The 108,483-nt window shown below is 36.3% G+C and overlaps 4 protein-coding genes and 1 long non-coding RNA gene across 5 annotated transcripts; 1 reads left to right on the top strand and 4 right to left on the bottom strand.

Moving 5' to 3' along the window:
* Positions 1-975: 975 nt before the first annotated feature.
* On the bottom strand, positions 976-1,785 carry LOC106505821 (olfactory receptor 5K1-like). Its single transcript, XM_021081460.1, has one exon. It carries the CDS (start codon positions 1,783-1,785, stop codon positions 976-978), a length of 810 nt encoding a protein of 269 aa, XP_020937119.1.
* Positions 1,786-17,492: 15,707 nt separating this feature from the next.
* Positions 17,493-101,284, top strand: LOC110258296. Its single transcript, XR_002341045.1, has 3 exons — positions 17,493-18,630; positions 74,883-74,970; positions 100,905-101,284. It is a non-coding gene; the product is annotated as an uncharacterized LOC110258296 (long non-coding RNA).
* LOC100157032 (olfactory receptor 5K1-like) lies at positions 30,899-31,894 on the bottom strand. Its single transcript, XM_001924682.5, has one exon. It carries the CDS (start codon positions 31,844-31,846, stop codon positions 30,899-30,901), a length of 948 nt encoding a protein of 315 aa, XP_001924717.5. The 5' UTR covers positions 31,847-31,894.
* Positions 78,989-81,105, bottom strand: LOC100627384 (olfactory receptor 5K3-like). The gene has a single exon (XM_021081462.1). It carries the CDS (start codon positions 80,231-80,233, stop codon positions 79,307-79,309), a length of 927 nt encoding a protein of 308 aa, XP_020937121.1. The 5' UTR covers positions 80,234-81,105; the 3' UTR covers positions 78,989-79,306.
* Positions 101,285-103,811: 2,527 nt separating the features above from the next.
* On the bottom strand, positions 103,812-104,681 carry LOC100627570 (olfactory receptor 5K3-like). The gene has a single exon (XM_013982503.2). It carries the CDS (start codon positions 104,679-104,681, stop codon positions 103,812-103,814), a length of 870 nt encoding a protein of 289 aa, XP_013837957.2.
* Positions 104,682-108,483: the final 3,802 nt, after the last annotated feature.

Below are 108,483 nucleotides of genomic sequence, written 5' to 3' on the forward strand. Positions count from 1 at the left end.
GCTCTTAATGTTTAATAGAGTTATCCTTTCTATTTGTAACAACTAATTTGTTATTTTTCTTCCTATTTTTCTCAGCCTGATCATTTTTCCATTCTATTTTTGCAGCTTTATTGTCAAACACAAAATCCCTGACTTTCTCAAGTGACAACTCATTAGGTTTATTCCATTATATCCAACTTTCTGAAATTGAGTCTGTGTTTGTACATTCTATCTATTGCCCCAATAGAATGTACATTCACACTTAGCATTATACCCTAATCAGATGCCACGGATATTAGCCTTCTGAATAGTTTCTTTTTTCCTTCCTTCCTTCCTTCCTTCCTTCCTTCCTTCCTTCCTTCCCTCCCTCCCTCTCTCCCTCCCTCTCTCTTTCTTTCTTTCATTTCTTCCTTCTTTCTCTTTCTTTCCTCCCCCACCCTTTTTAAAAATTAAAGTATAGTTATCAACAAAATAGAAACAGACTCACCGACATAGAGAACAGACTTGTAGATGTCAGTCTGACAATTTAAAAACTTTTTTTTCAGTTTTATTGAGATACAATTTTTGCTTTTCTATTGAGGGCTGATAATCCCTGATGAAGACACAATCCATGATCTGGGCAAAACACTGTGTTGTTTCTTGAATTAATTCAAAATTTGATTTTTATTTTTGTCATTTCGAATTATGATTTGATACAGTTTACATCTTCCTGTATATTTTCTCCCTTACAAATTGCTGCCTAAATTAATTGCATTATGATACATTTTAATATTTTACATACAGTTTGTACATTTTCTCTGTTTAATTTCACTTGGAAATTTTTTATGAATTTAAATCATTAAGCTGAAGTAAATATAATTTGTTTCAAAGTTTTTGTGATTTTTTTTCCTTCAGAATTTTTCTTAAGACAGTTATTACTTCCTTATTCCTTAGGCTGTAAATAAAAGGATTTAGTAAAGGAACTACTTCTGTAAACAAAATAGCAGCTGTTATATCTTAATCCCCTTCTTCAAGCAAATTTGGTCTAATATACATGAAAATAAGAGATCCATAGAATAATGAGACTGACAGAATGTGGGATGCACAGGTGGAAAAGGCTTTGATCCTTCCCTCTTTGGATTTCATTCTGAAAATAGTAAAGAGAATATAGAGATAAGATATTAAGACACTACCTATTGTAGAGACTTGAATTGAGCCTGCAAAGATAAGTAGTACCAGTTCATTGACATAAGGGTCAACACAAGAGAGCCTGTACAAAGGAAGAATATCACAGTAAAAGTGGTTGATGTGATTAGAGCCACAGAAAGTTAACCTAAACAGAAGCCCGACATGAATCATGGAATGCAGGTTTCCAGCTATGTGGGCTGCTGTGGTCATCTGAACACAGAGTTTCTTTGACATCATGGTGTGGTACTGCAGTGGATTGCAGATGGCCACATAGCGATCATAGGCCATTGCTGCCAGAAGAAAGCAGTCTGCTGTTTCAACAGTGCAAAAAAAATAAAATTGTGCCATGCATTCATAGAGGGAAACCATTCTGTTTTCAGAAAATAAGTTCCCTAACATGTTAGGAGTAATGGCAGAGGCACAGCAAGAATCCACAAGAGCGAGGTTGCCCAGAAAGATGTACATTGGAGTGTGCAGACGATGCTCTTTTGCAATTATTATCATCAGGCCAAGGTTCCCCACCATGGTGATCAGATAGATGGCAAAGAATACCACAAACAGAAGGGTCTTCAGCTCTGGGTGATCAGTAAATCCCATGAGGATAAACTCATTGTTTATGGTCTGATTTCCTTTAGCCATTCCTGACTTCTCTGTTGAGACAAGAATCGTAGAGAAGTGAGGTACTACTTTATAATACATCCAATTCAACTCTGAGCTCTCCCTGGCCCAAAAGGACAAGGAGCATCCTCAATAATGCTTTCACAATCACATGGATTTTGGTGCATGCCCATTTCCAGGGGAACATCAATCTCCAAGAGCTCTTACCTTTTAAGCTAGTTATTTAACATTTTCCCAGCATATTGTCAAGAAAAACATTTGATAAGATGCATAAAGATGGCTTTTGAGGTCTTGAAAGGAATATTCAGTGCAGAAGGACTTAATCTGTGCACCGATAGGTGTCAGCAGTTTGTGTAAGTATTCCCAAATAATTTCAATGACTGTGTCTGTACAGATTAACAGTGTTGTTTGAAAGACTATTTTTGTGCACCCATGCACATAGAAGCATTATTCAAGATAGCTAGAAGTGGAAGCAACTCAACTTTCCTCTGATGGATGAATGAATGATCAAAATGTGGTATAGACATTTTGATGGAATATTAATCATCTTTAAAAGGGGAATAAAATTCTTACACATGTTAAAATATGGATGAAACAATGATGTGCTAAGTGAAATAAAATAGACACAGAAGGACAAATATTGTTATTCCACTTAACATATTAAAGTAGTCAAACTCATACATATAGAAAGTAAAATGTGGTTGTCCAGGAAGGAAGGAATGGAGAGTATTATTTAATGGGTACAGAATTTCGGTTTGGGAAGATGAAAAGTTCCTGGAGTTGGGTAGTGTTGGTTATACAACAATATAAATTTACCTAATGCCAGTGTACTGTATATACTTAAATATAGTTAGAACGATAAATTTTATGTTACGTATTTTTCTACTGTAAAAAATTTCAAGACTATTATCATGGTATTTATATCCTTTATGCATGCAATATAAAAGTGCCTATATCTGCATGTGCATAAAGAAATCTAAAGAAATTTAAATGCTATCAAAAGAAACTGAAGCATTCCTGAGAGTTAAAATTTGATAAATTCAATTTATAACTCTGTCAAAAACATCATGAGTAACATCAAATATCACAGTTAATATGACATAATTTCTATAGTTTTATTCTATAAAGAACTTCTACAATCAGTAAGAATATCCCGGAAAAATAAAGAACAGGAACAGAAAAATCTCAAAAATAATACAATTTTTTAAACAAATTAAAATGTTTGACTTCATTGATAATCAGAGAAACATAGTTTGAAGTGGTGAGGAAGGCATATTTATTTTGCTTACCAAAATAACAAGGTTTAAAAGCGTCGTCTGAAATACAGTAAAATGGGAACCTAATTGCCTTTGTGGCCAAAGTATTAGCTGGTTGAGTCATTGGAAAATAACTTGGTAATAGATTAAGGAAACTCTTAAATGTTCAGACCTCTGACTGGTTAGAGTTAATGTTCAGTACATATAAAATACTACTACATATAAAATATTTAACCAACAAGGACCTACTGTATAGCACAGAGAATAATAGTCAACATTTTATAGTAACCTATAAGGGAAAAGATTCTGAAAAACAATATATATATATATTATATAGGCAATTAGGTTCCCATTTTACTGTATTTCAGACGACGCTTTTATATGTAATTATCACATTTATTAAGCTTTAAGTATATTTTTTCTATCTTCATGGACTTTTAAAAATTGAAGTATAGTTGATTTATAATGTGTTAATTTCTACAGTACTGCAAAGTGATTTAATTATATATATATATGTATATACATATATATATATCCTTTTTTATATTTTTTCCTCTATGGCTTATCAAAGGATATTGAATAGCTTTCAGTATATATTTAAACCTTAATCATCTATCCCTTAGATTTTTCCTTATAGCCTGAGAATTCTAATCTATTGGGAATTGCTTTATTTCAATCTGCCTTCATTTATTTTAGTTAATTAAAGAATACTTTATTCATTAATTTGTTACTTATTAAATGCCTGCTCTGTGTTATATATTTTCTTAGAAGATTAGTTAATTCTTCTGGACATTTCCACATTGATAATTTTCTGGATATTCGTTAACCATAACTGCAGTCTATATTACTGGAATAGAGAAAAAACATTTTGGGGAGATGATCTCATTCTTTTTGGCCTCATGAAGCTGTTTACTCACTTTTAAACTCAGTCTATTTGTGGTGGATACCTTTAAAAACAATATTAGAAATGAATATTTGAAATCTATATAATCTGAATTATTTTTTCACTAAATGCCTTACTCTTGGTGACCTGACATATAAAAAATAAACATTTTAGGGAGTTCCCGTTGTGGCTCAGCAGGTTACAAACCTGATTCTGGTTGCATCCCTGGCCTTGCTCAGTGGGTTAGGGATCTGGCATTATGAACTGTGGTGTAGGTCTCAGATGAGGCTCAGATCTGGCATTGCCATGGATGTGGTATAGGCTGGCAGCTACAGCTCCGATTCAACCCCTAGCCTGGGAACTTCCATATGTTGCAGGTGTGACCCTAAAACAAACAAAGAGAACATTTTATATCTACATAATTTGAATATGTTTTTTCATTAAGTGCCTTACACTTGACAACGTGAAGTCACATAACAGTTTTCCTTCAGTTTTCCCAGTTGATGATAATTAATCAGACAGAAATGAGTTTTATATTGATATTTTATTTCTCTAAAAATCAAAAAATAAACTGAAAATCTCCCTAAAATTACATCAGCAGTTTAAAAGCATGATTTAAAAGTATATTCCTTCCTCATGTAATTTCTTTAATAGGGAATATCTGACACAAACATTTTAAATACCATTTCATTGCATAGGCTAAAATTCCATTTCATCTGTGAAGCTGTAAGTTATATGGCAAACCACATTATTAGAAGAAGTTCCAAAAACTTCTGTTATTACTGTAAAAGTATGCTTTTACTTATTTATTTTTGGCTAAATTTAGGTTTTTTTTCCCTTAAATTCAGAAGTAATGCAAATAAATTATAGTCATTTGTTCAGATCTTATACAATGGACCTTGGGGTAGAGGAAGGATTTTAAGGAATGTAAAAAATTTAAAAATAAGAATTGTAAGGAATAAACCTTAAAGAACTTAAGTAAATATTTCTATAGGTTAATATTTCTACCAAAAAAATTAAATGCTTTATCACCTGGATTTCCCAGTAAGAGTTTTTATAAAGGTTAGTTGATTACCTGATGATGGTTTTTAAAGTAGATGCAGTAATAAAATTCTATCTTCTTGATTTTTATGGGGAGTATTTCTACCATCAAGTTAATGATAATATTCATGTCATTGGTAGAGAATGGTTCAAATGTTTTAAATAATTCTAAAGGGATTTACTTGGCATTGACAACAGAGCATCACCTGAGAGACCTAATCTCCTATACAATACAAGCATACTCAATTGGAATAATTAAATATATCCTTTGAGAGCTAAAGAGTAAGGCAAATGCCCATTTCTAAGCAAATTTTAAGGGCTATATTTGATTTTAATTCTTATGCGTTTATACCACTTATCCTCATTACCAGTCTGAATATAAAATTCTAAGTGGGAAGAAAAAAATTCCCTCTGGATTGGTCAGCAAAGACTTCATAGAGGAAGGATTTATTCATAGGACTTTTTTTTTTTTTTTAATTTAGGGCCACACTCACAGCATATGGAAGCTCTCAGGGTAGGGGTAGAATTGGAGCTGCAGCTGCTGGCCTGTGCCACAACCAAAGCAACGCAGGATCTCAGCCACATCTGCAACCTATACCACAGCTCATGGCAACACCAGATCCTTAACCCATTGAGTGGGGCCAGGGATTGAATCCGAGTTCTTATGGATACTAGTCGGGTTCATTACCTCTGAGACACAATGGGGAACTCCTTCATAGGACTTGTTGACTCAGAGGAGAGGTTGTGTGAGCAAAAGCCTTAAAGTATCACTTTCCCCCCTTTTTTTAAAGACAATATACAATTTCTAGGATATTTACTTAAAATTACATTCATAATGTCTTTAATCTTATACCTTAGTTACTAGAATAACCTTTAAATTTTTCTTGTGGAGTTCTCTTGTGAGTGGGTTAAGGATCTGCATTGTCACTGCAGTGGATTGGGTCACTGCTATGGCACAAGTTTGAACCCTGGCCCCAGGAGCTTTCACATGCTGTGGGTGCAGCCAAAAACAAACAAACAAACAAACAAACAAAAAACAAAAAAAGAAAAAAAAAGCCTAAAATTTTCTTGCTAATCCAGATGTAACTTCTATAAAGATTTCTTTCCTCAAAGTATTCTGTTATTTAGGGCTTTCCTATAAATTTTTATATAATGGATCCCTGTTGCCTACCACAACTCACATTTTGGTTAATTACATACCTAGATCTTTCTAATCTACATAATTTGAGTTCACTTCCTTCCCATGTACCATCCTTATGCCAAAGCCTTCTTTTATGGCTTTCTGAATGAATCACTTTCATTCTTCATTTGGTTCCTTTTGCCTTATCTATATTACTTTCACCATTTTTTTCCATCTATCCAAATCCTACCCCTTAAAGCCAATCCAAGGTCTATTGGGGACAAGCTTATCTATCTTCTTCCCACCTTCAAAATTCTTATTAGCCATTTAACTCCTGAAGTCTCAATATTTGTCTGGCGTGGTCCTCTGGCATTTCATGGGTGTAAGTCTTATTCTCCTCAATTTGATTATGACTTCATTTTTATCATGATTATGCATATTTATGAGATGGACCTTTAAGACACAGCAAAAAATAAAACAAAACAAAACCAAGCCCTGCCCTCAAACTTGAATTCTAGGGCAATGTGATTATTTCAGGTGAGGGGCATATTACTATGATGATGTAGACCAAGTCTGTGCTGATGTACAGCATGGGGAAACTTTCTCCTTCAGTAAGAGCTTAAGAATCGTGGGGACAAGTTTCCACCAAAGGAACTGTGGGGGAATGATGAATGTTGCCCCTAGCTCTCCTCTTACCCGTGAAACGATGTGAGCTCAGTGAAAGATTTATGGAGCCAGTGAAAAGGATCATATAGCTCATTTCTCATTATTTTAATTTTCTTGCAAATTTATGAAAAAATATATCCTTACTTAAATATTTGAAAAGTTCTTATGTTCAGAATCACAAAATAGCTGCCGTTTGCTTCACTATTTATTCATATGTTTATTCAAGAAATACTTTATAGTGTGTACTATTGTTAGAAGAGGTCATCAAGAGGACATGAGTGCTGGTCGACCTGAAGCTTGAACATGGGCAATTGGGCTACCATCCCCTCACTTGTCCTTGTAAAGTACTTCTGGCCCAGTGTTCCCACTGTGGGAGCTGTTCCAAGGACACAGACTTGAGAGAGCAAGGTGCTGTTGAGACCATCTGAATGGTCAGTGTGCCTGAATATAGTTAATGCCTCTACATAAAATTTTGTTATTCTGATGGGTGGATACAGAGACCTTCTTTTCTTGCAGCTGCCCAAGACAAGCCTTGTATGTAAGTTCTCTTGCTTGTTAAAACTACCAGTTTAGAGTGGTCTGTCTCTTTCTTTGGTCTCTCCTTGTCCTCTGTGTAGTTTTCAAACCAACAACTCTGTATCATTACAATTATGGATTCTGTTCTCATGGAGCTTAATATTCTTTTTTAATTTAATTTTTAATTTTTTTGACTTCTTCCCATTAAAAATTCTTTTATTAAAGTTAGTTGATTTACAATGTGGTATTAATTTCTGCTGTACAACAAAATGTTTCAGTTATACATGTACACATATTCAATCTTTTTCAGATCCTTTCCCCATAGAGGTTATCACAGAATATTGAGTAGAGTCCCCTGTGCTTTATGGCAGGCCCCCATTAAGCATCCATTCCTTATACAAAAGTGTGCATATGCTAATCCCAAACTCCCAATCCATCCTTCTCATAAAGATTGCATTCTAATAGAGGAGACTGGGGAAGCAAATATAAATAAATACATAAACAAGGAAAAGAGCAAAAACTAGAAAGCGCTGTGCTGAAAATAAGATGGGAGTGGTGTGATAAAGAGTGACTGGGAGTTACTTTAGGTCAGAAGATTGGCAAAGGTCTACAGGAAAGGTGGCCTAGTCAAGTGTAGACATGAGTAGCAAGAAGACAGCCATGGCAGTTTGGGGAAGAGCGTTTTAGGTACAGAGGTGATAGTGAAAATTCCTTAAGGCAGAAATAAGTTCTGCATGTTTGAGGAACTGGTAAAAGGGAGGGGACAGTAGTTGATAATGTGACTGGGTAATTGATCTTGCAGGGTTTATAACACAGAATATGGGGTTTTTGTTTTATTTTCAGCTTGATGAGAATCCATGGGAGGACATATTGATTTCCTACTGCTGCTCTAACAAATATAGCCCCAAACTCAGGAGCTTAAAACAACACAAATTTTTATTCTTTCACAATTCTGAGGTTATAAATCCAAAACGATTATCACTGGGCTAAAATTAAGATTCAACATCCTTTCTGGAAATTGTAAGGGAGAATCTGTTTCCTTGCCTTTTTCGTGGGTTCATGTCCACCTTTATCTTCAAAACCTAAAATTACCAATTAAATTTTTCTCACATTTTACTACTCTGAGTCTGATTATTCTACTTCTGTTTTCAAAAATTACACTGGGCCCACCTGGATGATTCAAGAGCATTTAATTCCTTTTTGTTGTGTATCAGAACATACAATTTCTGAGAATTAGCATGTGGGCATCTTTGGGGGGGGTGCATTGTTAGCCTATCAAACTAGAATTAATTTAAAGCAGAGAAATGACATTACCTTATTCATATTTTTTATTTTTTATTATTTTATTTTATTTTTAGGAAATGGATCATGAAAGGTCAGGGTGAAAATGTGGAGAGCAGCTAGGAGGACACTGCAGCTGTTCAGAACTAGGCTGATAGCAGTGGACCCGCAGAAATATAGATGGATTTGGTTTATGTTTTAGAAGATGTCAACAGGATTTGGGGTCATTTCTATTTGAGAACTTGTAAATAGAGTAAGTGGGGAAAATTGCTGGATTTGTTTTTCCCTGAGCATCTGAGAAGGACCTGGTAGCCTTTATTAGCTGAAGGAGATTGGAGGAGAAATACATTCTTTGGGTGGGGTAGCCAGACATATGAGTTTTATTTTATGCATGTTATGTTTTGAGAGCCTTATCAGTCATCTAAGTGGAGATGTCACACAGGTAGTTACATATAAAGGACAAGGCTGGAGATTAGGATTCATCAGCATCTATATTTTAAGCCTTGGAACTGAGTGAAATCATGCAGGAGAGTGAGAAAGCAGAGAAGAGAAGGGTAACTGAGAGAGAGAGCCCTCCGGGACTGTCTGGTTTAGATTAGACTGGATTATATAGCACACAGAATGCCTGGTGTGAATAGAATACAGTGGGGTAGGAAGTACCCTAAAAAAGATGAGATAAGAATGCCTCATCAAGGAGCTTGAATTCTATTCAGTAGGCCTGAATAAATTTGTCAAGGGACTGACTCTATCGAATCTGAGTTTTAGGAAAACAATTCTGTGTGTGACTCATTACTTCGTTTTCTGTGCGTCATTTTACAGGCCGACACGGCATAAATGAAAAATTTACACCCGAGTGTTTGAGGGCCTCTCACATACCATGTTAAGATTACATCTGTAAAACTAAAGATGACTTTAAGATTGTGATAAAGACAAAATAAGATAAGATAAAAATAAGAAATCTATACATAGACCTTCCATATGACCCTGCAATCCCACTCCTGGGCATCTATCCGGACAAAGCTCTACTTAAAAGAGACACATGCACCCGCATGTTCATTGCAGCACTATTCACAATAGCCAGGACATGGAAACAATCCAAATGTCCATGACAGAGGATTGGATTCGGAAGATGTGGTATATATACACGATGGAATACTACTCAGCCATAAAAAAGGATGGCATCATGCCATTTGCAGCAACATGGATGGAACTAGAGAATCTCATACTGAGTGAAATGAGCCAGAAAGACAAAGACAAATACCATATGATATCACTTATAACTGGAATCTAATAGCCAGCACAAATGAACATCTCCTCAGAAAAGAAAAGCATGGACTTGGAGAAGAGACTTGTGGTTGCCTGATGGGAGGGGGAGGGAGTGGGAGGGATCGGGAGCTTGGGCTTATCAGTCACAACCTAGAATAGATTTACAAGGAGATCCCGCTGAATAGCATTGAGAACTATGTCTAGATACTCATGTTGCAACAGAAGAAATGGTGGGGGAAAAACTGTAATTGTAATGTATACATGTAAGGATAACCTGACCCCCTTGCTGTACAGCGGGAAAATAAAAAAATAAAATTAAAAAAAAAAAAAAGACAAAATAAGACAACAAAAAGACCCCAAATTTAATGTGATGAATATTGGTTTGCTTTTATGGTCACATTTGACCCATGTTCAAGAGTTGACAATGCCAAGCACAGTGCTAAAAAACAATAGGTATTCAAAGCAATACAAGGCTTAATCGCTGTTTGTAGTAACTTCTCAATGTATCGGGGAGGCAGTTATGTAGACAAATAATTAGAATGCAAAGTGATAGAATCTATAGAATAATCATACGTTTGGAACATGGGAGAACAGATGGGAATGATTTAATTTGCATGGGAGTCTTACAAAAGCTTTCTGGAAGAAAACTGTCCTTTCCATGATAAAATAACATTCTAGTTTGGCAGTAGAGAGCACATCTCCATGTTGGAGAGCCGAACACATTCTCCAAAACTTTTCCCAGATTCTCACATTCCCCCTGGGGAAGTAGTCACTACTGCTACCCAAACCATGGTGACCATAAAATGACATTGCTCTGCCATTTCCTCTGTCCTGAGTGATTTCCTCTAGCAAAGAGAAGATTAAGAGGGATCATTCATGCATGCCCTGACTTAGAGATAACCATTGGGAAACAAAATGTAGTAAATGCAGTGATTGATATTCAGCTAGAAGAAAGCAAGTTTCCCTACAGAGAAAGCAAGTTGACAGGCGATGTTGACTGTGTAACACAGTCCTGTGGGCTTTGTCAGGGATGGATTGTTGCCCACTGGCTAGCTATGATTCCTCTTCATTTTCTCCCATTCAAGGTAGTATATATAATAGAATGAAGAAGATATTGTTGAGATAATATGGAATCCATTCTAGTTTATATATATATATATATATATATATATTCATTGCCATTAATCTATTTCTAACCATAAGGTACCATAGTTAATATTATTATATTATTATAAACAAGTTAAGTGTAATGCATCTACAACTAATTGTGAAAGATGAGGGCATCTTGAAAGTCTGGATTATGTGAGTGAGCCAGTCATCTTGCACATATGGGTTCCTATGCAAGACCTCCTTACTGCTCTGCAATCTATCTCTGAAAGGCAGATGTTATCTTTCCCAAATCACCAGAAAGTTATGGCATGGTTAAGTCCCAGGAGATCTATTTCTAATAATGTGAGACATAGGAGAGTGGGCAGGAGCTCCCCTTCTGTTATTGTGTCTGAGGGCTTAGCTCTTTCCCTTGAGAGTGACACTAGGAATGCGCAAGTCTTCAGGAGAGCTTCCAACCTAACCACAAAATACAGCCATGCCCTTAACAGAGAAGTCATATTAAAATATCCCACAATTAGGCCCAACATCTCTATAAGACACATACACACACTGAAAAACAATTAGGTGTGTTTTGTTATAGATTACCTGGGAGAGAACATTTGATCAAGTGGTGGTGAGGAGTGGAATGGACAAATGTGAGAATTCTTTAGGATATAGAATGAGCAGGATTTTCATGATAGATTGAATGTAGGGTTAAAAGATGGAGGACCTAAAATACTGGTTTATGTAACACAGTGATTATGACTCACTGACACTGGAAGAGGATCAGGTTTGGGGAAAGAGAAGAGCAGGATATAAATTTGATTTTACATAAGATTAGTAAGAGATGACTTTGAGACATCTAGTAGAAGCTGTCTCATTGGCAACTGAATACAAGGGTTTGAGGTACAGAGGAGAAGTCTGAACATATAGTTATGTGAAGATGTATGTTTATGAGTCAGTTGTCTAAAGGTAGTTTCTGAATCCCAGAGAAGATGTAAGTAAGAAAGCCTAGAGCAATGCTGTCCAATAGAAATATAGCATGAGTCACAGATGTAATTTTCTAGTAACTACATTAGAGATAGTAAAAAGAACATATGAACTTAATTTAAATAACATTTTATTTACTTAAATAAATATAAAATATTATCATTTCAATATGTACTCAATATAGGAGTCCCCACTGTGGCACAGTGGGTTAAGAATCCAACTGCAGCAGCTCCATCTTCTGCAGAGGCATGGATTCAATCCCTGGCTTGATGCAGTGGGTTAAAGAACCGTGTTAGCCGTGGCATAGTTAGCAGCTGTGGCTGGAATTCAATCCCTGGCCTTGGAATTTCCATATGCCATGGGTACATCCATTAAAAAGTTAATCAAAAATAAAATTAATGGGAGGTCCCATCATGGCTCCGTGGTTAACAAATCCGACTAGGAACCATGAGGTTGTGTGTTCGATCCCTGGCCTTGCTCAGTGGGTTAAGGATCTGGCATTGCTGTGAGCTGTGGTGTAGGTTGCGGATGCGGCTCAGATCCCAGGTTGCTGTGGCTCTGGTGTAGGCTGGCAGCTACAGCTCAGATTAGACCCCTAGCCTGGGAACCTCCATATGCCACAGGAGCAGCCCAAGAAATGGCAAAAAAAGACAAAAATAAAATAAAATAAAATAAAATAAAATAAAATTACTAATAGGGTATTTTATATCCCTTTTCCATATCAAATCTTCAAAATCGGATGTGTTTCTTTATACTTACAGCACCTTGCAATTCAGATTATACACAGTTCAAACATTCAGTAGCAACCTGCTTAGTGCATACCTATTGAACAGCTCAGGTCTAGGGGTAAGAAGAGAAGGAAAGAAAAAAGAGAGAGAAAGAGGGATAGGAAGATTGATGAGATAATGTAGTAAAAAGCCAACGAGATTGAATTTCTTTAAAAAGTTAGTGGTTAAACGATTTGACTAATTTCAGACTTTGTCATTATAAACAGTGCTTTTTTTTTTTTTCCTACAACTGTGTACTTCTGCCCTATTTTGGAAAGCCTCAATTGACCTCACCATCAGCTCTTTAGTTCTTCTCTCATTCTCTCAATTTTTAATACCAAACTTGAAAAGCATTCTACACCTGCTCTTTTCATTAATTCTCTTTAATTATCTGTAACCTAGATTTTTTCATTCCCATTACTTTGTTAAAAACTATACTCCCCAGTGATCTTTCCATCAAGCCCAATTATCTTTCTTGAACCTTTGTTCTCCTTGACCTCTCTAGAACATTGTCAAAGATTAAACATTCTCTCATTCTTAAAACCGGTGCTTTCCATTTCATCATAAACATTTTTTTGAAGTTCCATCTCTGAGCATTTCTTCTTGCTTAGAACTTAATGACTCACAACTGGATGCACCTGGCTCCCAAATTTTCATTTTCAGCCCTAGTCACCCCACCCAACTGATGTCTGTGTGATACTTCCATGATATCTAATTATCCTCTCAAATGCAAAATACTTGAAAGGAGAATTACATTATACCAGGAAGGAATTTTTCCTCCTAATCCCCTAGGCTGTTACAACATATGACAGAGATTAAGATAACCATACAACAGGAAAGAACAATATTCCAGGTTGTAGATACCATTTGTTCACTCAAATATCCTTTTATGCATTTATGAGCATTGTCATCTGACCATGCACTGTGCTAGTCTTTTGGGATAGGCAGTGAATGAGCTAAACATGGTCCTGCCTTCATAGAGCTTATACTCTTGTGGTGGAGAGAGACCCATTACAACTGTATGAAGTGCTATGAAGAAAAGTACAGAAAACTGTGGGTGCATATATATAATAGGGGTCTTACATTAGTCTGCAGATTGGGGCAAGAAAAAATTTCCATAGAAAATGGCATATAAACTGAAGCTTTGAGAGTATATGAATTAATTAGATAATTGATGAAGGAGTGAGACAAATGACATTTATGTATTTGAAAGCTTTGCATTGGGAAGTAGCCTCATGGATTCCAAGAAATGAAAAGTCAGTGCGCTTGTTGCCCAGTAAATCAGAGGGATAGTGGTGGTAGGTCATGCTAGAAGGGGAGTCAGTGGTCCGATATCATGGGTTTTGTGGTCCAGGGTCAAGATTCTCAAGTGTATCCTAAGAGCAACTGGGATACATTCAACATCCCAAGGTTCAAATTTTCAGGAAAATCTGAGAGACTGCTGTTATCCTCACTGCCCAGATACAACTTGTCATCAAGATGCCATCAAGTCCCATGGATCCTTGCCTTTTACCATCTTTCACATCAGTTCCTTCTACTACACTTGCTCAGGACTGTATCCATGATTCTTAGCTCACATGTTTCATGCTCTGCATAAGTGGGACACATATTTTAGATCAATAAAACCAATTTTTTCTTAATTTTTATTTTTTTAGTGGGTATAGCATGCAGCAGCTTGATGTGGGATCTCAATTCTCAGACCAGAGATTGAACCCAGGCCACAGTGGTGAAAGCACTGAATCCTAACCACTAGACTACCAGGGAACTTCCAGTAAGATCTACTTTGATACAATTATTTTTCCATAGTTTGATTAATACATAAAATTTGCTTGTTCTAAAACTGACCTTATATAATGAGAAGGTAATCTTCATCAAATGGAGTATTTTTTAAATTGAATTATAGTTGATTTACAGTGTTGTGTTACTTTCTTGTGGACAGCAAAGTAATTCAGTTCTACAAATGTACACACACAAACTCACATCCTTTTTCAGAATCTTTTATAGGTTTTTACAAAATATTGAGTATTGTTCCCTCTATACAGTAGGTCCCTGTTGGTTATCTATTTTTTATATACAGTAGCATGTATATGTTAATCCCATCCTTCTAATTTATCCCTCCTCACCTTCCCCTTCTATAGTCATAATTTTGTTTTCTGTGTCTGTGTGTCTGAAAAAAAAAAGATACAGAAGCACTTATTAACAAACAGAAAATTAATTGAGTGGGCCCTGAGAAGCATACAGCAAGGTGATGCTTGCAGAAAATAGGTGGTCAGAAGTATACTGTCACCCGAGCTGGTCCCATAGAAAAATGTGGAAATTTTGTCTCATGAATATGCAAGAGAGCTTGGTCAAATCAGTGAACAGTTCTTTTAAAATAGAAACATTGTATGAAGGGCAATCCAGAAAAGCTTTTGTTAATGGTGGACACTTGCAGATATTACGAAACTTTTTTATACTAATGTAGTAATTTTATCATAATTACTTCTGTCTTGTTTAATGCTTTTGTGTCTTAGTTTTTAGAGTATTCTGCTAAAATTATTTGTATCAGTATATGACTTGGTAAATTATATCTTTAATTAGCTGGGGCAATTTGCATGAATTAATGATATCTAGTAAAATGTTTAGTAAACCCAAATGTCCTCCCTAGAGACTTTATTAAAAGTTTGACCCTTAGAGGCTGGGAATTGGATAAATTCCAGGGGTGCAAATGAGTTTTATTTCATTTGTAACAATGCACAAAGGACACTATTAAGAAAGAGATTTCTGGTAAAGGTGTTACAAATGAGAAGAGAGTTGATCTGAGACACTCCTTTGGGCCAGAGACATCATTAGCAAGGAGGGCTGAGTTTATCTTTTAAGAATCACACTTTCATTTTATGAAACAAAGAGCCCTAGAAAATCTCTCCAGCAGGCTGATAACCAATTCGTTTTATTAAAGAAAACAATACAATCTCGGGCCTGTCATTCTAGCACCCTGTCCCCTGCTAGCCTACATCAAAGGTTTATTTCATAAAGGATTTCTGTACTCTTCAGCTTTAAAATGGTATAGCTTCTCTAGCGAAGGATCTCAAATTCTTATTGGCTTGGATTCCTCCCAGTACCATCAAACTGCGATCATTTACTCAACAAATATTTCTTGCCCTCTTTCCCTCATAAAATGTTGTGAGGACTTCAACTACAAAAACACTCAGTAACAATAACAATGGTTGAATTTATTGAGAATTTAAGACTTTTACAAATATAATTTAATACCAACAACAAACCTCAAAAGACAAAGTGTCACTTTCAAGAAGGCATTATTGATTTTCAGTGAAGATAATTTCTTTATCCAATAGAATCTTCAGTATTTTCTAGTCTGGAGATGAAAAAAAAAAAAAAAAAAAGAAGCATCTTTAAATTGTGTTGTCTTGGTGCCCTGTATAGAATCTCACTGATATTTACATTGATATAAATACTTGGATACATCTATATAATTGATACAAATTTCAATTGTTATTTATATTGTCAATTATTTATGTTGATATAAATATCAAGTTATTTAGGTTTATAATCTTGATTAAGATACAGTTAAGCTTGAGTTGAAAGAAAGAAAAGGAGTTGCCATTTGATACTTCTTTTTTGAAAACCATAGTTTTTTTCTTTTTTGTTCCCTTTGGGCTTTTAAGTTTTATTTTTTTACTTTGCTCCCTACTAGTGTGAGTGGATTCTTCTTGCCCCTCCCTAATTACCAAGGACATTTCAGCCCCCCAGAATCTGAGTACACTGCTGGTGCTTGGTGTATTTTTAAAAATTAAGGTACAACACACATGTAACACAGTATGCAAATCTTATGAGTACAGTGTAATGAATTTTCAGCTATTTATATACCTGTATAATGACATCGACTACTGACATCGACTTCAGTGTTATTCTAAACTGAACTATGAAAGTGTAAAAACTGAATGTGTGTAGAAACGTTTCACTTAGAAAATGCAAAAAATGTTAATGTGTAATAGAGGCTGAGTCTAGATGCTTTGAAACTATAGGTATAATATCTGATTTCAACCCGCACTGAATTTCTGATGTGAAAAGCTGAATTGGCTGTATGTTTATTTGGGCAAAGGCTGAGTCAAAACTTGATGGGAAAGAAATTTGCTTTTAATTTTCAAATGGGAATATGTATGGTGTAGGTACTGGTAAAGGTGGTAGAACTGAGTTCTACAAGGCAAAATTGCAACCACTCAAACTGACATTTCATAAACATTTGTCCAGATGAAAAGTAAAAAATGCAACAGTGATGCCTTCACTTATTCATCTCCCCATGAACTTTATATGGTCAGGAAATAATTAATGTCTTGACAAGTAAAGCTCACCCTGAAAATCTGGTTTTCCTGAATATTAATTTCTTTCCCATATTTACCAAGACACAGAATCTGACTCCTTCCAGCACCTCCATGACTCCCATTCCAGTCCATCCTTCCTTGAACTGTTGCTTGGCCTCTAGGATTCTACCTTCACCACAACCCCTACCATGTAGCTTAGTCTCAGTGTGGTCCTTCTAAAACAAAAGCAGTTCCCATCGTGGTGCAGTGGGTAACGAATCTGACTAGGATCTGTGAGGTTGTGGGTTTGATCCCTGGCCTTGCTCAGTGGGTTAAGGATCCAGCATTGCCGTGAGCTGTGGTGAAGGTCGCAGATGTGGCTTGGATCTGGCATTGCTGTGTCTCTGGCGTAGGCCGGCAGCTACAGCTCAGATTAGACCCCTAGCCTGGGAACCTCCATATGCCGTCAGAGCAACCATAGAAAAGGCAAAAGGACAAAAAAACAAAAACAAAAAAACAAACAAAAAAACCCAAAAGTCAAAACGCGTCCCTCTTCTGCCTCAAGCTTTTCCAATTAACTTTATTTTTTTATGATTTTTACTTTTTCTGTTACAGTTGATTTACACTGTTTTCTCAATTTCTACTGTACAGCCAATTAACTTTAAATTCAAACTCCTTCCTCCTAGGCACTTTCTCCCTGCCACCCCTCTTTATGGGCAGAAAATAATGCCAATACTCACCAGTTCTTTATGAATTTACATTTATCAAAATGAAAAGTTTTTATTAGAAAATAATTGCTTTCATACATCCTTATAAAGTATGAAGAGTTCCTTCAGGGTGCAGTGAGTTAAGGATCTGGTCTTGTGGCTCAGGTTGCAGCTGTGGTGCTGGTTCCATCCCTGGCCATGGAACTTCCACATGCCACTGGTGCAGCCCCAAAAAATAAAAACAAAACAAAACAAAACAAAAAAACGGAGACATAAAAATTAGAAATTAAAAATTTTAAAATTATACATGGCTTGGGGGCTACCTGAAGTAACTATTATCATTCTAATGTATAGTCTTTCAGAATTTTTTCTCATATTCCTTTAAGAAAGTGGAACCACATTGGAAAGAACATTTTAACTTAAAAATATTAAAAGGAAATACATCTATATCAATATGCAAAAACATACATCAAAATTTAATGCCTGGGATGAGAAACACCTGGGTGCCCTCTCAGACTAGTCTGTAAGCCATCTGGCACATGCAACCTATTAAGCAAATCCCAGTCTTGCCTGAAGCCTCTCCCAGTGTCCAAGCCAGAGTCATAGTGAGGTAGTCCCTCATCCCAGGAGCCCACCAGGTGTTGGAACTGAAGACCATGATCTGGCTAAAAACCTGCAGGTGTGGTTTGGCGTGAGGCCAGCACGGGGGAGTGAAATGCGTGTGCGCAAGGGACACAGTCTTCTTTCAGGAGGCAGAAAGCCCAGGGTCAGCAATGCCAGCTTCTGACTTGATTCTTGGCACCACTCTGAGGTTTGCCAAAGTCCTAGGCCACAGCAACCCAAACACCATGTTCCACTGATTCCCTCAGGGCCGTTCCTCCTGACAGCAGTGAGGGGTCTAGAATTCATCTCACAAGGTGGTCTCTGCCTATTCCTATGGCCTTTCCTCTGAGGAATAAACAGCCTCAGGTACATATGTAATGGTAAGTACCATTATTCTTATTATTTTGCTAGCTTTTTGAGATATAATTGACATACAACATTGTGTATGTTTAAGTAGTGCAGTGTGATGATTTGATATAGGTGTATATTGTGAAATGATTGCAACAGAAATTTAGTTACCTCCATTCCCTCACAGAATAACCCTTTTATTGGTGTGTGTTATGAACTTTTAATATTTACTCTTAAGCAAATTTCAAGTATATAAAACAGTATTGTTAACTGTGGTAGTAGTTACATAGTCATCTTACAGCTGAAAGTTTTTTCCCTTCCACCGGTTTCTCCTGACTTCAGCCCCTGACAACCAGCATTCTACTCTCTAAGAGTCTGACTTTTTTAGATTTAGCTGGTGCCCTCAAGGTCCATCCATATTGTTTCAAATAGAGGGATTTCTTTCTTTTTTATGGCTAACATTCCATTTTGTGTGTGGTTGTGAATAATATTTTCTTTATTCATCCCATGGTGGATACTCAGGTTGTTCCGTGTCTTGGCTGTTGTGGATTATGCTGCAGTGAACTTGAGGGTGCACATATCTCTTCAAGATAGTAATTTTGTCCTCTTTGCCTAATAACCAGAAATGAAATTGCTGGATTACATTGTAGTTCAATTTTTAATTTTTTGAAAACCTTTATAGTGTTTTTGATAGTGGCTGTACCGATTTACATTCCCACCAACAGCACCCAAGAGTTCCCTTTTCTCCACAGCCTTGCCCACATTTGTTAATCTTTTGTCTTTTTGATGACAACTATTCTAATAGGTGTGAGATGATGTATCATTATGGTTTTGCATTTCCCAGATAATTAGTAATGTTGGGCATTTTTTCATATACCTTGCATATGTATTTTGGAAAAATTGTCCATTAAATTTCTCTGCCCCTGCCCCAGGGAAGTATATCCAATCTCTTGGGATAGACCATGATGGAAGATAATATAAGAAAAGTAATGTGTGTGTATATAAATATATATATACATATATATATATTTATATGACTGGATCACTTTGCCATACAGAAGAAATTGGCACAACATTGTAAATCAATTATACTTTACTAGAAAAATTAAAAATATTTCTCTGCCCATTTTTTTCCATTTTCTTTCTTTCTTTTTTATTTTTTTCCCACTGTACAGCATGGGGACCAAGTTACACATACATGTATACATACTTTTTCCTCCCATTGTTGTGTTGTGATGTAAGTATATACACAATGAAACACTACTCAGCTATAAAAAAGAACCAAATAATGCCATTTGCAGCAACATGGATGGAACTAGAGACTCTCATACTGAGTGAAATGTCAGAAAGAGAAAGACAAATACCATATGATATCACTTATAACTGGAATCTAATATCCAGCACAAATGAACATCTCCACAGAAAAGAAAATCATAGACTTGGAGAATAGACTTGTGGCTTCCCCGGGGGGAGAGGGAGGGAGTGGTAGGGATTGGGAGTTTGGGGTTAACGGATGCAAACTATTGCTCTTGGAATGGATTTACAATGAGATCTCTGCCCATTTTTAATAAAAGTATTATTGTCATTGAGAAAATCTCTGCCCATTTTATATATTTTTGATATTAACCCCTCATAAGATATATGTACTGTCCATATTTTCTCCCATTTGATAGGTTGCCTTTCATTTTGTTGATGTTTTCCTCTGCTATGGAGAAGATTTTTAGATTGATGTAGTCTCACTTGTTTATTTTTGCTTTTGTTGTTTTTGCTTTTGGTGTCAAATCCAAAAAAATCCTTGCTCAGACAATGTCAAAGGGTTTACCCCTGTGTTTTCTTCTAGGACTTTTATGGACTTACATTTAAGTCTTTAATCCATTTCAAGTTAATTTTTGTGAATGGTGTAAACTCCAGTTTCATTCTCTTGCATGTGAATATCCAGTGTTCCCCAACATCATTTATGGAGAGACTCTTATTTTCTCATTGTGTATTCATGGTGCCTATTTCAAAGACTAGTTGACCTTATATGTGTGGATTTACTTCTGAGCTCTCCTTTCTGTTCCATCGGTCTTTGTGTCTGTTTTTGTTCCAGTACTGTAGTGGTTTTCTCCAGTTTTATTGAAATATAATTGATATACAGCACTCCATAATGATTTGACTTACATATATCATGAAATGATTTTCACAGTATGTTTATTGAACATTCATCTCATATGAATGCAAAATTAAAGAAATAGTAAACTTTTTTTTTCTTGCGATGAGAAATCTTAGGATTTACTCTCTTAACGACTTCCATATGTAACATACAGCTATGTTAATTCTATTTATCATGTTGTATGTTACACCCCTAGTATGTATTTGTAACTGGAGGTTTGTATATTTTGACTGCCTTCATCCAGTTCCCTCTCGTAACCCCTCTGACTTCAGGGAGCCACAAATCTGATCTTTTTTTTTTTTTTCTATGACTTTGCTTGTTTGTTTTAGTAGTATAATTGACCTACAACACTATGCTAGTTCCTGCTATACAACATAGTGATTTTATATTTCTATGCATTTCAAAATGATTGCTGCCCTAAGTCTAGTTACAATATGTCACCATTAAAAGATATTACATAGTTATTGACTATATTCTCCAAAGTGTACTTTGAATATCTGTAACAATTATTTTGCAGCTGGAATTTTGTACTTCTTAATCTCGCTCACCTGTTTCTTTCCTCTCCATAGCTCTTTTCCCTCTAATAACCAGCTATTTGTTCTTTGTAACACCATTTCTTTTCTGTTATAGTTGTTCATTGTCTTATTTCTTATTATTCCACATATAAGTGAAATTATACAGCATTTGACTTTCTCTGACTTATTTTTTTTGTCTTTTTGTCTTTTGTCTTTTGTTGTTGTTGTTGCTATTTCTTGGGCCGCTCCCACGGCATATGGAGGTTCCCAGGCTAGGAGTTGAATCGGGGCTGTAGCCACCGGCCTACGCCAGAGCCACAGCAACGTGGGATCCGAGCCGCGTCTGCAACCTACACCACAGCTCACAGCAACGCCGGATTGTTAACCCACTGAGCAAGGGCAGGGACCGAACCCGCAACCTCATGGTTCCTAGTCGGATTCGTTAACCACTGCGCCACGACGGGAACTCCTCTCTGACTTATTTAACCTAGAATAATATCCTTTAGGTCCTTCCATGTTGTCATAAATGGAAACATTTCATTCTTTGTTTTTAATGGCTGAGTATCATTCTATTGTATATGTATACCACATCTTCTTTATCCATTCATTTGTTCATAGCCACTTAAGTTGCTTCATATATGGGCTATTGTAAGTAATATTGCAGTTAACCTAGGGGTTCATTACATATTTTCCAATTAGTGTTTTTGTTTTCTGCAAGTAAATACTCTGGAGTGGAATTGCTGGAATTGCTGGATCATATGATACTCTTACCTTTAATTTTTTGAGGAATCTCCATACTGTTTTTCATACTGGCTGCACCAATTTACATTCCCACCAATGTGCATGAGGGTTCTCTTTTCTCCACATCCTTGCCAACAATTTTTATGTTTTCTTTTGGATAAGTGCCATTTCGACAGGTGTGAAATTATATTGTCATTTTGATTTGCATTTCCCTGATGGTTAGTGATGCTGAGAATCTTTTCATGTGCCTATTGGTCATTTGTATGTCTTCTGAAAAATATCTATTCAGATCTTCTGCTCATTTTTTAATAGAGTTTTTTTGATGTTGTGTTATATTAATTATTGTATATTTGGATATTAAGCTCTTATCAAATATATTACTTGCAAATATCTTCTATTCTGTAGCCACCTTTGCATTTTCTTGATTGTTCCCTATTCTGTGTTGGAGCTATTTGATGTAGTTCCATTTGTTTATTTTTGCTTTTGTTTTCCTTGCCTGGGGAGACATATCCAAATAAAAATTACAAAGACTAATGTCAAAGAGCATACTGTTTGTCGTCCTCTGTACTTCCTGTGTCTCATTATCCGTTTCCTTTAGAGTTGGAAAGTTTTCAGCCATAATTTCTTCAAATATTTTTTCAATTCCCTTTTCTTTTTCTTCTCCTTCTGGAATCCCTATTTTGTGTCGATTTGCCTGCTTGATATTATTCCATAGATCTCTTATCTTGTTTTCATTTTTTTTTTTTTAAATTTGGTTTTCTGTCTGCTGTCTCGATTGGGTGATTGCCATTATTCTATCTTCCAAGTCACTTCCTCATTCCTTTTCATTATTCATTCTGCTCTTCAGTGCCATTTACACAGTTTAGATCACTGCAAATGAATTTTCTAATTTTTTTGGCTCCTTGTATATTCAAGTTCATTTCTAAAGTAGTCTGCATTACTGTTCATGTCCATTCTTAATTTCTCCATATTCACTCTTAGTTTCTTCAGTATTTTACAATCTCCTATTTTGAACTCAGGTTTTATTAAACTGCAGAGGTCATTTAATTGTTTGCTCCTTCAGTTGAATTCTCCCGTTCTTTTAAGCTTCTGAGCCTCTTGATTTTGCTTCTATTTTTTTTTTTATTCTGTGAGTTTAGGGAAAAAAAAACTACTGTATTCTTGGAGGGCTCTTTATATGCAAGAGCACCCCTGGGTATATTGGGAGGGCTTTATATGTATATATATATACATATACATGTATATATATTTTTTTTTTGGCAAGAGGGCTGATTTTGCTTTGGATGTTTTCTTTCTCTTTCCTCAGTGTGTGCAGGATGTTATCCACATGCTGATGTACAGCCTGTTTGTGCTTCCTGGGAGATAGAAGCAATGGGCACACTAGTAGCCTGTGCCTCATTGCTGGGCCCTTGACATGACAAGGACCTCATGCAGGTGGTACAGGCTGCTCCCGGTTTCAGGGCTCAGGGAAGTGGCGGTGATCCTCAGGCAGGTGTAGGCAGTGCCCAGAACATTTGGTAGTGGCAGTGGTAGGGCAAGTTCATTTCCATGGTAGGGAGAACAACCATGGGTGGCACTTGTTTGAAGTGTCCTCCTCTGCACTGATCCCTGTGGCAACTGTGGATAGAGGTGTTGCCTGTTTAAGGACCCCTAGTGGTTGCAGGCCATGCCCGCCTCTGGAGTCTGAGAAGGCTCTGCTGGTTTGCCCCTATCACCTGTAACCCATACAATAGTTGCCATGCCACCTGTAGCCTGTGCAAAGTGCACCCCAACACCTGTAGCCTGTGCAAGAGGCTCCCCTTTGCCTGAGAGCTCACATATGAACAAAAAGATATTCCTATGGTGGTCTGCCCCTTCTCCTCTTACCCTCCTCAACAGCAGTGCCTTGCTTCTCCTGTGGGCCCAGACCTCCTCCTGGCTTCTGTCAGCTGTCGTTTTCCACTGCCCATCCTGTGATGCACCACTCCCTAGCCCCTCAGGCTCTCTCTACACATCCAATCCTAGTCCTCTCCAAGGAACTGACTTCTGGAGCCTGAATCTCAGCACTCAACCTCTGCCTGAGTGTCTCAGGCTGTGGTGCCTGGGGGCAGTTCTATCAACAGTATGTACTGCTCTTTCTCTGCTTTGCCCTCCTCAGTTGGCTTCTGAGTTTTCTCTGAGGCTTTGAGGTCCCTCCTCAGTTGACCTCCCTTTCAGTTAGTTGGCTTCCCAGAGTGCGGGTTCCTTTCCTCTTTTACAGCTCCCTCTCAGATATGCTGGTCCTCTTCTCAATCCTTTTTTTCTCCTCTTTTCTATCTCTTTTTTGTTTTTGTCCTACCCAGTTATGTGGAGGTTTTCTTGCCCTTTTTGGATGTTTAAGTTCTTCTGCCAGTGTTCAGTAGATGTTCTGTGTGAATTGTGCTACATGTAGATTTTTGTTTTTGATGTATTTGTGGGAGAAGGCGAGTACCATGTTTTACTCCTCTGCCATCTTCATCCCTCCCTGCTTTTTTAGTTTTTTTTTTTTAATTTCCAATCACATTTTAGAATTATTTGTTCCAGTTCTGAGAAGAATGCCATTGATATTTTGAAAGGGATTTCATTGAATCTATAGACTTCCTTGGGTAGAATGGTCATTTTAACCTTATTAGCTCTTCCACAGATGACTACAATATATCTTTCCATCTTTTTCTGTGGTCTGCAATTTCTTTCATCAGTGTCTCATAGTCTTTAGGTAGGTTTATTCCTAAGTATTTTATCCTTTTTGATATGGTTATAAATGGGATTGTTTTCTTGGATGGACTCATGATATAATCCAGCCCCATAACCGTAGGTTAGTGACCTACAAACTGGAGAATAATTATTATTATTTTTGTCTTTTTAAAGTCTTTTCCAGGGCTGCACCCATGGCATATTGGAGGTTCTCAGGCTAGGGGTCCAATTGGAGCTGTAGCTGCCAGCCTAAGCCTCAACCACAGCAACGTGGGATCTGAGCTGAGTTTGCAACCTACACCACAGCTCATGGCAATGCTGGGTCCTCAACCCACTGAGCGAGGCCAGGGATCAAACCCACAACCTCATGGTTCCTAGTCAGATTCGTTAACTACTGAGTCATAATGGGAACTCCCTAATTAATTATAATTAATTAATTATTAATAATTATTAATGAATTTTATGCAATTATCTTATATTATATATTCTATGGTTTTCCCACAATAGTTAGAGTTGGCCTGTCCAGCCTGGGCTTCCTACACTGGGAAGATGAGCCCCTAAAATATTTGACTTTGAAGAACAATGGCACCTTAATTTCAGGAGCTCAATAGGACTAGAAGAAATAGTTTTCCCTCTTAAAGGGTGCACACAAAATCTCACATTCACTGGGACCCAAGGCAAAAAACAAAAGCAGTGGTTTGTTAAAAGCTTGGTCCAGAACTACCTTCTGGTCTTGGAGAGCCTCCAGAAAAGGCAAAGGTAGCTGTGGCTCACTTTTGGGACACAGACTCTGGTATCATCCATATTTTGTAAATTTCTTCCATATGGACATTCTGCAGGTCAGTGCCATTATTTTATCCTCCCTCCTTTTATTATTTTATTTTATTTCATCATTTATACCAGAACTTGGCCCTACCTAACAACCTATAGGCACTAGTACTGGGAAGACTGAGGCCAAACAACTAACTGGGTGGGAATACAATCTCACTCATCAACATACAAGCTCTCTGAAGACTTCCTGAATCCACAGTTTCTAGACACAACTCTAGACAAGTCCCTACTCACCAGAGAGCAAAGAAACATCTCTATGCATCAGTGGGCAGGTAAAGCCCCTTCCATTCAGGAATCCTGCACTAACTAGTAGATGAGACTCACCCACCATGTGGTAGACATCATACTCAAGAAAATACCAATCCTACAGTCTGCAGACCCAGACAACCCACAGCTGGCCATACTATACTCTGGACAAGCTGGACCTTGGCTCTGCCTGCAAGCAGGCTAACACAAGCTTCAGAACACCCTATAGCCGATACTCAACTGTGACAGGAACCAGCCTCACCCCTACTAGTGTTCTGACACCAGCTCTGGGATTTCTGAATCCTGTAGCCAGACTCTAGGATCTGGCTCTGCCTCCCAGTCAACTAGCATTAACTCTAAGATCTGGCTTCTACAACAAGTGGGCTGCCAATAGCCCTGTAGTTTTCTGGATGCTGACTCAGTTCACCAGTGAGCCAGCACTAACGCTGGATCCTCTGGGGTTCTGCAGTCAGGGACCTATGACCAAGTGTCTCTCACCAGCAACCATCAACATATCCACAAGGCAGGGCCTGGCAAACAAATGAGTTAGAGGCCAACCAAGCCTACCACACAACCCACATAGTCAACCTGCTACAGCTGAAGGACCCAGGCAGGCTTCTCAGGTAGAATCCATAGGGCACATACTTTATATGACAAAAAAGGGAATGGACTGGGATACTTATATTTCCAAAGGAAGGGCACCTCTCCAAGGTTGAGATTTGTGACTAGCCTATACATACATAAAAATACAAGTAGTAACTTAGACAAAATGAGGTGGCAGAGAAACATGTTCCAATTGAAAGAACAACATTAAGTCCTAGGAGATGAATTAAGTGATTTGGAGATAGTAAATAAACCTATGAAAGAATTTAGAGTAATGATCATAAAGTGGATCAAAGGAGGAAATGGATGCAAAGAGAAAGAAGTTAGTATTATTTAACAAAGAGTTAGAAGATATAAAGTACAACCAAACAGAGATGAAGAATGCAATAACTAAGATGAGAAATACACTGGAATCAATAGTAAACTAAATGATACAGAGGATTGTATCACTATACTGGAAGACAGAGTATTGGAAATAACTGCCAGTGACAGAATGAAAGAAAAAAGAATGAACAGAAATGAAGACAATTTTATAGGCTTCAGGGACAGCATTAAGTACACTAACATTCACAATGTAGGGGACCCATAAAGAAGAGAGAAGGGGGCTGAAAACATTTGAAAACATAATAGGTAAAAATTTCCCTAACCTGGGAAAAGAAATTGTAACCAAATTTAGAAAGCACTGAGAGTCCAATACAGTATGAACCCCAAGATGATACAGCAGGATACAATGTAAGTAATATGGCATATATTAAAGATAGAGATTATTAAAATCAGTGAGGGAGAAATCAATAAATAACGTACAAGGGAACTCCTGTAAGCCTATAAGCTTATTTTTCAACAGAAAGTCATATGCTAGAAGGGAGTGGCACAATATCTTAAAAGTGTTGCAAAAGGAAAAATCTACAACCAAGAATACTCTACCAAGCAAGGATCCTTTTCAGATTTGATGGAGTGTTCAAAATCTTTACAGACAAACAAAAGCTGAAAACATTCAGTACCACCAAACAGCTTTACAACAAATCCTAAATGAAATTTTCTAGGAGAAGGAAAATAGTCCATAACTAGAAACAAGAGAAATACAAAATGAAAAGGCTCACTGGTAAAGGCACACATACAATAAAGGTAAGAAATCATTTACACACTAACCTAGTAGGGAGGTAAAAAACAAATAGTAAAGTCATCTGTGTCCACAATAAGCAGTTAAGGTATAAACAAAACAATTATGTGTAAAGTATGATATCAAAAAGCGTAATCATGAGGGAGGAGAATACAAATACAGTTTATAAAAATGCAATTGAAATTTAGAGACAAGCAAACTGCAACAATCATAGTCATAAAACAACATACTCAATGGTAGAAAAGTGAAATCATTTTCTCTAATATCCAGAGCAAGAGAAGCATGTCCACTCTCACCACTTCTATTCATCATAGATTTGGAAGTCCTAGCCCCATCATTCAGAGAAGAAAGACAAATAATATGATCCAAGTTGGAAATGAAGAAGTAAAATTGTTACTTTTGGTAGATGACATGATTGTGTATGTAGAAAATCCTAACGATGCCACTGGAAAACTACTAGAGATTTTCAATGAATTTGGTAATGTTTCAGGGTACAAATTAATAAATATTTTGCATTTATTTACACTAACAACAAGGTATCAGAAAGAAATTAAACAATCCCATTTACTATTACATCAAAAAATAAAATACTTAAGAAGAAACATACATAGGGTGGCAACTGTCTTATGTTTTTAAAATTATGAAACTGATGAAACTGAAGACAGCATACACAAATGGAAAGATATACCATGTTCTTCATGGGAAAATTAATATTGTTTTTTTCATTTTTAAAAGTTTTATTGAAGTATGATTGATTTATAATGTGATAGTTTCTGCTGTACAAGAATGTTATTCAGTTATACATGTACATACCTCCATTGTTTTTCAAACTTTTTTTATGGTTTCCAAATGAGACAGGTTGGGGGCTGGGGGTGGGTTGGGGTTTGGGGATGGAAATGCTCTAAAATTGGGGTGTGATGATTGTTGTACAGCTATAAATGTAATAAAATTCATTGAGTAAAAAATATGTGTGAAAAAATAAAATGTTAATACTTGTTTAATCTTGACTTTAAAAATCCATTGGAATTCTCTTAAATTCATTATGTTTGAAAGTTTTCAAAATAAATTTCAAAGATGTCATTGATTCACATCATTCTTGAATCTCTGCTCTATTTCCCTATCCATATGACCTCATCACTTCTTGGAACTTATATTCTCATGCTTTTACTTCTTTATTCTATGTACAGTATGACTTCGTGCTTAAGAACATGGATTTCCTGCCAACAGGAATAAATGATATTTCTAGGAAAATAGGAATGGTTTTGACTGAAGTCATTGTTTATGGAAATGAATGTAGCACTGGGAATGGGGCTGAGGCAGGTGAACAGTGGGACAGAGTCAGAAAGCTAACACAACTATTGGTGAGGGCTGGTGGTGAATGTGGGGAAAAGGGGAAGCTTGGCAGTTTACTAAGACTGAAAAACTTATTGCAAGAAATGTTTATTGAATGGCCAAATATGTTAAGCACCTTATTAAGTATTGGTGATATGAAATCAATTATATTATGTTTGATAGTCACAGGAAGAAGAAAGGCCTTAATTTTATTATTCAACAGCTAAAATTCACTATGCTTTCCTTTAAAATGTTGCTCCTATCTGTGCCCTCCTCTCCTTTTAGGGTATCCTCCAGGTTCAGTTCACCTCATTAATACATAATTGGTTGAAGTTAGTCTCCTTGCTTTGAGGCTTTCACTTTCGCTCAATTGCAATCTCAGGTTTCTGAAACGTACAGTATTGTTACTCTGCTCCTGGAAGACTTTTGTGTCTGATGGTTCTGAGATAATTTCAGATTTCTTAGGGTTCCATTTAAGAGACTTAGTAAACTGTGCAACGTTTATTTCCATAAACAATGACTTCAGTCATAACCATTCATGTGTTCTTAGAAATATCATTTATTCCTGTTTTTAAGGCATATTTTACTTCTGATGCTATTAAGAACTAAATACCAGAGGGTACAAGAATCTCCATTTTCTGAACCCCTAAGCATGTGGGGAAAAAAGGCAGAACTGATTCAAATTCTAGTTCATTTCCGTAACCTGGTTGAATTTGGGAAAGTTCCTCAATATTGAATAGCATGATTATATTTTACTGAGGAAATCATGAAAATTCACGTCTAATAAATTGGTGGGTAATATATATGCAAGATCTAGCTTAGCAAGCACCAAGTAGAGGATAGGTTCTTAGCAAATAATCTTTTAATTTCATATTTGCACATGTAAAGGTCAATAAATATAAATATTTAGATGTTTAATTTTTTAATATTTTCTGCCTCCTTCATGCCTGATCAGAACCTCCATCTTTTAGGTAAAGCTATGTATGTATTAATAATTTATGAGAGGGAGTTCCTGTTTTGGCTCAATTGTAACGAATCTGACTGGTATCCATGAAGATGCAGGTTCAATCCCTGGCCTTGCTCAGTGGGTTAAGGATCTGCAGTTGCCATGAGCTGTGGGGTAGGTCACAGATGTGACTTGGATCCTGCATTGCTGTGGCTGTGGTATAGGCTGGCAAGTGCAGCTCCAATTGTATCCTAGCCTGGGAACATCCATATGCCACATGTGTGGCCCTAAAAAGATAAAACAAAAAAATTATGTTGGAATCAGTTCAGGTGTGATGGTATTCTTAATAACAAGCAGGACAAGTAATAATATCAGACAGAAAAAGTTTTATATAAGTATATGTTCAGGAATTGCACCATCATATATGGTGGTCAACCATTCGAACTACATGAAAATATCAAATCCATAGTGATGTCAATATAAGTAGTATCATCTTCAGTAGAGATTTATGTGCCACGAATGTTCAGACAATGCAATTTTTAGAGAACTTGAGAGAAAATTCACTAATTCTAAAGAGGAAAATGTTCTTGATTATGGAATATATATTCTCTGTGATTTCATATTGAAACAATCTCTGGAACAATTAAAAATTGAGAATCAAATTGAAGTATATAGTTTAATTTTGTCAGATGGTGTTGCTGAAGCAGATTTGGGATATGAGGAATTTGTATGATTACGCCTTGGGATTCCAGAAATTATGCAAAAATATTAAAATGGAGGTGACCTTTATATGTAATGATTTTAATTCCTTGCATTTGTGGAATTTGTTGAAAATTGCAACGTACTATACTCTGAAACATAGTAATGAAGTGTAACTAATTACGCCCTGACACAATTGTGACCTGAAGGGTAATTTTTTAGCTCACTCCTGATGAAACCTTGCAGCTTAGATTTTGAAATACCATTTACACTTGGTTATTTGATTGATACACCATCATGTTTTAGTAATTTAATGTTATATATGAAAAACTCATTTTCCACCTTCTCAGTGCTGTTGATTCAGAAAAAAGTTTAATCAGATTCAAATCAGTTATCCATATGGAATAGTATTTGTTTCATAATGTTATGAAATCTTCATAATTTTTTTGGTAACATTTATTACTTCCTTATTTATTAGGCTATAAATAAAAGGGTTTAATAAAGGAATCATGAGAGTATAAAAAATAGCAGCAGGTATAGCTTTATCTCCTTCATTCCTGGAATTTGGTCGAACATACATGAAGAGAAGAGAACCATAGAATATTGAGACAGAGAGAAAGTGGGATGCACAGGTGGATAAGGCTTTGCCTCTTCCCTTGTTGGATTTCATTGTGAAAATTGTGAAAAGGATGAAAAGGTAAGATATTATTACTATGGTGATAGAGAAGATCAAAACTGACCCAGCAAAGATAAATGCCATCAATTCATTGATATAAGTATCGACACAGGAGAGTTTGAATAATGGAAGAACATCACAAAAAAAGTGATTAATTTGATTAAATCTACAGAAAGCTAACCTAAAGAGAAAGCCTGTATGAATCATGGGATGCATGTTTCCAGCTATGTAGGCCCCTGTGGTCATCTGAAGGCAGAGTTTCTTGGACATCCTGGTGTTGTACTGCAGTGGGTTGCAGATGGCTACATAGCGATCAAAGGCCATTGCTGCTAGGAGAAAGCAGTCTGCAGTTTCAGCAAAGCAGAGAAAATAAAATTGTGCCATGCATTCATAGAGGGAAATGATTCTGTCCTTGGAAAAGAAGTTCTGTAGCATCTTGGGGGTGATGGCACTGGAACAACAGGAATCCATTAGAGCGAGGTTGCCCAGAAAGATGTACATTGGTGTGTGAAGACGATGCTCTGTAAATATCAGTGCCACCAGACCAAGGTTTCCCACCATGGTGATCAGGTAGATGGTAAGGAATACCAGAAACAGGATGATCCTCAGCTCTGGGTGATCAGTAAATCCTATGAGGATAAATTCAGTTGTCAAGGAGTGGTTATCCTCAGTCATATCCACCTTCTCTGTTGACATGGGAATTGTGGAGATAAAAGTTTTGAAATTAGAGTGTGTATAATTTTCCCTTCCAGGTTTTCTTTTTATGAGGAGTGGAGCTCTTCTTCAAATTTCTCCCATTTCCTCTGGTATACAGGAACACATACCTATAGGATATATTTATTTCTGTGTAATGTAAGTTTTAAGATCTTGACTCTGAAGCTCAGGATTCCCAGAAATGTTTGTTAATTCTAAGGATCATGCTTACAGTGGAAAAGACTTGTACTTATAAATTTGTGAGAAATACTGTGCATATCTAAGGTACCCATTTTTGATTCAGTATTCCCAAATAATATGTGTCAGTTTTTGTGTTAGATTAGCATAAAATAAATATAAAATCTTTTTTATGTGTATATATATATGTGTGTGTGTGTATATACATATACACATATATGTGTACACATTTTTTAAATGGAGCAACATTTTTATATATTTTCCCAGGAGAGTGAAGGTTTTAATGGAGTAAAAGGATAGGTTAAATTTATATCTTAGGAATTGCATGGAAATCACTAAGGATGAAGTATGGACTGCTGATTTTTAAAGAAAATTACTTTGGAATGCTAATAAAATATATTGCCTCAGGTTATGACTTCTTTGATTTCTTTTCCCAGTTTCATGTTAAGTCCATTATTATTTTTGAATATGCACAGATATATAAATCTTTCCTCTATGTAAATCATATTTTTGTGTAATGATACCTAATAACATTTACTCAGTGCCCCAGACTACACCATCTAGTGCATCTATCTAGTGCATCTATCTAGTGCATCTTATACACCTAACACAATCTAGAATCACTTGTGTACAATCTAACATTGATTTTTCTCTTATATGCATGCACAATTTCCTTTTTATAATATTGGTATAATAAGGTTTCTGTGAACTATGCTTCTTATAACAGGTGTACAATGCTAGAGGCGGAAAAGAGAATGATTGATTTCAATCATACCTCTAGTCCAGTGACTTGGGATGAGTGAATTTGTTTTCAGTATGCCACCAATGATCCATCATGGACTATTTGCTATATGTAAATTGAGACAATTTTGAAGAACAGTTTACTAAGGAAATTATTCAAAATTCATTATTAAAAAAATCTGTATATCTTTCTTTTACCTGAATTAACGTACCTAATATTTTCCATTTCCTAAAAAAATTATGTTAGATTTTCTGATGTCACAGTACATTAAAAGCTAATAAATAAAAGTAAGTCATGCCTTTATACTTTGGTTTTCTATCACTTTGAAGTAGAGAATCCCCTTAAACCTTAATGTGATTTGTGAGAACAATTTTTGTTTTCTTTTCAAAGTGTATCTTCTTACAAGTTACTGATCTACAAAATATATTAAGTGTCTAAGAACATGAATTTTATGGTCAAACTGGTTTATATCTATTTCAAAATATTTTTTGTTTTAAAATATTAAAATATACCACTTTATTATTCACTCAAAATAGAAATATCTTTTGATGTGCATGCCTAAATTTTAGAAGAGAATTATGTTCTGCCCTTACCTGTATAATTTGAAGTTCTACCTTTGAAGCAGAGGTCAGCATGAATTGCAGTACATTTTTTCATCTTTGTTTCCCATAGTCTTAGGTTTTGAGGATAGCCAGAAGAGTAACTAAATAGTTGAAACCTAACAATAAGAAAAATGCTTCATCATTCAGAAAAATAAATATTGATGTTAATAGTAACAGTTAAAGTAAACTAGAATATTCCTCTTATTTAGATTTCACTGAGAAGTGTTTTATAATGCGTTATTTGGTTTATGGTGTTAAGGCTGTTAGACTTTCAGAATATAAACCTTGGTCTCTAAGCATCTGGGGTTAAAAGAGTATATCTGTGAGACTACTAATAGGTCAGTGACAATAATTATTTTCCTTACAATGCAAATTTAAATTTTCCATCAAAGGCTAAAGGGATTTCCTCATAATGACTTCAGTGTGTTTCCGTGGGGAGATTTGTTCACAAAGACTTACACTGCCTGATGACAATTACCAATGACATGCGGGGAGTTCAGGTTGTGGTTCAGGGGGTTAAGAACTGGAAATAGTGAGGATGTGGATTCTATCCCTGGCCTCGCTCAGCGGGTTAAGGATCTGCTGTTGCCTCAGGCTGGAGTGTAGGTCACAGACACAGCTTATACCCAGCGTTGCTGTGGCTGTGACCTGGGCTGGCAGCTGCAGCTCTGATTTGGCTCCTATCCATGCAGCTTCCATATGCCACATGTGTGGCCCTAAAAAGAAAAAAAAAAAAAGATGACCTGTGAAAAAATGCATTTAATGACCTTCATTAATTCACTAAATCTGCTTAAAAATCATCTTTCTGATTCTTATGTAATTGACCTCATTTTTACAATTCTTTTCGTTGTTTGTGTAGAATGTAGAAGGAGCAGAAGAATCAGGTGGGTATCACCTCCTACTGGAGGAGTTAATATGTTTATCAGAATAATAATTTTATGAAAGATGCTTGAATATGTAGAGGATGCTAAAAGGTATAGAAATTCAGGCAGGGTATCAACTTCTTCACTCTGAGTTGAATTTGGCTCCATTTCCTACCAAAAACCCTTTTTGGAAATCATTCCCATGTATGAATTATCAAGATTGTTCTTAATTTTAAGTCTACACCAGCTGCCTTTGTTTTTATTATGCTGATTCTTCCCTTTATTCTAGTAATTACTCTCCATCATGATATATTTAATTCTCAGAACTAATAGATATAATCAGTTACTCCCTTCCCCGTCCGCTATTTGCTTAAGAGGGAAGAAATGTCTCTGTTACATTCATTCCTGTATTTCTAACACTTGAATAATAGGAAGCACTTTGTAGTCCTCCACAAGTATTTGTCCAATGAATGACAACAAGACTATACTCTCTTGCTCAAGTATTTATAATCATCTTTGATTAGTTTTTGAACAAATTGTTTTTCCCTATTTTCTCATTTCAGATGCTGCACAGTCTGTATCTTACCTCTCATCTTGCTTTCTTCCTCTCACCTCAGGACACTTGGACATGCACATACCTTCACTGCTCCCTTGTGCATCTGCTTCAACATTTACTCATGTTTCTTCATCTAAAACACTGTTTTCTCCCTTTCATCCCAATCCTGTTTATCCTTGATCTCAAATGAAGTCTCCTGAAGAACTTCCCTAGGTCCTTTAAGTTGAATTGATTTTCCTTTTCCTGCTCTCCATGATAATTACCTGCTTTTATAATGCATTTGCCACTTTATCAAATGTGAGTTGTGTATATATTGATTCTAAAAGTCTTGGCTAAATATTAAGTCACCAGTCACCTTATACATCTTTTGGGCTTCTAACAACAAACTGGGCTAGATTCTTAATACAGCCTGCCTTGATTGCTTAAAAATATTTCAATTCTGTTGAATCTTCACCAACTATTTACAATATATGGGGTGTTGGGAGAGATCATGGGTAGAATAAGCACAGGATAAGGAGTGCTTAGGTTTTAGAAATGGCTCTTGACAAGAAGCTCATCATCTAGTGGGCTGAAAGACACTTGTATTGCCAACTCATAGGTAGTTCAGGCTGTGATATAATAATTGTAAATATTCTGTATGAAAATATGGCAAAGGAATTGAACAGAGACCTGGAGGAAGAAAGAAAGTTTCCTCATTGATAGTATCATTTCAGATGAACCTTCAGGATAAGGAGGATTATAATAGGTGAAGCACATGAGGAGAAGAAGCAACAGAATGCAAGCATATGATAAAATCCTGGAGGCTTGAAATAGTGAGACCTAATTAAAAAGTGGCTAGCAAATTATGTTACTTACTCATATATGATATCAGAGAAACTTGCGGGTAATATAAAGGGGTTGGGAAAACTGTTTGGAAACTGTGCTATTTGGGTCCTTCCCTGCCCACTCCCTGGACCTTCCATCAGTAAGGTCATAACCAATGCTAAATGCCAACTCCAAAGGACATCTACTTATCTTAAAAACACCAATCTGTGGTGTTGTATCCTATCAAACGTCTTCACTTCTGGTTCTGCGGTAACAGTCACTGCTTCTGTCTTCCTGACTGTTCCATCTCAGACTTTTCTGCTGGGTTAGGTTTCTCTCTTTGCCTTTAAAATGCTTGTGTTCCCCTAGGTTCTATGCTTGACTAGCCTCTCCTTTCATTCTAGAGTTTCCCCCAGATTATCTTATCTACTTAGATATTTCAGCTACTTTCCATCTTCTGATGGCTTCACCAAATGAGAGTTCCAGACCATTTTTGTTATATATTCATATGGAAAAATCAATGGGAGTATGTTTTTTTAATATATAAAACATATATATACCTATTAATAGGTGAATTTACTGCTATGCTAAAATATTCTATATACTATAAAATATGAAAGTACAAATTAATAATGACTTAGTAGTGAAGTGGTATTAACTTTTGAACGTATATATTAATGCTATAAAATGTTATTCCTGCTAACGCTATTATTAACTAAATAATAATAACCTCGTATTCAGAAGAAGAAATGTGGTGGTATATGGAATATTATTCAGATCTTAGCTTTGTGATGTGTTGGAGCATCTCTAGAACTTGTTTAAATTTGTTTCTAAATATTTCTAATGTCTGACACAGTGGAAAAGATGTAACACACAGCTACATATGTTCAAATGGAGAAGAATGCAAGTTGTGATTGGGTTCCAAAACAGGAAAGAGCTCTACAGCCATCCAAGCTGCAGGATAAACAGCCCTACTATTTGTTTTTGTTTGTTTTTTAACATATAGTTGAGTATTTTTAATCTTCTCATCACCTGTTGCAATCTGGTATCTAACCCATGTCCAAGACCTAGCCCAAATAAGGAAAACTATGTATGTGCCGAAGAATGAAATACCTGTTTGAACATTGCTCACATTCTGGTTACTGGCACGGGGAAATCATGCTATAAGTACAATCAGCAATAGCAGTGATATAACACAAAAATATTATCTTTGGATTTCTACATATATCCCTTCTAACACAAAGAAATGACCTTTATGTGGTGCCATGGGAGGTTCTGGGAGATTACTGATATGATTTTCCATATATTAATTTTCCCTTAATAAACTCTAAGTTCCCAGTAGACAGAGACAATCATGTATCTTTACATTTCCATGTGGGACATATGGTAGGACCTCAAAATGTGATTGATTCTTGGTTCTGTAGTATGAGGTACCTTGTATGCAGGCATGTATGAATGTGTTTATTTTCTATTGGAGTATATTTGATTTACAATGTTGTATTTGTTTCAAGTGTATAGGAAAGTGATTCAGTTATACATATACAGATATCCAACCTTTTTCAGATTCTTTTCCCGTAGAGATTTTTACTGAATATTCTCTGTGCTAACAGTAGGTCATTTTTACTTATCTATTTTTTATATAGTAGTGTATATATATTAAACTCCTAATTTATACATTCCCTCCATAACCCTTTGGTAACCATAAGATTGTTGTCTACATCTGTGAGTCTGTTTCTGATTTGTAAATAAGTTCATTTGTATCATTTTTATTAGAATCCATATACAAGCACTATCATATGATATTTGTCTTTGATTGACTTATTTCATTTAGGGTGATAATTTCCAGATCCATCCATATTGATACAAGTGGCTTCATTTCTTTCTTTTTTTATGCCTGAGTAATGTTCTGAGTATATATGTGTCACATCTTCTTTATCCATTTTTCTGCTGATGGACGTTTACATTACATCCGTGTCTTGGTTCCTAAACCTTTTAAATTGAGCTTTGTAACGGTTTTTCCCCCCTCTTTTTCTTATTGCCACCACTCTGTCTTAATTGCTAATGTTTCTCCATGTATTACTGTTTTCTCCTGTTTCACTTTTATGTTATTGTTTTAGTGATTTTTATTTTTTCCATTATCGTTGTTTTACAGTGTTCTGTCAATTTTCTACCATACAGCAAGGTGACCCAGTCATACATACACATATACATTCCCTTTTCTCACATTATAATGCTCCATCATAAGTGAATAAATATAGTTCCTAATGCTATACAGTGGGATCTCATTGCTTATGCATTCCAAAGTCAATAGTTTGCATCTATTAACACCAAATTTCCAGTCCATCTCACTTCTTTTCCCTCCCCCTTGGCAAGCACAAGTCTGTTCTCCGTGTCCATGAGTTACTTTTCTGTGGAAAGGTTCATTTGTGCTGTATATTAGATTCCAGATATAAGCGATATCATATGGTATTTGTCTTACTCTTTCTAACTTCACTTAGTATGAGACTCTCTAGTTTCATCCATGTTGCTGGAAATGACATTATTTTGTTCTTTATGTCTGAGTAGTATTCCATTATGTATATATACCACATCTTCTTAATCTATTCATCTGTTGATGGACATTTAGGTTGTTTGCATATCTTGGGTTTTATGAATAGTGCTGCAATGAATTATGGGTGTATGTGTCTTTTTCAAGGAAAGTTTTGTCTGGATGTATGCTCAAGAGTGGGATTGCTGGGTCATATGGTAGTTCTATACATAGTTTTCTAAGGAACCTCCATACTGTTTCCCATAGTGGTGGTACCAATTTACATTCACACCAAAAGTGTAGGAGGGTTCCCTTTTCTGCACACCCTCTGCAGCATTTGTTATTTGTGGACTTATTAATGATGGCCATTCTGACTAGTATGAGGTGGTACCTCTTAGTAGTTTTGATGTGCATTTCTCTAATAATCAGGGATGTTGAGCATTTTTTCATGTGCTTGCTGCCCATCTGTAATCTTCCTTGGAGAAATGTCTATTCAGGGCTTTTGCCCATTTTTCCATTCAGTTCTTGGATTTTTTTGCTGTTGAGTTGTATAAGTTGTTTGAATATTTTAGAAATCAAGCCCTTGTCAGCTGCATCATTTGAAACTCTTTTCTTCCATTCCGTAAGTTGTCTTTTTTTTTTTCTTTATGGTTTCCTTTGCTGTGCAAAACTTTTCACTTTGATTAGGTCCCATTGGTTTATTTTTGCTTTTATTTCTGTTGCCTTGGGAAACTGAACTGAGGAAATATTTGTACAGTTGATATCAGAGAATGTTTTGCCTAGGTCTCTTTTAGGAGTTTGATGGTGTCTTGTCTTACATTTACGTCTTTAAGCCATTTTGAGGTTATTTTTGTTCATGGTGTGAAGGTGTGTTCCAGTTTCATTGATTTACATGTGGCTATCCAGTTTTCCCAGCACCACTTGTTGAAAAGACTGTCTTTTTCCCATTTTATATTCTTGCCTCCTTTGTCAAATATTAATTGACCATAGGTGTCTGGGTTTATTTCTGGGTCCTCTATTCTGTTCCATTGGTCTGTATGTCTGTTCTGGTACCAGTACCACACTATCTTGATGACTGTAGCTTTATAATATTGCCTGAAATCTGGGAGAGTTATGCCTCCTGTTTGGTTTTTGTCCATGTAGTTACTTCTTTTTCTCATTTCTTTTCCTGTGTTTGATTTCTAGTTTCATGCCATTGTGGTCAGAGAAGATTCTTGAAATAATTTCTCTACTCTTAAATTTGTTAAGGTTAGCTTTGGGCCCCAGTATGTGATCCATCCTTGAGAATAGTCCATGTTTACTTGAGAAGAATGTATATTCTGATTTTTTTGAATGTAATGTCCTGAAAATGTCAATTACATCCAGCTTTTCTATTGTGTTATTTAGGATCTCTGTTGTCTTTTTGATTTTCTTTGTAAGGGATGTGAGTGGGGTGTTAAATTCTCCTACTATTATTGTTTTCTCTTCAATTTCTCCTTTTATATCTGTTTTGTTTGTTGTAGGTATCTGGGTACTCCTATATTAGGGGCATATATTTTGATGATTGTAATATCCTCTTCTTGAATGGATCCTTTTACCGTTCAGTAGTGTCATTCTTTGTCTTTCTTTCTGGCCTTCATTTTAAAGTCTATTTTGCCTGATATGAGTATGGCAACTCCTTCTTTCCTGTCTGGTACATTGGCATGAAATACCTTTTCCCATTCCCTTGCTTTCAATCTCTATGTGTCCTTTGCCCTAAGGTGAGTCTCTTGTAGGCAGCAGATTGTAGGCTTTTGCTATTTTATCCTACCTGTCACTCTGTGTCTTTTGATTGGAGCATTCAGTCTGTTGACATTTAAGATAATTACTGATAAATATGTATTTATTGCCGTTTTAAGCCTTGTTTTCCAATTGATTCTATGCTTTTCCTTTGTTCCTTTCTCCTTTTGTTTGGATGATTTCCATTTATTTTATGCTTGTGTACTTTTCTTTTTAGTTTTTGTGAATGTAATGTTTGGTTTTGATTTGTGGTGACTTGTTTTTTAAGTCTGTCAACCCCTTCTTATATCTGCTTGCTTTCACCTTATAGTCATATAGACTCAAATGCATTATTTAAAAAAAAAACTCTCTATATTTTCTTACTTTCCATCCTAACATTATATGATTTTGAAATCCTTTTTTAACATCTGTATGTTTGTCCTTTTGCTGTTTCTTGTGTTTATCATCACGTTTACAGTAGCTTTTTTTTTCTTTCCATTTTTAGATTATGCTGGATTATTTAAGTGATTGCTTTCCAATTGTGATTTCCTCCATTCTACTTCTTCTTATTTCTTTTTTTATTTGGAGGAGCCCTTTCAGTATTTCTTTTAGAATGGTTTTAGTATTGCTGTACTCTTTTAGCTTTTGTTTGTTGGAGAAATTCTCTATTTCCACTTCTATTTTAAATGATATTTTTCCTGTATAGAATATTCTAGGCTGAAAATTTTTCTTTTCAGAACTTTGAATGTATCTTGCCACTCTCTTCTGGACTGTTGTGTTTCTGTAGAGAAATCAGCTGATAGTCTTATTGGGGTTCCTTTTTAATTAACATTTGTTTTTCTCTTACTTCCTTTAGTATCCTCTCTTTTTCCTTTTTTTTTTTTTTTGTCTTTTTGCCATTTCTTGGGCCACTCCTGCAACATATGGAGGTTCCCAAGCTAGGGGTTGAATCAGAGCTGTAGTTGCTGGCCTGCGCCAGAGCCACAGCAACATGGGATCCGAGCCACATCTGCAACCTACACCACAGCTCTTGGCAATGCCAGATCCTTAACCCTCTAAGCAAGGCCAGGGATTGAACCCGCAACCTCATGGTTCCTAGTCAGATTCGTTAACCACTAAGCCACGACGGGAACTCCTCCTCCTCTCTTTTTCTTTAACTTTTGTCATTTTTATTATTATATGTCTTGGTCAGGGCCTATTTCGGTTCAACTTGTTTGGGGCCCTCTCTGCTTCCTGTGTCTTGATATCAGTTTCCTTTGGATTTGGAAAGTTTTCAGAGATAATTTCTTCAAATATATTTTCAATCCCCTTTTCTTTTTCTTCTCTTGGAATTCCTATTATGTGTAGATAGGCCTACTTTTTATTATCCCATCGATATCTCATCTTGCATTCATGTTTTTTTTTTTCAGTTGGTTTTCTGTCTGCTGTCCTGACTGGAATAATGGAATAATGATTTCCATTATTCTGTCTCTGAAGTCACTAATTCGTTCCTCTGCATTATGCATTCTGTACTGTAGTGTCTTTAGCTCAATTTGCATCTCTGTAAATGAATTTTCTAATTTTTATATGTTCCCCCTTATATTTTCTAGTTCTTTTCTTCTAAAATAATCTACATTACTGTTCATATTTGCTCTTAATTTCTTGATATTCAGGCTTAATTCCTTAAATATTTTTACTACCTCCCTTTTCAACTCAGAGTCTGTCAAATCGCAGAGGTTTGTTTCTTTGTTTGCTGCTTCAGTTGTATTCTCCTGTTAACTGGGAATGTTTCCTGAGCTTTCTCATCTTGCTTATGTTTTTCTTTTTCTGTGAGTTTAGGGAAGCCAAACTATACTCTTGGAGGACTACTTCTATGCAGGAGCAACTCTTTGTATTTTTGGGGGGTTACTATTTATATTTGGTGTGGTAGTTTGGATATTTGCTGTCTCTTTCTTTGGTGTGAGCAGGGTGATATTTCCAGGGTGCTGAGTGTCTTTCCAAGGAGAAGGAGGGGACGGCTAGGGCCAGTAATCAGCGCCTGTTTGTTGGCCTCTTAACAGCAGCAAAGGCCTGCTGGAAGGTGGTTCAGGTTAGTCCTAGTTGCAGGGCCCTCAGAAGTGGTAATGAGCCTTAGGCAGATTTAGGAAGTACCCAGAGCATTTGTCTGTGGCAGTGCAGTGTGTGTGAGTTACCAGAGGATTGAGAGCAACAGGTAGTGTTCAATTGCAGTGCCCTCCTCTGAGGTGATTGGGCCACAGTAGGTGTCTGTTCTGGGACCCCTAGTGATATTGGGCCATGCCCTCCTCTGAAGTAAGTGATAACTGTGGGGGTTTTCCCCCACCACCTGAGATCATCAAGAAGCACTCCATCCTGCTTAGCCCACAGAGAAGGTGCTACATAGGCTGCTCCTAGTTGCTGGGTCCTGGGAAGTGACAGTGATCAAGCTTGTGTGCATTGCCCAGAGCATTTGTCATAGGCAACAGCAGGGCCAGTGTGCTCCCAGGGGTGTGAGAGCACAACAGCTGGTTTTCAGTCACAGTGCTCTCCTCTGTGGTGCCCTTGTGGTGACTGGGGCTGCAGGTGGTGCCTGTTCACCAACCCTTAGTGGTGCAGGCCACGCCCACCTCTAGAGTCAGAGATAACTGTGGTGGTTTGCCCCACCACCTGCAGACCATGCAAGGAGCACCCTGTACTTCTTAGTCCATGCAGGAGGTGCTACACAAGCTGCTCCTAGTTGCAGGGTCTTGGTAAATGACAGTGTTCAAGCATGTGGGCCCTGCCCAGAACATTTGGCAGTGGCAGCAGCAGGGCAGGTGTGTTTCCAGGGGAGTGAGAGCAACCATGGGTGGTGCTCAGTTACAGTTCCCTCTTTTTGTTTTGTCAACCCTGAGGTGACTGGGTGCTGCAGGTTGAGCCCATTCAGAGGACCCACTGGTGGCAGGCCACACCTCCTTCTGGTCTCCAAGATGAAGATAATGGTCAGTTCCTGCTGCCTGTAGATCACACAAAAGGTACCATGTTGCACCTAGACCCCAACTTCTCTTATCCCACACAAGAGGTCCCTGGGCACCCATAGCCCCAAAAGAAGTTCCTGGTCTTCTGTAGCCCAAGCAAGTGGCTCCTAGCCACCCTTATCCTGTATCAGAAGCATCCCATCCTCCACAAGCCTGTGTGTATACAGGGAGATTCCTATGGCAGTGCATCCCTCCAGCTCTCATACTCTCCAACAATGATGCTTTGCTTCTCCTACAGGCCCAGACCTCCTCTGGGTTCCCTCTGTTGTGGCATTCCACTCCCCACCTGTAGATCACTGCTCCCCTGCCCATAGCACACCACTCCTTAGCCCCTCAGGCTATCCCCACAGAGCCAACCCTAGTTCTCTCCCCAGAACTGACCTCCAGAGCCTGAGTCTCAGCGCCCAAGCATCAGCTTGCCCTCCTCAGCCCAGCGATGCACTTTTCTTGGTGACTTTGAGGTCCCTCCATATCAGCTGATCTCCCCACCAGTTAGGTGGCTTCCCAGGATATTGGTTCCTTTTTTCTTTCACAGCTCCCTCTCAGGAATGCTAGTCCTGTCCTGATTCCTTTTCTCTCTCTCTCTCTTTTTTTCTTTTGTTCTACCCAGTTATGTCAAGAGTTTCTTGCCCTTTTTGGAGGTTTAAATTCTACTGCCAACATTCAGTAGATATTCTGTGTGAGTTGTTTTACATGTAGATGTGTTTTTGATGTGTTTGTGAGAGAAGGTGAATGCAACTTTTTATCCTTAACCATCTTGATCCTTCCCTTCTTCTATTTCTCTTTTATTTCCTTTCACTAAAATCAGAATTGACATTACACTGAAAATTTATTTCCATAATTCTCCTGTTTGAACCTTTTCCTTATTGTAACACTTCCCTGAAAACAAACTGGCATACATCTACCTTCATTGTCAGGGACTATCATTATCTGACTTATCTATTCGCCATTTATTTTTTCACTCTCTCCTCTGGTCACTGTCCCTCTCCGTCATCTCTTAATGTTCACTAGCTACCCTGGTTGTTCTTTCCACCCGACCACTCAAAATCCGCCCCCCCATTTTTCAGGCATTGCACAGGCTGTTCCCTCTGCATGTTCTTCCCATTCCCACAGTTGCATAGCCAGCTCATTCTCTCTCTCTCTCTCTCTCTCTTTTTTTTTTTTTTTGTCTTTTTGCCATTTCTTGGGCTGCTCCTGTGGCATATGGAGGTTCCCAGGGTAGGGGTCCAATCCGAGCTGTAGTTGCCAGCCTATGCCAGAGCCGAAGCAATGCAGGATCCGAGCCGCATCTGTGACCTTCACCACAGCTCACAGCAATGCCGGATCATTAACCCACTGAGCAAGGGCAGGGATCGAACCCACAACCTCATGGTTCCTAGTCGGATTCATTAACCACTGTGCCATGATGGGAACTCCTCATTCTCTCTTAAAGGCATCTGGGTTTTGTCATATTATTTATTTATTTATTTATTTATTTATTTATTGTCTTTTTGCCATTTCTTGGGTCACTCCCATGGCATATGGAGGTTCCCAGGCTTGGGGTATAATCGGAGCTGTAGCCACCGGCCTACTCCAGAGCCACAGCAATGTGGGATCTGAGCTGCGTCTCTGACTTACCACAGCTCATGGCAACGCTGGATACTTAACCCACTGAGCAAGGCTAGGGCTCAAACCCACAACCTCATGGTGCCTAGTCGGATTTGTTAACCACTGAGCCACAACGGGAACTCCCTGTCATATTTTTTAAATACAATTTTTCTAATTTTTTTTTATAGTGGAGTATAGTTGATTTACAATGTTGTGTTAGGTTCAGGTGTACAGCAAGGCAATTTAGTCATACAAATATCTATTCTATTTTCAAATGATTTTCCCATGTGAGTTATTACAATATATTGAATAGAGTTCCCTGTGCTATATGGTAGGTCCTTTTTGGTTATATATTTTATATATAGTAGTTGTAAATATGTTAATCCCAGCCTCCTAATTTATCCCTCTTTCTCACCTTTCCATTTGGTGAACCGTAAGTTTGTTTTCTGTGTCTATGAGTCTCTCTTCTTTGTAAACAAGTTCATTTGTATCATTTTTATTAGATTCCACATATAAGTGATATCACATGATATTTGTCTTTCTCTGTCTGACTTAACTTGGTTGGTAATCTCTAGGTCCATTGTGTTGCTGGAAATGGCATTATTTCACTATATATCACATTTTCTTTTTCCAGTCCTCTGTTGATGAACATTTAGGTTGCTTCCATGTCTTGGCTACTTTTTTTTTAAGATTTTTATTTTTTCGCTTATAGTTGATTTACAATGTTCTGTCATTTTCCATTATACAGTTATGTGACCCAGTCATATATACACACATATATATATATATATATGTATTCTGTTTATCACATTATCCTCCATCATGTTCCATCACAAGTGACTAGATATAGTTGCCTGTGCTATACAGCAGGATATAATTGAATACACTCCAAAAGCAATAGTTTGCATCTGTTAACCCCAAACTCCCAATCTAGTCCATCCCACTCCCTCCCCTTCCCCCATTTGCAAACACAGGTATATTGTCCAAGTCCATGATTTTCTTTTATGCCAAAAGTTTCATTTGTGCTGTATATCAGATTCCAGAAATAAGTGATATCATATGGTAATTGTCTTTCTTGTTCTGACTTAGTATACTTAGTATGAGAGACTCTAGTTCCATCCATGTTTTTGCAAATGGCATTTTTGTTCTTTTTTATGGCTGTGTAGTATTCCATCGTGTATATATACCACTTGTTCTTAATCCATTCATCTGTTGATGTATATTTAAGTTGTTTCCATGTCTTGGCTATTGTGACTAGTGCTGCAGTGAACATATGGGTGCATGTATGTATATTTTTTTCATTTTTTTATTGTTATTTCCCCAATACATTTTTTTCCCTACTGTACAGCATGGTGACTTGGTTACACATACATGTACACATTCTTTTTTCTCCCAGTATCATGCTCTGTCATAAGTAACACATAGTTCTCAGCACTACACAGAAGGATATCATTGCATGAATTTTTTAATGAAATTTTTGTCCAGATATATACCCAAGAGTGGGATTGCTGAGTCTTATGGTAGTTCTATATTTAGTTTTCTGATCTACCTCTATACTGTTTTTCATAGTCATTTTACCAATTCACATTCCCACCAAGAGTGTAGGATGGTACCCTTTGCAACACACTCTCCAGTATTTGGTATTTGTTGACTTGGTAATGGTAGGCATTCTGACCTGTGTGAGTTGGTACTTCATTGTAGTTTTGATTTGCATTTCTCTAATAATTAGCAATGTTGAGAATTTTTTTCATATGCTTGTTGGCCATCTGTATGTCTTCTTTGGAGAAATGTCTATTCAGGTCTTCTGCCCATTTTTCAATTGGATTTTTTTGTGTGTGTGCTGTTGAGTTATATAAACTGTTTGAATATTTTAGAGATTAAGTCCTTGTCAGTTGTGTCGTTTGAAAGTATTTCTTTCTTTCTTTTTTTATTTTGCTTTTTTAGTTCTGCACCCAAGGCAGAACTAAATATGAAGTTTCCAAAGATAGGGTTGAATCAGAGCTACAGCTGCTGACCTATACCACAGACACAGCAACGTGGGATCTGAGCCATGTCTGTGACATAAACCACAATGCAAGGCAATGCCAGATCCTTAACCCACTTAGCAAGGCCAGGGATTGAACCAGCAACCTCATGATTCCTAGGCAGATTTGTTTCCACTGCACCATGATGGAAAATCCTGAAACTATTTTCTCCCATTGTGTACATTGTCTTATTTTTCATGGCTTCCTTTGCTGTACAAAAGCTTGCCAGGATTGCTCTGTTTCTTCCGGGTCTTTTATGGTTCCATATAAATTTTTGGATTGTTTATTCTAGTTTTGTGAAAAGTGTCATGGGTAATTTGATAGAGATTGCATTGAATCTGTAGATTGCTTTGGATATTATGGACATTTTAACAATATTAATTCTTCTAATTAAGGATCACATGCTCTCCATTTCTTAGTATCCTCTTTAATTTCCTTGATTAATGTTTTATAGTTCTCAGCATATAAGTCTTTTACCTCCTTGGTCTGGTTTACTCCTAGGTGTTTATTTTTTGGGGCATGATTTTAAAAAGCATTTTATTTTTATATTCCTTTTCTAATATTTCATTTTTAGTATACAGAAATGCAACAGAGTTCTGAATGTTAATCTTGTATCCTGCTAATTTGCTGAATTCATTGATCAGTTGAAATAGTTTTTGTGTGTAGTGCTTAAGGTTTTCTTTATATAGTGTCATCTCATCTGCATAGAGTTACAATTTTGTGACTTCTCTTCCAATTTGGATACCTTTTATTTCTCTTGTTTGATTGCTGTGCCTAGGACTTCCAATACTATGCTGAATAAAAGTGGTGAGAACGGGAATCTTTGTTTTGTTCCAGATTTTTTTTTTTTTTGGCTTTTTGTCTTTTTCTAGAGCCTCACCTGCAGCATATGGAGGTTCCCAGGCTCACGGTCTAATCTGAGCTGTAGCTGCGAGCCTACACCACAGCCACAGCAACGCATGATCCAAGCTGCGTCTGCAACATATACCACAGCTTACGGCAATGCCAGATACTTAATCCACTGAGCAAGGCCAGGGATCAAACCCACAACCTCCTGGTTCCTAGTCAGATTTGTTAACCACTGAGTCATGATGGGAAATCTTTGTTCCAGATTTTACTGGGAAGGCTTTCAGCTATTCTCCATCAAATGTTATATTTGCAGTGGGTTTGTCATAAATGGCTTTGATTATGTTAAGGTATGTTCCCTCTATACCCACTTTGGTAGGAGTTTTTTTTTTTCATGAATGGATGTCAGACTTTTTCAAATGCTTTTCTTCTGCATCTTTTGGGATGATCATGTAGTTTTTGTCTCTCTGTTTTTTTAAATGTGGTGGATGAGGTTTATTGGTTTGTGGATGTTGAACCATCCTTGTGAACCTGGTATGAATCCCACTTGGTCATGGTGTATGATCTTTTTTATATTTGTTGGATTCAGTTGGCTAAAATTTTGCTGAGAATATTTGCATCTATATTCCTCAAAGATTTGGCCTATAATTTTCTTTTTTTTTCTTTGTCTGTTTTTGGTAGTAGGGTGTTGGTGGTTTCATAGAATATCTTTGGGTGTCTTCCTTCTTCAACATTTTAGAAAAATTTAAGAAGGATGTGTATCAGTTCTTCTTTGTATGTTTGGTAGAATTCACCTGTGAAGGTATCTTGTACTGGCCTTTTTTTTGGGTAGGGAGTGTTTTTATTATGCATTCAATTTAATTTCTAGTTATTGGTCTATTCAATTGATCTATTCTCTTATGGTTTTTTTCATATTTGTGCATTATCCATTGAGATTTCCCATTATTCATTTCTTATTTTGTTGATTTAAGTTATTTCTCTCCTGTTTTCAGTGAGTCTGGACAGAGGTGTGTCAATTTTGTTTATACTTTCAATGAACCAGATCTTGACTTTATTGATTTTTTCTTTTGTGTTTTGTTTTGTTTTGTTTTTAGGGCTGCACCCAAAGCATATGGAAGTTCCCAGGCTAAGGATCAAATTGGAGCTATAGCTGCTGGCCTATTCCATAGCCACAGCAATGTCAGACCCTTAACCCATTGAGCAAGGCCAGGGATTGAACCCACATACTCATGGATTCTAGTCAGGTTTGTTAATTGCTGAGCCACAGAGGGAACTCCAGATTTTTTCTCTTGTTTTTTGAATCTCTATTTTATTTATTTCCTTTTGGATATTTATGATTTCCTTCCTTCTGCTGACTTTTGGTATTGTTTGTTCCTATTTTTCTAATTCTTTTAGCAGGTAGTTGATTTGAGATTTTTCTTCTTTTCTGAGGAAGGCCTGTATTGCTATGAACTTCTTTCTAAACACTGCTTTCGCAGCATCCCCTAGATTGTGAATGGTTGTGTTTTCATTATCATTAGTCTTGAGGTATTTTTAAATTTCCCTTTTGATTTCCTCATTGATCCATTTTTTTTTAGTAGCATGTTGTTTTGTTTCCATGTAGTCAGTTTTTTCTCATTTCTTTTTCTGTGGTTGATATCTAGTTTCATGCCATTGTGGTCAGAGAAGATATTTGAAATATTTTATATGCTCTTAAAACTGTTGAGGTTAGTTTTGTGCCCCATTATATGGTCAGTCCTTGAGAATGATCCATGTTCATTTGAAAAGAAAATACATTCTGATTTTTTTGGACATAATGTCCTGAAAATATAAAGGAAGTCTAACATTTCTATTTTGTCATTTATGATCTCTGTTGCCTTATTGATTTTAAGAGGCTATCTCCTTTGATGTGAGTGGTGTTAAAGTCTCCTATTTTAATTGTATTCCCTTCAGTTTCTCCTTTTATGTGTTAGTATTTGTTGTATATATCTGGATTTTCCTTTATTAGGGGCCCATATATTGACAATTGTAATTTACTCTTATTTAATGTATCCTTTCATCATTAAATATAGTGTCCTTCTTTGTATTTCTTTATGGTCTTTGTTTTAAAGTCTGCTTTATCTGTTATGAGTATTGTTGCTTCTGCTCTCCTGTCTTTTCCATTAACCAGAAATATCTTTTCCATCCCCTCATTTTCAATTTATTTGTGTCCTTTTCCCTAAGGTGAGTCTATTGTAGACAGCATATTACTATAGGCTCTTTTTTTAAAAAAAATACAATCTGCCACTCTATGTCTTTTGGATGGAGCACTCAGTCCATTCACATTTAAGTTAATTATTGATAAATATGTATTTATTTCCATTTTAAACCCTTGTTTTCCAGTTGATTCTATGTTTCTCCTTTGTTCCTTTTTTTTGATTAGCTTATTTCCTTTTATTTAATGCTTGTGTCCTTTTCTTTTTAGCTTTTGTGAATGTAATGTTTGGTTTTGATTATTAGTTGCCCTGATTTTCAAGTATGTTCACTCCTTCCTATACCTGCTTACTTTAGCCTGATAGTCATATAAGCTCACACACATTCTAGAAAAAGAGTCTAGATTTTCTTACTTAACTCCCCCATGTTTTATAATTTGAAGTCTTTTTTTAGCATCTTCAGGTTTGTCCTTTTGCTATTTGTCTTTATTGTCACTTTTGCAATAGGTTTTTTTTTTTTCTTTTAGATCTGTATACTGGCTTATTTAAGTGATTACTTTCCAACTGTGATTTCTTCCAGGCCATATCTTCTTACTTCTTTTTTATTCAGAGATGCCCTTTCAGCATTTCTTTTAGAATGGGTTTAGTATTTCTGTACTCTTTTAGTTTTTGTTTGTTGGAGAAATGCTTTATTTCTCCTATTTTAATTTATTTTATTATTTTTTATTTTATTTTAATATTTTGCTTTTTAGGCCCACTCCCATTGCATATGGAATTTCTCAGGCTAGTGTTTGAATTGGAGCTATAACTGCCAGCCTACACCACAGCAATAGCAATGCAGGATCCAAGCCGTGTCTGTGAACTACACCACTGCTCCCAGTAACGCTGGTCCCTGACACACTGAGAGAGGCTGGACACCAACACTGAATCCTCATGAATACTAGTTGGATTTATTTTCACTTCACCACAGCAGGAACTCCCTCTCCTTCTATCTTAAATGATTTTCTTGCTCGGTAGAGTATTCTAGGCCGAAAAATTTTCCCTTTTAGAAGTTTGATTTTATCTTGCCACTCTCTTCTGGCCTGTAGTCTTTCTGCAGAGAAATAAGCTGATAGCCTTATGGGGGTTTCCTTTTGTCTTTTTTTTTTTCTCTTGCTGCCTTTTGAATCTTCACTGTAACTTTTGCCATTGTATTATAACGTCTGTATTCTTGTGGGCCTGTTTGGGTTCAACTTGCTTGTGTCCTCTGTGCTTCCCGTATCCTGATATCAGTTTCCTTTAGAGTTAGAAAGCTTTTATCCATAATTTCTTTGAATATATTTTCAGTCTCTTTGTCTTTTTCTTCTCTTCTGGAATCACTATTATGCATAGATTGGCCTGCTTTTTATTATACCATAGATTTCTTTAATGTTTTTTCAGTTGGTTTTCTGTCTGCTGTCCTGATTGGGTGATTTACATTATTCTATCTTCCAAGTCACTAATTCATTCCTCCGAAATATTCATTCTGTTCTTTAGTGCCTTTATCTCAGTTTGCATTTGTGCAAATGAATTTTCTTTTCTTTCTTTTCTTTTTTTTTTTTTTTTTTTTGTCTTTTTTCCTTTTCTAGGTCTGCTCCCGCAGCATATGGAGGTTCCCAGGCTAGGGGTCAGATCGGAGCTGTAGCCACCGGCCTGCGCCAGAGCCACAGCAATGTGGGATCTGAGCCGTGTCTGCAACCTACACCACAGCTCATCGCAACGCCGGATCCTTAACCCACTGATCAAGGCCAGGGACTGAACCCACAACCTCATGATTCTAGTTGGATTCATTAGCCACTGCACCACGATGGGAACTCCATGAATTTTCTAATTTTTGTGGGCTCCTCCTTATATTTTCTAGTTCCGTTCTAAAGTAATCAGCATTACTGTTTGTATTTGCTCTTAATTCCTTCATATTCACCCTTACTTCCTTTAGTATTTTCACTGTTTCCTTTTTAAAATGAGTTTCTATGAGACTGCAGAAGTCTGTTTCATTGTTGCTTCAGGTGAATTCTCCTGTTCTTTTAACTGGGAAGGGTTCCTGAGCTTCTTCATTTTCCTCATATTTTTCTTATTCTGTGAATTTAGGGAAACCAATTACTGTAGTCTTGAAGGGTTATTTCTATGTAAGAGCACCCCTTTGCATTTTGTGGGGGCTTACACTTTATTTTTGGCTTGGGAGTTTGGTTATTTGCTGTCTCTTTCCTCAGTTTGAGCAGGCTGTTATCCCCTTAATAGGGTGGTGCATGTGTTTCTAGGGAGAATGAGGCAATGAGCAGGGCTAGTGTCACTGCCTGGTTGCTGGGCTCCTGACAATAGCAAGGACCAGTGGTAAGGTGGCCCAGGCTACTCCTAGTTGCAGGGCCTTGGGAAGTGATAAGGAAGCTCAGGAAGATTTAGGCAGTGCCTATAGCATTTGGCAGTTGCAGTGACAGGGCATGTGAGTTCCCAGGGGAATGATAGCAACAACACATGTTATTCAGTTGCAAAGCCCTCCCCTTGGCCACCTCTCAGGTGAATGGAGCAGTAGCTCATACCAGTTCACAGTCCCCTAGTGATGGCAGGCCACACCCACCTCTGGAGTCAGAGTTAACTGTGGTGTTTTCCCCCTGGTACCTGTAGACCATGCAAGAAGCACCCTGTCCTGCTTAGTCCATGCAGCAGGTACTGTACAGGCTGCTGCTAGTTGCCAGGTCCTGGGAAGTGACAGTGATCAGACATGTGTAGGCAGTGCCCAGAATGTAAGGCAGTGGAAGCAGCAGGGTGGGTGTGTTCCCCGGTGAATGAGAATACCAGTGGTTGGTGCTTGGTGTCAGTACCCTTTTCTTTCCAACCTGTAAGGTAACCAGTATTGCAGGTGATGCCTGTTCATTGACTCCTAGTGGTGGCTGGCCATACCCCCTCTGGTTTCTGAGATGACTGCTGTGGTCTGTCCCAACCATCTGTAGATTATGCAAGAGGCACCTGGTTGCACTTAGTCCCCAACTGCCCTTAGTTCCAAGAGGTGCCTGGTGACTTGTAGTCTGCACAAGATGCTCCTGGTCTCCCATAGCCCAAGCAAATGGTGCCCCAAGAACTTTTGCCTCTGCCAGAGGTGCCCCACCCCCTGAGAGTCCTTGAGTGCTCAGAGAAAGTTATTCCTATGGCAGTCCACCTCTCCTCATCTTGCCCTCCCCACCTATGATGCTTTACTTTTCCTATGGGCCCTGACATCCTACCAGGTTCCCTCCCCAGCCCATGGTGCACTATTCCCTAGCCCCTCAGGCTGTCTCCACACAGCCAGCACTAGTCCTCTGCCCAGGATAGGCTTCTAGATCCTTTAACACCTGGCCCAGCCCCAACCAAGCATCTCAGTCTCCTGTGTCCAGGGGTAGTGGTACAAATGATTGATGCAACTCTCATGCTTCTTTGCCCTCATCTGTCCAGCTGCTATGCATTTCTCTATGATTTTGAGATCCTTCCATCTTGGCGGATCTCCCTGTTAGTTAGGTGGCTTCTTAGGGTGTGGGTTTCTTTCTTCTTTAACAGCTCCCCCTCAGGTGTGCTAGTCCTGATTCCTTTTCTATCTCTCCATTTCTTTTTTCTTTTATTCTACCCCATTATGTGGAAGGTTTCATGCCCTTTTTGGAGGTTTATGTTCTTCTGCCAGCATTCAGTAGATGTTCAGTGTCGAATGATCTACATGTAGATTTTTTTTTTGATGTGTTTGTGGGGGAAGGTGAGTGCCATGTCTTACTCTGCCACCGTCTTGATCCTCTTGGCTATTTAAATAGTACCACAGTGAACATCAAGATGCGTGTATCTTTTCAAATTATGTGTTTTCTCGGGATATATGTCCAAGAGTGGGATTGTTGGATAATGTGGTAGTTCTACTTTTAGTTTTTGAGAAAACTTCGTGTTGGGTGTACCAGTTTACATTCCCACTAACAGAAACACCCTTTCAAGCATTTGTTGCTTATACATAGCAGTATATATAAGCTAATACTAACCTTCTAATTTATTCCTCCTCCTATCTTTCCCCCTTGGTAAGGATAAATTTTTTTCTCCATACCCTCTCTAGCATTTATTGTTTGTAGACTTTTCAATGGTAGCCATGCTGACCAGTGTGAGGTGATACCTCATTGTAGTTTTGATTTGCTTTTCTCTAATAATTAGTGATACTTAGCATTTTTTCATGTGTTTTTTGGCCATATGTATGCTTTTTGGAGATATGTCCATTTAGACCTTATGCCATTTTTTTTGATTTTTAAAATTATATTGAGGTGTGTGAACTGTTTGTGTATTTTGGAGATTAATCCCTCGTCCGTTGCATCATTAACAAAGATTTTCTCCCATTCAATTTGTTTATGGTTTCCTTTTCTGTGCAAAAGCTTTTAAGTTTAATATAATACATCCTGTTTATTTTCGTTTGGTATGAAATCCATCAGTCATCAAGACCAACATCCAAATGTCGAAAGCTTAGCACCTACATTTTCTTTTATGAGTTTTAGAGTTTCAAGGTTAAGTTTGATTTTTTTAATCAATTTTGAGTTAATTTCTGTGCATGGTGTAAAATAGTGATTTGCTTTCACTCTTTTGCACTTGGCTTTCCAGTTTTCCCAAGACCATTTTTTGAAAAGACTATCCTTTCCCCATTATTTATTTTTGGATAAATCTGTTGTAAATTAATTGATGATATATGCGTGGGTTTGTTTCTGGACCTTCTTTTCTGTGCCATTGATCTTTGTATTTGCTTTTATACCATTTCCATTCTCTCTGAGTATTGCAGCTTTTCACATAACTTGTAATTGAGAATCACGATGCATGCACTTCTGCTCTTTCTGTGTTGCCTTGGGAGTTCCTGCCATGGTTCAGTGGGTTAAGAATTTTGACTGCTGTGGCTTAGGTCACTGTGGAGGTGTGGGTTTGATCCCTGGCCTGGAAGAATGGATTAAAGGATCTGGCATTTCTGCAGCTGTGGAATAGCTTGCACCTGTGGAGTAGCTCAGACCTGTGGCTCAGATTCATGCCCTAGCCCAGGAACTTCCATATGTCATGAGTGCAGCCATAAAATAAAATTAAAGGAAAAGATTGCCTTGGATGTTTGGGATTATTTGTAGTGTCACACATATTTTAGGATTGTGTGTGTGTATTTCTGTGAGAAATGCCATTGGTATTTTTATAGGTGTTGCTTTGAATCTGTAGATTGCTTTGAGAAGCATGGCCTTTATAATGGTTATAAGAATAATTCCAATTCATGAGCCCAGAGCATCTTTCCATTTATTTATGTTTTCTTTAGCCTTTTCCATCAACCTCTTATAGTTTTCCATTTACAGATCATTTACCCCTTTTTAAATTAATTAATTAAATTTTTTTCCTTTTTTATAACTACTCAAATGAATTTATCACATCTATAGTTGTATAGTGATCATAAAAATCTGATTTCACAGGATTTCCATCCCACAGCCCAAGCACATCCACCCACCCCCCAAACTGTCTCCTCTGGAGACCGTAAGTTTTTCAATGTCTGTGAGTCCGCATCTGTTCTACAAAGAAGTTCAGTCTGCCCTTTTTTCAGATTCCACATGTCAGTGAAAGCATTTGATGTTGGTGTCTGATTGTATGGCTGACTTCACTTAGCATGATAGTTTGTAGGTCCATCCATGTTGCTAAAAATGCCGGTACTTCATTTTAATGGCTGAGTAATATTCCATTGTGTATATGTAACACATCTTCTTGATCCACTCCTCTGTCGATGGACATTTAGGTTGTTTCCATGTCTTGGCTGTTGTAAATAGTGCAGCAATGAACATTGGAATACATGTGTCTTTGCAAGTCGTGATTTTCTCTGGATAGATACCCAGGAGTGGGATTGCTGGGTCAAATGGTAGTTCTATTTTTCGTTTTCTGAGGACTCTCCATACTGCTTTCCACAGTGGTTGCACCAATTTACAATCCCGCCAACAGTGTACTGGGGTTCCTTTTTCTCCATACCCTCTCTAGCACTTAGTGTTTGTAGACTTTGTGATGATGGCCCTTCTGGCTAGTGTAAGGTGGTACCTCATGTGGTTTTGATTTGCATTTCTCTAATAATGAGTGATGTTGAATATCTTTTCATGTTTTTTTTGGCCATCTGTATGTCTTCTTTGGATAACTATCTATTTACATCTTTTGCCCATTTTTTGATGGAGTTGTTTGTTTTTTTTTGGTATGGAGCTGCAGAGGTTGTTTATACATTTTGGAAATTAATCCCTTCTCTGTTGATTCACTTGCAAAGGTTTTCTCCCATTCTGTGGGTTGTCTTTTCGTGTTGTTTAGGGTTTCCTTTGCTGTGCAGAAACTTTGAAGTTTGATGAGGTCCCATTTGTTTATTTTTTCTTTTTATTGTCAATACTCTAAGAGGTGGATCTGAGAAGATGTTGCTGCCATTTATGTCAGAGAGTGTTTGGCCTAGGTTTTCCTCTAAGAGTTTTATAGTGTCTGGTCTTATGTCTAGGTCTTTCATCCATTTGGAGTTGATTTTTGTGTATGGTGTTAGGGAGTGTTCTAATTTCATTCTTTTCCATGTGGCTGTCCAGTTTTCCCAGCACCACTTATTGAACAAGCTGTCCTTTCTCCATTGTATATCCTTGCCTCCTTTGTCATAGATGAGTTGGCTGTAGGTGCCTGGGCTTAATTCTGGGCTTTCTATCCTGTTCCACTGATCTATATTTCTGTCTTTGTGCCAGTCCCATATGGTTTTGATGATTGTTGCTTTGTAGTATAGTCTAAAGTCTGGGGGCCTGTTTCCTCCAGCTCTCTTTTTCTTTTTCAGGATGTCTTTGGCTATTCTGGGTCTTTTGAGCTTCCAAACGAACTTTAAAATATTTTGTTCAAGTTCTGTGAAAAATGTCCTTGGTAATTTGATAGGGATTGCATTGAATCTGTAGATTGCCTTAGGTAGTATAGTCATTTTGACAATATTAACTCTTCCAATCCATGAGCATGTTATATCTTTCCGTCTATTTGTGTCATCTTTGGTTTATTTCATAGTTCTCAGAGTACAGGTCTTTTGTCTCTTTAGGTAGGTTTATTCCTAGGTATTTCATTCTTTTGGATGTGATTTTAAATGGGATTGCTTCCCTAATTTATTTTTCTGCTATTTCATTGTTAGTGTATAGAAATTCTGTCAATTTCTGTGTATTAATTTTGTATCCTGTGACTTTGCCAAATTCATGGATGAGCTTTAACAGTTTTCTGGGAGAGTCTTTTGGATTCTCTAGGTATATAGTATCATGTCATCTGCAATAAGTGATAGATTTACTTCTTCCTTTCCAATTTGGATTCCTTTTATTTCTTTTACTTCTCTGATTGCTGTGGCTAGGACTTCCAGAACTATGTTGAAGAGTAGTGGTGAGAGCGGACATCTTTGTCTTGTTTCCGATCTCAGCAGGAATTCTTTCAGCTTTTCACCATTGAGAATGATATTCACTGTGGGTTTGTCATATATGGCCTTTATCATGTTGAGGTAGGTTCCCGTTATGCCCACTTTCTGAAGGGTTTTTATCAGAAATGAGTGTTGGATGTTGTCAAAGGCTTTTTCCGTGTCTATTGAGAGGATCATATGGTTTTTATTCTTCAGTTTGTTAAAGTGATGTATCACACTGATGGATTTGCAGATATTGAAGAACTCTTGCATCCCTGGGATAAATCCCACTTGATCATGATGTACAATCCTTTTAATGTATTGTTGGATGCTGTTTGCTAGTATTTAGTTGAGGATTTTTGCATGGATGTTCATGAGTGAAATTGGCCTGTAGTTTTCTTTTTTTGTGGTATCATTGTCTGGTTTTGGTATCAGGGTTATGGTGGCCTCATTGAATGAGTTTGGGAGTATCCCTCCTCTGCAATTTTTTGAAATAGTTTTAGAAGGAGAGGTGTTAGCTCTTCTCTAAATGTTTGATAGAATTCACCTGTGAAGCCATCTGGGCTCTGGACTTTTGTTTATTAGAAGTTTTTTAATCACAGTTTCAGTTTCAGTTCTTGTGATTGGTCCATTCATCTTTTCTATTTCATCTTGGTTTAGTCTTGGAAGATTGTACTTTTCTAAGAATTTGTCCATTTCTTCTAGGTTTTCCATTTTATTGGCATATAGTTGCATGTAGTAGTCTCTTATGATCCTTTGTATTTCTGTGATGTCTGTTGTTACTGCTCCTTTTTCATTTCTAATTTTATTGATTTGAGTCCTCTCTCTTTTTTTCTTGATAAGTCTGGTGAGGGGTTTATCAATTTTATTGACCTTTTCAAAGAACCAGCTTTTCATTTCGTTGATATTTTCTATGGTTTTCTTTGCTTCTATTTCATTGATTTCTGCTCTGATCTTTATGATTTCTTTCCTTCTACTAACTTTAGGTCTTGTCTGTTCTTCTCTCGAGCTGCTTTAGAGGTAAAGTTAGCTTGCTCATTTGAGCTTTTTCTTGTTTCCTGAGGTGGGCTTGTATTTCTATAAACTTTCCTCTTAGAATAGCTTTTGCTGCATCCCATAGGTTTTGGAGTGTCATATCTTTGTTGTCATTTGCTGCTAGGTATTTTTTAATTTCCTCTTTTATTTCTTCAGTGACCCATTGGTTGTTTAGTAGCATGTTGTTTAGTCTCCACGTGTTTGTGTTGTTTGCAGTTTTTTTCTTTTTGTTGATTTCCAGTCATATAGCATTGTGGTCGCAAAAGATGCTTGATTCGATTTCAATTTTCTTAAAGTTACAAAGGTTGGATTTGTAGCCCAGGATATGATCAATCATAGAGAATGTTCATGTGCACTTGAGAAGAATGTGTCTTCTGTTGCTTTTGGATGAAATGTCCTATAAATATCTATTAAGTCCATCTGGTTTAATGTATCATTCAGGCCCTGTGTTTCCTTATTGATTTTCTGTCTCGATGATCTGTCCACTGCTGTAAGTGGGGTGTTAAACTCCCCCACTATGATTGTGTTATTGTCGATTTGTCCTTTTAAGGTTTTTAGCAGTTGCCTTATATATTGTGGTGAACCTGTGTTGGGTGTGTAGATATTTGAAATTGTTATATCTTCTTCTTGGATTGATCCTTTGATCATTATGTACAGACCTTCCTTGTACCTTAAAATATTCTTCATTTTAAAGTCTATTTTGTCTGATATGACTATTGCTACTCCAGCTTCCTTTTGATCCCCATTTGCATGAAATATTTTCTTCCATCCTCTCACTTTCAATTTGTATGTGTCCTTAGAAGTGAAGTTGGTCTCTTGAAGAGAGCATATATATGGGTCTTGTTTTTGTATCCATTGAGCCAGTCTATGTCTTTTGGTCAGGGCATTTAGTCCATTAACATTTAAGGTAATTATTGATATGTGTGTTCTTATTGCCATTGTATTAATTGCTTTGGATTTGTTTTTTCTTTTTTCTTTCCTTATTCTCTTGTTCTTTTCTGCCTATAGAAGTTCCTTTAGTATTTGTTATAAGGCTGGTTTAATATTGCTGAATTCTCTCAGCTTTTGCTTATCTGTGAAGGTTTTGATTTCTCCTTCAAATCTGAATGAGAGCCCTGCTGGGTAGAGAAGTCTTGGTTGGAGGTTTTTTCCTTTCATCACCTTAAGTATATCATGCCACTCCCTTCTGGCCTTCAGAGTTTCTGCTGAAAAATTTGCTGCAAACCTTATCGGGGTTCCCTTGTATGTTATTTGTTTCTTTTCCCTAGCTGCTTTCAAGATTTTCTCTTTTTCTTTAATTTTGGTCAGTTTGATTAATATGTGTCTTGGGGTGTTCTTCCTTGGGTTTATTTTATATGGTACTCGTTGTGCTTCCTGGATTTGAGTGAGTGATTCCTTCCCCATGTTAGGGTAGTTTTAAGCTATTATCTCTTGGAATATTTTTTTATGTCTACTTCTTTCTCTTCTTCTTCTGGCACCCCTATAATATGGATGTTGGTGTGTTTAACATTGTCCCAGAGTTCTCTGAGACTCTCTTCATTTGTTTTCAGTCTTTTTTTTCTCTTTTCTGTTCTGCATCTGTAATTTCCAATAGTCTGTTATCCACCTTGCTTATTCGTTCTTCTTCCTCCTGTATTCTGCTGTTGGCTGAATTTTTTATTTCAGTTATTGTATTTTGCATCTCTTCTTGTTTAAGTTTCCTATCTTGTATCTCTTTGGTCAGTGTTTCCTGTAAGTTACCCATCTTTCCCTCCAGTTTATTTCCAATGTCTTCATCATCTTCAGCATCAACAATCTAATGTCTTTTTCCTGGAGGCTGAGAATCTCCTCCTCGCTTAGCTGATTTTCTGGGGATTTTCCTTTCTCCCTCATCTGAGTTACAGTTCTCTGTCTTTTCATTTTTATAGGTTTTTGGTGTGGTGACCTTTTTACAGATAATAGAGTTGTAGCCTCTCTTACTTCTGGTGTCTGCCCCATTGTGGCTGAAGTCTGTATGGGGGCTTGCTGTAGGCTTCCTGATGGGAGGGGCTGATGCCTGCCCCCTGGTAGGTGGAGTTGATTCTAATTCCTCTGGTGGGTGGGGCTTAGTCTCTGGATGGGATTAGAGGCAGCTGTGTGCCTGAGGGGTCTTTAGGTAGCCTGTTTACTGAGGGGTGGGGCTGTGATCCCACCTGGGTTGTTGTTTACCCTGGGGCTTCTCTTTGCTGACTGATGGGTGGGCCCAGATTTTCCCAAAATGGCCACCTTCAGAGAAAGGCACTCTTCTCAATATTCACAAGAGCTTTGCCCTCAATGTCCTTCCCTCGCAACAAGCCACATTCACCCATTTTCCCAGGATGTCCTCCAAGAACTGCAGTCATGTTTGACCCAGATTCCTAGGGAGACTTTGCTTTGCCCTGGGACCCAGTGCACATGAAAGTCTGTGTGCACCTTTTAAGAATGGGGTCTCCTTTTCCCCCAGTCCTGTGGAGTTCCTGCACACAAGCCCCACTGGCATTCAATGCCAGATGCTCCAGGGTTCCTTCTCCCCATGCCAGAGTCCCACATGAGAGAGTTTGATGTGGGGCTCAGAACTCTCACTCCTGTAGGTGAGTCTGTGAACCAGTTAGTTTTCAGTCTGTGGGACTTCCCACCCAGGAGGTATGGGGTTGTTTATAATGTAAAATCGCCCCTCCTACCTCTGATGTGTCCTCCTCTTTTTCTTCTGGAGTAGGATATCTTTTCTAAGATTTCCAGTCCATTTGGGTGAAGAGTGCTCAGTTTTTAGTTGTGAATTTTGTTGTTTTTAGGAGAGAAGTTGAGCTCCAGTCCTTCTATTCCACCATCTTGGTGACTCCCTGACTCCCTTCTTTAATTTATTCCAAGGGGAGTTCCCGTCGTGGCGCAGTGGTTAACGAATCCGACTAGGAACCATGAGGTTGCGGGTTCGGTCCCTGCCCTTGCTCAGTGGGTTAACGATCCGGCATTGCCGTGAGCTGTGGTGTAGGTTGCAGACACGGCTCGGATCCCACGTTGCTGTGGCTCTGGCGTAGGCCGGTGGCTACAGCTCCGATTAGACCCCTAGCCTGGGAACCTCCATATGCCGCGGGAGCGGCCCAAAGAAATAGCAAAAAAAAAAAAAAAAAAAGTCAAATAATTTATTCCAAGGTATTTTACTTTGTGTGATGCAGGTGATATATATATACACATACACACATATACATACATATAAATCAGATTTCTCTTTCTGGTAATGTTTTTTATTAGTTTGTCGCAATAGAGCTGATTTTTGTTTATTGATTTTGTATCCTACAACTTTCCTGAATGAGCTTCTAAGTTCTAACAGTTTTGAGGTGGGATTTCTAGGGTATCCTATCCATAATTTCATTTCATTGGCAAATGTCATTTTTACTACTCCTGTCATATTAGGAGGTCTGTGTTTCTTTTTCTTATCTAATTCCTTTGGTTAGGACTTTTAATACTGTGTTTATTGAAAGTTAGCAAGGGTGGGCATCCTTGTCTTGATACTGATGTCAGAGGCAAAGATTTCATATTTTTTTCTTCTGTATCACTTAGCTATAGGTTTGTCATATTTGAGTTTTATTATGTTGAGGTACAGCTCCTATTTACCAACTTTGTTTAGAAATTTTATTATAAGTGGATATTTGATTTTTCTTTTTTCTGCATTTATTGAGATGAGTATTGAATTTTATTCTTTGTTAATGTGTATCATATTGATTAGTTCGTGGATGTTGAATCATATTTGCATCCCTAGAATAAATCCCATTTGTACAAGATATATTATCTTTTTATTGTGTTTTGAATTTAATTTTGCTAATATTTTGTTGCTGGTTTTGCATCCATGATTACCAAACATACTGGCTTTTTGCTATCATTTCTTGTGCTATCCTTATCTATTTTTGGTGTCAGAATAGTGACACCTAAACTGGTCTTGAAAAATGAATTTGGAAGGGTTCCCCTGTCTTCTGTTTTTGGGAGTGTTGGAGAAAAATTGATATTAACTATTTTTTAAAAGTTTGGAAGAATTTACCAGTGTATCCATACTGTGCTGGATTTTGTTTTTGGGAGGTTTTTGATTACTGACTCAATCTCTTTACTAGTAATCAATTATTCTAGTAAGGTTTTTTATTTCTTAATGATTCAATCTTGGTAAGTTATATGGTTCTAGGAATTTTACAATTTTTTCTAGATTATCCAGTTTGTGTATCCATTTGTCATTTTAGTCTCTTATAATCATTTGTTTCTCTGTGGTACTATTTGTAATATCTTTTCATTCATTTCTGATTTATTAGGGTCCTGTCTCTTTTTATCTTGTTCAGTCTAGCTAAAAGTTTGTCCATTTTATCTTTATTTTTAAATTAGCTCTTAGCCTCATTAATAGTTTCTATTATCTTTCATTTATTTAAATTAAAGTATAGCTGATTTACAGTGTTGTGGACATTTCCACTGTACAGCAAAGTGACATAGTCATATGTGTGTGTGTGTGTGTGTGTGTGTGTGTGTGTGTGCGCGTATTCCCTTTCTTATATTATCTTCCATCATGGTCTAACCTAAAGGTTGGATATAATTCTCTGTGATAGACAGTAGGACCTCATTCATTATCCACTCTAAATGTAATAGTTTGCATAGTCTGCAATAGTCATACATGTATATGATATATGATACATATCATATATATAAAATTCTTTTTCACATATAATTTTCCATCATGGTCTATCTGAAAAGACTACATATAGTTCCTTGTGCTATACAGTATTATACATTCTAATGTAATAGTTTACATCTACCAGCCCCAAACTTCCCATCCATGCCACTTCTTCCCCTTTCCCCCTTGCCTACTACAAGTCTGTTCTCTATGACCATGGGTCTGTTTTTGTTTTGTAGATAGCCTCATTTGTGCCATATTTTGGATTCCACATATAAGTGATATTGTATAGTATTTGTCTTTCTCATTCTGAGTTACTTCCTTTAGTACGAGAATCTCTAGTTCCATCCATGTTACTGCAAATGGCTTTGTTTTGTTATTTTTTTAATGGATGATTAGTATTCCATTGTATGTATGTACCATGTCTTCTTAATCCATTCATCTGTTGATGGGCATTTAGTTTTCTTCCTTGTCTTGGCTATTGTGAATAGTGCTGCTGTGACACATGGGTACATGCGTGTTTTTGAATTGTAATTGTTTCTAGATATATGCCCAAGAGTGGGATTGGTGGATCATATGTTAGTTCTATTTTCAGTTTTCTGAGGAGCCCTCAGTGTTTTCCATAGTGGTTATACAAATTTACATTCCCACCAACAGTGTAGAAAATGGTTGTACATTTCTCCACACCCTTTTTAGCATTTGTTATTGGTAGACTTCTTAATGATGGCCATTCTGACTGATGTGAGGTGGTACCTCACTGTAGTTTTGATTTACATTTCTCTAATAATTAGTGATGTTGAGCATTTTTTCACATGCCTGTTGGCCCTCGGTTTGTCTTCTTTTCAGAATGTCAATTTAAATCTTCTGCCCACTTTTTGATTAGATTGTTTTTGTTGTTGTTGAGTTGTATGTGTTGTTTGTATATTTGGGGGATTAAGGCCTTGTTGGTTGCCTTGTTTGCAACCATTTTCTCTCATTCTGAGGTTGTCTTTTCATTTCTGAACATGGCTTTTTTTTGCTGTGCAAAAGGGTGTATGCTTGAGTAAGTCCCATTTGTTTATGTTTGCTTTTATTTCTATCGACTTGGGAGACTGACCTAAGAAAACATTTGTATGATTTATGTCAGAGAATGTTTGGATGATATTCTCTTCTAGGACTTTATTGTGTCATATCTTATGTTTAAGTATTTAAGCCATTTTGAGTTTATTTTTGTGCATGCTTGTAGTTGTGTTCTAGTTTCATTGATTTACATGATATGTCCAGTTTTGCCAGAATCACTGGTTGAGGAAATTGTCTTTATCCAATTTTATTGATTTTTCTTTTCTGTTTAAGGACACCACTCCGTATCATATGGAAGTTCCTGGGACATTATGGTTTATGGTTTATTTCAGGACTGGATATAGTTCCCTGCACTATACAGTAGGACCTTGTGGTCTATCCATTCTAAATGTAATAATTTGCATCTACTTACCCAAAATTCCTCATCCATCTCACTCTTCACTCTCCCTTGGCAACAACAATTCTGTTCTCTATGTCTGTAAGTATGTTTCTTTTTTGTAAATATGTTCTTTTGTGCCATATTTTAGATTCAACATCTAAATGACATCATATGGTAGTTGTTGGTCTCTTTTTGACATACCTCATTTAGTATGATAATTTATAGTTGCATCTATGTTGCTGCAAATGGCATTAAATTGTTCTCATTTTTTAAATTCCTTTAGATACTCTACATCATAAAAAATGTATTGGTATATAGTTGATTGACGGTGTTATATTAGCTTCAAGTTTACAGTAGAGTGAATTAGTTATGCATATATCCATTATTTTCCCATATAGTTTATCAGAACATTCTCCCTGTGCTATACAGTAGGTCAAGTTAGTGTCTATTTTTTATATATTAGTGGTTTGCATTAATCCTATTGTCCCAATATTCCCCTCCCCCATGTTTTCACCTTTGGAAACCCCAAGTTTGATTTTGAAATCTTTGAGTTTGTCCTATTTTATAAATAAGACCTTATGTATCATTTTATTAATTCCACATGTAAGTGATATCATGTTTGCCTTTGTCTGACTTCATTTAAATAAGGTTCTTCCACATTGCTGCAAATGGCATCATTTCGTTCTTTCCTATGACTGAGTATATTCCATTGCATATATGTACCACATCTTCTTTATCCATCCCTCTGTTGATAGTCACCCAATAAAACTTCAGGATACAAAATTAATAAACAGAAATTTCTTGCATTCCTATATACTAACAATGAAGAATAAGAGAGAAATTAAGGAGATAATCCCATTTACCATCACACCAAAAAAAAAAAATACTTGGGAATAAGCCTTCTTAAAGAGGAAAAAGATCTCTTCTCTGGAAACTACAAGACTCTGATGAAAGAAAATAAAGATGACATAACAGATGGAAAGATACACCATGCTCTTGGATTGGAAGAATCTATTGTGAAAATGACTGTACTACACAATGCAATCAAATTATCAATGGCATTTTTCCCAGAACTGGAAAAAAATTTTAAAAATTTGTATAGAAACACAAGAGACCTCAAATAGCCAAAGTAATATTGAGAAAGAAAACCAGGACTGGAAGAATCAGGCTCCCAGACTTCAGACTATACTAGAAAGCTATAGTAATCAAAACATTCTTTTCCTAGCACAGAAAAAGATATATAGATCAGTAGAACAGGATAGAAAGTTCAGAGATTAACCCAAGCACCTATGGCCAACTAATCTTGACATTGGAGTCAAGAATAGGCAATGGAGAAAAGAAAGATTTTTCAATAAGTGGTGCTGGGAAAACTAGACAGCTACATGAAAAAAAAGAAATTATAATATTCTCTAACACCATAAATGGAAATAAACTCAGAATGGATTAAAGACCTAAACCTAAGGCCAGATACTATAAAACTCCTCTAGGAAATCAGACAGAACACTCTCTGATAGAAATAGCAGTCAATATTTTTTTGATCCACCTCTAAGAGTAATGGGAATGAAAACAAAAACTCTCCAATTTTTTTTTGTTTAGAGAATTTCATCCATTTACATTAAATTAATTATTGAAAGTTAAGGACTTAATAATATATTTTTGAATGTTTTATATTTCCTTTGTTCCTTGTTCTTCTATTGCTGTCTTCATTTGTGATTGATGATTTTCTATAGTGACATGCTTTGATTCCTGTCCCTTTATTATTCCTAGATTTTTGCTTTGTGTTTGCCTTGAAACTTTATGCATCATTTTAAACTCCCTTCTTTTTAATGAATATTTTGCTTAATACCATTTTTAAAAATATTGGACAAACTACTAAATATTATCTATTTAAAAATATTCTTGATCTCTGGTCCATTACAGGAGGGCAATCTGGATAAAAGTGCAGGAGAATTAGGAAGGATTTTAATTTATTTTGTTAAATTTTCCTCCTCAAAGATTGTAGCAATCTGAAATGTCTATGTGCTCCTTTATTCTCCCAACAAAGTGGCTATCATCTTTTTAATATTTGCCAAATGAATAGCTCTTCTTTCCTATCACCCACTAAAAGTAAAATAAATAAAACCGCAATGTTTTAATTTTCTTAATTTAAACTTAAATAAGTTAAACGCAGATTTTTTAAACTTATTTGGGAATTGAATTGTTTGAATGTCTGCTGGTCCTTTTTCTATTCAGATATTTGCTTTATGAGAACTCCTTATGCAGTAAGATGGTAAAGTTTTTCTTTCCACAATAAGTATCTTAATATCTCATATTTTTAATTTGGGTGTTCACTCTGCTGTTTTGCTTCATTATTATGTAAAGGTATTAACTTTTTCCATAGTAATTGTAAGAGGATCAACTCAGGACAACAGGTTTTGCATGCTAGTTAAAAAGAAAGTTTAGTTTAGTGAACTATTCCAAGGGGTTGTAAAAGCAAAAAGTCAAATAGGGAATAGTCAGGAAACCCAGAGATTACTAAGGGTAGGAAGTTTCTACAGGCATAAGTGGTGTTCACAGAACCAGATGAGCAAGCACATGAGTAGGTTTCCTGCAGAAGCTGGGAGATGCAGCCTATACTGGAGATACCACCTATACCAGAGAAAGGGGGAGAAATATTGTGGTTTTTTTCCCACTCACTCTCAAGTTAATTATCAATGCCTCACATTGTGCAAATACTGCCAAAAATCATTTGAAAAGGATTCTGGTAAACAGAGTTTACATTGTTCACTAATTGCAAAACGTGACAGAAGTGAGGAAGTTAGGAAATAAGTTGAGGTCAAATGAGTGATGGTCAGGAGAATCATAGACATCACTTATTATGTTTATAATATCCAGATTTGGTGTTTTGATAATAAATTTTTCTTTTCTCAAAAGTGCTTATTCTACTATTCTTATTTAATGTTGATTATACATTTTTAGGTCACATTAAATATATTTTGAGATAACATGGGAATTAGGATCATTTTTTTTCTCAGTAAAAGGATACTTTTCCAAAGTCATCATATGCATATTGATTTGAAACTACACCTTTATTACATTCTGAAATTTTAAGCAGTTTGGGTTTATTCCTATCTATTTAGTTTCTTGTATCTCCTTGTATATTTTGACCACCTATGATTTTGCTTTGTTTTCACTCATTATGCAATATTTTTAAAAGTTCAGAGAGAATTCATTGTTCTAGATGATTCTTAGAATATTTTTTCAATAAGGAAAATATGATAATTGAAAGAATTGGAAATTCTTGAGGTGTATGTTTGATAGATATACCTAACTGAAACTCTACATTCTACTTACTCTATTTGAATTGACTACGGAGAGGCAAAAGTACCCTTCACAAATATAGGATAAAGAAGTCTGATTTGATTATATCAAATGGTCACAGAAAATCATAGTTTCAAAAATTCTAACATCCATTTGTAATAAAAACTATTTGAAAATTAGAGAAGCTCACAAATATGTTGAGAGTACACAGTGTACTCCTAAATAATCATTCACAGAAGAAATTATAGGAAAGGTAGAAAATACTCTGAGATGCTGGAAATAAACACAAAATAAACCTAAATTTACTGAATGGAACTAAAGAAAAGCTTAGAAGGAAATTTATAGTGTAATCGTCTCTATGAAGAGAGTACAAGGTTTGAAATAAATAATGTACTCTTCCCATTAAGGGAATATAAGAACAAACTAAGACCGAAGCAAAAATGAGGAAGAAATAAGAGATACTGTAGAACAAGTCAATGCAACAGAGACTAGAAAAGCCATGGGGAGTAATAATGTATCCAAGTTGGTTCTTTGAAAAGATTAACAAATTTGGCAAGCCCTTATTTAGCTAACTGATGAAAGAAAGATCTTAAATTAGTAAATTCAGAAACAAAAGAGAGGTCATATATTATGTCAAGTTTACAGAAAGGAAATGGTTTATAAGAAATACTATGGATAATTCTATACCAACAAAGTAGAAAACTATGATAAAATGTACAGATTCCTTGAAAGACAGGAATTACCAAAACTGATTCCAGAAGAAAAAGAAAATTATAATATTCTCATACCAAGAGGTTGAGTTTGTATTTCAGAAATATATCCGAATATAAATGCCTAGGCCTAACGGCTTTGCTGTTGAATTCTATAAGCCTTTAATACATATTAACACCAATACTTTACAAACTCTTGAAAAATTAAGCAGAAGAAACATTTCCCCCTTAATTCATTGAGGCTAAATGTATTTTGATACCCAAATCAGACATATATCATAATAAAAATATTGATCAATCTGTGTTATAAGTACACTTGCAAAATTCTCAATGAAACACTAGTAAACCAAATTCAGAGACATAAAGAACAGATATACATTATAATCAGGTGAGATTTAGTCTAGGGTTAAAAGTTTGATTTTACTTTCAAAAAGATATTAATAAAATACAGGAAATCAGTAGATTAAAGGATAAAAAACAAGTCCCCATTGCAAAAGGGACAAAAAAGTATTCAACAAAAGTCAACACCATTTTTGATTAAAAAAAAAAAAACACTGAAGAAGGTAGAAATAGAGGGGAACTCCCTCAACATGACAAATGGGAATTATAAAAACCCACAGCTAACATAATAGTCAATATTGAAAGACAAATGTGTCTCCTAGGATGAGGAACAAGACAAGGACATCTGTTCCTGCCACTTCAGCTAAATATTATACTGAAGTCAGGGCAACAAGGCAAAATATGGCATAAGAGCCATCGAATTTGAAAGGAAGAAGTGAAAATATACCTCTTTTTTTCAGATGACATTATCTTGTTTGTTGAAAATCCTAAGGAGGCAACTAAAAACTGTTAGAACTAGGAAATCGGCAAGCTTATAGGAAAATAAGATGGATACATTCATATTTATTGTGTTTTATACCTTTGCAAAGAGAAACTCCAAAAATAAATTTTGAAATTTCAATCGTATTTTCAGTAGCATCAAAAGAAGAAAATATTTAGGAACAAATCTAACCAAAGGAATATAAAAAATATACTAAAATTATAATACATTGTTGAAAGAAATTAATTTATAAAGAAGATAAATAAATGGAAGTAAATCTTGTGTCCATGGATTGAAGACTTCATACCGTCAAAATGGTGGAATGCCCCACATTGATCTACAAATTCAAGGGTAATACCTATTAAAATCTCAGCTTGTTTCTTAGTAGAAACTGACACCCTGGTCCTAAAAGTAATATGAGTTCAAATATACATAACAATCTTGAATGAGAAGAATAAAGATAAAAAAAAAAGGGAATTCTGTTGTGGCACAGTGGTAATGAAATTGACTAGCATCCATGAGGACATGGGCTCAATACCTGGCCTTGTTCAGTGGGTTAATGGTCTGGCGTATCTGAGAGCTGTGCTGTATGTCACAAATATAGCTTAGATCTGGCACTGCTGTGGCTGTTGTGTAGACCAGCACCTGCAGCTCCAATTTGACCCCTAGCCTGGGAAATTCCATATGTTGTGGGTGCAGCCCTAAAGACAAACAAATAAAAAAATAAAGAAAGAAAAAGACAAATACCATATGATATCACTTATATTTGGAATCTAATACAAGGCACAAATGAACCTTTGCACGGAAAAGAAAATCATGGACTTGCAGAATAGACTTGTGGTTGCCAAGGGGGAGGGAGTGGGTGGTTGGGGAGCTTGGGGTTAATAGGTACAAACTATTACCTTTAGAATGGATTAGCAATGAGATCCTGATGTGTAGTACTGGGAACTATGTATAGTCATTTATGATGGAGCATGATAATGTGCAGAAATAGAATGTATACATGTATGTGTAACTGGGTCACCATGCTGTACAGTAGAAAACAATTTTATTGGGGAAATAACTATTAAAAAATGTGAAAAAAAAGTAAAGGAGGGGGACTCACACTTTCTGATTTTATTTATTTATTTAAATTATTTTTTATTGTGATTTCCTCTACTGACTTTTTTTTTCTCCACTGTACAGCATGGAGACCCAGTTACATATACATGAATACATAATTTTTTCTCCCATTGTTGTGCTGTGTTGTAAGTATCTAGGCATAGTTCTCAGTGCTACACAGCAGGATCTCATTGTTAATCCATTCCAAAAGTAATAGTTTGCATCCACTAACCCTAAACTCCCAATCCCTTCCATTCCCTGCCCCTCCCCCTGGGCAACCAGAAGTCTATTCTTCAAGTCCATGATTTTTTTTCCTGTGGAAAAGTTCATTTGTGCTGTATATTAGATACCAGATATGACTGATATCATATGGTATTTGTCTTTCTCTTTCTGACGTATTTTACTCAGTATGAGAGTCTCTGGTTCCATCCATGTTGCTGCAAATGGCATTATTTCATTCTGTGTTATGACTGAGTAGTATTCCACTGTGTATATATACCACATCTTCCTAATCCAATCATCTGTTGATGGACATTTGGGTTGTTTCCATGTCTTGGCTCTTGTGAATAAAGCTGCAATGAACATGCGGGTGCATGTGTCTTTATCAAGGAAAGTTTTGTCTGGATAGATGTCCAAGAGTGGGATTGCTAGATCATATGGTAGTTCTATGTATAGTTTTCTAAGGTACCTCCATACTGTTCTCCATAGTGGTTGTACCAGCTTACATTCCCACCAAGAGTGCAGGAAGGTTCCCTTTACTCCATACCCCTTCCTGCACTTGTTATTAATGATGGCCATTATGACTGGTGTGAGGTGGTATTCATGGTAGTTTTGATTTGCATTTCTCTAATAATCAGGGATGTTGAGCATTGTTTCACGTGCTTGTTGGCCATCTGTATATCTTCCTTGGAGAAATGTCTATTCATGTCTTTTGCCCATTTTTCCATTGGGTTGTTGACTTTTTTGCTGTTGAGTTGTATAAGTTGCTTTTATATTCTAGAGATGAAGCCCTTGTCTGTTGCATCATTTGACACTATTTTCTCCCGTTCTGTAAGTTGTCTGTTTTCTTTTTGGTTTCCTTTGCTGCGCAAAAGCTTGTCAGTTTGATTAGGTCTTATTGGTTTATTTTTGCTCTTATTTCTGTTTCTTTGGGGTACTTACCTGAGGAAATATTCCTAAGGTTGATGTCAGAGAGTGTTTTGCCTATGTTCTCTTCCAGGAGTTTGATGGTGTCTTGCCTTATATTTAAGTCTTTCAGCCATTTTGAGTTTATTTTGATGCATGGTGTGAGGATGTGCTCTAGTTTCATTGCTTTGCATGCAGCTGTTCAGGTTTTCCAGCAATTCTTGCTGAAAAGACTGTCTTTTTCACATCTTATATTCTTGCCTCCTTTGTCACAGATTAATTGACCATAAGTGTCAGTGTTTATTTCTGCATTCTATATCCTGTTTCATTAGTCTGTGTGTCAGTTTTGGTACCATTACCACACTGTCTTGATTACTGTGGCTTTGTAATATTGCTTGAGGTCTGGGAGAGTTCTTGCTTTTTGTTTTTCAGGATTGCTTTGGCAATTCTGGGTCTTTTGTGGTTCCATATAAATTTTTGGATTGTTTGTTCTAGTTCTGTGAAAAATGTCATGGGTAATTTGATAGGGATTGCCTTGAATCTGTAGACTGCTTTGGGTAGTATGGCCATTTTTGCAATATTAATTTTTCCAATCCAGGGTATATATTATATTTCCATTTCTTTACATCTTCTTTAATTTCCTTGATTAATGTTTTATATTTTTTGGCATCTTGGTCCTTTGCCTCTTTGGTCAGGTTTATTCCCACATCTTTGATTTTTGTGGTACAATTTTAAAAGGTGTGTTTTTATATTCCTTTTGGAAAGTTTCAATGTTAGTATACAGAAATGTGACTGATTTCTGAATGTTAATCTTATATGCTGCTACTTTGCTAAATTTGTTAATCAGTTAAAGTAGTTTTGGGGTTGAGTCCTTAGGGTTTTCTATGTATAGTATCATGTCGTCTGCATATAGTGGCAGTTTTATCTCTTCTCTTCCTACTTGAATGTGTTTTATTTCTTTTGTTTGTCTGTTTGCCTTAGCTAGGACTTCCAGTAGTATGTTGAAGAGCAGTGGTGAGAGTGGGCATCCCTGTCTTGTTCCAGATTTGAGTGAGAAGGCTTTCCGTTTTTCTCCATTGAGTATTGTATTTGCTGTGGGTTTGTCATAAATGGCTTTGATTATGTTAAGGAATGTTCCCTCTATACCCACTTATGTGAGAGTTTTTTTTTTTATCATAAATTGATGTTGGATTTTGTCAAATGCTTTTTCTGCAACTGTTGAGATGATCATGTGGTTTTTGACTTTTCTTTTGTGGTGTATGACATTTATTGATTTGCATATGTTGAACCATCCTTGTGAACCTGGTATGAACCCTCACCCACGGTCATGGTGTGTGATCTTTTTGATATGTTGTTGGATTTGGTTGGCTAAAAAATTGGTTAAGAATTTTTGCATCTATATTCATCAAAGATATTGGCCGATAGTTTTCTTTTTTGGTGGTATCTTTGTCTGGTTTTCGAATTAGGGTGATGGCAGCATCACAGAATGTCTTTGGGAGTGTTCCTTCTTCTTCAACCTTTTGAAAAAATTTAAGGAGGATTGGTACCAGTTCCTCTTTGTATGTTTGTAGAATCTCTATTTTATTGATTTCCTCTTTGATCTTTATCATTTCCTTCCTTCTGCTGACTTTAGTAGTTTTTTTGTTGTTGTTCTTTTTCTAATTCATTTAGTTGGTGGGATAATTTGTCAATTTGAGATCTTTCTTCTTTTTTGTGGAAGGCCTGTATTACTATGAACTTTCCTCTGAGCACTGCTTTTGCAGCATCCCATAGATTTTGAGAGGTTGTGTCTTCATTATCATTTGCCTCGAGGCATTTTTCAATTTCCTCCTTGATTTCCTCATTGACCCATTTGTTTTTTAGTAGCATGTTGTTTAGTCTCTATGTAGTGTGTTTTTTCTCATTTCTTTTCATACCATTGTGGTCAGAGAAGATACTTGAAATAATTTCTATGCTCCTAAATTTGTTGATGTTAGCTTTGTGCCCCAGTATATGGTCAAAAGTTGAGAATTTTCCATGTGCACTTGATAAGAATGTGTATTCTGATTTTTTTGGATGTGGTGTCCCGAAGATGTTAATCAAGTCTAACTTTTCTATTGTTTCCTTTAGGATCTCTGTTGCTTTAATGGTTTTCTGTGTAGAGGATCTGTCCACTGATGTGAGTGGGGTGTTAAACTCTCCTACTATGATTGTATTCCCATCAATTCCTCATTTTATGTCTGTTAATATTTGTTGTATGTGTCTGGGCGCTCCTATATTTGGGACATATATGCTGACAATAGTAATATGCTCTTCTTGGATGGATCCCTTAATCATTAAATAGTGCCCTTCTTTGTCTTTCTTTATGGCCTTCATTTTAAATTCGGTTTCATCTGATATAGTATTGCAACTCCTGCTTTCCTGTCATGTCCATTGGTATGAAATATTTTTTCCTACCCCCTCACTTTCAATCTATATGTGTCCTTTGTCCTAAGGTGAGTTTCTTGTAGGCAGAAGATTGAAGGTTTTTCCTTTTTTATCCATTCAGCCACTCTGTGTCTTTTGATTGGAACATTGAGTCCATTGACATTTCAGGTGTTCATTGATAGATGTTTATTTATTGCCATTTTAAACCTCATTTTCCAGTTGATTCTATGATTCTCCATTCTTCCTTTCTTTTGTTGGTTGGATGGTCTCCCATTATTTTCTGCTTGAATACTTTTCTTTTCATTTTTTTGTGAATGTAATGTTCAGTTTTGATTTGTGCTTGCCCTGTTTTTTTTAAAACCTAGTAAAAACTACAGTAATTAAAAGAGTTTTGTATTGTCATATGGATCAACTTTATAGATTAATGGGAAAGAGATATGAGTCCTAAAATGAAACTTTCCAACTATGGTCTGCTGATATCTTGACAAGAAAGCTAAAATTCTAAGTACAGAAAAAATCTCTCTTCAACACATGCTGCTGGGGCAGTGAAATATCCATAGGTAAAAGATTAAAGTTGGCTCTGTTTCCAGACCTAAATAAAAATTTATGGAATTGGATCAATACCAAAAGAGTAAAAGCTAAAAGCATAAAAGTCTTAGGAAAAGCATAGATATAAATGCTTGTGACATTGTATTAACAGTTCCTTAAACATGACACCAAAAGCATAGCAATATATTTAATAAATTAGATTTCATCAAAATTGAACTTTTTTGCTTTGGAGGACACCATCCAAAAAGTGAAAGAGAATCAGTAAAATGATAGAAAAATATATGGACATCATAAATTTGAAAATGAATTTGTATTTGTAAAATATAAAGAACTGTTACCAATTAACAATAAAATCACAAATTACACCATTATAAAAATGCCAAAGGATTCTGAATAATCATTTCTCCGAAGTTACCACTAATACATGACAACATGCTCAACATTATTCCCATGAAGGGAATCAGTTTGAACCACAGTGAAATATCACTTTACCCGAAATGTAAAGCTGTAATAAGAAAGACACCCATGAACAAGTGCAGCTGCAATTGTTGCAAAATTTTGAACCCTCATACCTCGGTGCTGGGAATCTAAAATTGTAGAGCTCCTTCAGAAAACAGTATGGCAGTTCCTCAAAAGGATAAACACAGATGACCCAACACTGCTATTCCAAGGTATATACAGAAGAGAAATGAAAACATGTCCACATACAAGTACAAGTACAAGACTACCCAAGTACAAGACTTATTATAGAAACTATGAATTACTGTGCCACTTGTGAGGCTTAGAAGCAATGACATTGCAGAAACAGTCAACATATCTATTGCCCTAATCATGGTTTCTAATGCTATTATCCAATAGGAGGAACTCGAGATTTTTGGAGAAATTACTGATTTTGAGACCATGACAGGAAACCTGTAAGATAAGCCTGGAGAATCCTGTAATACCAGTAAGTAGGTCTTTAATCCATTTTGCACTTGTTTTTGTATGCGGTGTTAGAGAATCTTGACGATTATCCTTTCCTACTACTTTTACTTCTTTATGCCATGTATAGTATGACTCAGTGGTGAAGAACATGGATTATGTTGCCAGATAGCCTGGGTTTGATTCCTGAACTCTGTCTTAGTATTTCTGTGGATAAATTATGGAATAACTCTATCCCTCAGATTTTTAAAGTGGAGTTATATGAAATTAAAATTGTGTACTGAATGTGAAACCAAATAATTGTCTGAATAGTTGAACAAATATCTGAATAGTTGTATAGGTGAAAAGTTATTTGTAAACAAAAGAATGTCTGGGGATTAATTTAATATATAGTATAAAAATGAGAGATAAAGCAAGAACCATGAATATTTCACTTAATATTTATTCATTTGCAAGTAAAACATCTTTTCCAAACAGGCTTAAACAGTAAGAATATCTGTTGGATTTTAAAATCAGAAGAATGTTTTATTGCAATTTATCTGAATCTGTTTCTCTGTGATTCATTCAACTATGCCCTCCATTGTTTATTGAGTTCATCTCCCCAGTTTTTCTCTTGATGGCAAAATGGACATAGACTGTGGCAACGTTCGTCTGTCCTTCCTTCCTTCCTTCCTTCCTTCCTTCCTTCCTTCCTTCCTTCCTTCCTTTCTTTCTTTCTTTCTTTCTTTCTTTCTTTCTTTCTTTCTTTCTTTCTTTCTTTCTTTCTTTTTTCCTTTCCCTTCCTTTCCCGTCCTGTCCTTTCCTTTCCTTTCCTTTCCTTTCCTTTCCTTTCCTTTCCTTTTCGTTTCTTTTCCGTTTCTTTTCCATTTCTTTTGTATTTTGGGGGCTGCACCCAAGGCATATGTAATTTTCCACTCTAATGTTTAAATCAGAGCTGTAGGTGTCTGGCTACACCACAGCCACAGCAACACAGGATCTGAGCTACGTCTTCAACCTTCACCACAGCTCACTGCGATGCTGGATCCTTAATTCACTAAGTGAAGGCAGGTATTGTACCTGCATCCTCATGGATACTAGTTCATTTCATTATCAGTGAACCATAGTGGAGACTCCAAGAATTTCCATTTTCTCAACTGCAAGGATGCGGGGGGAAAGGCAGCATTGACTCAAATTCCAGCTCATTTTCATGATATAGATGAAATTGGACAGGCTCCTTAATATTTCAAATTATGAGATATTTACTGAGGAAAACATGAAAATTCATATCTGATACATTGGTAGGCAATGTAGTAAAATGTCTAGCTTTGCACTTAATAGTATATTCACAATATATTTTCCTTTATTTTTTGCACATAAAATTATTGTTTAGATATTTAAAATTTTAATGTTTCCTGCATCATTTGTGTTTGAGCAGCACCTCTGAATTTTTATTAATGCTATGCATATATCAATCCTTACCTTGGAATCAGTCCAGTTTAATGGTATCCCTAACAACAAGCAAAGCAAGTAATAATACCAGAGAGAAAAGCTGTATTCAATTACACTTGGGAATTACACTGCCATGTATGATAGTCAACCAATCAAACTACATGAAAACATGAAATCTATACAAATGTCAATATAAATAGAATCATCTAAAAATTATAGATTGATAAACCACTCATATACTCAGATACTCTATTTTAGAGAACATGAGAAATAATAGTCCAACACCAAAGAGGAAATTGTTCTAGATTAGAGAATACATTGCTTTCAAATTCAAACATAATCTCTTGAACAAATGCAAAATTGAGGACCAAACTGAAATATATTTGTTTACTTTTGACATACAGTGTTGCTTAAAGGGGGCTTAAAAATGGATTAATACTTGAGGACTTGGAATATGTGATAGTTTGTAAGATTATGCCCTGGGATCCCAGGATACTGCCAGCAACGTTAAAGGGAGATGACCTCCATATGTAGTGATTTCCACTCTCAGCATTTGTTGAAGTTGTTAAAATTGTAGCTGATTGTATTCTGAAACAAAGAGTTAACTACACTCTGACACAATTTGTGGCCTCAAGAGTAATAATAACGGTAGTTATTTTCATTATTTTGTAACTCAGACAGCTTTATTTTGCTGTAATTTGCTTTTTGGCACTGATTCATCTCATAAGTGTTTAAGCTGTGAGAATCTCTCCCCAAATTCTTTACCTTTGGCTCTAGTAACTTTAGTGATGTAGTTTTCCTCTTTTTCAAAAAAAAAATAATGTAGAGTTGATTTATAATATTGTGTTTGTTTCAGACATATAACATTTATTCAATTACATATGTTTATTTCAGATTATTTCCTATTATAAGTTATTATAAATGTAGAATGTAGTTCCCTGTGCTATATGTAAATCTTTGTTGCATATCTATTTTATGTTTAGTTGTTTGTATCTGTTAATCCCATACCCCTAATTTAACCCCCTCTCTTTCCTCTTTGGTAACTGTAAGTTTGTTTTCTATGCCTGTGAGTCTGTTTCTCTCTGTATATAGATTAATTTGTGTTATTTTTTTAGATTCTACACATAAGTGATAGTGTATAATAATTTTATTTCCCTGACTTACCTCACTTAGTATAATATTATCTAAGTTCAACCGTATTGTTGCAAGTGGCACTATTTCACTCCTGTGTATGGCTAAGTAGTACCCATTACACACACAGAGACTACATCATCTTTATTCACTTATCTGTTGATGGATATTTAAGTTTCTTCCATGTCTTAATGACTGTAAATAGAGCTGCCGTGAAGATCGGAGTGGATGCCACTTTTCAAATGAGAGTTTTTGTCTTTTTTGGATATATGCCCAGGTGGGATTGCTGGATCTAGTAATTATTTATTAATCTAGTAATTATTTACTTCATCCCTTCTGGAACCTAGTAGATTTTGAAATATATTTTGGCAGAATCTCTGTGAACTTGTTTGACTCATACACCAACATGTTTTAATATATATATATTTTAATTAAAGCATAGTTGATTCACAGTGTTTCTTCAATTTCTTTGTATGGCAAAGTGACCCAATCACACACACAGTTCCCTGTGCCACACAGTAAGATCCCACTGCTCAACCATTCTAAATGTTACAGTTTGCCTCCCCTAAACCCTAACTGCCATCCATCCCACTCTCTCTCTCCTCCCCGCTGGCAACCACCAGTCTGCTCTCCTTGGCTGTGATCTGTTTCTGTTTTGTACACAGGATCATTTGTGCCATATTTTAGATTCCACAAAAAGTGCTATCATATGGTATTTGTCTTATTCCTTCTGGCTTACTTCACTTAGCATGAGAATCTCTAGTTCTATCCATGTTGCTGAAAATGGCATGAGTTCGTCTTTTTATGGCCCAGTAACATTCCATTGTATATATGTAACACATCTTAGTCCATTCATCTGTTGAGAGACATGTAGGTTGTTTCCATGTCTTGGCTCTTGTGACTAGTGCTGCAATGAACATACAGGTGCATGTATCTTCTTCAAGGAAAGTTTTGTCCAGATATATGGCTAGGAGTGGGATTTTTGAATCATAAGGTAGTTCTGTATTTAGTTTTATGAGGTACCTTCATACTGTTTTCCATAGTGATTGTACCAATTTAAATTCCTACCAACAGAGAAGGAAGGTACCATTTTCTCCACACCCTCTCTAGCATTTGTTATTTGTTGAATTGTTAATGATGGCCATTCTGGTGTGAGGTGGTACCTCACTTTAGTTTTGATTTGCATTTCTCTAATAAATAGTGATCATTTTTTTCATGTGACTGTTGGCCATTCATACATCTTCTTTGAGAAATGTTGACTGAGGCCTTCTGCCCTTTTTTTATTGGGGGGTTTGGTTTTCATTGTTGAGTTGTATGAGTTGTTTGTATATTTTGGCGATTGGACCCTTGTCTATTGCATAGTTTGCAAAGATTTCCTACCATTCTTTGGGATGTCTTTTTGTTTTTTTTAATGGTTTCCTTTCCTGTGCAAAAGTTTTTATCATGACTGAACCAGGAATATATTCAAAATGTGAACAGACCAATCGCCAGTACTGAAATTGAAAATGTGATTTAACAACTTCCAAAAACCAAAAGTCCGAGACCTGATGGCTATGCAGGCAAATTCTATCAAACATTCAGGGAAGAGATAACACCTATACTTCTGAGATTCTTCTAAAAATCAGCAGAAGGAAAACTGCCAAGCTTCTTCTATAGGGCCACCATCACCCAGACGTTTTAGTAATTTAATATTTTATATACAGTGGCCATTTTCCACTTTTCCAGTATTCCTTGATGTTGAAAGTAAAGTTTCATCAAACTAAAATCAATTATTCATAGGGGATGCTATTCGTTTCAGAATATTATGACATCTTTACAATTTTTTTCATAGCATTTATTACTTCCCTATTTCTTAGAGTGTAAATGAAAGGATTTAACAAGGGAATGACTAGAGTATAAAAAATAGCAAGGGGTATATCTTTATCTCCTTTCTTAACTGAATTTGGTCGAACATACGTGAAGAGAAGAGAACCATAGAATATTGAGACAGAGAGAAAGTGGGATGCACAAGTGGATAAGGCTTTGCCTCTTCCCTTGTTGGATTTCATTGTGAAAATTGTGAAGAGGATGAAAAGGTAAGAGATTATTACTATAGCAATAGAGAGGATTGACATTGACCCTGCAAAGATAAATAACATCAACTCATTGAGATAAGGGTCAACACAGGAGAGTCTGTATAATGGAAGAACATCACAAAAGAAGTGGTTGATTTGATGACACCTACAGAAAGTTAGCCTAAACAGAAAACCTATATGAATTATAGGATGCAGGTTTCCCACTATGTAGACACCCATAGTCATCTGAATGCAGAGTTCCTTTGACATTAAGGTGTGGTACTGCAGCGGGTTGCAGATGGCCACATAGCGATCATAAGCCATTGCTGCCAGGAGGAAGCATTCTGAAGTTTCAGCTAGGCAGAGGAAATACCATTGTGCCATGCACTCATAGAGGGAAATTATTCCTTCCTTAGAAAAGAAATTCTGTAGCATCTTTGGGGTAATGGCACAGGAACAACAGGAATCCATCAGAGCGAGGTTGCCCAGAAAGATGTACATTGGAGTGTGAAGACGAGGCTCTGTAAATATCAATGCCACCAGACCAAGGTTTCCCACCATGGTGATCAGATAGATGGAAAGGAACATGAGAAACAGGATGGTCCTCAGCTCTGGGAGATCTTTAAATCCTGTGAGGATAAACTCAGTTGTCAGGGATTGATTATCCTCTGTCATCTCTGTGTTGTCTGTTGAGACAGAAATTATGGAGATATAAGATTTAATTTAAAATGTGTATAATTTTTCCCTTTAAATTTTGCTTTTTACCACAAGGAGAAGAGCTTCTCCTTCAATTTCCTCCTCTTATCTCCTGTAATACAGGCACACAAACTCCAGGGAATGTTCATTCCTCTAACATGTTAGATTTAATGATGGTACACCTGTAACTCAGTACTCACAGGCTCTTTTGATAATTACAGGGAGGATGCTTACATTGGGAGAGTTTTGTCTTTATGAATTTATGGAAGTATGGTATATAAATCTATGGAACTCATGTTTGTTTTAGTCATCTCAAATAAGGTCTGTGTTAGTTTTTACAAGTTAAGTTCCTTAAGATGGATTTAAAATCAACTTTCCTGTATAGATAAACATTTTCATTGAGGAAAAAGTTTTCATATGCTTTCCCAGTGCTGTGAATGTTTTAAATGAGCAAAGATCAGATATGTTAAATTTACCCCTTAGGATTTCCTAAATGTCATGAAGGATTAAAGAAAGGACATTCAGTTTTAAATACATATGACTCATTCACTTTGCTATACACCTGAAACCAACACAACGTTGTAAATCAACTATATTCCAATGAAATTATATTTTAAAAATAAAGAAGGTAAACTAAGATAGCTACAGAATAAAATGTGCGTTGTTTATCACCTTTCATCCTTCTGGCAAGGGCCATACCCATCTTTATGAACACTGACCCTGTCTATGTCATTGTTCTTGTTGATTTTTGCCCTTATATATGTATCCTTTCTTCCTTTATGTAAACCTTAGTTTACGGAGAATGGTAAATTAATAAAGTTTTAACTAAATGATCCTGATTATTCTAACTTCCAATTTTTTTTGGCTTTTTTGACTTTTCTAGGGCCAACCTGCAGCATATGGAGGTTCCCAGGCTAGGGTTCTAATTGGAGCCGTAGCCATGGGCCTACGCCAGAGCCACAGCAATGCAGGATCTGAACCGTATCTGCAACCTACACCACAGCCCATGGAAACACCAGGTCCTTAAACCACTGAGCAAGGCCAGGGACTGAACCTACAACCTCATGGTTCCTAGTCTGATTCGTTAGCCACTGTGACACAACTGGAACTCCTCTAACTTCCAATTTCTGTGCCCTCAACCTAGTCTTTTATACCTGATAATTTACAATAGCTTTTGTACAGTCTATGGTGGTTTTTTTCATACATATACACACAATTTCCTTATGGTGGAGGCATTTTGAGGCATTTTGAGGTTAAGTGTGACTTATATTTCTTATAAGAGCTGTACCATGCTCTGTGGAAAATTTGATTTTGATTCCAGTCTTACTGTCACTGCAGCGACTTGTGATAAATAAACTGTTTTCAGTATCCTACTAGTGATACTCAGGGACTTGATTGGTTGTCCTAACAGTGAAACTTATTGACCTCTTCTGCAGTTTGCGTCTTTTAATTTTGAATGAGAGTCTACAAAGATGGGAGTTCCTGTCATGGCTCAGCACTAACAAACCCAACCAGTATCCATGAGGATGCAGGTTTAATCTCTGGCCTCACTCAGTGGGTTAAATGATCTGGCATTGCTGGGAGCTGTGGTGAAGTTCACAGGCATGGCTTGGATCTGGCATTGCTATGGCTGTGGTGTAGGCTGGTGGCTACAGCTCCAATTCAAGCCCTAACCTGGGAACCTGCATAAACCACAGGTGTGGACCTGAAAAAGAAAGGAAAAAGGAAGGAAGGAAGGAAGGAAGGAAGGAAGGAAGGAAGGAAGGAAGGAAAGAGAGAGAGAGAGAAAGAAAGAAAGAAAGAAAGAAAGAGGGAAAGAAAGAAAATTACTCATGGCATATATACATATTTTTTAAATAAAGAGGGAGTTCCACAGCACAATGGAAATGAATCTGACTATCATCCATGAGGACCCAGGTTTGATCCCTGGACTTGCTTAGAGGGTTAAGAATCTGGTGTTGCCATGAGCTGTAGAGTAGGTCGCAGATGCAGCTTGGACCTGACACTGCCATGCCTGTGGCATAGGCTGGCAGCTACAGCAGTGATTTGACCCCCAGCCTGGAAACTTCCATATGCCGTGCTGTTGCCCTAAAAAGACATAAACAAACAAAACATTAAATAAATAAATAAACCATTAATTTAAGCCACATAATTATTCATCCTAGCTGGAAAAAAAATTCTGCGTAAGTGCCTGAATTATTTAACAGAGTTACTTTGTGTCCTTACCTGTATATTTGAGATTCTGCCTTAATCAGAAAAGGTCAGAGAGTTGAAGTGTCAATCTCATCTTAGTTTTTCTGCCGCCTTCAGTTGGGAAAGATAACTGAGTCATTGAAATATAACAATGATAACAACAAAAATACTTAATACTTCAGATAAATAAATATTAAGTATTAACAAATACTAAAAAATACATTTGAATACTTTCATTAGCTACATTTCATTGGAAAAAATCTTGTAATATCTCTTGTTTGGTTTGCAGTGTTCGGTTGCCCAGAATTTCAGAATATAAACCTTGGTCCCCAAAACATTTGGGATTAAAATAATGAGAATATTGGTGACTATAAATAGGTTAGATTCAATAATGAGGTCCTTAAAATGCTAATGTAAAATTTTCTATCAAATCCTGAGGGATTTTCCTGCACTGACATCAGTGTATTTCTGTTGGGAAATTCATAGCCAACACATATAAAGATGCCCTCTGAGACAGTGAGTTTAAAGCAAATTATTATGTGGAATCTAAAAAAACAAACCAAATTAAGGAATATAACAAACAGAAACAAAGTCTCTGATATAGAGAACAAACTAGCAGTTACCAGTGGGAGAGGAAATGGGCATGCCTATAAGAGGGTTAGAGGATGGAGAAGTACACAGTACTACGTGTAAAACACATAAGCTACAAGGGTATATTGTACAACATAGGGAATATATCTAATATTTTGTATTAACTTTATATGTATAATGATTTATATAAATATTGAATGTTGCACACCTGATAGTAATATAATATTGTACATCAGCTGTACTTCCAAAAAAATGTCTTTGAGTTATGTTGGTATGGAAAATTCAGAAGAGTGATATGTCACCAAAATATTAGATTCCCTAAAGGAAAATAACAATGCAGCAGAAGCTATATTAAAATTATAATCCAAGAAAATTTGAAAAATAGCAGAACTTCAATACATAGTTTGAAATACACTTGTGATACTTTATCCAGATAAAGGAGCTCCAAGATATATCCTGGTATAAGTGAAAAAATGAAAACAATGTCTTCAATTTCTGCTCCTGCATGTAGAAAGGCAATTTCCCTACCAGAAAAAGGAAATCAAGGCACAAAATATGTGTGTGTGTGTGTGTGTTTGTCTATGGAATGATTGTCTCTATGCTACACTTCAAATAACAAACACTTCCTCTTTTTTTTTTTTTTTTTTTTTGCTTTTGCCTTTCCTAGGGCTGCTCCTGGGGCACATGGAGGTTCCCAGGCTAGGGGTCTAAACGGAGCTGTAGCCACCAGCCTACGCCAGAGCCACAGCAACGCAGGATCCGAGCTGCATCTGCATCCTACACGACAGCCCATGGCAATGCCAGATCCTTAACCCACTGAGCAAGGTCAGGGATCGAACCCACAACATCATGGTTCCCAGTCGGATTCATTAACCACTGCACCATGATGGGAACCCTGAAATATTTTCTCATATTTGAAAAGAATTGGAAGGTATCCAGACCAGAATCTAGTGAACAAGTTTTAAAGGGTCCCTCTGGAACAATGTCTGATTTTCTTTATGAGGCAGGAAATGCACAAGATTAGCCTAGACATCTTGTAAAAGAGAACAACAACAACAACAAACCTATCTGAAAGTTCAGTGGTCATTTCAGAAGGATTCAGGAAGCATCTTGAGGTTTTTGAGTTGAGTTCCTACTAGATAAGTTGAGACAATTTTGTCATCAAAGTGAATAGTAATTGCAATGGATTTAAGCTGATAAAACACATTTATATCTATGAGTTCATAATGATAGTTTTTAATATGTTAATGTTCTTCATAGGCTATTAGGAAAACAACTTATTATTCTGAACTCTGGTAATTAGCTTTACTTATTCTGCTTTTTCTATGTGAATGGTGCCTGTTTTTTAAACACAGTGTGACATTTTATAAGAAAGTAAAACTTTAAATCTGTTATTTTTCATTTTTTAAAAGTTTATTGACCTATGGTTAATTTACAATGTTGTGATCATTTCTCATGTGCAACAAAGTGAATCAGTTCTATGTGTCATACACATCCATTCTTTCAGATGCTTTTCACACATAGATCATCACAGAACATTGTATAGATTTCTCTGTGCCATACAGTAGGTTCCCTTTGACCAGTCATTCCATCTACCACAGTGTGAATATGCTAAGCACAAACCCACAGTCTCTTTCTCCCCCTCTGCATATTGCCTTTGGTAAACATGGGTTTGTTTTCAAAGTCTGTGAGTTTGTTTCTGTTTTACAAATAAGTTCATTTGTACCTTTTTTTTTTTTTTAAATTTCACGTACAACAGATATGATGTTTTTCTTTCACTGTCTCACTTCACTTAGTAAGCCCATCTATGTTATTGTAATTCACATTATTTTGTTCTTTTTAACGGCCAGATAATATACCGTTTATTCTTTTTAATAGCCTGGTAATATACCAGGTAATATACTTCTTTTTAATCCATTCTTCTGTCAGTGGACGTTTAGGTTGTTTTCATGTCTTGGCTATTGTAAGTAGTGCCGCAATGAACACTAAGGTTGAGGCATCTTTTTGAAATATAATTTTCTCCAGGTAGATGGGGTTGCTGGATCAAATTTTCGGTTTTCATTTTTTTGAGGAACCTCCATGCAGTTTTCCATAGTGGTTGTACCAATTTGCATTTCTACCAGTGCTGTAAGAGGATTTCCTGTAGTCCATACCCTCTCCAGCATCTATTGTTTATAGACTTTCGATGATGGCCATTTTGGTTGGTGTAAGGTCGTAGCTCAGAGTAGTTTTGATTTGCATTTTTTAGTAATTAGTGCTGCTGAGTATCTTTTCAGGTGTTTTTTTGCTAATCTATGTCTTCTTTGTTTTTCTGTTTTTTTTTTTTTTTTTCTGATATTGAGCTTTTTGGGCTGTTTGTATTGATTTGGAAATGCATCCCTTGTCAGTAGCTTCATTTGAAAATGTATTCTCTGATTCTATGGATTGTCTTTTCCTTTTGTTTGTGGTTTACTTTTCTGTGCAAAAGGTTTTAATTAGCTCCCAGTTGTTTATTTTTGCTTTTATTTTCATTACTCAAGGAGGTGGGTCTGAGAAGGTATAACTGTGGTTTCTTCCTTTCTAATTTGAATTCCTTTTATTTCTTTTTCTCCTCTCACTGCTGTGGCTAGGACTTCCAAATCTATGTTGAATAAAAGTCACAAGAGTGGACATCTTTCTCTTGTTCCTGATCTTAGCAGGAATTTTTTTAGGTTTTCACCATTGATAATGATGTCAGCTATGGGTTTGTCATATATGGCCTATATTATATTGAGGTATGTTGCCTCTAGGCCCAATCTCTGGAGGTTTTTTGTTAAAAGAAATGGGTGTTGGATTTTGTCAAAAGCTTTTTCCGTATCTGTTGTGATGATCCTATGGTTTTTATTCTTCAGTTTGTTAATGCAGTGTATCAAAATTATTGATTTTGGGATACTGAAAGATCTTTGCATCCCTGGGATAAATCATACTTGACCATGATGTATATTCTTGTCAATGTATTGCTGGATTGAGTTGGCTAGTATATTGTTGAGGATTTTTGCATCTTTGTTCATCAGTGACCAAGGCCTGTAATGTTCTTTTTTTTAATTTTTATTTTATTTTTTTAACATATTTTTTTCCCACTGTACAGCAAGTGGATCAAGTTATCCTTACATGTATACATTTTTTTCCCCACCATTTGTTCTGTTGCAATATGAGTATCTAGACATAGTTCTCAATGCTACTCAGCAGGATCTTCTTATAAATCTATTCTAAGTTGTATCTGACAACCCCAAGCTCCCAATCCCTCCCACTCCCTCCCTCTCCCATTGGGCAGCCACAAATCTATTTTCCAAGTCCATGATTTTCTTTTCTGTGGAAAGTTTCATTTGTGCTGGATTTTAGATTCCAGTTATAAGTGATATCATATGGTATTTGTCTTTGTCTTTCTGGCTCATTTCACTCAGTATTAGAGTCTCTTGTTCCATCCATGTTGCTGCAAATGGCATTATGTCGCTCTTTTTTATGGCTGAGTAGTATTCCATTGTGTATATATACCTCATCTTCCGAATCCAATCCTCTGTTGATGAACATTTGGGTTGTTTCCATGTCCTGGCTATTGTGAATAGTGGTGCAGTGAACATGCAGGTGCATGTGTCTCTTTTAAGTAGAGTTTTGTCTGGATATATGCCCAAGAGTGGGATTGCGGGGTCATATGGTAGTTCTATGTATAGACTTCTAAGGTATCTCCACACTGTTCTCCACAGTGGCTGTACCAGTTTACATTCCCACCAACAGTGCAGGAGGGTTTCTTTTCTCCACACCTCCTCCAGCCCTTGTTATTTGTGGACTTATTAATGATGGCCATTCTGACTGGTGTGCGGTGGTATCTCATGGCAGTTTTGATTTGTATTTCTCCAATAATCAGGGATGTTGAGCATTTTTTCATGTGCTTGTTGGCCATCTGTGTATCTTCCTTAGAGAACAGTCTATTCAGGTCTTTTGCCCATTTTTCCATTGATTGATTGGTTTTTTTGCTGTTGAGTTGTATAAGATGCCTATATATTCTAGAGATTAAGCCCTTGTCAGTTGCATCATTTGAAACTATTTTCTCCCATTCTGTAAGTTGTCTTTTTGTTTTCTTTTTGGCTTCCTTTGCTGTGCAAAAGCTTTTCAGTTTGATGAGGTCTCATGGGTTTATTTTTGCTCTAAATTCTATTGCTTTGGGAGACTGACCTGAGAAAATATTCACGATGTTGATGTCAGAGAGTGTTTTGCCTCTGTTTTCTTCCAGGATTTTCATGGTGTCTTGTCTTATATTTATGTCTTTCAGCCATTTTGAGTTTATTTTTGTGCATGGTGTGAGGGTGCGTTCTAGTTTCTTTGCTTTGCATGCAGCTGTCCATTTTATGTTCTTGCCTCTCTTGTCAAAGATTAATTGACCATAGGTGTCAGGGTTTATTTCTGGGTTCCCCATTCTGTTCTGTTGCTCTGTCTGTCTGTTTTGATACCAGTACCACACTGTTTTAATGACTGCAGCTTTGTAATATTTCTTGAAGTCTGGGCAAGCTATGCCTCCTGCTTGGTTTTTGTTTCTCAGGATTTCCTTGGCAATTCTGGGTCTTTTGTTGTTCCATGTAAATTTTTGGATTGTTTGTTGTAGTTATGTGAAAGATGTCATGGGTAATTTGATAGGGATTGCATTGAATCTGTAGATTGCTTTGGGTAGTATGGCCATTTTTACAATATTGATTTTCCCAATCCAGGAGCATGGACTATCTTTCCGTTTCTTTACATCTTCTTTGATTTCTTTGATTAAAGTTTTATAGTTCTCGGCATATAAGTCCTTTACCTCCTTGGTCAGGTTTATTCCAAGGTATTTGATTTTGTGAGGTGCAATTTTAAAAGGTATCATATTTTTGTATTCTTTTTCTAATCTTTCATTGCTGGTCTACAGAAATGCAACTGACTTCTGAATGTTAATCATATATCCTGATACTTTGCTGAATTCATTAATCAGTTCAAGTAGTTTTGGGGTTGAGTCCTTAGGGTTTTCTATGTATATTATCATGTCATCTACATACAGTGACAGTTTGATCTCTTCTCTTCCTATATGGATGCCTTTTATTTCTTTTGTTTTTCTAATTGCTGTGGCTAGGACTTCCAAAACGATGTTGAAGAGCAGTGGTGAGAGTGGGCATCCCTGTCTTGTTCCAGATTTGAGTGAGAAGACTTTCAGTTTTTCTCCATTGAGTATTATATTTGCTGTGGGTTTGTCATAAATGGCTTTGATTATATTCAGGAATGTTCCCTCTATACCCACTTTGGTGAGGGTCTTGATCATGAGTGGATGTTGGACTTTGTCAAATGCTTTTCTGCATCTATTGAGATGATCATATGATTTCTGACTTTTCTTTGTTAATGTGGTGTATGACGTTGATTTATTAGCATATGTTGAACCATCCTTATGAACCCAACCTGGTCATGGTGTATAATTTTTTTGATATGTTGTTGGATTTGGTTGGCTAAGATTTTGTTGAGAATTTTTGCATCTATATTCATCAAAGATATTGGCCGATAGGTTTCTTTTTTGGTGGTATCTCTGTCTGGTTTTGGAATGAGGGTGATGGTGGCATCATAGAATGCCTTTGGGAGTATTCCTTCTTCTTCAACCTTTTGAAAAACTTTAAGGAAGATGGGCACCAGACCCTCTTTATATGTTTGATAAAATTCACCCGTGAAGCCATCTGGTCCTGGATTTTTATTTTTAGGGATTGTTTTTATGACTTCTTCAATTTCATTTCTAGTGATCGGTCTGTTCAGTTGGTCTATTTCTTCTTGACTCAGTTTTGGAAGGCTGTAAGATTCTAGAAAATTGTCCATTTCTTCCGGATTGTCAAATTTGTTGGCATATAGTTGTTCATAGTATTCTCTTATGGTTTTTTGTATTTCTGCAGTATCCGTTGTGATTTCTCCTTTTACATTTATAATATGTTTATTTGAGTTCCTTCTCTCTTCTTTTTAGTGAGTCTGGCCAGGGGTTTGTCAATTTTGTTTACCTTTTCAAAGAACCAGCTCTTGGTTTTATTAATTTTCTATACTGTTTTTTGAATCTCTATTTTATTGATTTCTTCTTTGATATTTAGAATATCCTTCCTTCTGCTGACTTTTTTGTTCTTCTTTTTCTAATTCATTTAGGTGGAGGGTTAAGTTGTCAATCTTGGATCTTTCTTCTTTTTTGAGAAAGACCTGTATTGCTATAAATGTCCCTCTGAGCACTGCTTTCGCAGCACCCCATAGATTTTGAGAGGTTGTGTCTTCATTATCATTTGTTTCAAAGTAGTTTTTAATTTCCTTCTTGATTTCCTCATTGACCCATTGGTTTTTTAGTAGCATGTTGTTTAGTCTCCATGTAGTAGGTTTTTTCTCATTTCTTTTCCCATGGTTGATTTCTAATTTCATGACATTGTGGTCAGAGAAGTTACTTGAGATAATTTCTATGCTCCTAAATTTGTTGAGGTTAGCTTTGTGTCCCAATATGTGGTTGATTCTTGCGAATGTTCCATGTGCACTTGAGAAGTATGTGTATTCTGATTTTTTTGGATGTAGTATCCTGAAGATGTCAATCAAGTCTAACTTTTCTATTGTTTCCTTTAGGATCTCTGTTGCTTTATTGATTTTCTGTCTAGAGGATCTGTCCATTGATGTGAGGGGGTATTAAGGTCTCCCTACTATGATTGTATTCCCATCAATATCTCCCTTTATGTCTGTTAATATTTGTTGTATGTTTCTGGGCGCTCCTGTGTTTGGGGCACATATGTTGACGATGGTAATATCCTCTTCTTGGATGGATCCCTTAATCATTAAATAGTGTCCTTCTTTGTCTTTCTTTATGTGTTTTCTTTTAAAGTCTATTTTGTCTGATATGAGTGTTGCAACTCCTGATTTCCTGTCATGTCTATTGGCATGAAACATTTTTTCCCACCCCTTCACTTTTGATCTATATGTATCCTTTGTCCTAAGGGTAAGTTTCTTGTAGGCAGCATATTGAAGGTTTTTGCCTTTTTATCCACTCAGCCCCTCTATGTCTTTTGATTGGAGCATTCAGTCCATTGACATTTAAGGTGATAATTGATAGATGTTTATTTATTGCCATTTTAAACCTCATGTTCCAGTTGATTCTATGGTTCTCCATGCTTCCTTTCTTTTTTTGGTTGGATGGTCTCCAGTTATTATCTGCTTGAGTGTTTTTTTTTCATTTTTTGTGAATGCAGTGTTTCGTTGTGGCTTGTGGTTGCCATGTTTTTTAAGTATCCTAACGTCTTCCTATAATTGTGTTTTAGCCTGATGGTCCTGTAGGTTCAAACTCTTCATTACTGTATTAAAATTAAGAAGAGAAACAAACAAAAAAGTGTCTATTTATTTCCTAAAATCCCATGCCCACATTTTATGATTTTGATGACTCTTTTTTATCTTTTTAATTTTATTTTGTCTGAAACATGTTCATGATTAAATCTGTATGCTGGCTTATTGTAATTTTCTTTTTATGTGGATTTTTGGTCTGGTCTTGGTAGCAGGGTGATGGTGGCCTCATAGAATTAGTTTGGGAGTATTCCTTCCTCTCCAAGTTTTTAGGAAAAGCTTCAGAAAGATAGGTGTGAACCCTTCTTTAAATGCTAGATAGAATTTTCCTGTGAATCCATCTGGTCCTGAATTTTCATTTTTTTGGACATTTTTATTTTTTTTAATTTTTAAATTTTTTGTTTTTTGTTTTTTTTTTCTTTTTAAAGGGCCACAACTGTAGCATATGGAGGTTGCCAGGCTCAGGGTCGAATCTGAGCTGTAGCTGCTGGCCTATGCCACAGCTATTGCCAGTTGGGTTCCAAGCCGTGTCTCTGACCTATGCCACAACAAACAGCAATGCAGGATCCTTAACCCACTGAGTGAGGTCTGGGATTGAACTCACGTCCTCATGTATGCTAGTCGGGTTTGTGAACTGCTGAGCCACGATAGCAACTTCTTTTGGACATTTTTAAATCACAGTTTCAATTTTAGTTGTTGTTATCAGGATGTTCACCTCTTCTCTTTCTTACTGGTTTAGTCTTGGAAGATTGTATCTTTGTAAGTTTCTGTCCATTTCTTCTAAGTTGTCTAAGTTAATGTAGTAGTCTCTTATGATCCTATATATTTCTTGGATGTCCAATATAACATCTCACTTTTCATTTCTAATTTTATTGATTTAAGTCCTCTTTTTCTTTTCTTGATATCTGCCTAAGGGTTTATCAATTGTGTTGATCTCTTCAAAGAACCAGCTTTTGGTGTCATTGACATTTTCTGCTGTATTCTTTGTTTCATTAGTTTATTTATGCTTTGATCTTTATGATTTCTTTCCTTCTACTAACTTTGAGATTTACTTGTTGTCTCTTGTCGCTTTAGGTTTAAGGTTAGATTGTTTGAGATTTTCCTTGTTTCCTGAGGTAGAATTACTTTGCTATAAACTTCCCTCTTAGAAGTTTTTTTTTTTTTGCTGCATACCATATGTTTTGTATCATTGTGTATTCATTGTATTTTGTCTTTAGATATTGTTTGATTTTTCTTTGATTTCTTCAGTGATCCATTGGTTGTTTAAGAGCATGTAGTTTAGTCTCCACATATTATTTTTTTGCAGTTTTTTTTCCTGTTGTTGATTTCTAGTCTTACAGCATTTTGGTTGGAAAAGAGGCTTCGATTTTCTTAAATTTACCAAGGCCTTCTTTGTGGCACAGAATGTGATCTATCCTAGAGAATGTTCCATATGCACTTGAGAAGAATGTATATTCAGCTGCTTTCTGATGAATTGTTCTATAAATATCTATTAGGTCCATCTGGCACAATGCATCGTTTAAAGCCTGTGTTTCGTTGTTGATGTTCTGTCTGGATAATCTGTTCATTGCTGTAAGTGGGGTGTTAAAATCCTCCAGTATTTTTGTGTTATTGTTGATGTCTCCTTTTATGGCGGTTAGCAGTTGCCATATATATTGAGGTGCTCCTATGTTGGATACATACATATTTACAATTGTTACATATTTTTCTTGAATTGATCCTTTGATCATTATATGTCTTCCTCTGTCTCTTATAACCATATTTATTCTAAAAAATCGATCTTTTTTGCTATGAGTATTGCTACTCCTGCTTTCTTTTGATTTAAGTGTTCATGGAATATCTTCTTCCATCCTGTCACTTTCACTTTGTATGTGTCCCTAGAACTGAAGTGCTTGTCTTGTAGACAGGATATATATGAGTCTTGTTTTTGTATCCATGCAGCCAGATGATGTCTTGTAGACCATTTCCATTTAAGGTAATTATTGATGTGTATGTTTTTATGGCCATTTTGTTAATCGTTTTGGATTTGATTTTGGTTTGTCATTTTTTTCTTGTCGTGTTTTCTCATGGTTTGATGGCTATCTTTAACGTTGTGTTTGGATTCCTTTTTCTTATTTATGTGTGTGTTTCTACTGCAGATTTTTTGTTTGTAGTTACCATGAGCTTTTGATATAGGACTTTATCTCTCTCTCTCTCTCTCTCTCTCTCTCTATATATATATATATATATATATATATATATATATATATACAAAATTTTTTAAAGATGGTAGTCTCTTAATTACAAATATGTCTCCAGTATTCTGCATTTGTACCCTCCTCTGCTCAAGACTGCTTGATTCTGTATCACATCTGTGTGTGAATGATTTCCTACCTTTTCTCTATGTTTGCCTTTACTATTGAATACACTCATTAGTAAATTTCCTTTTTTCTGGTTCTTTTTTTAAATTTTTTCTTTTCTATGTCAGTGATTTCACTTCATTTCAACCTAGAATATTCCTTTAGTATTTGTTGTAAAGCTGGTTTGATGATGCTGAAATCTCTTAGCTTTTGCCGGTCTATAAGCTTTAGATTTGTCCTTTAAATCTGAATGAGAACCTCACTGGTTAGGGTATTCTTGGTTGAAGACTTTTTTTGTCTTCATCACTTTAAGTATATTGTGCCATTCCCTTCTGGCCTGCAGAGTTTCTGCTGAAAAATCAGCTGATCACCTTATTGGGATTCACTTGTATGCTATTTGCTGCTTTTCCCTAGCTGATTTCAGTATTTTTACTTTGTCTTTACTTTTGATCAGTTTCATACGTGTGTGTCCCAGTGTATTGTTCTCAGATCATTCTAGATTCATTTCACTTCCTCTATTTAAGTGAGTGTTTCTTTTCCTATGTTGGGGAAGTTTTGAGTTATTATCTTTTCAAATATTTTCTCCAGGCCTTTCTCTGTCTATTTTCCTTCTCACACCCCTATAATGCTTATGCCATTGGTGCATATAAAGTTGTTCCAGAGATCTCTTAAACAGTCCTTACTTCTTTTCATTCTTTTTTTTAACTTTTTTTTCTGTGTCAGTGCTTTCCACCAGTCTATCTTTCACCTTACCTATTCATTCTACATCTTTTATTCTGCTATTGGTTCCTTTGAGTGAATTTTCTATTTCAATTATTTTATTTTTCATCTCTTTTCCTTTAAACTTTAGATCTTCTTTTTCTTTGTTCACCTTTTCTTGTAATTTATTGAACTTGGTCTCCAGGGTTTTCTCTGAGATCTTGAATCAGATTTACTACCATTACTCTAAAGTCTTTTTCATGGTGGTTGCTGATCTAGAGTACATTTAATTTTTTTTTAAATTGGTTTTCGCCTTGTTCCTTCATCTGGCTCATATTCCTCTGCCTTTTCATTTGGTGTATTTTTTTTTGTATGTGGTCTCCTTTTGCATGCTAGAGGGTTGCAGCCTCTACACTTCTTGTGTCTAGCCCTTTGCAGGTGACATTAATACAGGCATCTGTGTGGGGTTCCCTCACAAAAGAGGGGCTTGTGCCAGCACACTGGTAGGTGAAAATGAGCCTTGTCCCTCTGGTGGGTGAAGATTTTTCTCTGAGTGTTATTAGAGGCAACTGTGTGCCTGGGAGGACTTTAGTTAGCCTGTTTGCTGATGGGATTGCTCTGTTCTCATCTTGTTTTTATTTGGCCTGGGTCTTCTCAGCCCTAATGGATTGAGCTGGATTTTTCCAAAAGAGCAGCCTCCAGGGGCCCTCACACCAATGATAATGATTGTTCCTAGGACTTCAGCCTCCCATGTCATGTCCTGTACCCATAGCAAGCTATGTCCACATCCTGCTCTCCCACAAGACACTCAATAGCCCACAGCTAGGACAACCTGAGATTTTTATGGAGTCTCTTCCTGTTAACTGGGGTCCAGGGCACATAAAACTCTGTATGCACTCTCTAGGAGTAGAGTCTCTCTTTCTCACAGTCTTGTGGAGCTCTTTATCAGAAGCCCTATTGTTTTTCCATGCCAAATGCTCTGGGGGTTACTCCTGCCAATGCCAGCCCCCTGGGCTGGGAAACCTGATATGGGGTTCAGAACTCTCACTCCTAAGGGAGAGTGTCTATAATATTCTTATTTTCCATTTTGTGTGTTGCTCATCTGGCATGTATAGGATTTCTTAGGTCATGAAAGTACCTCTCCTGCCATCTCAGTGTGAGTTATTCTTTGTATTTGGGTATAAGATATCTTTTTTGGAAGTTTTGAGCCTATTTTGTTGGTAGTTGTTTAGCAGTTACCTGAAATTTAGGTGATGTAATGAGAGGAGGTGAGCTTGAGTCCTTCTGATCCAACATCTTGTCTATGCCAAATCCAAGCTTTAAATATTTAGAGTGAAAGAAAAAAGAAGACTGAGGGGTGGAGAAGAGAGGGAACTAGAGATGAAGGGAAGGGAGAAGAGCAGAGGAGATTGGAGCAAAGGATAAAAAAGGAAGGGAAGAAATGGAAATGAAATGGAATGAAATGGATAAAGAAAAGGATAGAGAGGGAAAGAACAGAATAGTGAAGGAGAAAGAAATATGTTTTTTTTAATAAAGGAAAGAGAGGCAAGCAGGCTAGGAAGTTTCCAGGCTAGGGGTTGAATCAGAACTACAGTTCTGGCCTATGCCACAGTCCCAGCAACACAGGATATGAACCACGTTGTGACTATACCATGGCTTGCAACAACACCTGATCCTTTAACCCACTGAGCAAGGTAGGGATCAGACTTGCATGCTTATGGATTCTAGTTGAGTTTGTAACTGCTGAGCCATGAAGGGAACTCTGGGGAGAACATTTTTGATGGAACATTTGAGTGTTTACTTTTGACTACATTAAGTGAGGTGTCTTTGAAGCGTTCAAATAAATGTCCTTCCCGGTGGTTGGATTTATGAATCTGGAGATTAGGGGAGCTGTAAGAGCTGAAAACACATGTGCTGGGTCATCTTCATAGCGATGCCATTGAAAGTCATAAAAATAAATGAAATCTCTTAAAAAGAAAGATTTGGAAGCATAGACTAGGGACTGTTAAATCTTGGTTGAGATCTTCGGCCTCTACCCAATCTCAATAAAAACATTTAGATTGGGTAGAGGCATAAGAGCCATTGTCTATCATAATACTTTCTACCTTTTTACATTTTTTAACAACAATTACAATTTCTCTTTTCACTACTGGAATAGAAGAGTATAGATTGGGATACTCGAGTTTTTACTGTGAAGATTAGCGAGGATTGAAATAGGCCCCTCTGTGTATGAAGGGTATGTGACTCTCTGATTATGCATGAACAAAAAGAAGGCTTAAGAAGTCAATGAATAAGGGAGAGGTAGGTAGTTATATTTGCTTTTCTGTAAATGTTATATTATTCTATAATTCACACTTCACAACATTCTAAAAAGAATCCAAGTTGAGTAAAATGCTGTGTAAAAAAATTAAGCAATGAGAAAAGTATATAAATTATGTTTATGTAATAACTCTGAATGAGGGGGTTCTATGAATGTAACGCAAATGGAAGAGGTAAATCATTAACCAGTTGATCTAGCAGTGGAATTTCTGGATGATATGGTAATTCTGTTTTTAATTTTGAGGAATCATCATACTTTTTCCATAGTGGCTGCACCAATTTACATTCGCAAAAACATGGTACAAGTGCTACCTGTTCCCTCAGTCTCATGTATACTTGTCTTGGGATTTTGATAATATCTCATTGTGGTCTTAATTCCATTACCCTGATGATTGGTGATTTTGAGCACCTTTTCATGTATGTCTTTTTAGCCATAAGTTATGTCTTTGGAAAAACATCCGTTAAGTCCTTTGCCCATTTTTACTTAGATTATTTGCTTTTTCACTGTTGAGGTGCAAGAGTTTTTTTTTTTAATATATATTTTGTATATAAATCCTTTATCAGGTATATGATTTGCAAATATTTTCTCCCATTTGGTAGGCTGCCTTTTCATTTTTTGCTGATGGTTTCCTTTGCTATGTAGAAGTTTTTTAATTTAATATAGTCTTACTTGTTTATTTTTGCTTTTGTTGTCAAATCCAAAAAAGCAATATTGTGTCCAATGTCAGGTGCTTACCGCCGTTTTCTCTTGGAGTTTTATGGTTTCAAGTTTTGATTACTTAAGCCATTTTGAGTTCATTTTTGTGTATGGGGTCAGATAGTGATCCATTTTCACTCTTTACTCTGTTGCTTTCTAATTTTCCCAGAACAACTTATTAAAGGGACCATGTTTTCCTTGTCTTAAAAATATATGTTCCTTTGTTGTAAACTAATCAATCATGTATTCATGGGTTTGCTTTTGGACTCTGAATTCTGATTCATTGATCGTTGTGACTGTTTTTATGCCCTTACTCTGCTGTTATGATTACTCTAAGTTTGAATATAGTTTGTAATCAGGAAGCATGATATATGCACCTTGATTTTTTCTCAAGCTTGCTTTGGATACTTTGTGTCCTTTTTTGGTGCCATGCACATTTTAGTATTGTTTGTCTATTTTTTTTTTAAATGCCATTGGAATTTAGATGGGGATTGCATTACTCTGATGATTGCTATGGGTCATATGGATATTTCAACAATATTACTACTTCTGATCCATAACCATGGGCATTTTCCATTCATTTTTGTCTTCTTTAATACTTCTCATCAATTTTTTATAGTTTCCAGTTTATAAGTCTTTTGCCTCCTTGCTTTTAATTTCTTCTAGTTATTTGATCCTAGGCATTTTGTGATACAAGTGTAAATATGATTTTTTCTTAATTTTTCATTCTTCTAGTCTGTTGATAGTGTGTAGACATTCACCTGATTTTTGTATATTGATTTTGCGTCCTGCAACTCTACTGAATTTGCTAATTATTTCAAACATCTTTTTTGGAGTCTCTAGTGTTTTCTATATAAAATATCATGCTATCTACAAACAATGAAGACGAATGATGACATTTTCACTACTACCTTTTGAGTTGGATATCTTTGTTTTTTGTTTGTTTGTTTGTTTGTTTTTTACATCAGTTGCTAGGACTTCTGATACTGTCTTCATGAAAAGTGATGAGTGTTCATCCTTCTCTTGATCCTATTGACAGAGGAAAGTCTTTCAGACTTTCACTGTTCAATATCATTTAGCTATGGAGTTGTCTTATGTTTATTACATGGAGATACTTTTCCTCTATACCCACTTTATTTAGTTTTTATCATAAATGGATGTTAAATTTTGTCAACTCTTTCCCCATGCATCTATTGAGGTGATTACATGATTTTTATTTTTTTAATTTTTATTACTCAATGAATTTATTACATTTATAGTTGTACAATGATCATCACAATCCAATTTTATAGGATTTCCAACCCACAAACCCAGCGCATCCCCAACCCCCCAACTGTATCCTTTGGAGACCATAAGTTTTTCAATGTCTATGAGTCCGCCTCTGTTCTACAAAGAAATTCAGTCTGCCCTTTTTTCAAAGTCCACATGTCCGTGAAAGTATTGATGTTGGTGTCTCATTCTATGTCTTATTTCACTTAGCATGATAATTTCTAGGTCCATCCATCTTGCTAAAAATGCCAGTATTTTGTTCCTTTTAATGGCTGAGTGATATTCCATTGTGTGTATATACCACACCTTCTTGATCCACTCCTCTGTTGATGGACATTTAGGTTGTTTCCATGTCTTGGCTATTGCAAATAGTGCAGCAATGAACATCGGAGTACATGTGTCTTTGTGAGTCACGGTTTTCTCTGGATAGATGCCCAGGAGTGGGATTGCTGGGTCAAATGGTAGTTCTATGTTTAGTTTTCTGAGGACTCTCCATACTGCTTTCCACAGTGGTTGCACCAATTTGCAATCCCACCATCAGTGTACTAGGGTTCCTTTCTCTCCACACCCTCTCTAGCACTTAGTGTTTGTAGACTTTTGGATGATGGCCCTTCTGGCTGGTGTAAGGTGGTACCATTATATGATTTTTATCCTTTATTTTGTAAATGGAGTATGTCACATTGTTTAGTTTTTGAATGTTGAACCATCATCACACCCCTGGAATCAAGTCTTCTAGTTCATGGGGATATGATCTTTCTTTCTCAAGTGTCCATGGAATAATGATGTCCACTTCTCATGTTTATTGTGAAGGTTAAATAATATAACACATGTAAAGCACTTAGCACAGTGTCCAGTAGATCTTAACTTTCAATAAATGGTGATCATTTACTTTGCAGATTTCAGATCTCCTTTCCTTCTCTCCTGTGCTTTAGGTCTAAATTTCTAACCACCTTCAAGCCATTTCCATTGGAATATATTTTTTTTGCTACCTAAAACTTATACTATATCTAGATTTGAGCTCATCATCCTTCTCATAATTTTTCCAATTCACATGTTTTTATGTTTCTCCCATCAGTTATACTTTCAGTGGTGATGTCATTTTTGATGCCTCCTGTGTCTTTGCTTTATACATCCAACCAGTAACCATGGCTTTCTGGTTTTACATAATGTCTATCTAACTAAAATCCTGCTTTCCTACCCTGGTTCAGACTGCTGGATGATGGCAAGGGCCTTGAAGTTCTCTCTCCTGTAATCCCTTATACACATCTTCCCAGTCTGATTTGCAAAAGCATAGATTTGAACACATCAACCTTTTACTCAAAAACATTCAATGATTTCTCATGGCTTATAAAGCAATGATTCTAGAAGCAATCTAGAATCATGTAGATTTATTTAGTCTCACGTCCAAACTTTAGCATCATCTGGTTATATCTTTGCAATGTATTTGCTTCCAATTCTTTTGCATTAGTCAAACACACTTTTTTAAGAAGTTTATTGAAGTGTAGTTAATTTAAAAGGATGTGATAATTTCTGCTGCACAGCAGAGTGACCTAGTCATACATATATACTTATGCACTCTTTCTCAGATTCTCTTCCCACATAAATTATCACTGAATACTGGGTAAAGTTCTCTGTGCTGTACATCAGGGCCCTGTTGGCTAATCGTTCATATATCTCAGTATGAAAATGCCAATCCCAAACCCCCAGTTTATCCTCCCCACCATCTCTCCCATTGCCCACACCTGTCCCCTTTTGTAACCATAAGCTTTTCAAAGTCTTTGAATATATCTCTGTTAATTTGTATCCTTTTTTAATGATTCCACATATAAGTGATATCTGATAACATATAATGTTTGTCTTTCACGGTCTAACTAACTTCACTTGGTATGATAATTTCTAGGTCCATTCATGTTGTTGCAAATGGCATTATTTCAGTTTTTATGGTTGAGTAATATTGCATTGTATGTATGTTCCACATTTTTCATCCATTCCTCTGTTGATGGACATTTAGGCTCCTTCCGTGTCTTGGCTATTGTTAATAGTTAATAGTACTGCAATGAACATTGTGGTGCATGTATCTTTTTGAATGATGGTTTTCTCTGGATATATGACCAGGGTTGGAATTGCTGGACTGCATGATAGTTCTATTTTTTGTTTTTTGAGGAATCTCCATACTGATTTCCCTAGTGGTTGCACCAATGCACATTTACACCAACAGTGTAAGAATATTTACTTTAAATTCAATTTCATGGATTACTGTTGACTTACCATGATATATTAGTTTCAATTTTGCAGCAAAGTGAATCAGTCTTACATAGAAATATATCCATTTTGCTCATATAGGTTATAACAAATTGTTGAATAGATTTTTCTGTGCTACATAGTAGGTTCTTGTTAATCATTGACTTTTTACAGTGGTGTGTATATGTTATTTCCACCTCTCAATTCATCCCTCCCCTATACTGTTTCACCTATGGTATCCATAAAATTGGTTTTGAAATCTGATAATTTGTTTTATAAATAAGTTATTGAGTGTCATTTTTATTAGATTCCATCTATAAATGCTATCATGTGATATTTGTCTTTGTCTGCCCTACTTCACTCAGTCTGATAAGCTCTAGGTCCATCCATGTTGCTGCAAGTGACATTATTTCTTTCTGTTTTTATGGCTGATAGCATTCCATTGTATATATGAACCATGTTTGTTTTTAATCTGTTCTCATGTTGATGTACATCTAGGTTGCTTCCCTGTCTTGGCTATTGTAAACAGTGCTTCAATAAACATTGGGGTGCACGTATCTTTTTGAATTACAGTTTTCTCTGGATGGATGCCTAGGAGTGGGATTGCTGGATCATTTGACTTAGCTGTTAAGAACATGGATTTGGAGGCAGATAGTCTGAGCTTGATTCCTGAGTTCCACCTTAATATTTCTTTGGACAAGTTATGAGAACTCTCTATCCCTCATATTTTTAAGGTGGAGTCATAGGAAATTAAAGTTTAGTAATGAAAGTAAAAGTCTTAATAGATGTGCTGGATAGTTCAATGTATACTACTGAAAAGTTACTTGTAAGTTGAAAAATGTATGAGGATTAATTTAAAATGGGGTTAAAAAATGGGAGCTAGAGTAAGAGGCCTGGATATATCAGTTACAGATTATTCTGTTGTAAATAAAGCATCTTTTCCAAACAAGCTTAAACAATAAGATCTTTTGTTTAATACAACCAGAAGGAAGATTGATTCCAGTGGCTCTGGGTCTGTTTCTGTGTAATTCATTCAGCCATGCCCCCTTTCTTTGGACTTCACCTCCAGGCGAGTTTACGTCTTGATGACAGATTGTATGTAGACTGTGCCTGAAATAATATCGATATGCCATGATATACAGAGGGGGAAGCATTGCCAATTTTGTGATCTCCTTTAAAATATAGGATCTATATTTCCCAGAAATACCCAGAAAATCACTTCTTTTGACTCACTGTCCCCAAATAAGTCATACATTCGTCCCTCAACAGACCTCTGGAATTAGATGTTGCCAAGGATGGGGATGAAAACAGTAGAGGCATACAGCTAAAATTGTGGTGCCCTTAGAAAATGGAAACAAAATCAAGGCATGGAGTCTAAAAGCTAAAAATAGCTGCTGAATTAGAAGATAATACTGGATGTACAACATCCAGATAATTCAGAGCTTCTCAAACAGCTTTTTATCTATATTCTTTTTAGCCCATAAAATGTGTTAGGAAGCTAAGGAGCTTTGTTTATGTGAATTAGTTCTATCAGTATTTACAATATTAGAAAGGAGAACCAAGAAAGTAAAACATGAATATTGATTTATTCATTCCAAACTAAAAACAACAAGCATATTGCCCTTTTACTTTTATAATTATATTCAAAATTATTGAGGATGCGTTTACATGTATAACTGAGTTGTAATCTTGTACAGCAGAAATTACCACAATACAGTATTGGAACTATACTTCAATAAAACTTTAAAAAATGAAAACAATTTTGAAAAGGAAGGTTTATTGAATGGCCAAATATGTCAGTCTTCATATTAAGTACTGATGATATCAAAACAGTTATGACATGTTTGATATGAAAAGAAGATAGGTCTTCAGTATATTATCTAACAGGTTCAATTTGCTATGTAGTATATTCTCTCCTTTTAGAGTTTCAGGTCTCTTCATCTAATGTATGAATGACTGAAGTTGCTCTCCTTGCTTCATGTCTTATTACAATCAGTTGCAACATCAGGTTCCTAAAGTGTACACTCGTATTACTCTGCTCCAGAAAGATGCTAATGTTTGATGCTTCTAAGCTAGATTCAGATTTCTTAGGGCAGCCCTTAAGATTCTCAATAATCTGACCCTCTTCTGTTTTTTTTTCCTCTCACATTCACCACCAGCTCTCACCAATACTTTTGTCAGCTCTCTGACTCTGTCCCACAGTTCACCTCCCTGATCCCCATTCCCAGTGCCACACTCATTTCCATACCCATTGATTCTGGCCATACCCATTCCTGTTTTTCTCCAAATCTTAAACTTTTTCCCATGTCAAAGGCACAATTTCTTCTAATGCTACTCAAGAACTAAATGTCCCATGTGACAAAGATCTCCACTTTTTGAATGCCTAGGCATGTGGGGGAAAATGCAATACCGATTCAAATTCTAGCTCATTCCAGTGACCTGGATGAACTTGGCCAAACTCCAAAGTATTTCAAAGTATGAGATTTTTACTAAGGCAAATCATGAAAAGTCATTTCTAACCACTTGATAGGTTTAGTGTTTAAAAAGTTTAGCTTAGTTACAGGCAGACAGTAGGTTCTCAGTGAATGAACTTTTTTCTTCTTTAACATTTGCACATGTGAGGATCAATACATATGTTTTGTTTAGCTCTTTCAATTTTTGCTATTTTCTACCTCATTAATGCTTGAACAGCACCACCAGCTCTTTGTTAATCCTATGCATGTGTCAATACTTTACATTGGACTCAATCCAGGTTCACGGTATTCCTAATGACAAGATATGCATGTAATACTATCACAGGGATAATACCCTCTTTTAAAAAAGAGCTGTGTTCATAAATTATAGTGTCATACAAACTGGACAATGACTCAAACTCCATGAAAATTTTACACGCATTCAGATATCTGTACAAATAGCATCATTTTCAATCGCAGATTGATAAATCACTAATGTATTCACAGAATCTCTCTAGGAGACCTTGAGAGAAATTTGACTAATTCAAATAGGAAAACATGCTTGATTAGAGAATACATGCTCTGCTTGACTTCATAGTCAAATGCAATCTCTCGAACAAACTAAAAAACAAGAACCAATTTTAAACATAGAGCATACTATTGTCATACACTGTTGTTTAAGAAGGGATTAATTTAAGAACTTGGAATATGGCTGAGTTTGTGTGATTATGCCTTGAGATTCCAGAATATGGCCAATAGCATTAAATGGAGGTAATCTCCTATGTAGTGAATTCTATTCAAAGCATTTGTTCAATTTGTTGAAAATTACAACTCATACTCTGAAACTAATAGCGACTGCTGTAACTGAATACATCTTGACACAGTTTGTGACTCAGGAGTGATTTTTGTCTTTTTAGGCCATGCCACAGCATATGGAGGTTTCCAGGCTAGGGTTCTAATCAGAGCTACAGATGCCAGCCTCAACCACAGCCACAGCAATGTGGAATATGATCCGTGTCTGCAACCTACACCACAGCTCACAGCAACACCAGATCCTTAACTCACTCAGCAAGGCCAGGGATTGAACCCACAGCCTCATGGATACCAGTCAGGTTCGTTAACAACTGAGTCATAATGGGAACTCCAGCAGTAATTTTTTAGTTCACCCCTGATGGAATGTATTAAGTAAAATTTTTTTTATACATTCTGGCAGAATCTCTCCTGCTGGTCTGATTTATTTGAGTCATAGACTATCATGTTTTAGTAATATAACATTTTATAAAAATTGGCCATTTTCTACATTGTCAGTATTCCTTAACTTGGAAAATAAAGTTTTATAAAATTAAAATCAGTTGTCCATATGGGTGTTTGTTTCAGATTGTTATGATATCTTCCTAATATTTTTTCATGACATTTATTACTTCTTTATTTTTGAGACTTTAAATGTAAGGATTTAATAAGGGAATAACTAGAGTATAAAAAATAGCCAGGGGTAAATCTTTGTCTTCTTCATTAACTGAATTTGGTCGAATGTACATGAAGAGAAGAGATCCATAGAAGATTGAGACAGAGAGAAAGTGGAATGAACAAGTAGATAAGGCTTTGCCTCTTCCCTTGTTGGATTTCATTGTGAAAATTGTGAAGAGGATGAAAAGGTAAGAGATTATTACTATTGTAATAGTCAAGGTTTGAGTTGACCCAGAAAAGATAAATATCATCAATTCATTGATATAAGGGCCAACACAGAAGAGTCTGTATAATGGAAGAACATCACAAAAGAAGTGGTTGATTTCATGACACCTACAGAAAGTTAACCTAAACAGAAAACCTGCATGAATCATGGAGTGCAGGTTACCAGCTATGTAGGCTCCTGTGGTCATGTTAATACAGAGTTTCTTTGACATCAAGGTGTGGCATAGCAGTGGGTTGCAGATGGCCACATAGCGATCAAAGGCCATTGCTGCCAAGAGAAAACAGTCTGCAGTTTCAGCTAGGCAGAGGAAATACCACTGTGCCATGCATTCATGGATGGAAATGATTCTGTCCTTAGAGAAGAAATTCTGTAGCGTCTTTGGGGTAATGGCACAGGAACAACAGGAATCCATCAGAGCGAGGTTGCCCAGAAAGATGTACATTGGTGTGTGAAGACGACGCTCTGTACATATCAATGCCACCAGACCAAGGTTTCCCACCATGGTGATCAGGTAGATGGTAAGGAACACCAGAAACAGAATGGTCCTCAGCTCTGGGAGATCTGTAAATCCTGTGAGCACAAACTCTATTGTCAAGGATTGGTTATCCCCAGTCATGTCTACATTCATTGTCTGTCGAGACAGGAATTATGGTTATACAAGATGGGCAGGGAGGTTGTGGTTGGTGGATACAAACTGTTACACTTGGAATGTTGGGAATAGGGTCCTATTTTATAGCACAGGGAACTGTGTATAACTGGGTGACCTTACTATGCAAAAGAATTTGAAGAAACATTGTACACCAACTATAATGAAAAAAAATGATTTTAATTTGAATATATATAACTTTCCTGTTAAAGTTTTCTTTTTATACCAAGGCGTAAAGTTCTTCTTCAAGCTTCTGCTGTCTTGTGATACAAGCACACAGTCTTCTTGGGGACATTTGTTAGCCTAACATGTCAGTTCCTATGACTTCAACTCTGAAACTCAAAATTCACAAGAGTGTTTTGATAATTACAGGAGCAGTGGTCAGAGTTACAAATGTTTATCTTTATGAATTTATGCAAGTATAATGTATAAAGTTAGGTAATGATATTTACTTCACTGTGCCTATCCAATTTCAGTTTTAATTTTTGTATTAGAGATCCTTGAATGGCATTTAACATCACTTTTTCTATATGTATACATTTGCATTGAGCAAAAATATTTCCATATACTCCCCCAGTGGGGGAAATATTTTAATATAATCCTACAATAGATATGTTAAACTATATTTTTAGAATTGCTAGAAGATTACTAGGGATTAATGAGAGTAATGTTTCTTCAGTTTTGAGGAAAGTCCACTCACAGAGCTAAGGAATAAAAATATGCATTGATGCCCACCTCTTTATCCCTTTCCTAATGTCATACTCATTTACAGAAACATTGACTCTCCACATGCCATTATTCCTACTGAATTTTGCCCAGATACACCTTTTTTTCTCTTTATCTAGAGCATAGGTTATATATAATCATACTTAATAAAGCTAACTAAATGCTTCACACCATACTAATTTCCACTTTCTAGACTCTCCCGCACATCTCCTATACCCAATACAAACTATGATGGCTTATGTATAATCTGCATTACATTTTGTCTGTAGGTGCACACATTTTCCTGACTGTGTGTAGGCATTTTTGAGTTTAGGTGTAACTCATACAGCTGTACAGTGCTCTGGGGTTAGGCTGTATTGATTTCAGGCCTACTTCCATCTCAGTGACATGGGATGGGTGAACTTGTGTTCAGGGTCCTACTAATGATCCTTAATGACTTTTTTGGTTGTCCTTCCAGTGATCCTAAGTGACCACTTCCACAAAATGAATCTGTTAATTTTTTAATTTTGTTTTAATTTTTAATAACAATTTTTATTTTTTCCATTATAGCTGTTTGGCAGTGTTCTGTCAATTTTCTACTATATAGCAAAGTGACCCAGTCACACATACCTGCATACATTATTATTTCTTACATTATCATGCTCCATTATATGTAAGCACATATATTTCCCAGTGCTATACAGCAGGATCTTATTGCTTACCAATGCCAAAGGAAATAGTTTGCATCTTTTAAACCCAAATTTCCAGGGAATCTATTAATTTTGAAGGAGATTCTGCAAAGAGAGTTATTAAAAACTTGTCATTAAAAATAATATTAATATGCAAAATAGGTAAAAACGCATACAACTCAAATTTTAAAAAGGAACTAAAAAGTTATCTTTCTTTCTTCTCTCTTTTCTTCTCTCTTTTCTTTCTTTCTTTCTTTTTTTTTCTTTCTTTCTTTCTAGTGGTTAGCAAATTTTATTTTATTTTATTTTATTTTATTTTATTATTTTATTTTTTGGTCCTTGTCTTTCTTTTTAGGGCTACACCTGTGGCATATGGAGATTCTCAGGTTAGGGGTCGAATTGAAGCTACAGCTGCTGGCCTACACCACAGCCACAGCAATGCAGGATATGAGCTGTGTCTATGACCTACACCACAGCTCACAGCAATGCTGGATCCTTAACCCACTGAGTGAGGCCAGGGATCGAACCCACAACCTCATGGTTACTAGTCGGGTTCGTTAACCACTGAGCCACGATAGGAACTCCTAAAAAGTTATTTTTAGAAAAGACATCCAGATGACCAAGAAGCACATGAAAAGATATTCAACACCATTGAACATTAGCAGAATGGAAGTCAAAATCATTAGGTATCACCTCACACAGGTCAGAATGCCTGTCATCAAGAAGACAAGAGAAAACATGTACTACCTAGAATGTGGAGCATACAGAATGTAGAGAAAACTCTTGTTGGGAATGCAAATTGCTTCAGCCACTAGGGATGCCAATATTGATTTTCCTCAAATAATTAAAAATAGAAATATCATGCAATCCTGCAATTCCACTTCTGTGTATATACTAAAAGGAAATGAAAACAAATTATCCAAGAGAGAGATGCACTCTTACTATAGCAGCATTATGTACAGTAGCCAAGATATCGAATGACCAAAGTGCTACCAAAGGCTGAATGGATAAAAGTGGAAGAAAGAAGTGTATCTTATTTGCAACAACATGGGGATATCATGCTGGGATAAGTCAGAGGAAGACAAAAACTGTATCTGAACAAGCCAAACTCATAAAATAGATTAAATAGTGGTTGCCAGGGGCTCTGGGTTTGGGTAAATATGAGAGATAGTGTTTATGAGTACAAGCTTGAGTCTAATAGAGAAACAAGTCAGGAAAATCTAGTGAACACTATAGTGAATATATTAGCATAATCATCAAAACTGTTCAGAGACTAGATCTCAATTATTGCCACCATCAGAAAGAAACGGCAATTACATGGCTTGATGGAGTGCTAAGTAATGCTGCAATTGGCAATCATATAATTATTTAACACTGTATCAAATCGACATGTTATAAACTTTAAACTTATGCAATGTTATATGTCAAGTAATATTTCAGCAAAGTATGTATCATAAAAATTTAGGTATCTCATATGAGTTGACTGATTATTATATTTTTCTAAGAAAAATATGTAAGAATTTTCTTAGTATAACACAGTATATTAAAGCTAATAAGAGTGGGTTATCATTAGAGTTAATTTTTCTAACATAGAAAAAGAGAAATCCCTTTAAGTCCTAATACATTTTTGGGAACAAGTTTTAATTTTCTTTAAGTGGTTATCTTCTATCATTATTTAGTGATCTCCTAGGAATATTTGGTGATTTGTCTAATCATAGGAATTCCAATATTGAATATGTTTTATTTTTTCGTTACCAAATTTTATTTATATATTTATTTATTTAAGCAAGAAATAGGTTGGATGTTTGCGAGAGATGCAAGTGGACCAGCAAAGAGGCTCTGATTCCAGGATTACAAGGACTACAGTTTTATTTTTATTTTTGTATATTTTATTTATATATTTTTTTCTACTGTACAGCATGGTAACCAAGTTTCACTTAGAGATATACATTATTTTTTCTCACATTATATGTTCCATCATAAGTGACTCGAGGGAGTTCCCAGTGCTACACAGCAGGATCCCATTGCTAATCCATCCTGAAGGCATCACTCTGCATCTATTTACTCCAAGCTCCCAATACTTCCCACTCCCTCCCCTCCTCTCTTGGCAACCACAAGTCTATCCTCCAAGTCCATGATTTTCTTTTCTATGGAACGCTTCCTTTATGACATATATTAGATTCCAGATATAAGTGATATCATATGGTATTTGTCTTTCTCTTTCTGACTTACTTCACTCAGTACGAGAATCTGGAGTTCCATCCATATTGCTGCAAATGGCATTATTTTGTTCTTTTTGTGGCTGAGTAGTTTTCCACTGGGTATATATACCACATCTTCCTAATCCAATAGTCTGTTGATGGACATTTGGGTTGTTT

This window comes from Sus scrofa, unplaced genomic scaffold (genome assembly GCF_000003025.6).
Source record: "Sus scrofa isolate TJ Tabasco breed Duroc unplaced genomic scaffold, Sscrofa11.1 Contig1815, whole genome shotgun sequence".
Lineage (NCBI taxonomy): Eukaryota > Metazoa > Chordata > Mammalia > Artiodactyla > Suidae > Sus > Sus scrofa.

What these genes read in the sequence shown, in the direction of transcription:
- LOC100627570 (XM_013982503.2), bottom strand. Translation starts at nt 104,681, where the DNA reads ATGACTGGGGATAACCAATCCTTGACAATAGAGTTTGTGCTCACAGGA.
- LOC106505821 (XM_021081460.1), bottom strand. Translation starts at nt 1,785, where the DNA reads ATGGCTAAAGGAAATCAGACCATAAACAATGAGTTTATCCTCATGGGA.
- LOC100157032 (XM_001924682.5), bottom strand. Translation starts at nt 31,846, where the DNA reads ATGTCAACAGAGAAGGTGGATATGACTGAGGATAACCACTCCTTGACA.
- LOC100627384 (XM_021081462.1), bottom strand. Translation starts at nt 80,233, where the DNA reads ATGACAGAGGATAATCAATCCCTGACAACTGAGTTTATCCTCACAGGA.